The 131,375-nt window shown below is 37.1% G+C and overlaps 3 protein-coding genes across 5 annotated transcripts; 1 reads left to right on the plus strand and 2 right to left on the minus strand.

Annotated features, from left to right (window-relative positions):
* Nucleotides 1-24,669: 24,669 nt before the first annotated feature.
* Nucleotides 24,670-91,080, plus strand: THRB (thyroid hormone receptor beta). Of its 3 annotated transcripts, XM_072412409.1 has the most exons (8): nt 24,670-25,128; nt 43,664-43,764; nt 45,977-46,124; nt 47,632-47,837; nt 50,589-50,735; nt 52,337-52,595; nt 80,893-80,984; nt 90,952-91,080. In XM_072412409.1, the coding sequence occupies exons 1-8, from the start codon at nt 24,711-24,713 to the stop codon at nt 90,970-90,972; spliced, it is 1,392 nt and encodes a 463-aa protein (XP_072268510.1). In that variant the 5' UTR covers nt 24,670-24,710; the 3' UTR covers nt 90,973-91,080. The 3 variants fall into 3 exon arrangements, with proteins under 3 accessions (XP_072268510.1, XP_072268507.1, XP_072268508.1); XM_072412406.1 differs by lacking the exons at nt 80,893-80,984; nt 90,952-91,080 and adding an exon at nt 53,585-68,697; XM_072412407.1 differs by lacking the exons at nt 24,670-25,128; nt 80,893-80,984; nt 90,952-91,080 and adding exons at nt 39,655-40,278; nt 53,585-68,697.
* NR1D2 (nuclear receptor subfamily 1 group D member 2) lies at nt 81,325-111,140 on the minus strand. The gene is made up of 8 exons (XM_072412405.1): nt 110,843-111,140; nt 96,579-96,881; nt 96,048-96,136; nt 95,095-95,239; nt 93,009-93,694; nt 91,982-92,167; nt 90,946-91,156; nt 81,325-89,794 (listed from the first exon to the last, which is right to left on the minus strand). The coding sequence occupies exons 1-8, from the start codon at nt 110,856-110,858 to the stop codon at nt 89,598-89,600; spliced, it is 1,833 nt and encodes a 610-aa protein (XP_072268506.1). The 5' UTR covers nt 110,859-111,140; the 3' UTR covers nt 81,325-89,597.
* Nucleotides 111,141-124,151: 13,011 nt separating this feature from the next.
* RPL15 (ribosomal protein L15) lies at nt 124,152-128,989 on the minus strand. The gene is made up of 4 exons (XM_072412410.1): nt 128,908-128,989; nt 127,937-128,119; nt 126,006-126,142; nt 124,152-124,512 (listed from the first exon to the last, which is right to left on the minus strand). The coding sequence occupies exons 2-4, from the start codon at nt 128,106-128,108 to the stop codon at nt 124,207-124,209; spliced, it is 615 nt and encodes a 204-aa protein (XP_072268511.1). The 5' UTR covers nt 128,109-128,119; nt 128,908-128,989; the 3' UTR covers nt 124,152-124,206.
* Nucleotides 128,990-131,375: the final 2,386 nt, after the last annotated feature.

The following is a 131,375-nucleotide window of genomic DNA, read 5'->3' on the forward strand; positions in this document are numbered from 1 at the left end:
AGTGTATTCTCTCCAGCCTTGGAGAGCTTTCATAAATCAGGGCCATTAAATTACATTCTATAAAAACAATAATATATATATCCACAAGATGGCACACTTCCATATTTCACATTGTCCCTATCGTAAAACAAAAAATTACATTAGGTTTGCACCATACAAACAAGGCTTTGTCAAGGAAAACAATAAAAGAAAAAATAAATTAGAAAATAAGCACAATGATGTTTATGAGATTTTCTGTTATTTTAAATGCAATTTTTAATATCAATAAAAAAAACTCTTGTCTTGAATAGATTATCACTTTAATAGTATGTGTCCTTATTTAGTAATTAATACTAATTGTCTTTAATAGTAATTGTAAGTGTCTTTATTCATTTTGCAAAACTTAAATCTAGCTGTAACCCAGCCAACAGGTTTGGCAGCTTTTATATTTAAGAAGCTTTTACAAATTAAGCTGCAATTACAACATGAATTTAAAATGTAATTTAAAATATCCATCTTTAGCTTGCTGTTAGGTAGGGTTGTGTTTACCCATTTTTTACTTTATCCTATTTATGAAAATAAGAAGAAATTGTTAATTAAACTCTATGACTACCTAATTTTTGGTTTTAAATCTCCTGAACATGGTATGGTCACTAAAATCATAGGGTGGGGATAGGGGTGTCAGGGGCAACACGTCCCCAATAAGGTAAATGAAAAAGCATGTTTTATTCCAAAAACTATAGTATAGAAAGAGCATCTTTATAAATCACTGCCCGCTTTTAGAGTTAACTGCAAAGCACCTGAACAGGGTGTACCACAAGGAAGGGGGATATTAGAAACATAACCCACGGAAAAAAGTTTTGAAAAAGTGTGTGATTCTTCTTTAGTTCTAAATTAATACTTAGGCCCAATTCAGTGGGATGATTTACTGGAAAATGTTTAAGCTGTTCAGTCTGCAAGGGATAATTTACATAATAAATGTGAATAAAATTAAGCTCTGCTGATTTTAGTCATGAAACTATATGAAAAAAATGTGCTATTTTCCCTTGCATATGATTGGATATTCCTTTTTGCCACATCCAGTAAGCTAGGTGAATCATTTCTTGCAGAGTGATAGTTGAATTTGGGAAGTGATCAGCCTACACCCCTGTAGTTAATCAACCCCACTATGTAAGTTACCATCCTCAATGAGGTTGCTCACACAACATGATCATGAATTCAGTCCCTGTTGAAATCATACTGCAGAAACACTTTTAACTTGATTAGGAGAAATGTTGGAACACCGGCTTATGTTGAAGTTGCTTTTTGTTTACACAAGCACTTATTTGTAAATGCAGCTCTGTCCCTTACAGGTATCCCATAATCCAAACATTACTTTTGCAGGTCAAAAGCAAACTTCATGGGTAGCCCAGCATGTTGGTAGGGGAATTAGTCTGGTAGAGATGCATTTGAAGCACTTTGCCTTGACCTGGCGAGTAAAAGGTTTGCTCAAGTTGTACCAATTATTGTTGAGTCATTAGTAAAGTTTTGTAATGACCTTCTGCAGAAGTTTTATTCTTTTTTTGACCATATACCAAATTTTCAATGACTAGAAGTTTTCCTATTAGCTAGTTTGCAATTACAAAATGTCAGTTCTGGGGTGAGATGCTGACAGCTGTAGATGAAGTACTCTAAAAACACTTAAAAAACATCACACTACAAGAACATAATAGAATGGCTGTTTCTTTTTAATGGTAGCAATTGAAAAGATTTTCTGCAGAGCTACGTTTACATGTAAACTAAAATAAAAAAAAATAACAAAAACCTGTTTAAATTCAGTTCCAGTTTATGCAATATAAGTGTGTACTTGTGGTCCCAGTGTACCCTGCAGTCATATGTAACATTCATTTTCTGGTAAAAGCAAAGTCTAGTTTTTAAAGGAGACCCGTAATCTATAGTCAGCACTTCAATGGTTAAACATGTTTACTTGGCAGGTGTAACTGCAGGTCACAAAGAAATATGTGCAAAAGTCCTATACAATGTTTCACAGTCCTACTGCTTTATACAGTAATAGCCAAATTGTTGTGTTGGGATAAATTTACCAATGTTTTGGAAAGTATAATAAATAACCAAAATTCCTCATCTGACCAGTTAACCCAAAAGTGAACAATTAAGATACAAAATGTTTTTACTGCATCATACAAAGGAAATAGACTTACTGTGGGTAGGATAATTATGGATGTATCTCGGTGAGGTTTTTAAACGAATGCTAACCCAAATAATGTTTTTCCAGAGCTGGCTTTGTATTTCTTAAAAAAATTAAAAATGAAGAAATATTGGATTGTAGTGCAGAGCTAAACAATGACAGATTTTGCCAGGGTTTTTGGTGCTGAATGCCATGTTCTATCCCAATAGATGTAAGCTCTTCTGGGCAGGGTCCTCTCCTCCTCCTGTGACACTGTATCTGTCTGTCATTTGCAACTCCTAATTAATGTACGTCCCTGCAATATATGTTGCTGCTATATAAATACTGTTTAATAATAAATACCAGTTATCCTGTTACACTAAGCCTAACATTGACCATAAAATGACTTAATGTGAACTAGTAACTAAAATGCTCTGCACCAAAATTACACACACATGGATCCTACTGTTTGATCAAAGTGATACCATTGTAAAACCAAAAAACATTTACACATTTTTTAAAATGAAAACATTTAACACTGTTTAAACTGTTCTGGACTAATCAAAAAGGTATAGAGCAGCTTTTCTTGAACATAACATAGGAGAACCCTTGAAATAACATTCTTAGTCTTTAGTTGAACCCCTGCTATAATTACTATACCCACAGCTCACAGTACATTAGCTTGATAGTCAGTTGGTAACATGTGTCCTACATTGCTGGCCAATGGGAAGAATGTCACCTTTACAGATCCCAAAAAGATCATTGATGTCATATCAACTGAGGCACAAATTGCTCATTGCCCAAGGAACCTCTTGCCACCTCTGGGGAACACTGGTTGAGAAACAGTGTTTTAATGGCAAAGCTGTCTAAATATTGATACGTAACTTGTAATATGTAACAGTTTTACTTCCTATTCAGATGGTAGGAAAAATGCTGATTTGCTTAGCTGTTTGTTCAGCATTTTAATTGGTCTTTTTATGTGTAAAGTGTAACAATAATTAATTTATGTTATTACTTATAATATATCTGTGAGAATAAAGGAAAAGAAAAATCTATGGAAAAAAACATTATATTAAATAAAGTCACACTTTTAGGAACATATCTTGATTTCCATAAATTTTACAAACAGTCCATTTCAACAGATGTTTAACAGTCATTTTCTTTGTTCACCAATTTGGCACCACATTTCTGGTAAATAATTGTTTCAGCATAAATCCTTAATGCAAAATCACAGCACTTTGCACAGTTGTTTTCCAGGTTTACTTTTAATTGTGCTGTCCCTGTATCTAATTAACCTTAGCTTTCTCTGACATTGTTTTATAACCTTTTTTTTCTAACTACTTGTTTTCCCAACAGTTGTGCATTTTATCACAATTTGACAGTAGTACAGACCTCTCTTAAATGGAACTCTTCTCTGTAACACAGTAAACTCATGAATGGCAATGCTATGTTGTACACAAAGGTACACTTTGTCACCTCCTCTCTAGCATGTATTCATACAGCAGTACTTCTGGATAAAAATGTTTGATGCAGGCATCTAGTGTTTGGATCTTTTACTTGTTTGCTATGGCACTAGTTTGGATATAATATTTTATAGCAGGAAACATGAAATTATTGCACAATAATATTTTGTATGTATATATATATATATATATATATATATATATATATAATAGTTGGCTTCTGTTTTTATCTAATTTGCTGTCAGTTGTTCAGAAATACAAGTCAGAACAACAGTTCCATATTATTCTAAAGTTTCTGTCACAGAGAGTAGGGCTGGCTTGGCAAAGGAAATAAGTTTCACATCTTCATTTTTTATTTCTTCCTAAAACATCTGCCCTATTTGTTAAGTATAATTTAATTTAGGTATAGTTTATAAATGGATAAGAGGATAGAAAGTGCACGTGTTTGTGTTAAAGGACTATCTGTGAGGAATGACAAAAGTCATACAGTCTAAAAGCATACAATCTTGGTATAACAACCAAATATACAGCATCCTATTGTGGAATATTACTATTAACTTGTGAATTATATTTATGTGGTGAATTTCACTTACTAAATGCAGATACTTTAGAATCTATTTTGCATTTCTTCAGTAATACCAAAGATAATGCAACATATGATAATAGTACCAATAGTAATACGTCACTTAACCGTGAGCTGATCAATGAATCAGAGCCTCCACAGTCCTCGTCTAGCACCATTAGGAAGATCATTATTTTACAAATGTATTTATCTTTTTTAAAAAATGTATAATATTGGTCTGCAGGATTTAAAACTATGAATTTATTGGTCCGTGAGGCCTGAAAGGTTGGCGACTACTGTTCAAGGTCCATGTGTTTCAGTGGCAGTAACTGATATAAGTAACATCGGGTTCTCTGCTGTACAAACAGTCACCAAAGAGAGCTTTTGATCTAACTATGTAATTATATGAAATCAGTAGGTACATGAGTTACATACTGTGAAACATGCAAACTACATGGTAACATCTAAATAATGAGTTTTTTTTTTTTTGTTAGTTATACACAGACTGGCCAAAGTGTTAACCTAAATGAGTAAAATAGGGAAGCTCACGCTAGGCAGCCTACTCTGAAAAGAGGGAGACATCTCAATGCACATGTTCTAGTAATAACATAACCATGGCCTAGCAATTCCAAACATAATAAAGCTGGTCACAATTTGTAATAAATAGGCAGCTCTAACCATGTCAATAAAAATTAATATTATAAGCCAATGTTCTCAAGCATATTTTATATCTCCACAGGTCGTTTGTGATGCTTAAAAGAATGCACAGAACTACCTTTCCATAATGCCTAGCAGCATGTCAGGTAACTTGCCTTTTTTGACAATGATTGATTGTGTGTTGATGATTGGTGAAAACATTAGTTATCTATATATGTCTTTGGCAAACATTAGTTCTTATGTTTATATTTATATATTTTTTACAACTGTGGATTGGTCATTTCATATGTAAAGCAAAATCTATACTGAGAAATCTGGGGTCATCATTGTTGACCTCTCTTTTTTAAATTTTTTTTATAAACTGCTTTTCTGGGACCAGTATGCAGATGAAAAGTTTTGACCTCTAAGATGACTGTCTATTTTGGGTCAATAAGCAAGAGTATTTATTTAACAAAAAGAAGCTCAGCAACCCGGCAGCTAGCAAGGATTATAACAATGTAATTTTGCTTCTATTTACCCTATGCTTTGCATCACAGAAATAATGAAATAGCAAACAGACCCCAGATTGTGTTATTTTACCCTCTATGGTAGTGTCCTTGTATGGTCTGTTTGCTACATTATTTCAAAGACAGTGCCCAGGGAAGAGACATGTTTTTTATTTTTCCACAATTGTTATTGTGAATATATCACCCTCTTTTGTATCAGCAATGCAGATACTACAAGGTTGTGCTCTGCTACACCTCACCTCAAAAAAAGTAATCAGACAAAAATTACACACACTTTAAAATGTGTCCACTTTGAATTTTTAATTAAAACAGTGGAATATAGTTAGCAAACATGCAAATCTGACCTAGTGAATTTCTTCAAAAGAATCACAGTAGATTACTCTATAAAACCCTTTGATAAAAATGTGAGCACAAGAAAGCATAATGAAAATGCCACCAAAGAAAGGTTAAAATTACAAAAATTTGCGACCAGGCAAGGCTTTATTGCAAAATGAACAGGCAATGTGCCTTTTGCAAGAAACTGCAAATACTCAGCTGCCTGACAGTTACCTTTAACTGGCAAAATCACTGAGCTGCCCATGCACAGTTCAGCTTTGAGGACTGACTGAGTGTCTGTGCACCTCTGCTAGAGTTTCATCATTCTGGCCCAGCCACTTTAACGAAAAAAAAAATAAATGTACAAATTAATATCCCTATTTTAATGAGACTTAAAGGTATCCTAGAAGTTACCCTTTAATGTATATCCAAAGGCATTCCCATCTTAGAGAAAGCTGATAGGTATTTCCCAATGAAATATATATTACACATTTATCCTCACTTCTTACCTGAATAAACCAAAAAGCAAAATGGTGATTACCAAGCAATGGGACTTTTGGGACCAATTGAACCAATCTTTGAACTACATAATAAAATAGATAAAAACACACTTTATTTAATACATAATATCATAAAATTGACCACTGTGATAAATAAAAACACTTAGCATCTTTTACATCTCCTTATAGAACACCCATAGATGTTCCCAGTTTGGACACATTTCACGGAGTTTAAGTCTGCTTCCTCTGGAAAAAAAAGGAGATCTATTATTTCAACAAATGATCCACATAAAACATCTATTTTCCAACATAAAAATCTGTTTTCCAACATTTGTACATAATATATTTTTATTAAAGCATTAGACACTTTCCAAAAACAAGCATATTGCATATTGTTTTTACAAAAGTAGCTAAGAGATTCAACTTAAATGATACTAGATGCGAATTGCCAACCTTGGATCTCTTTCACGTAGTATGGTATTAGGACAAGCAGAAGGCAGCAGCAGATACATACTTACCATAAACCTTTATCAAGATTAGATATCAAGCAATTTGTATGATACCAGTGCAGAATATTTAGCTATCCCGAGGATTATGATGCACCCAAGGAGTAGCTGTGCACACTAAAATCTGATAAAACCAAGAAAAGCAGGAAGTATTGAAGAAGGCCAGGGAGCACACCTATGTTTTTTTAATATAGTGAATTTCACCTATACATTTAACTGGCCAATATGTATTTACTGCAGTACATATTAGGATTCCTTTGGGTGCCAAAAAAAAGGACGTTGGGGGCCGAATTTGGACCCTGAGCCAGAGTTTGACACCCCTGTCCTATGTAATTTTGTTCAGTAATTTAGAGAGTTACAATTCTAAAGTAACCAGGAAAACCAAATTTAAAGTAATTTAAATTTTAGATTTAATTTCTATGTATTGAAAACATGTTATGGTTAAGTGTTTCTGACCAAGCTAACAAGTGCACAGTAGGAACAATAATAAATAATTATTTTTTTCTGAAATTTTCCAATAACACATGAAAGGTGGACTTTATTTACTCAGGGTCAAATGTAACAAAATTACATAGGACAGGGGTGTCAAACTCTGGCTCAGGGTCCAAATTCGGCCCCCAACGTCCTTATTTTGAAAAAATGAAAAGGGTTGATATGAATAATGTACCAAAAGGTTAGCCTACCTAAAACCAACATTTGTAGTTTTAGTGGATGCGGAAAAGTTAAAACATTGTGTTTTGCATTTTTTAGGGCAGACTCCAGGGGGAAGAGATCTTTGCACTTGATTTTCTGGGCCTGCATACATGATTTTGCTTTTGTAACGACATCCCACTGTTCTTTCTGTTCTTTATGGGGAATTACACAGGTGATATGTCCTGTCCTGTTGCACTACTGTTTCCTAGATAAGATAGAGATAGAAGAAACCTCAGTGAGTGATTTAAAGCAGTGTGCGGTGACACAGGCAGTGGAGTGGTTAGGTAGCTACAGATAGTCTTCAAGTTACAATGGAAATGCGTTACACCGACCCCATCATAACTTGAAAATATCATAAGTCAAGTATGTGTATGAAGTATGTTTACAAATGAAGTATGTGTACTGTAAGGGGTTACGCTCAGGATCGCCTTTGCTAGGGTCAAAGGACACATGTCTGGTTCATCCAACTCAGATCACACACCGAGGTATCAGCCTTAAGCTGGCTTGCAGCCAGGTTTATTGAAGGTTGCAGATAAAATACCAAAATAGCAAAAGAAAACCTTGCCTGTCCGACACTTACTATACATCAGACGTCCATGTCTATCAGCTGGAGGGCTTCTCCCTGTCAGCTCAAAACCAAGCTTTCAGTTACCAACTTCTACTCACTTTTGAGCTCACTCACACAGACTGACTGCGTCTCCAAACAGAGCTCCCTCACACAGAACCCCTGTCTGTGTCTCCAGCAGAGCTCCCTCACACAGAACCCCTGTCTGTGTCTCCAGCAGAGCTCCCTCACACAGAACCCCTATCTGTGTCTCTCCAAACAGAGCTCTCTCACACAGTCCACCTGTCAGTGTCTCCAAACAGAGCTGAACTACTGACTGAGCTCCTGGCTCGATGTTATATCCCCACCCTCAGTGCGTCTTCATTAATTATCTCACAGGTGAGAGTCTTCCACCTGCTACTTCACATAGGAATCTTGGGCAAATATATCTCCCTTCCACCTCCAATCCTGCCTTGGGGTAACAGTACTTACCAACATTCTGTCCGACATCTGTATACTTGAATGATGTTACATTGTACAGTAGATGGCTACACCTAATTTTCGAATGATGGGAATTGTAATGATACTGCAAGTGATTTCACAGCAGAAAAATCGTCAATGAGCTCTTCTTCAGCTTCAGAGGCTGATTCGAGAAAAGATTCTCCTCAAGAAGTTGAGGGTTGAGGCTTCAATGTGCTGGAAGGCTGTGGCGATGCAGTTGGTTTCTTAAGGAAGATGTCCATTGTGGATTGCACAGTGCGTTTTTTCTGTTCTTCGTAGATAAGCCTGTAGCATACGAGAGCATCCTGGACCTGTCTCTCAACCTTTGCAAACCGATCACAGCTGACATCCATCTCCTCGAAAAGTGACAATCTATTCTTGATGAAGGAAAATGCCTCTAACGCTTTTTTTTGTGATAAACTTTTTCTCAGGCTGTTCTTCCATTTCCTCTTCTTCCTCTTCTGCAAGTTCAATCAGATCTTCTGATGACAGCTCCTCTTCCACATCTGTGAGCTCTTGAATATTTCCTCTTCCACCTCTAGCTCTAAACTTCTGAGTACCACATTTTTCTGATAAATTTGAGCAACTGCATCCTCTTTGTCAAAGCCTTTGAATGTGTTAACATACACTTTTAACAAATTTTTCCTGATCCTGCTCATGCACTATTTTGTTACCTCCTTCTATGTCTTTGCAATGTTTTTATGGCATTCAGAATGTTAAACTCCTTACAGAAAATTTGGAGCTCCTTCTCTTTGGTATCCACAACAGCCATGGCAAAAGTGTTTCTGAGGTAATACGCCTTGAACATTGCCACTGCACCTTGATCCATGGGTTGTATAGGGGAAATTGTATTGGGCAGCAGAAACACTACCCTAACGTTTTCATCTACATTGCCGATGTACTGGGGTAGTCTTGATCATTGTTAAGAATCAGCAGAATTTTGAAAGGAATGTTGTTTTCCCTACAATATTGCTTCACTTCAGGAATGAAACAGTTTATGAACCAGTATTCGAACAGTTTCTCATTGACGACAATTTTGTGCAGCTCATCCTTGAATTTATTGGCCATTTCAGCATCAGCACTTGCTGCTTCACCACTAACTTTTACGTTGTGGTCCTTTTGACCGTTTTTAAATCTCTTAAACCGGCCATGACTTGCTATGAATTCTTGATTGTAGGTTGGGCCATTGTGGCGTCTCTTCAGGTCAATGAAGAGTGTGCAAGCCTTAGCTTGGTGTGTGAGACAGCTGAGAGGGATACATATCTGATCCTCCATCCATGTTATCGGGAGCTGCTCCATTTCTTCCAAAGGTCCTGTCCTCCTCTTTGTGATAATCGTAGAATGAACAGAATCAGATGCTTTTATTGCTTCCATGATTTTCATATTGTTCTTCAGTATTGTAGAAATTGCTGGTGATCACGTGCTATCACTGTGACTACTTCATGCTCATATAATATCCTCATTTTCTGGTCCAAAGTGATTGCTTTCCTCTTTTTCTCAGTACAGAGTGCAGACGTACTAGGGTGTTTGGTAGACATGAATAATCCACTTGACTAGGGCTTTCAGGGATTAAAAAAATGCACACACATGCGCAGTACATTACTGGACTGTAATCTCCGTCAATCGCTGGCGAGAGTGAGGCATCTCACAAGGCTAAAGATGCGTACGTCCCTCATGTATCGCACTGCATGTTCCGCGTGAGATTGTCATTGTAAGTTTGAAAATGTCATACCTCCAACCGTCGTAACTCGGGGAGCATCGGTATTCTCCTCTTTACAGGTGCGTCTATTGTATATAGTGATATTCTCGTGACACAGTCATGTGTAAGATAGCAGATTTTAATGTATTTTGCAGTATTTAATAGCATTGCAAGTAGCAGTTGCAATATATTACAAGCAAACCATATAACAAAAGGGTTAACAAAATGCATGCAAGGGGAACAAACAAACTATAAAATAAATGACACTAATTCTATGCATTAATATTCAAAAACACAAAAAATGCATCTCAATAAATGTTAAAAATGCATGAATTTTTACATTGCGGTGAGTGAAAAAAATCTCTTTTGTTTTATGGCTATTTTGTGGTTTTTAAATTAATACAGCATAAAATTAATTTGTTCTAATTTTCCTATTCTCAATAGTTTTGTTGATTTGTTAAATAATGGAATATTATAAATAAAATAAACATGACTGTTTTTTAGATTAATTGTTTAAAGAGGTGCATAACTAACCCAAATGTTTCTGGTGCTGGCACAAAAAAAATATTTAATTGCATTATTTTATATCTCAAATTTAAATGCATTCTTTCTACTGTAACATGCACATAGAATTTAATTATTACAGCTCTGAAATGGCTGGCTTGGAACCATTTATTTAAACATAAAAATGGCAGACATGAGGGTCACAATATGTATTCATAGGCCAACCAACTAACTCACTGAATGTATTAAAGAGCTTGTTTCTGCAGCCTATTACATCCTACCTTAAATGACTCTGAGGACTTGTTCACATGGACTGTTCCCCAGTGGTTGAACCATAAAAAAGATCAATTGCAAAAGTCTCTCATTGGGCCTGATTTATTAAAACTCTGAAAGGCTGGAGAGGATACACTTTTATCAGTGAAGTTGTGTGATCCAGCAAACATGGAATGGATCTGGTCCAGGATTCAAAACATTTGCTAGCAAATAGCAAATTACTTTGAAGAAATCCATTCCAGGTTTGCTGGATCACCCAGCTTCACTGATGAAAGTGTATCCTCACCAGTCTTTGAGAGCTTTAATAAATCAGGCTTATCAAAACTGAAAAGAACAAAAAATGGTTACTTTTTTTGTAGGTGTTGACGTTTTTTCAGTTTTTACCATTGGTAACTAAATTAGGAACACTGTTTAAGGAACTGCTAAGCATTTTGTAAGCTGTTAAAATGCATTTAAAGGCAAAGTACAAACACCGAGCTGTTTCTGCTACTTATACCACTCCCGTTCCTGTGCCAGCTAACCACAGTGTTAGTAAGCCTTCCCTGTAGCGGGAATTACCCTGCTCTGTGAACAAGCCCCAACAGGAGCAAATACAAAATCAACAGGCTGCATGTAATAAGGCTATTGATTGTGCTGTGTATCTTTGTTTTAGACAGGAGTGTCTGGTCTGTTGAATCGCTGCTTTACTGCTTCAAAGTCACAAATATACATATACACCTATAACAAAAGCATGCTTAAAACAGTACAACAGTTGAAGATGAGAACAATTGTCTGGCATCCAGATTATGTGTGTAGTGTGAGCCAACATCTGGTACTTGTTGTCAACTTTGCATATTGTGACCCAGGTGACTGACTGGTGCAGACTGCTGTGCAGACAAGCTATATTTTATCTTTGTATAAATTAATAAATACATTTTTTATATGCTAAGCTCACCAACAAAACATACTTGAAATAAATCTCTACATGTACAAATCAACCACCATTATACAGTTCATGACTTTTTTTTTAGAGAGGCTTTTCATTTTTCAGTTTGTGCTCATTTTGTTTTTTGGTTATTTTTTTTTTTTTTTTTAGTTTTCCGGATCCTTTATGTGGAAGATTTTGCTTTGAAAACAAAACATACTTGAAATAAATCTCTACATGTACAAATCAACCACCATTATACAGTTCATGACTTTTTTTTTAGAGAGGCTTTTCATTTTTCAGTTTGTGCTCATTTTGTTTTTTGGTTATTTTTTTTTTTTTTTTTAGTTTCCCTCCTCCATTTTCTGCTGGTACTTCCTGCCTAAAACCAATGGCCCCAGTATGCAAATGAGAGGCAAAGGACAGATTCAGCAGTATTCTGCTAGTGTAAAAAGAAAGGTTTCTGTGCTTTTGGGAGATGATAGAAAAGGTAAATATAACAAAGCCTTTCTATTTTCAACAGTAATCTGTATGTTATTTTGAGGATTGTTCAAAAAGTGGACCGGGCCCTCCTAAGCAAACCACAACACATGTATGTGCTGTTGCATTGATGTGTATTCTCATTGTATTGACAATGCTTGTGCACAAAAAACAGTGATGGTATACTCTTGGCTGATTTACTAACAGTTGTGGTTAGCCAAGCAAACACACTCAAGCATCAGCTTGGGCATTCTGAGGCTATCCTGCATTAGTAAACCATTTTGCATGTGCTCTTTATATAGTGGGGAGAGTTGATACATCTTCTGGTAACTTCAAAGACAACTTTCTTTTTTTTTTCTTTTTTTGCAGTAGTATCTCACACGGCAATATTAACTAATAGGATTTCATATGTAGATTGTTGTGAATGCATTATTTATTAAAAACATACTTACGCTGTCTTATTTAGGCGATAGCATTACTAAGTTATTCAGAAGGTATTGTTGAACAATAGGACAATGACAAGACACCCAGAAACAATCTAAATAGGTCTGCCCCTAATCAGAAAGGCAAAAAACCCAATTTAGTGCAGGTTGGCTTTGTACAGCAAATCCATAGATTAAAACAAACAAAACATCTGCTCATCTGAGCCATTAGTTTGTAACTAACAGGGAGCACAAACCAGCAGCAATTGTACCTTTTTAGTGTTCTGTCACCCTTCTTACTTTTCACCCAGCAGTAGACTCTCATTCTCACAAAGTTCTGGCTTCATCCCAACCAATTATTTAGTTAATTTATTTAGTTAATAGGTATTTAGATTCTGAAAAAACAAAACATTTGTTTTCTCGGCTTCAGCAAGAAATCCATTATTTTATGAGAGTCTTCAGTGAGACAAGTACACAAATAACGATCCTGACAGCCAGTGTTTTTCAACCAGCAATATAAATGGCCTGTTCATCTTTTGTGCTAAATTCTTTTCAGTACAGGCCCACAGAAACACAATATTAGCAAACATTTATTAAATAGAACACCTAAACAGAAAATTCTAACCAAACAGTTATACTAAAAGAATGTACATACAACCTACGAAGTTTTATCATGAATGTGTTTGCTAAAAATACATTTGACATCCATTTCAGAATGAAATAAGAATACATATTTGACTCAATATTGTTTATTTTTTTCTATTAGTAAGTTGCATATTTTCTAATTTTTTTTCCTACTGAATGTTTTAATTATTGACAATGGATGAATGCAGTGGAAAGGGATATCACTGCATCCAAAAAAACTATAAATTTGATGGATACATCTAACAAATTTAGTTTACAAATATAGTTATGATGAATATTTTATCAATATTAAAAACTTACATGTGCAAATAATTGATGTAACGGATTTCATCTTAATTTAATATTGACTAAGGAATCTTCCTAGTGAAAATGATAAAGCAGTCTTTGCCCTACACGTTAGGTTAGTTTTCAGACATAAGCTGACTCAGGGCATAAATACTGTTATTTTAGCATACTGCAATGTAATGGATATTGAGTTTATCAGTTTTAAAGTTTATGTAAACCCAAGAACAAAATTGAAATATATTTTAGGTTTTTCAATTTCTTAAGTGGATAGGGTGCACAAACTTTTACTTCAGTCAAATATCAGTAGTGCCTGTTTAATAAAAGGATGTAATTTCTAAACATGATATAAATTACTTAATGGTAATGTGATGAATAGTAGTTGGGAGCATACAGTATAGCAGAGAGCATGCAATAATCTGGGGTGTGTAGTGTGCGTAGTACAAAACTGAGATGTCTGGCGTATGCAACAGAGACCATAACAAATGACGTTTGGTAGCCATAGCATAGAATACAAGGTGGAGCAGTACATAGAAAGAGGGAACATAGCACAGCATACAGAGCAGAGGAATCTGGATAATGCAGCATACAACACAGTGTACACAGTGAAGTTGTCTAGCCACACAACCACACAATACAAAATGCAGAAGAAGTGCACAAAGATGCAGAAAGGTGAAAAGCTGTCTTTTACCCAAGCCATGCCTGGAGGTGGGGAGGACAAATAAAAAAGACTGAACATAGCGAGAACCAAACAACACTTCTCTGGATCTTTTGCTGGGCATATTTCCTTTCTTTAGAGCACGCTAAGATACTGTTAGTCAGACGAAGGAAATCTCAAGGATGTAGTCCTCACCAACAGCCTCACTCAGTCAGTATATTTCCTCCCAGTCTTAATTTTATTCCACCCATCCAAAAGCATTTGGCCCTCTAATAAAGCTGTATGTGTTCTGCATCAAGCATTATAAAGGCACAGCCAGCAGTATAGAGGTATTACACCTAAAAGCAACATATACCTTGTAATAATACTAGATATCTTTCATCTACTATTAGAACCCTAACCAGTTTCCATGTCTTCTCTTTGAAAAGTAAAGTCACGCTGTGTACCTACCAGAAAGTATTGCCTTCTATCAGCTTAGCCTTCGATAGTTGTGACACTGGATTGGGCTGGTGGCATGCAGAAAAGGAAGTGGCCAAGTGGCCAACTATGGTTTTTTCTGTTACCCAGGTCCATACAGAGTTCTTAACATGTGGGATTTTTGCTTTGTTAAGCTTCCACCACCGACTCTTATCAACAAGTGAAAAAGACAACTAAATGCCCAGGATGTGTGGAAAACACACAGCCTAGTGTAAATTGGGTTGCTGTGCCTACCCAGTATGGTTAGTGTAGTCATCTACTTGGAACAGCAGGGGCAAGTTTGAATACCAAAAATACAGGTACCCTTCACATGCTAGTGCCCCTAGCCATGAACCTATTCTGCCTTATTAATAATTATTTCCTGTATCTGATTACACTGGGTAACAATTTTGAACACATTCTTTGTGGACTTTAATTTTTAAGCTTTTTAAGCTTTTTACACTAAAATAGGAATGCTGATTCTGAAAGTGCAATTAGCTTTCTTCTATTGCGTCAGGTTTTTTCTCTACTGCTTATTTTATTGCAATTACTGTAGCGTGGATTTGTATAGACATTTACACACAAGACAGTGTGGTCAGAGGTTGTGTGCTGCTCGATGTAGTGAATAAGCAAAATGTATTTTTTTCTTACACACGTATTTCCTTTCTTTCATATCATGTCTGGCTCTGCTGTTTCTCGTCGTAAGTTCCTAAACAACCCTGATTTGGCCTATTTGGCATATTTCAGAGTTAAACCTGGTGATCAAGATAAGTCTTGGGCGCCTCATAGGGTGTGCAAACAGTGTGTTAAGGGTTTACGAATGTGGACAAAGGGAACACGTGATAAGATGCCATTTGGTATACCTATAGTTTAGCGAAAGCCAGTACATTTCAGTGACTGTTACTTTTGTATAGTGAAAACTTCAGGATATAACAAGAAAAATAAATGTAACATAGAGTATCCTAGTCTACCATCAGCTATACGCCCAATGGCTCATTCATGAAGAAATCCTAGTGCCGGTTTTCGTTACACTACCCTCACTTGAAGAACATGATTATGGTGATGAACTAGGTGACAACAATGATGAAGAGTTTGAAATTGAAGATGACTCTGTTTTTTAAGGGATTTGATCAGCATGAGTTCAGTGATTTGGCACCTGATTTGGGACTATCGACAAAAGCTTCAGAAGTCTTAGCATCAAGACTATGTGAGAAAAACTTACTTGAACGAAAGTATCGTACTTTCAAACCAGAGAAATTTCATTTCTGCAGTACTTTAGAACTGACAATGGCTTTGTGTATTGCCATAACATACCTGGTTTAATGGAGGAATCGAAAATTCCAATCTATAACTCAACTGAATGGCGACTATTCATCGATAGCTCAAAGCAGAGCTCAAAGTGTGTTCTCCTTCACAAAGGCAATATATTTGGGTCAGTCCCAATGGGCCATTCAGTTTTTCTTTGTGAGGAATATGCAGACATAAAGAGAGTCATTGAGTTGTTGCAATATCACCAACACAATTGGGTCATCTGTGTTGACCTTAAAATGGTATGCTTTTTTGTTGGTCAGTAACGCAGATACATCAAGTATCCCTGTTATCTGTGCATGTGGGACAGCAGAGCTTGTGAGAGGCATTGAGTGGAAAGGAATTGGCATCCAAGATCTGCCCCAAAACCAGGTGATCCAAACATTCTACATGAGCCACTTGTTGATAGAAAGAATATTATATTCCCGCCTCTGCACATGAAACTTCAAGCTTTGCCAACTGTAGAAGACTGTTTAAAATACCTCATTTTGGCATTTCCTAGCCTGTCATTTGAAAAAAAAAAAGGCTGATGTGTTTGATGGTCCACAGGTTTGGCAGCTCATCAAAAATGAACATTTCATCAGGACAATGTCAGATATCGAAAAGAATGCTTTGTTATCATTCAAAGCCATTGGTAAGGACTTTATTGTAAACACACAAGCAAATAATTACACAGAAATTTCCCAGAATTTCTTAGAGAGCTACAAAATGCTTGGTTGCAATATGAGCATCAAGGTGCATTTTCTGCATAGCCATCTTTCTAACTTCCCAGAAAATCTTGGTGCAGTCAGTGATGAGCAAGGTGAACGATTCCACCAAGATTTGAAGGTCATGGAAGGACGGTATCAGGGTAGATGAGATGTGCATATGATGGCTGACTATTGTTGGAGCATCCAGCGGGATTTTCCTAACACTGAACACTCCAGAGAAAGCTATAATCGTAAATTTTTACCTTAACCACTTACCCGAATAATTTTCAATTTTTTTACTTTGAAAAAAATCTCATGGAGTAACAAAAAATTCTTTGTATGAACAAAAGAAATTTAAATAAACGGTACATTCAAGTTTTTATTTCATTATTTTTTCATTGTATATAAAATTTGTATGTTTTTTTTTTTTTAAATGGAGGGTACCCTGTATCGTAAAAACTGGATGTGATGGCAAAAAACTGGGGTAATTTCTGAATTCACCACCCAAAAACAAGTAAAAAAACAAGTGTAAGATCTAACTCAACAAAAAATGCATTCCCCAGTGTTATATAAGACCAGCTTTATTCCATAAGATAAAAGCCCTTTTAAATATCTGGGTTTGCAAAAAACGAAATGTTTCCAATATTCATGCTTTTAGTCTGTGGCATTCTGGAAACTTCTGACCTCAGAAAGAGTTTATAGCAGAGGCAAAGCAGCACAGTATGTGCAGTACTTTTTGCCAATTAAAAGTTAGATGTTTCTAATATCTGTTTCTGCTGAGGCTCAATATTATGCAAATTATTTACGCCATCTGGATGTTTCTTATAGCATGCTATTAAATCCAGGTTCTTTTTCATATGATTATACTAGCACCTAATCCACAAAGACATAGGTCAACTAAGGTAATTTCTGAATGTAGCTGGCCATAAGAAAAACTTCTTACAAAATACATATCTGTGGAGCATCCTGAAAATTGATGGTTATCTGTTTTAGAATACTAATGTGCTTTTTGTTTTGGAAAGCATTAAGTGTACTGTATGCAGTCCCTGGGCAAGAGGAATGCATCCACATTTCCTTTATTAAATTCTGTTTTCTACCGGTTAGTTATACTGTACAAGGAAATAAAAAGATTGTAACCTTTGCAATAGTATTTCAGTTGTGCATCCTTTCGCTTTTTCAGGATTAGATTACATTCTATCATTTTGATTGTATACAGATTGTAAATAAAGGTGTTTCGTTAGCTATGTGTGTAGTTAGAATTATGTACACGTACATTGTGTTTCTCCATGTTGGTTAGGATTTTAATTTTGTTTAGGTTTCATTTTAATGTAATAATAGAGTCATTGCAATATTTTTAGTGAAATGTCAGGCCAACAACTGAATACAAAGTTGGAATACATATACATATGCACGTGCTGTGCCTACACCTTGCTGTAGCTGTACATCTGCTATTTTTTACCAACACAAACACCTTTTTTTTTTGTTAACCTCCCAACCGCTAACCCCGTACTTTTCCGTGCAAAAAATATTTGCAACTATCGATAACCCCGTACTTTTCCGACTATATTAAAATCTCACTTACCTGGTCCCGCTGTGCTCATCCAGCGTCGGGTCCGTGTTCCAGCGTCGTCCTCCAGCGACGATCTCCCTCTCCAGCGTCGGGTGCCGTCTCCTATACCAGCGGGGCCGGTAAGATGCCGGCCGGCATCTTGTGTTCCGCCGGCCGGCATCCTGTGTTCCGCCGGCCGGCCGGCGGACCACAAGAGGCCGGCCGGCTTCTTACCTGGTCCCGCTGACTGTCCCACGTCCCGCTGGTCCCGCTGACTGTCCCGACCGGCTTCTTGTGCGTGCGTGATGACGTCGACGCGTGTACGGGAAATTCAAATTCAAACTCATTCATTCATTTTGTATTGGATTGAATACAAAGTCCTGTATCCAATCCAATACAAAATAATTAAAAATAAATACAAAGTATGTATTTTGAATTGGATTGGATACAGGAGTTTGTATTCAATCCAATACATAATGAGAGTTTGAATTTTGTTCTCATTTTGTATTGGATTGAATACAAAGTCCTGTATCCAATGCAATCCAAAATAATAGAAAATATATTTATGTGGTTTTGTCTATAGGTATGTGATGGACACTAGGGAGGTGTTTTAGAAAAATATATTACTGTACAATATACCGAATTATCGCATTATCAGTATTGGATTGAATACAAAGTCCTGTATCCAATCCAATCCAAAATAATAGAAAATATATTTATGTGGTTTTGTCTATAGGTATGTGATGGACACTAGGGAGGTGTTTTAGAAAAATATATTACTGTACAATATACCGAATTATCGCATTATCAGTATTGGATTGAATACAAAGTCCTGTATCCAATCCAATACAAAATAATAGAAAATATATTTATGTGGTTTTGTCTATAGGTATGTGACGTTGGACGGTTGGACACTAGGGAGGTGATTTAGAAAAATATATTACTATACAGTATACCGAATTATCGCATTTTCAGTATTTTTCATTTATTTATGTATTCTTGTGTAAGCTGATTTTTGTGTTTTTCCTTTAATTTTATTAAAAGTAATTGTTTTTTTTTTACATGATTGTGTGTTTCAAACATTTTTTATATTCATTATATCTACTAGACCCTTGATCGGACATATTTCTGTAAGTTACAGGTCTACAATTTAAAAAAAAAAATTTCATGAAAACCTGTAACACTTTTGGTACAGAAATCTAGACATCAGTGTAACGCTCAGGTGGTTAATAATATATACATGTACAAACAACCACCTTGATGTAAGTATTTTGTGGGGCTTAGGTTTTTGATTATAGGACATCCATGCGTGCATATTGAAAGAACATCTCAATGCCCCAGTTTGTCTGATAAATCCCTGATTCAGTTGAATATAGTGCACAAACTTTATAAAGGTAAAAAAAAAAAACACCCTTCACCTTCCCTGATGGGGCCATATTCCATTTGTGTCTTACATCCTATGCACCCTTTCCCAGAAGCTTTAAATAGTGAAGTATCTGTACCTCTCCTCAATCTGCCTACTTTGGGTTGAATTCCAGGTACCACTCCCCCTGACACACACCATCTCCAGCCACTTCCTGTTCTCATTAGGACTCAATCTGCTCTTGATCCGTCCAAAATGCTTATTTGAAGAATGCCTAACTTTGTCCAATTTGACTATAAATGCTGGATGAAGGGCAGATTCAGTCTTAATGAGAACAGAAAGTGGCTGGAGATGGTGTCTGTCAGGGGGCGTGGTACTTGCCACTAATCCGGACGTGGGCAGATTGCTGAGAGGTATAGACACTTCACTGCTGTAGATCAAAGAGGGAGGGTCTGATAAGCATCATCAGGCAGTGGTATGACATGGTATGAAAAGTTATTGCACAAAGAGACAGAAGATGTCCCTTCCTCAGTAACTGCCTGATTGCCACCTAGCTGTGAAATTTTGCTGAGCAGCATTAGCAGCACTCCCACACTCTTACAACGAGAGTTACAGTATCCCAGCAGGGCCAATCAAGATGGCCGAAGATCTTTCTTTGGAAGCAAAGAAGAAAGATGGCAGCCTCCTGTGACAGAAATGGGATAGGTGGGTAAATACAAGTTTAGTTACACTTTAACAAGTTCATCCCTCATGTTAATTTTTATTTGACTGTAGTGCAAGCAGACAGCCTACATGAGAGCGGCAATGCTGTTCTGAATTCAATTACAGCTTCTTTGTCATCGCATCAAAGTACGCTGCCTAAATGGGACATAAATTCAATGGCAGAACTGTAGTAACTAAAGCATATTTTATTGGGGACTATAGTCAGACTGAAGCCCTGCTTCCTGCATGTGTGGAAAGTAGTTTGATGAGGGGTTAATTTTTCAGCAGTTGGTTTTACTCGATTCTGTTTTAAAATATGGAATAAAGAATACAGATAATAAAAGGAGCCATCCAAGCCCAAAAATATAAGATTTTATATAACAAGTATTTCTATTTTCTATGTTCTTTTACCTTAATAAAACACAAAGGCAATTGCTTTCATTCAAGGCCACTTACTAAATGGCTAGACTGAACTGCATGGCATTGCAATAGGAGCATAACTTTGCAAACAAAAAATAAATTATTCTAAAGAGAACTCTTAAGAAGAATTTTTTCATAGGTATCTGATAAGCATGGTACTTTTACAGGTGGTATAATGGCAAAAGCAACCTATTTTTTAAGTCTTGCATTTCAGTCTGTTCATATATACAAGTCAAACGTATATATCGTAATACATAGAATATTCAGAAATTGAAAACTGACCTGAAGAAACTTACACAGTTGTACAGTGATGTTTTTCTGATTATGAGTCATACGTTTTTCTAATAAAAAAATTGACTTGTCTGAGACTAGGGAAAAAATTGCTAAAACAGTTGAATCCTCCTGAATCCCATAGTCCAAATACTACTTCTATAATAGCTATGTAGCTATTGTCAGTGCTGGGAGTGACAGTTCCCTGACAAGGTAGTGTATATCATAATGTAAATCAAAATCTAAGTTTTTTGTAGTTTTTTTTTTTTATTTCTTCTCTGTTATGCTCTGATGACCACACATCGATGCATTTGAAATGGGGTGATCCCGTTTCTTGTGGATGACATCTCTTGGTTTCTTCTGGCTCCAGTAATTTTCCTAACACCAAAATGGAGTATGGACAGATAAACCAAACCAAAACCAAAACTGGGTCTGTCTTATTTTGACTGTGTCTTTAAGGAAGGGGGACAGATCACAAGTGGTCCTGGGTGTTGGTCTACGAGTTCACTTGCGTTAGAGGAAATAGAACCAATTCCTGAGATTATGGATCACCCTGTGGGATTGGTTAGGCTTTTGTGGAATTTGGGAAGAGTGAATGTAGGTGTGATTAGATCTTTCACAAATAGATAGTCTTTCATGCTTTTATCAATTGTGCCTTTCAAGAAGGCATCATGTATGATGGAATAAAATTCCATGTAGAATGTTTCTAATATTGTGTTCGGCAAAGGGCTGTACCAGTCCTTGTTGTTTAGGTTTTTGAACCACATGGTTACGTATTGTGGGAGGTCCATATTACCAATATTACTCCTTTTATCTGAAGGTGTGATAATAATGGTAGGAATAATCTTAAGTTTCTTAAGTGCTCACGTTTGTGTGGGGGATCGATTGTTGGAGCAAGGTAGTGTGAGGTTCAATATGTTGATTTCATCAGTTACTATGTCGGCAAATGTCTAAATGTGTGAGTTAACTGGTTGATAACTGGGGAAAAAGGTGTATTTGGAGTGTAGCTTTGTACAGTCAGTTTTTTGTTTGTAAGTGAGGTTAACTTCGTCAGGTTCATTTTCAAGTTTTAGGGCCTTTATATGCCTAGAAAATGCTTTGCGCTGTTTTTTTGTTTTTCTTATCAAAGATGACCCTTGGCATGTACTTATGTATGTACAGGTAGTCCCTGGGTTACATATGAAATAGGGACTGTAGGTTTGTTCTTAAGTTAAATTTGTATGTAAGTCATAAGGTACATTATTTTAAAAAATGCAATTAGGACAGATGCTTGTCCCAACATATTATGCAGTGTGGTGTCAGTTACTGTATAAAATTCTCACTGTGAGTTAATCACAAACAAAGCAAAAAAAACAAAGCCAACAGAAATTTTATGGAGCCTAGACATTCATTAACTTCTGAACCAAGCTGTGCTTTGATATGCAAAAAGAAACAACTGCAGCATTTGTATGGGTCATTTAGTAGTTACAAAAGCTTGCATAACAGCAAAAGATTTCTTCTGCAAGTCATGCAAACTGCCCCTCCCTGCACAGCGAGCAGGGAACCCCATTCGTATCTAGTAGTTGTCCGTATGTCGAATGTCCTAACTTAGGGCTTACCTGTACTATGTATTTACTTATGTAATCTGCACTTATGTGACAACCTACCTTACTTGCATTCAAGTATATGTATATAAATGTTTGCATCACAAACATTTGTTCTTTATTGTTTTAGGAGTTATAATAAAATTGTTACTGTTTTCTCAAGCAAACAATGCAAATTATTATGAATGTAAAAAAAACCTCCTTTTAAGTTAGACCTGGTTTTGGTTTATTTGTCCATACCTGTATTTCTTTATGAGTATGATTTGGTTGCTTACAATGAATAGGTGATTTACCTGCTTTTTCTACAATGGCCTGAGTAATAAAAAAAGAAAAAGTAAAACTACTGTTCAAAATAATAGGATGAACAAGGACATTTTGCAAACTGTAATTGTACATCTTAGAGCCTCTTTCATCAACTTTCTGCCTACACATACTTTCAATTTTATTGACTGCTTATCATTGCTCCTGAAATAAATAAGTGAAAAAAGTGAGCCATGCTAAAGCAATGTTTGTTGGCCACTTGAAATCTCCACCAGAGAATAATGTGACAGTGCAGAAGAGTCATTGGGAGACAATTGTTACCCCATACCAGAAAGTGCCTGAGCAAGAATCTTATGAGAGGCTCACCATGATTTTTTAAATGAAAGCTCTACGTTCAAAAATATGAGAGCCTTTGAAGATACATTTACATGTTAAACTTTGTTAGATTTTTGTGATTGCATTTACATCTACAATAATTTAGGGGAATACACCCCTTTATGTCTCACTGCCGAGGCTGTGATGGTAGGCTTCACAGTTTTACATAGGGCCTCTGTGAGTACAGATCATGCATGACAAGCAGCAATGTTTGGAAAAGGGGATGCAGTAGAAAATATTTAAAGTTTTATACAGGCTTTTCAAAAAGTTGTAAAATACTATCTGTGACTGTACATTTACAATGAAACATTTTCCTCTGTTCCCTAATATGTATATTATTAGAGGAGTCGCAGGAATATATTAGTACTAATGCCTATTTTTAAATAAAATAACACACTTAAAAATTATTTTTTCTTAATTCAAGTAAACCAAATAAAATGACACCAATTAGCCAAAACATTAAAACCAACTTTCTAATACTGTATAGACCCTTGTGCTGTCAAAGCAGCTCTGATCCACTGAGGCATGGATTCCACAAGACCTCCGAAGGTATCTGAAATCAAAACTTTAGCAACAGATTCTTCAAGTTACACTGCCCCAGCCAACTTGCCTTCTTCCCTTACAGCAGGACCATTTTTGAGATGCTCTAACCCAGTAGCCATCACAATTTGGATTGAGTCAAACTTGGTTAGATCATTATGCTTTCTCTTTTTTCTAACTCTAATACATTACCTTGGGGAACTGCCTGATGCTGGTTTAATTGTAGTTCTTTTATTTTGGCAAATCAATGTATACCAGGGGGAACCAAAATGAAGTGGATGTTTCAACTATTACCTCCAAATAACCTTACTGTTTTGGTTATATTGCTTTTTAAAAATATCTATTACATCTCTGGTCTCTTAAAAGTGAAGGACTATTTGGTGTGACATTAGGCAAATTGCATTGTAATTGTATTGTGACTGAGTTTGGCAACCATGTCCAATGCAACCCATGCATATATATATACGCCAAGCAAATCAGTTTCTACAAGAGTGTATGATGTCATCCTGTTTTTTTAAAAGTACCTGAACTAAAAAATAATCATAGTAGTAAGTATAAATACAGCATACCAACCACATCCTAAACACCAAACAAAAAAAAAATGTTTTTTACACATTGTGTCTGTTTTAACAAAATGATGTCTGCTTTTTAAGTAGTTATGCAGCAGACTGTCAGTTCATAAGAATGTCACTTAGGTAAACAAGTGTGAGCCAGGTCATTGTGTGGTAAGAACAGTCATACAAGGCTGAATCCTCATTGTTTTCAGTTCTTACAGCCTAAATAATGTCCACGACCAGCCCCGACCTAGGGGACCTTAAGTGATCATAGTAGAAAAGCTCATAAATTGCTGGAACCTTCCAGTCAGGTCAGAAATTGCAATAGCAGTGTCAGGGAATTTCATTCCACAAATGCAGCTTTTAGGCTGTCACTGGAAAACATGAACTTCACACTAAAACTTACTCAAGGTCTGTGTGAGAGAAATGGAGGAGCGGTAATGCATGCAAGGTACAAAGCTTACAAGAATGTAGAACTGTTTTTGGCCAAGACGCCACATCTAACCAGAATGTTAATTATGCCTGAAGTTTGCCCAAAAATCTTTCAAAACTCATCTGGAGAAGCAGCAGTGGAATGGAATGTGAAACCAGAGTTTCATCCTAAATCTTTGTATTTTAATTTTCAAGACAAAGCAAAAGACTTAATTTACAGTAACTCAGCAAATGGAAAATCTTCAAGACTGTGCTTATACAACATATCCGGATCATACTTAACTGAATCAAGCTTTAAATTAAGCCAGCTGGAAATAAATAAGCCGAGTGCTGCCTATAAATCTGGCTGCCAAGTGGGACATAGGAAAGGTAATTGAATTTAGGGTATGGTATGTTTAGAAATTTCCATTCAGTAGAAATAACCCTGAAATGCATGTGGACGAGTATAGATTTAAAAGTGACGCAGATTGCATTTAGGTAGCTGTAGTTTAAGCTAAAAATGTCTTTCATAGAAGTAGTTACTTTAACATCCTCATATATAAAGTTTTGCTTGTTGACCTATTTTACAAAAAACAAACCTCTTTTGTATCAGTTCCTTTGTTTTATTTTTCAGTTGACATCTAAAAAGTATGTTATAAGCTAAAAAATGATATATTTCTATAGTTATGCCAAGCTTTGATCTAATGTAGTCACTATATTTTTGCATATAGTATGTATGATTTTGTGGATTTATTGCAGTACTCTAGTAAGGATTAGTAAGGCAAAATGATGATATTCTGTACTGTGATAGTTTTTGTTGTATAGCCTTATAAACTATATTATATTAGGTGGTTTAAAAACTGGTATTTCTTTCTATTAGTGGTAAGGTAAAAATATTTGCTCAGCTTTGAACCAATATGGGGCACAATTTTTCAACTGCTTCTCACTTATATATTAAACTAAATTGACAATTCATTATGATGCAATTTGTCACCCAAACATTAATAACAAATACACACATACACTAGTATATGTTATAATAGATCAGTTTTTAAAAATACATTTTAGGTCAAAAGGAACCCCTGCTATGTAAAATTGGAAGGGTATCTTTTGAAAAGGTTCAGAAAGAGGGATTAGCTGGTCTTTGGATCTCTGGGTAAGATATTTGATTATCTAAATAATATCTAAATAACAATAAATTTAAAACATATCTTAGATATGTACAGGATAAAGTTAAGGATTCAAAATAAGTGTCACACAAAAATTAAATTAGAGCTGAAGCATGATACTCTCTGTCCTTAAGCGTGAATGGACAGAGACTCTCACACTTCACCTTTTATTTAACCTTTACCTGGGTGATCCAGCAAACCTGTAGTGCATCTGGACCAGGACTGAAGACATTTGTTAAAAACTGACAATTGATTTTAGGAAATCCATTCCGGGTTTGCTTGATCACCTAGGTTCAATCATGACAGTCTATTCCTGTGTTTCTAAATCTTTTTACCGTGAAGGAACCCCTTGAAATAACTTTCAGGTTTTCAGGGAACCCCTACTATAATTACTATATTCACAACTCACAGTACTTGTTGGTCAGTAAGAAGAATGTCTCTTGCATTGCTGATCGGTGGGTATCATTGGTATCATCAAAGATCATTGGTATCAGTTAAACTGACCTGAGAGGTCCAAATTGCTATTTGCTCAAGGAACCCCTATCAAACTCTGGAGGAACCCTTGTTGGGAAACACTGGTCTATCTTCTTCAGTCTTGGAAAGCTTTAAAAATATCAGGCCCAAATATCAGACAGTGATGTTACAGGATCCTAATGAAATAGAATTTTCCTAATGAAAATTATTTGCTCCTGGTTTATTTTAGAAATCCAACAAGTGCTCTTGTATCCTTCTGTTTCAAGTAATGTCAAATGTATGATATTTAATATGCTTTTTAGTAGGCAAAGTAGGCTTTTTGTCATCTGAGGTCACTTGAGAAGGGATTAATCCTCCTTTAGAGCCGTTACCTCATAAAAAGTTAAACTGGTTTTAAGTATTTTGCTTCTTTAGAATTAGCAGTTATTTACCTTAGAATGCCTCCTCTTGACAGATGCTCTCTGCTTATGGCTTTAACCTCTAACATAACCTAGAGGGACATGTCGCTGTTGTCTTGCTTGTTAGTTATCTGTTGTATTGGAAAATAAACTAATTATCGTTTGTTGTCCTCGGCAAAAAGCTTATTTTGAGTGCCCAGTCAAGAGACATGGAAACAGGACTTTTGATTTAACACTGTGCAGAAAGAAATTTTTCTGTTGCTTTAGTAAAATAACCTATGTCTTTACAGCCTTCTTGAGGCAAGTTATGTTTTTATATCCTTGGCAAAATGTCTTAAGATGTGCATAATGTTTTTTTAAAAACCTGAGTGATTAGATGAGACACATTTCTTTTATTTGTAATGTCATTCAAATAAAATCGGTAATCAGAATAGTGCAACTATTAAACAAATCATAGCAATAAAGGAAAATATTAAAACAATCATGTTCAAAAGCTTGCATAACCTTAGTTCTCAACGCTGAACTGTAGGATATGCACATTTTGTTTAAATACAAGGGGATACACATACATGTGCATCCTTTCTTAAATCTTCAAGATCTGTGCAGTAAACCCCAGCATGAAACTGCGGGAGTTCCTTAAAAACAGTGATAGGGGCAAGTTGTTTACCCACACTTCTTCTACAGTTTTATGTAGATGCAAGTTTGGCATTTCTCCCACAGCCTTTCTGATTGTTTAAAGCTCTCCAGGGCTGGAGAGAATTCACTTTCAACAGTGAGGTAGGGTGATCCAGCAAACCTGGAATGGTATTCCTTTTTGCCAGCAAATGTTTTCAATCCAGGACCAAATCCATTCAAGGTTTGCTGGATCACTCAGTGTCACTGATGAAAGTGTATCCTCTCCAGCCTTGGAGAGCTTTATTAAATCAGGCCCTTTATGTACAGCACAGTTTTTTAAATTTTTTCCAGTTTAACACTTAATGAATGGAATAGATTTCATTAAGGGGTACCAATAGTTAGAGAAGTTTATGATTTATGACCTAATCACCAAAACATTCAGGTAATTTACATTACACAGTGCTGAAACATGTAAAGTGACAATTTTCTGTTACAATCATAAAGTGTCAGGGTTAAGAAATGGTTTTAGTGATTGCTGAAAGAAAACGTATTGACACATTAGGTGGACTGTGTTTTCAAATGTAACCAATAATCTGAGTTCAAGAATAAAACACATTTTTGTTCAACATTATCCTAATCAGCATTATGTTAGCAGTATATAGCAGTAGCATCTTGTGTTGATATTTAGGTATGTTGTTACAAATGTAAAATGGACCTGAAGTTAATATTTACATTTTGTATCACATAGGGCACACGTCAGCATTAGGCTGGGTCTACAAAGAAGGTTTTAAAAACGCATGTAAACATTCCTACCATGTTTATATACATTTTTATGGACTTTTACAAGCGTTTTAAAGCTTGTCTTGAAAACGCTAAAAAACTTTTATAAACGCCTATGACGCGATTTGCAGTGTTTTTACATAAGCGTTTATAAAAGTTTTACTTTTAATCTTTTTAGGGAATGAGAACAGGGGTACATAAAACCCCTTGCTCATTTCCTGAAAGGGTTAAAATATGTGTAAATAATAGGACGAGACTTTAATGTTAAAGTGTTTTAATAAATATGTGTGTGTTTGTGTAACTAAACTGTTTTTTTACAGGTTATCCCACAATGACAGGATGATTCCCACAGCTGCATTCATTCATGAGCACAGCCATGGGACTCCTCCTGACAGTGAGGGATCCCTGGGCACTAGGGTTTAAATGAGGAAAAGGCTCCCCATTCACCTCTTGGGCTTTGTGATTGGCTGATGTTTTCCTTTTCTCAGACATTCAGCACTAGACTTGAATAGGGAGACTTGTCCCCATTCACCTCTAGTGCTTTGTGATTGGCTGAGAAAAGGGAAACCCTGATGACAGCTCAAGCATCATCAGGATTTCCCTTTCCTCAGCCAATCACGGAGTGGAGCAATCATCGGAGCTTCACTATGCTGACAGCTCCACTCCCCTGATTGCTTCCGCAGCCCCAGAGGAGCTGTAGTATGTGTTACGGATACAGAACGCATGTCACAGTTCCTCTAGGGCTGGAACAAGCTGGAAAAGTAGGAGCCATGGAGGGCCAGATTGCTCACACATGTAGGGAGCTCCTTTAGGTCCCTAATTAAAGCCTCGTCCCATTTTGTACACATATTTTAACTTTTTCAGGGAATGAGTAAGGGGTTTTTTTGTACTCCTATACTCATTCCTCAGGGTGGGGTGGTGGAGATCTGGGAGTCTCCTTAATAATAGGGGCTTCCAGATTCCAAAGTTCTGCTAAAAATGCTTATAAAAGCCCCCATTGTTTTCAATGGAAGCTTTCCTAAAAAGCTTAAAAACGCTTGTAAAAGCCCACATTAAATTCAATGAGAGCATTTTAAAGGGTTTTCCCGCGTTTTTGGGCATTTTCATTTTTTTAAACCTTGCAAGCAAGGTTTAAGATAAAGCCTATGAACATGCCTCAAGGTAACATCCTGGTGTAGTGTTACTGAACCACATTATCATTCTGAATGCTTTTTGTGTTAGCCATGAGAAAAAAAAATTGTCTTATGTTCCAAGATTTGTTTTTAGTCAGTTGTGGGGTAGATTCTGAAACCCTGTCCTGTAAGTTTACATTAATGAGTTAAAAAGGATTTTTTTTAAATCCCGTATAAATTAATGAGGTTCATTACATTTTGCTGATCTCTTTGTCATGTACTTCTTAAAACATTCCCCTTTAAAATCAACAGCAACTATATCCTTGGCACTCAACAAATCAACAACACTTAGTATGTAGCTCACTATGCACCAGACATCTAATCAGGTGATGATTGCCAACCTGTGAGAAAATATATGTACATTACAGTACATTCAAATACTTATTTGTGCTAAATCATTTCAAAAACACAGGTTCACATAGAGTGAATGTTTAGTGGCACCTATTTGTTGTTCTATCATGGCTCTAATGGTGTAGACTAAGTCAACTCTTTGATGTGAGGCCACCTCAGCAGTCAGTTTTTTAGTATATACCAAAAACTGTAGCATTACTCTGGGACTGGCCCCCTGACTTCAACAGCATTGTGAGCAAAATCTGCCATATCTGACATGTTAGGAATAGGGATGAGTGAATCAGAAGTTCCAGAAAATCATTACAGGAGGATTCCCAGGGCTGCATTCATTCATGAAAACTTACAGCCTGCCTGTGGGTCTTTGTCTTTTTAGACTATAATCTTTTAAAGTCCTCCTTTAATGTAGATAACAGTATGTAATTCCCCCATTTATAAAAGTAGTAATCAACTGACCTAAGTTTCACCTTTATTCGTCAGTTCATTCATTTATTCTTACTATTTACTGGCACTTCTACAATTATTTATAATGGGCTATGAAAATCAGTGTTTATTTTTAAACATCCGGATTGCCACTTTTTAATGTGATTACATTTCAAAAGTCAAGTACGTGACCACAATAGAAAAAAATGGGTGTCATATGCTATTTCCAAAAATGGCAAACAGGTATTGCATTCAAGCAAATGAAGTTTCTGATCAACACTTTTAGTAATTACGCTAGGGATGTACAGTTTAATTTTTTTAAACACAAAGGAATAAACCTGTTGCTTCTGAATATCAAATCATTTGTAAGATTGTGCACTTTTTCAGACCTCTAAATTTGAACAGATAGTTTTTGAAGGAGACATTGTACATTCAAGGATTTTACTCTCGCTTACAATTTCAGTAAGCGAGAACAGCCGAATTGGCCAGGAGATCGCTCATCCCTAGTTAGGAAGGAGTATATTCCTCATTCTTTTTATGATTGGGCAATATTTAACATTCTGTGATGAACATTCTGATGTGAAAACACAATTGCTCAAATACACCAACATTTAGCTGTTCAATGGAAAACAAACTGAAGCTTTTGCCCTTTATATTATTTGCACCTTTAACCTCCTTGCCGTTAAGCCCGACCTTCGTACGGGCTAAAAAAATTTGCTCTTTTCGTTAAGCCCGAGATTTTCCGTACATTAAAATCCCCACTTACCCAGGTAAGTGGGGATTTTAATGTAGGGAAAATCTCGGTCCCCCTGTGCTCATCCAGCGTCGGGTTCGTGTTCCAGCATCGTCCTCCGTCGATCGTCGTCCGTCGGTCTCCCTTTCCAGCGTCGGGTGCCTTCTCGTATACCAGCGGGACCAGGTAAGATGCCGGCCGGTTTCTTACCTGGTCCCGCTGATCATCCAGCGTCGTTCTCGTTCCAGCGCCGGGTGATCTCTGAAACAAGAAGCCGGCCGGCGGAGGAAAACAACAGCCGGCCGGCTTCTTGTGCGTGCGTGCGTGATGACGTCAGCGCGTGTGCGGGAAATTCAAATTGAAACTCATTCATTCATTTTGTATTGGATTGAATACAGGAGTTTGTATTCAATCCAATACAAAATGAATGAATGAGTTTCAATTAAAAAAAAATACAAAGTATGTATTTTGTATTTGATTGGATACAGGAGTTTGTATTCAATCCAATACATAATGAGAGTTTGAATTTTGTTCTCATTTTGTATTGGATTGAATACAAACTCCTGTATCCAATCCAATACAAAATAATAGAAAATATATTTATGTGGTTTTGTCTATAGGTATGTGACGGACACTAGGGAGGTGTTTTAGAAAAATATATTACTATACATTATACCGAATTATCGCATTTTCAGTATTGGATTGAATACAAAGTCCTGTATCCAATCCAATACAAAATAATAGAAAATATATTTATGTGGTTTTGTCTATAGGTATGTGACGTTGGACGGTTGGACACTAGGGAGGTGTTTTAGAAAAATATATTACTATACAGTATACCGAATTATCGCATTTTCAGTACTTTTCATTTATTTATGTATTCTTGTTTAAGCTGAATTTTGTGTTTTTCCTATTAATTTTATTAAAAGTAAGTTTTTTTTTTTTTTACATGATTGTGTGTTTCAAACATTTTTTATATTCATTATATCTACTAGAACCCTATTCGGACATATTTCTGTAAGTTACAGGTCTACAATTTAAAAAAAAAATTTCATGAAAACCTGTAACACTTTTGGTACAGAAATCTAGACATCAGTGTAACGCTCAGGTGGTTAAAAGTACTCATGTAGACAATATTTGATGAGTTTATTATTTTTTAAACACTTATTATGTACATGTACTTCATATAGGATTTGTATGTACTATAATATCCGCACTTTGTAATGGGCATTTTAGGAGTACTGTATCATTGGTTTGTATTGTTTAGGATATAGCTTTTTTGTTCTTGTATGATGTTAAAAAAGATTCAGCTGAAAATTCTGCCAAAAAATGTTTATGCCTTATGCAGTACAACAATACGGTTTTCAAGGTCTAATTGGTTACCTGGGCAACAGCTACCTAGACACCTAGAAGAGTAAATACAATTCTTTTATTAGGATTTTGCCGGATTGAATGTTTCAGGTTGGAAGTTGTAGCCAGGACATTGTTGACCTGGGCTTGACCTAAACTGGCTCACGATTTCAGTAATCAGTGTTCAGTTCTTTCCCTAAATTTAGAAAGCATTATGGCGATTTTCTCTACAGCTGCCTATGGGCATCAGAGTTTTAGTACCTTAACCCATTGATTTCACTTGCCAAAAAACATAAACACACATGCTCCTTTTTGAGTTGAGAAAAAATGTCCTTTGGTTCTGCTTTTTCCTAGGGGAACTATAATAGTCTTATGCCTAAGGTTTTCAGGCAAAGTATAATTGAAGTCCCCCGTTTTCTAGTTTTACAGTTCACTTGCTATCTGCTTGGGGAAAATTCTTGTTCACTTTTATTTACTATTTCAATCGTATAACAGAAGTGAGAAGAAGTCTTTTCAAAAACTTTTAGTTTTCACTGAACCAGGTGTCCCCACTGAAGGAATTTTCCTCTATAAATGTTGCTATTACAGCAAATTTGGGATTTCCTATCACGTCATATATTGTTTATAATAGTCACCTGGACAAAAAGAAAGGGTTACAGAATGCAATACTGATTTACACCTACAAAGGGTTAGCTTTAGGTATACTTTAAAGAGAATGACCTAAACGTACAAAGTGAAAAAATCTTACACCCTCCGTTGTCCATATGGGCTGATTTTGTATTTTTGTGCAATTAAATGCAACATGCAGCTTTGGGGGGGGGGGGCTTTCAAAATGAATGGCCACACCACTATACATAGAAAAATCGGACTTGCTGCATTTTTTTTTAGTGCAATGTATGATTTCTCGTTACATTGCATTGCAGCACAGGTGCATTTTACCCATGTGTCAATGTACAATACACTATTAGTTCATTGCCACAATAGCAGCAATACAGGTAATGTGAACAAGCCCTAATATCCACCATAGTCATTCCATATCATTCAATTAATTCATTAGAGCCCTCTGGATTACAGTAGCTATTGATGCTGGGTATGGGGAAGAATGTGACTTTTTGCCCAGAATGCAGTGCTCATCTGAGCTGTCAGTTGCCTTTTGTGATGAATCATAGGATATAGCGGAACAGGTCGCACTGAAATCCAGAATATGTTTAAGGAATATTATTATGTATTGCTTCAATTTGATTCTTCAGCCTGGCTCTTGTTCTTTTCAGGTTTACTGTGGGAAGTGTTTTGACTATAAGATCTACCTTTGGATAGATCAATTTCAGAAGCTAAATTAAGTTGACTGCTGCTGTGAAAACAGTAATAATGTTACCAGGATAGTTAGATAGTATAATACATTTTGTCATTGAAGTATGTTTCCCTTAAAATTTGCTGTACGATTTTTTTTAATAAAACTTCATATAATTTTAACTATACACCACAAGTGACATTTAATAGGGCTACCACCAACAGAACAATATTAATTTCACTGATTACCATAAACTGGACGTTCTGTCTCCCAGTGCTCACAGGGATCCTTTCCATAAAACACCATCGGTGACTGGAAATTACCTTTCTCCATCAGTGGATGGGCAACACATTTGGTCCACCACTTGTAACCTGGCAGTATACTTTCCACAATGGTTAATTTAGATCTTCTTTTTCTAAAGCAGACCAGGTTTGTAAAATATTGCTGAACTAATTCTAATGAATGCAAATTGCTTGAAGGTGTTCCTATCAAACATGAAACAAGTATACAGATACTTGTGTGGAAGTTGTGTGGCAGTTATCAGAACACCTCAACTGCATTGCTGTTGCTGTTTCTAAAAAAAAGTGCGCCTAGGATTCCTAAATTGAAAATGAAAATTGTGGACCCCTGGGGCCACTTACTTAGCAAGGAGCATTGGGGTGGGGCTCCTAAAGTTATATTTGTCACAAATATACTTTACTATGCTACCCTGTTCACTTCTCTACTTTGAACCCCAATTTCCCTAGAGCGGCAAGGTGCATGAAACCAAAGATAAACTTTATTGTCAATTTATTTAAAAATTAATATCTAAAAACAAGACACATTATGCAACCACTTAGGTATTTTCAATAGTAATAAAACATGAAATTTTTTTTCATTTGACAGTAATCAAATATTTTTTTAGAACAATGTCAGAAATGACAGCTTACAAAACCTTCTTAAAAGTCCCACTTAAATTGTGCCTCTCCTTCCCCTTCATTGCTAATGCACTGGTTAAAAGTGTAAAAAGACTTGTGCTGGAATAAAATAGGTAATGTGACAAGGGTGACATCATCCTTCTCCTGAGATCCTGGGAAATATAGAGTAGCCTAAATCTCAATTGGAAGTACTCAGTACTGTGCTGTTTTGTGTACTTGTGAGACATCACTCACTGTACCACAAAAGCCAGAGGAAAGGTGAGTAAAGTTTCTAACTTTTTTCTCTACATGTTTTTTAAGCTTTTAATCAGTATTTCAACAAGAGAAGGGGAGAACATTGGGGGATCAAAAAGTGGATCATGCATAAAGTATTAAAGTATATGTCAATAAAACTACTAATTGCGATGAAATTATTTGGCTTCCTCTCCATTTTTCATTTAATCGTTTAAAAACTTGATATAAGTATGGCTTTCCATATATTAGGCTCGTCTCTGGTTTTCTGTCTGAACCTTTTTTCTTTATAAGTTTCCTATCTAAACCCCAAAAATGTAATATATTACTGTTTGCCAATCCTAAGACATAAGGCCTGATTTATTAAAGCTCTCCAAGGCCAGGAAAGATATACTTTCATCAGTTAACCTAGGTGATCCAGCCAACCTGGAATAGATTTCTATTATTTTCACCTGGTGAGCCTGTTAATAAAATTTTTTTTCCTGTCTTAGAGTTTCAGTTCTCACTCTGCTGTATCCACAGAGGAGCAATGTTGTTACCCTAGGACAAGAATTGTGCTGGAACTACAGAACATAACCCTAGCTCTTCATATTTATAACATAAGTGGAGGTGTTCTTCTGTTTGCAAAGGTGAATTAGACTGAGCTGATAACACTGTAGAGTACACAGGAATGTATAAGCTCTCTCTATCCCTTTTAATGGTTCATTGTGAATGTTTGATGTGGCCACATAAGAGAAGTTATTCATACTTTTAAATATTTTTGTAATATGATTTCCATGAACACAAATGTCAGTGTCAGATAAATGTCCACCAGCTAGTCTGAATACAGCAAAAATAAGCACTTATCTATTTTCTTGTTGCTTCTGCATTGAAAAGCTGCCACTTCTTGGTTCACCAGATATGCAATAGTTCCTGTGATGCCTGCCTTGACTACTTTTTAAAGCTCCCTTTTATCTGTGCATTTAAGATATTCGGGCGTCTCCATCTTCTGCTCTTCTTCCTGGTTCTTCATCCACGTCACCTGACCGAGGCGCGAGATCGGGTGACATAGGATGAAAAAAAAAAATTTACAATCACATTGCGCATGCGTGAGATCAGCAAATTTTTTTGTTTGAGCAAAAAGGCTTTCGGGCATGCGCAGAAGGAGCACCAAAGAGCCTCCCGGGATGCCTGATGTAGATAGCCGGGGGGCTTTGCAGGAGGCTTTGCACTCCCGTTCATTCTCGATCACCTAGGCGATCAAGAATTAAGGGGCGGTGCTGCACCCTTTTTTATTTAAAAAAAGAATGCTACCCAAAAAAAAAAAAAAACAGAATCTTATTGTTATATAAAAGGGTTGTCTACCCTTTTATGTAAAGTGAAATTTCTGAGTTTAGGTACACTTTAAGTAGTTTAAGAATATTTTTCCTTTATCCTGCGACACAGAACAGCTCATGAACAGCCTGAATACCTTGGATTCTTGAACTAGGTGTCACTGTTTACATTTACTACAGTATTGGTATTGGGGTCTTTTATTTAATGATGCTCCCAATGATACAAAATAAAATGACCCCAAAAAAAATATGTTCTGTGACTCAAACATTTTTGAAAGCATTTTTTTATTAAGTGGCCTTGAGTCAAATATTGCTCTCAATACCCGTTGGCATGCTTTGTACGTGTCTCCAAGCAGATGTTGGGATGTATTCTATTATTTAAACACCTGCTAAAATTCATACTTTATATCTAATAGAAATATAGCTTTAAAAAGTTGTATTTTTCATTTATGTAATTTTTATACATTTTGAACAATATATAGTATTCTGGGATAATCCTAACTATCCTCCTGTAACTAAATGTCAGTAAAACAAAAACAAAAAAAATGAAAAGTAAAACCCATTTATACTCCCCTAATACCACAGGGTCCAGTGTCTTCTCTCTTCCTGTGCTTCTGGGGTAGTCATTTTTAGGCTGTCCATCACTTTGGGTTGTATCACAGTAGAGAAGGAAAGCAGCAACAACAACAGCGAAAGAGGACAGAAGAAGAAATGTTGGTGGATCTGCAGAGGATGTCAATGTTAAGTGACCTAGACAGTGGATATCTTCCTATATATTATTATTTACAAATATATTCAAACAGGGTTTTTTTTACACATTCTAATGCAATGATTTTATTTCTCATAGCTGAACTTCCCACAATAAAAACATTTTTTTTGCTTATTTTTAATCATTCTTGACCCTATAAATCAGGGTCAAAATAATTGTATTTACCTTGCTCCTTTATAGACGTATTTGAAGTTCTACATGTAATTCCATGATCACCAACAGAAATAGAACTGTGGCTTCAGGGAATAGGGTACCCTACTTGTTTTCCTATTAACTTAGTGTGCTCTATCAAAGATTGTTTAAACAGAACTAAGGCCAGTGACAGGGGGGAAAGGGCTTCCCTGTCATAAGTGCCCCTTGCTGTTATTTAGAATATACAATGTCTCTTCCTTGTTTAGGAAACAGCCAACTGCATGATCCTAGCACTACTGATCAAAGCACCAGAATAGTTGTGTTGCTGCTTCTGATCCATCCATGGCAGGTACATTGTGGAAACAAAAGGGCACATTCCTGTCCCTGTACAAAGCATTGGTCAGACCACATCTGGAATATGCAGTCCAGTTTTGGGCACCAGTTCACAAAAAGGATATTGTGGAATTGGAGAGAGTGCAGAGAAGGGCAACTAAACTAATAAAAAAAAATGGAGGAGCTCAGCTATGAGGAGAGATTAGCTGAACTGAATCTATTCTCCCTTGAGAAGGGACTTTTAAAAGGGGTTATGATCACCCTGTATAAATATATAAATGGTCCCCATAGAGAACTTGCTTCCCGGTTATTCAAAGGACAAGGGGGCATTCTTTGAGTCTGGAAGAAAAGAAATGTAATCTCAGAGCACAGAATATAATTGGATATTAAAGTTTTACAGTAAAGATAATGATGGAGACTGTTGGACTAGGGAACAATTGATTATTTTTTCCCCGTTCGAGCAAATTGAACCAGGGTTTTTTTTGCCTTCCTCTGGATCAGCTATGTTTATAGTGATTAATCTGTAATATGTTTATTTTCCCTGTGGTTAAAGTTGATAAGCATATGTCTTTTTTCAACCTAACTACCTATGTAACTATGTAATAGTATGCTGAATGTCAGGAGAGAGAGGTGAGAGTTAGGAAATAAAGACTCTGCTGCTTTCTGCAAAACTGTAAGTGTTTAGGCAGATACAGTATATGATCATGGCTGCCCTAAGCAAGGCAGCAGAATAGCAATGTTGCTCCCTTCTCACTACATTATGGTCCTTTATGGTAGGAATGGTGTAAGAACAAGCAGCATACAATACACCTGTCAGTTTTACAGAATGAATGGCCCAGACTTTTGAAGAGAGAAGCAGATAGTGAAGTGCTGCACCACTGAGTATCCCTGGCAGAGCAAAGTAATCCATTTTGGGAAAATTTCCTCCTACTTTTAGTTGCATTGAAAGGAAGCCATCTTTTCAGGACACACACAGCAGAACAAAGAGACATGAACTTGCACCTTCAGTGCAAGTCTATAAGCTTTGCTATGTATGAGTTGACACCAAGGCTCTGCCCACAATCCATAGTGACATTATCCAGCAAAGGAGAGGGCCAGCAGCTTTGGGAGTGAGGAGCAAGGTAAGTTTTACTCTTCCTGTATCATTCCCTTGTAACCAATTCAGAGGGTCACTCAAAATTCAGCAAGTGTAAGAAGGATTTTTGCTTTAGGTTCAGCTTTAAAATACAAATTTTACATATACATTTTTGAGCATGTCAGTAATACTTTTCAGTCACATTATGTCATAACTACGGTGGGTTTCCCAACATCAAATCTTTTCTTTAGGTAGATAGACCCTGCCATACTAGAAGTGAAATAAAATATTGGTGTTCCATCTGCACTGATAATTAAAAAAAAAAATCTCCACGTTTATAAATTATTGTAGTGTGCTTTAAAGATGTGCACTTTAGAACTCTAAAGCTGTTGCAAGCCAATTCGACAAAAAAAGCAGAATGAAGAAGTAGGTAACCTGTAGTTGCTGAGCACTTTATTCAGCAGAAGGATCTCTGTCTAGCTCCATCAACTGCACACCTCTGTCCTGCTTTTTATGAATGGGGTAGGAGCAGTGTGCAGCAACAAAAAGAATAATGAAGAGTAGATAACAATATCCACTCTTCCTTATAAATTTACCCTTTTAAGTGTAGAAGCTTAGACCTGATATTTGTCATATATGTTTCTTGTGTCTACATTTTTGAATGAACATGGACTTTCATAGTGAGACCACCAGGGTATATGTAATGGAAGCTACAGTTGTCAAATAATAATATTACTTAATATTGAAATTGCAATAGGATTTTAGAGCCTATATGAGGTGCTAGTGATTGTGTTTCAGTGACTCAGTACATATCATTTAAAAAGCATTTATACGTTTCTGTTTTGTACCTATAGTATGCTAGCATTAAAATATGTTAAAACTGACCCCCTATATTAATTTATAAATAATAAATAGTTTCTAAGGAAGGTGCTGAAACACCATGACATGGTGTTCTGTACTCATTTGTACATAATTTTTCATTCAAAGAACTATGCACAATGAGTTAAAAATAGCTAAAACAGCATATGAATGGCAATCAATATACCCATCACTCAGCAGGTTTTTTTTTACCACACAGTTAAAGCTGTAACACCAAATCAATAGAACTGATCGTGGATTAGGTTGTTACAGTGTTTACCTTTTATATTTTGGTACGGGTCATCTTGGTTCTTCTATTGAATTTCTAAAAGGATAGAGTTAAAAACTCGGGCTTATTGATTTTAGGATTTTGAATAGCCACTTGTCTCACTTAGGCTTTACTCCTCAAGTTGTCAAGTAAAGTATCACCACTCATATGTCACACTAAGTATGATCCTGCAAAGTTATAGGCCCAGTTTAAACTAAGACGGGACTTGTGTCTGACACTGCTTGTGTTGAGTCTGTAATACCCCCTGCTACCTGTCTGAACAGCCATCTTTTCTGGGATTTAGCCGTGGCTCATAGATTAGGACCTTAAACTGTTACAAATCTCTTTTCCAACATGTTTGGCTGTTGAGTGACATGGCAGATATAAATAGGACCTTAGCACATAAGTTGCTGCTCCACATCGTACTCTAGGTGCCTAGCTTTGAGGCAGATTTCAGCCACTGCTTGATATTCATCTGTTTTTTCCTCCCTTCTCTCTATGTCTATGCATGCATGTGTGTGTGTGTTGTCTGTGTAAAATAGAAGCTGGTTCTGACTATCAAAATGAACTACTGCATTCAAGAAATGTACGATATGCCCCAGCCTGCTGTTAACACCTACTGCATGCAGCCCACTGAATATTGCACTTATATCGAAGATAGTCAGAACTACAGTTCTTGTGAGGCTCATGTCCTACACAGCAATAATATATATATGGATCAGGCCTGGGCGGTGAATCAGGCTTATACCTCCAGTTACCCTGGAAACATGTTTAAAAGCGAGTACTCAGAAATGGACATGGCCCTGAATTCATACAACCAACCAGGTTATTTCTCTGAGGAAAAAGCAACTTTTTCACAAGGACAGTCTCCGATGTTCTCACAGAAAAAAGGTAGGGACAGGTCTGCTTGTTTTTTTCTTTCAGTCCATAAAAGGGGCTCATTCACACCATTGTCTTCACATCGCATTGATCGTTTGTGTTTCATTCAGATTTAAAGTTGTATAGTTTTAGCACCCGGCCATTATATCAGAGCTCATCTGTAATCAGCCGAAAGCCGTATTTCAGGTTGCTAGGAGATTAAAATGTTTTATTTCTCCTGATGTTAGGAATTTTCTAATTCTCATTTTGCTCGAATAATAGATTTTTTGTCTGTTATGAACACATTTCTGTGTTTTACAGACCCTTTCTCTATATGTAGTGTATGTATAATCTGTGCGATCTGTGTTGCATATAGTACCTTTCACATCCAAATATTTTATATAAAGCTCTTTAGATACAAAGTTTTACTTACTGTCTTCTGAATTAATCATGGAATGAAATGTACACATTTATTAAATTAACATTTTTGCAGAATAAGTATTGGAGATTATTTTTTACATGTGGAAATATTTGCTTATTTTGTAGCTAGAGTCTATTCATTGTCATTTTCTATTGTAATGCAGTCTCTTTTAATATCACATCATGATATAATAATTAGCAATGTGTATATATACATTTATACACACATACAGTTATGTATAATTGGTATCTGAAGATTTTGGACTGTGATACAGACCGAAATGTTATGTGGATATCCTACAGATTTAATACAATGTATCTTTATCCCTAGAGAACTTTATGACCAGACTTCAGTGCATAGTTTTATCACAGTGACTCATAAAGTTAACTAGTGATTTAGCTTGACTAGCACACAAATGTCACTTCATTCTTCCTCCAAATATGACAATTTTATTTGGAGAAATTTAGAATATTCAGTTCCAGCGCTGATGATTTTTTTTACAGGGTTATTGTAGATTGACGATTTTTCATCTGGTTTATAACTGTTATCTGTTATAAAGTTAGGTTATATTTCTATTTCTGCAGAGGAGACTAACCGCTGATAATACTCTTTTTTAACCATTTTTTTATAATATGTCGTCATGTATCATTTATAATACTGTTGTAGTGGTCTTATAAATTATGTGTTCTGCTAGTATACAATCCCAGAAAAGCTAAAAAAGTTAGTTTAATAAGCTGACATTTTTAGCATATGTTTGAAATAAATAATACTATTAAAAAAGCACAGTGCCTAAATTGAAATAATCTAATGACACTACTGTTTTTAGAAGTTTTCATATTTGTTATTTTGAAAAAAAAAATTTTAGTGTGTGTTTGAATGCTTCAAAAAGTGCTAAAAAATGCACATCTTAGAAGAACTATGAACAGGTATAGTATTTACTTTTTTTTATAACCACCATAATATATCTTATTTCGGTAGCATGTATATATATATTGGTTGGCTTGGATACTGCTGCATGGCTATATTCATTTTTTGTAGATCTCTTTTTTATAGTAATAATTACAGTTTAGGTATTAATAAATAATCTACTTTTTCAGTTTGCATATATGTTTATCATAAAATCAACCCTATTGAATTTTCTATCCAAATCAATTAATCCAGGGGTGAGGACAGAAGGTTACTCAAAGGACATGCTTGTCCCTATTGATTAGCATTGATTTGGGTTTAATGAAGTCTCTATAGTAACTCATTAAAAGCCAAGAGAACAGGTGTCCTCTTACAACCTTTCTTGTGCTAAATGTAGTGCAAAGAATAACAGCTTCTATCTCTCTTCTATCTATATGTATACTTTTATCACATGTATACACTAAGCCTGCCTTAGCAAAATGTAAAGTGAAGTTATCTACACATGATGATAGTGCACATTCGGCATTGTTCATTGCAGTATCCAACCAACATGTATGTGTTGCTTTGTTTCTTTTACTTACTGGCCGCTAGTGGAAAAATGATCATGGAAATAGTGGACCATGGACTTTTCAGAGTTGTTGCTACAATAGACAATGTCTCTCTCAGACAAAGCTTGCTTTTGCCTTATTGTTAGGTAATACAATTTATCTATAGCAATGCACAGCTCTTTACATTTGTTGTTGTCAGAAAATATAGGATCCTATATTGAAGGATTATTGGAAAACAGAAAATTGATTTTGAAAGGGAAATAACACAATCCATGTATGTGCCATTAGAATTAAAAAGCTGCAAATGTAGTTCTAATAATATTGTATAGGAAGCGCAACTGGCTAAAGCCAGGAAGTGCTGTTTTGTTCAGCTCTGCTAAACCATTAATTTAATATTTGATTTTCAGTGGAGGATTCTGTCTAACAGCATTTCCCATCCTCAAATAATGTGACCTGTGTAGCATGGGTACTATGCCACTATTTACAAATTAAATGAAAGTTGGGGGAGGTATGTCAGCAATGGCTTCAATTTCTCCAGATCAGATAACCAAGAAACCTATAAAAGTATATTTTAGAGAAAGTTTTGTAGTATTACTGTATTGTCCTTTGTGTGTGCGTAACAGGCAGAAAGAAATGTACAGTAACCTTTAACAATGAGTCAGAAATTTGATTTCATTGGCCTTCCATTGCTAACCTCCTGTAATTGGGTAATATATTTTACTTTACACCACTGCAATTGTGTATAATGATATAAAAACATTTCCATATCAGATATTTTTGACTATGGGTGCAAGTTGGTGAATGGTATCTTGTTATTGCTATTGTTATAACATTTATTGAACACAAATTTTGGTTGAACTTTAAATAAAAGCTGTAGGGGCTTTTTTTAAAGTGTGACCCGGAGATAAAACAGGTGAACGTGCAGCCAATGGGCCTGATTTATTAAACCTTTCCAAGGCTAGAGAGGAAACATTTTCATCAGTGAAGCTGGGTGATCCAGCAAACCTGGAATGGATCTTGTCCAGGATTGAAAACATTTTGCTAACAAATAGCAAATGATTTTGGAGAAATCCATTCCAGGTTTGCTGGATCACCCAGGTTCACAGATGAACGTATATTCTCTCCAGCCTGGGAGAGCTTTAATAAATCAGACTCAATGATGTTGAATGTATCCCTCACACAGTCAGATGATTAAAGTGACAATGGGTTCACTATATTTCACTTCACACTTTAGTATATATACACCCTTGTGTTTGTGAGGATCTCACTATTCCACCATCTTCCTTCCACTCACTACCTTCCAAGTCCATCTCACTTTAGGCACAAGTTCATCAGTTAGATAATGGTAAAAAAAAAAAGTTTATTGTCATTAAAACTTGTTCTTAGAATTTAAAATTGCATTTTTTAACAGGGAAATAGGTTTTAGGAACATTAGGTAACATTTTTTTTTCACGGATAACGTCACTTCTTTTATTCCCAAAATGCTTGATGCAAGTCATATTTTAGTATTTTCTGTTCCAACTTATTTTTTTTTTTCTTGTAGGGTACATACCCAGCTATTTAGATAAAGATGAACTGTGTGTGGTGTGTGGAGACAAGGCAACAGGGTATCACTATAGATGTATCACCTGTGAAGGATGCAAGGTAAAAAAATATTTATTATGTATGTGACAAAAACATATGATCTGTTTTTAACCCCCTAACCGCTAAGCCCGTAATTTCTCGCACTAAATATTTTTGCTGTTTTGGATAACCCCGTATTTTTTCGCCTACACTAAAATCCCCACTTACCTGGTCCCTATTCATGATATCTACTAGAACCCTATTCGGACATATTTCTGTAAGTTACAGGTCTACAATTTAAAAAAAAAAATTTCATGAAAACCTGTGACGCTTTTGGAACAGAAATCTAGAAATCAGTGTAACGCTCAGGTGGTTAAGGATATTTAAATGTTAGCTGTACATGTGTTTATTTATGATAATGTGTTGGTCCAAAGCAACCAGTCAGATTTTTTTTGTTCCTTTGCTCATCAATACTAGAATATGGTATTAAAGAATCTGGTGTCCGTTGTTTGCTGAAGTTGGTAAGTTAAACATTGGCTGGTAGTCGATTGTGTAGGTATGCTGTAAGATGTGTACCTTAGCGCTTGGCTCCCAGATGATGTTTACTTTGTGAACCACAAAGCACTTTACAGTGATTTTCCTTACTTCCTGTCTGATTACACCTTGAGAAGTAATGAAACTTTATCTTGGATCCAGACACCAAATTAAAAAAAAAAAAGTATTATAAACTTTTCCCAATTTCCAAATAGGAAAAAGGATTGTTATCCTAAAAAGCTTTTTAGTTGCTAAGGGTAGCAACTTGTTGTTTATCAGTCCCAATATGTCTTGTGCTTATATGTTCCATTTCCCTACATACCACTATGTACAAATCATCAAAATTAGAAGAAAGTGTTTCAAATTAGGTGCCAATATTATTCACATTTAGAAGTATGAATATGGAATCTATTGTCCAAAGTTTTAGATCTAGGGTCTGAGGATCCCAGAAAGTAGGGTACAACTGGCTATGAGTCTAGCGGGACTTTAAATAATGAATTATACTGTGGGGAAATCTAAACTACAAACATCTTCTTTTCAAAGCACTTCTAATAAATCCAGTACTGGCCAGCCCCTAAAATTCAAGCCAAGAGCTAAATATGTGATACCAAAACTATTTTAAATACTGATGAATTAGTTGTTTGTATTTTATTCTGCATTATATCAAAATGTGCATGATAAAATGTGAAGCAATCTGTCCAACAGTTAAAGGTGAAGCAGTAATGATTCTCTCAAAATAACAATCATTGAAAGAACATTAGCAAATCCACAAAATAATTGGTTAAAAAACAAAATGAAAGGTAATGAGCTGGCCTAGTAAAAGCCCTGATTTGAAAAATCCAATTAAAATGTTGTAAGGGAGTTTAAACTGATAGTTCATCGGTTTAAAACGCACAAACAATTGGAACAAAAGGAATTATGCATGGAAGAGTGGTCAAAATTTTCACCATGTCAATGTCAGACAGTGATTAACTGGTATGCTGGTTGTGATGCTGCAGCTGTGGAAGTGACTGATCTCAGTGACAACGCTGGGCTGCAGGGACGAGGCTGGATCACAATGGAGCAGTACAGTACTTATAACCACAGCAAATGGAAAAGAATGACAATGTTGTGGCACTGCTGATTTCTCCTGCATGTATGACAAAGCAGGCAAGGGGGTGAGGCCTGGGCACTATAGTCACCACCCAAATTTCAGATCTAAAAATTTAAAATCGGGCACGGCTTTATTACACAATAGGACAGGCAATGTCCCTTCTCCAATAAGCATTCTTACCTGCCTGACTGCCAACCAAAGCTGTCAAAAAATGCAGAGGAGTAAAAGCAGGAAGAAAGAAATGAAGAAGATGAGACAGAACAGGCATAGGTCAGTACAATTAAAAAAAATTGTGATCAGACCTGCTTGGTTGCAATTTTTTTAATTTTTGGGTTTAGTTCTACTTTAACTCCAGCACATTGATAAAATGTTGCCTAATGTTTTATTTGCATTGGGATGCAATATTTAGCTGTAAAGGGGGAATGACAAAAAGCGTATAACAGTAATGAAAGTGTGATTTCATACTACTTTGTGTAGACAAAAGCCCATTGTATTGAAAGTTTGGGTCACAAGTTTTTTATACCTCTGACTGGGACTAATGAATCAATCCAATCTCTAAGTCCAGATAACCAAAATAGATGAATGTTTTTGTTCAGTTCTCAGTGCTTACGGCTATGCTGGCAACACTAGTTCACTTTTGATAACAATGTATTTTGCTATTTGTAGGGCTTTTTCAGGAGAACTATTCAGAAAAATCTTCACCCAAGCTATTCCTGCAAATATGAAGGAAAATGCGTGATAGACAAAGTAACAAGGAACCAGTGCCAAGAATGTCGTTTCAAAAAGTGCATCGCTGTTGGCATGGCAACAGATTGTAAGTAGCTCATAAGAGATGTTTGTTAGTTCATTCCCCATACTCACCTAGAACATGATACAACAAGTGTCCAAAAAACAAACCATTTTGAAATAAATAGATCATGCATTATTTTTTTCTTAACAGAATAATCAATTTTACAAAACACAATTGGCATAAATCAAAATAAACATCTTTAACAATGCTGTGTTCTCATGGCTAAAAGTGTTATTATATGTTCTCATGTTAGTTAAGTGTTAAATATAACTTAGAATTTAAAATCTATTACAATGTGCTGCAGAAAGAAGTTCACCTGCACCAAAAAGTAACCAGTAATGCAAAATCCTTTGAACCAAAAATTAACGTAATGCTCAATACCAAAACCTACTTCATATAAAGTGTGTTAAAATAAACAACAATCCAAAATAAAACCAATAAATTCCACTTTGTAGTTTCAACAAGTGTTTTTTCTGGTTTTGAGTAGTTACCTTTCTCCGAATTGGTTTATTTTGTACTTATTTGTTCACCCAAAAAAGATATAGATCTCTCAATAGAAAAACATGTGTCCTGATTTCAATATTGTAAAGAAATAGGAGTGTTCGTGCCAATGCTGCAATATCTAGCAAGCCATGTGGACAGCACTGATTAGCCAAATGCTAAGGGTCAGAGATTACTTTCCACTGTTGCAAAAAAAAAAAAAAAAAGGGTAAAGACACTTGGTGCAGTAGCATGCGGCCATATAGGTATGTATAAAATATTTGTGAGTTTTGAGGCAATATGGGTGAATATTTTAGATTATTACAGGTGATAATTGAAGATCCTGTTAAAACCCAGCCTGCTTCAGATTGATCACAGAAAATTATGAAAAACCTCCCCTACCTGCTACTTAAATGTACTATTTCATTGCTCTCAGAAAAACATCCAGCAACCAAAAAATGTAGATATTGCACGCTCATGGCTTGCACAGTTCTCCCAGTCCAGATCAATGTAGGCCATTCTCCGACAGCCTCGTAAGTAGCTGTTTACCTGCAGCCTTTAAGACATGATTGGCACTACATGTGAGGCAAGAAAGTTTTTCAATAATCAAGTTGTAATTCACACTGTTTGTTACTGACTATAGTGGTAGGAAGGACTGTAACTGTTTATTTGTGTCAATGTAACATTCCTTAATTGTATATTTTGGTCTTTTTGTGGGCTGGAGTAAAATCTAGCCTAGTTACACTCAGGGTGGTTTTTGGTAACCACACACTAGAATGGACTGCCAAAGTAGTTGAATTGGGTGGGAGTTGGATGGGGATGTGGCCCTGGAATTGTTTACCCAGAGGGATCTCAACACTTTCTTAAAGTAGTTGAATACTTCAAATACGGCAGGCAGCAAAAAGCTAGATGATCCATGCAAAAAACATCTTATTGTACTTGGCTTAGCCAATTGTTTACAACGATCATGTTTATACTGGTATAAATCATTGAACATGTATTGACATTGGAAGGTGTGAAACAAAAGTAATATGCATTCTTTTTTTCAAAGTGGTTTTGGATGACAACAAGCGTTTGGCAAAAAGAAAACTCATAGAAGAAAACAGAGAAAAGAGACGCAAAGACGAACTGCAAAAGTCACTGGTACAGAAACCTGAACCAACATCAGAGGAGTGGGAGCTAATACAGGTTGTCACTGAAGCTCATGTGGCCACCAATGCACAGGGAAGTCACTGGAAACAGAAACGAAAATTTTTGGTAAGAAAAAAAAAAAAAATGAAGAACTGTCTGTGTTGACTTTGCAGAAATTCATTGAAAATATCACCACAAAAGTTTGCCACACATACTGTTTATGCAGAATTTACGTGAATAAAGACAATCCTAAATAAGACTAAAAGTTGTACTTAATGGTAACCCTACCTAAAGCTAACTGTAAAAGCCAAAGAATCATAATCCCAATGATAACCCCATCTCCAATCCTAGCCCTAATTCTAATTTAAAACTAACTCCAACTTTAAGCCTAACCCTTTAGCTTTGTACACACATCAGATGATTCTTGTGCTCATTTTCATTTAATGAGCCCAGAAACTGAAGAAGTCATCATAACTGCCTGGTAAATTTCTTGTGCCAAAAACATTCTCAAAATAAAGTTTAAAATAGTATAAGAACAGCACACATGCAGAGCACAGCAGGCACTACATAGACATCTTAAAAAAAGAAAAACATGCAAAAAAGCACCCTGCCTAAATTTCTTTTTTACAAACTCCAGGCAAGTAATGACACCCTTTAGGTACATAATAAAAGCACTCATACCTACAAGTCAGTAAATGCAGCCATGTGGTTTGACAGGCAGCCAGCACTGCAATTCCATCTTTAAATGATGGAATTTTTCTTGTTGCAAAAGCCCTAAAAACGATGCTCACTGAGGTGTTTTTTATTATCTTTTAATACACCACTAACAATGTTTTCCCTGCAGTGCCAGCAGAGGCAGATACAAAAACAAACATCAATCATAAAAAAACACACTCAAAGAAGCAGGTGGTCAGAGGGTGGAGCAGCTTAGAAATGACCTAATAATCCCAATGTTTATCGCTGTCCACAGATCTTTTATTTCATGAGGGACAAACAGCGGCTTTAATTTGAAAATGGAAAATATACTGAAAAAAAGTAAAAAGGTAACAATAAGTCAAAAACAGAGTATTCAGTTTACAGTTGCAATAAACAGTAGACCATTATCTATACATTTAGGGATTTATTTATAAAGCAGAGAATCAGACATTCCCCCAAACATTCCTTGGTGAAGAATCTTCCAGGTCCATGGGTTTTAAGGGCAATAATTGATTCTCCGCCAGGGAATGTCAGATTCCCTTCTTTATAAATAGAGCCTTTAAAGCAAAATGAAAGTCCACAAAAGTGCACTTTTAAAAATCCACAATCAGGCAAGTCATTATTGCATAAAGGAACAAGCGTTGTCCCTTTTACAGTAATCCCTCCTACATGCCTGATCGCTCCAGGAATCCTGACTTCCCCTGTGCTTAACAGAAATGAATGAACTCCCGGTACGTCTTTAAAGCCAGCCAATCGAACTTATCAAAGAATGAAAAAGGTGGTGGCACCCTGCGAAGGACGGGTCAGTATAGCAGGTTTAGTTCCACTTTAAAGGAGAGTTATGAGAGAGACTAAAAGTTTAAGGAGAAACTAAACCTTTAACAATGGGAAATGTTCAACAAATGTTATTCAGTTCTTTATCAGACATAACAGTGTTTTTTTTCTGTGTTTTTGTTTACATTCTGCTTGTTAGAAAATGTGCAGTGTATGCTGCAAGCAAGGCTTAATTCTGGTGTTAATCTTTAAACCCTTAAATAGATGGTAGCTTTCTGGAAACAAAATTCTACTTCTGAGACTGAACCTCCATAAGCAAAACTAAAATCCAGGTAATATAAGGGACAGGCCAGGGACAGTAGCCTGTGGAGGAAAGGTCCAGATCAGGCATGGGGCTTTAAGTTAAGCTGAACTTCAGAAAGCACTAACAAAATTGTTCAATACATTATCATTGTTTATTGGGACTGACATGACTGTCTTAACAGCCTCCTGTAGTCCACTGTACTGTAGTAAAATTAAACTTGGTAAAGGGAAGGGGTAGTATTCAGAGGAAATCAGGAATCTCTAGTGCACATGTTAAAAAAAGGAGAGAATAAGATTAGGATGATTTAAAAATGTGATTGTGCTGCCTGGGAGGAGTGTTTACCATTAAGTTTCAAAATGCTTTATTTAATAATCTAATGCATAATTCTTTATTCTATTTTGGTAGAGTGCTGCTGTTCAGAGGATATAAAGTAGGCTGAGATTAAGACAGGTCAACGTATGATTACCTGTACATAGAAAATGTTGTAAGGTTTGGACTGCTTCCACTCTCATGTCACATCTCTCTAGCAAACCCTGAATAGCAGGTGTGAAAACTCAGACTGGAAGTCACAGTTGTTGCAGAACTTTGAAAGGAGAGAGCACAATAAGGAGCTTACAACAGCCTGTAAGCATGGGTACTGTTAAATGGGATTTCACAAGGCATGGCATGGGTCCCTTAAAGTCTAAATCTAAGGTCAGTAGTGTACTTGCAATACACTTCCTCTTAAAGGGTGACAGTGCTCACTAACTGTACTCTAACAACAAGAAATCTTTTGGGACTACAGAACATCTCTCCTCCACTTCCCCTTTTTCTCTAATCTCTAACACAAGGGAAAATATTCTATAATATTCTAAAATATTTTATAGTTGATGGAGGCAATTTATGCAGGGCTGAGAAAGCTACTTAGAATAACACAGAGTGGCCAGGAATTTAAAAGCTTTCAGGTATCTCAGGTATTTCAGGTATCTTTTGTACTTATGAATCTGACAAAACAAAATGCTTTCATTGGAATATTTAACAGACTAAAAGAAATTTAATATTTATAAATAAGTTTTCTAAATCGACATATTTACCTTTTTATAATGTATTCTGCTTGACCCCAGCCAGAAGATATCGGACAGGCTCCTATAGTTAATGCTCCGGAGGGTGGAAAAGTGGACTTAGAAGCCTTCAGTCAGTTTACAAAAATAATCACCCCAGCAATTACAAGAGTGGTTGATTTTGCCAAAAAATTACCTATGTTTTGTGAGGTAAGTGAATACACTGCTCAATGGTGCTGCAGCCGTTCTGTACTATAACACCCACATTTCAGTAGAACTAAACCATATCTTGTAAGGTGTCATATACAATTATACAAAACATACACTATATAAATATAATTCTGCAAGTGCTTATTTTATAATGGAATCTACCATACAATCATCTGTTAAGCCATGACAGTGTCACCCTGCTACACATTTGACAGCAGAATATAGAACATTTATTAATTGTTGTTGAGTATTTTTGTGTGTGAACAATCCACTGAGGACTGTAGGTAAATACAGTTCACAACCAGAGTATTAAAATCAATAGGGTTGATATACTAAAGTACTGTGGTGAAAATTATGTAAAAAATCTGTATAGCTGTGTTTAGTTTGAATACCCCAAAACAAAAAATTTGCCATGCTCATGACTGAGTGACTCAATCACTCAGTATACAATGCTTCACTTTAAATTGTTAAATCTCAGGAATATTACATCTTTCAGAATTGGAGAAGAATAGTTTTTCTTTATTAGGTCTCAAAAAGATATTTAGGAAGGCTCTAATTATGTAGCTCTATAAAATTATGCCCACCCTGGATATTGCATAGGTAAATGTAAGGACAAAACAGACAGCCTTTTCAAGGGCAAATATTGTGTATATATTTAATAGTGAAACATTTTAAAATGGTCCTTACTCTAAACAGAGACCAACTATTCTAAACACAATTCATATAGTGACAATAAAATATCTATTGTTCCCAACTTTTTATTGACATATGTTCAAGGATACCTCACAGTACCCGACATGTTTCACCTTGTTAGGCTTCCTCAGGGGATCACATGAGATCAATACCATATCTGAATACAAAGGTAAATCTTAATTGGAAAGTGCATAGTAGAAAGTCCACATTACACATAGAACAAGTTCAACAACCATACTAATTCAACATATCTACTTACATTTGCCAAAAAATTGTACACAAAATTGTACACAACAGACAAGGGACGGTAGGTTCGGTACATCCCTAGGGTTCACAAACCGTATCTATATGATGTATATATTTCTCATTGTAAATTTTTTTTTCTTTTTACAATGAGAAATACATCATATAGATACGTTTTTTTTCATCATATAGATACGGTTTGTGAACCCTAGGGATGTACCGAACCTACCGTCCCTTGTCTGTTGTGTACAATTTTACTGCAAAAGTAGATATTTTGAGTTAGTATGGTTGTTGAACTTGTTCTTTGTGTAATGAGACATATGAAAATTTTACATGTGTAGAAATTTCTACTATATACTTTCTAATTATGGTTTACCTTTGTATTAAGATATGATATTGATCTCATGTGATCCCCTGAGAAAGCCTAATAAGGCGACACGGGTCAGTTCCTGTGCGATATTGTGTTTGGAATAGTTGGTCTCTGTTTAGAGTCAGGACCATTTTAAAATGTTTCACTAATAAATATATACACAATATTTGCCCTTGAAAAGTCTGTCTGTTTCTTAAGCAAACCTTCCATTAAAATGGAACGTCTGCTCTATTAAAAGCCTATTAATTATACATACTCATATACTGAACAATAGTAAATGTGTGCTTTTTTCTAGCTGCCATGTGAAGATCAGATCATCCTTCTCAAAGGCTGTTGTATGGAGATCATGTCCCTCCGAGCCGCAGTGCGGTATGATCCTGAAAGTGAGACCTTAACTCTGAATGGGGAAATGGCAGTGACAAGAGGACAGCTGAAAAATGGAGGACTGGGAGTAGTATCCGATGCCATTTTTGATTTAGGCGTATCGCTGTCTTCATTTAACCTTGATGATACCGAAGTCGCCTTGTTGCAGGCTGTGCTACTTATGTCATCAGGTGTGTGAATTGTTATCAAATTTATTCATGTTCAGGTAACTCTTTTATTGCTAATCATATAAATGTGGGTTATGCAAGATCCCAGGGACATTAATGCAAATGCTTACAAGGTAACTGATCTTTAAGAGCATTTGGGATGTTCATTCGTAATATTTAGCAAATGTAAAAAAAAAACTGAAATCATTCTCACACAGTTATGTTTAGTTATTCAGTTGCTTTATGACTAATCCCAACTGATGTGTGAGCACATCAAGGTTTATAACACCAGAAGAATCTATTTTTGCCTATTTTTATGTATAAACATTTGAAAGAGCATTGTCACATAAGTGCAGATTGTGAATCATTTGTGGCATTAGTTGAGGACATTGCAAAGTAAAAGCACTATACATGGACTAGATTTTCAATCCAACAAAAAAATCATTAAAACTTCAAACAAAAACAATTTTATTTCGGTTCAAATTTGGGCAAAATATCAATTATACACTTTTCAGTTGATTTTTTTTTTTTTTTTTAAAAAACACTTTTTATGATGCAATTATGATTTTGTGATTTGGCATAATGATAAAAATGGATTGTAATTTAGGTCAGTTATCAAACATGTGGATGGTACAATAAATATTTGTAGTCCATCACAAGTATAGGTTTTAGTAGATTATAATATCAATTGAAAATACAGTTTCAGGGGAAAATCGCATATTCTATACCTGGTTCAGAACTGTAATGCAGCCAAAATATATTAGCAGTGTACTGAAAGCTGCATTTCTCTAAGTTCTGTACTAAAAACATCTGCATTTCTTTTTTACTGGACAACTTTTTTTGATTGTGACCCAAATAAGCTTTGTATTTTAAAAAGACATTTTACTATGTGCCCTTGAAATTTGTTCTACCAGTATGCCAGACTGGACTTCAATGAGAGATTTAAAAGCACTGTGTTGAGCAACTAATCAAATGGTTGTTTTTACAAAGCCTGCTCTCTCTTTTATTGCCAGATCGTCCTGGTCTCTCCAGTGTGGAAAGAATAGAGAAGTGCCAGGAAGGTTTCCTCTTGGCTTTTGAACACTACATTAATTACAGGAAACACAACGTTGCACACTTTTGGCCAAAACTGCTGATGAAAGTCACCGACCTCCGCATGATTGGAGCCTGCCATGCCAGCAGGTTCTTGCACATGAAAGTGGAGTGCCCCACTGAACTGTTCCCCCCACTCTTCTTGGAAGTGTTTGAGGATTGAAGAGACTTTGCTTCAGAATTCTCGGCACTACTGGGGTCTCCCCTTCCATTCCATTGCCTCCGTCACTTTTTTTGTTCTCGTCCGTTCTGAACAGACATGGATGAATATGTTCCTCTGATGCGGGTACTCGTGACTATCGTATTTTTGTTATTCTGTCCTTTTGATGTGAAGTTTATCCGTGGAAGTTTAACCAATTTGTGCTGAAGTGGCTGTCAAAACGGTCCTTACAGTTATAAAGCGATTATTGTATAAAAAAAATGAAAAAAATGAAAAAATATATATATTAACTTGCATTCACCAGCACTACGGATCCTACACAGAAAAGGTATTCTCAGATATTGTGCCTGCGGCTAAAATCCCTACCAACCGTCACCTTTCATGATCACTCAGTGGTGCAGTATGGGCAGTAATAATCACTCACTGCTGCAAATGTTCCTCTTAGAACAAGGCAAATATTTGGTTTTATCACTAGATGATATTTTTTTAATTTATTTTTTTAAAAAACAAACAATAAAGCCCCTTATCTGGCATCAGATGCAACCAGGCATGGGGAGAAATTGATTGGTATGGTAGCATGTTTTCAGATTGGTTTGTAGTCAGAGATTTTAAGCCTGGTAAAATTCTAAACAATCATACCTTTATACTTAAGAACAGAAAAGGATAATCCTAAAAAAAGAATGTATTTTTTTACTCTAGCTTCCCTTTTCCAATATGCTTTTTTTTTTTTTTTTTTTTTAATCGGAAAGAAATGAGCTAAGCTGACTGGACGTTTAAGTATGATAGTACATTGCTCACTATTGTGTTATATAGTTGGTGTTAATAGGACAACTGTACAGGACTAGCTTCTCGATTCTGCACATTCCCTTCTCAGGTATTTGGAAGTAAACCTCTTGGGATTCCATTGTTGTTTCACCATTTTGATAATCCTTGTAATTCTTCATAAATGTCTTTGGTGGGTGGCATTGTCATGTGCCTCAAATCACATGATGATAACACGTCAATTTCCATTTTGGTAACGTCACACTGTTGTACTCTCAAGGGCCATAACTTAATGGTATATGAACTCCTGAACTGTGATATATATCCATATTTTATTCTGTTCTACCTCCTTCATCATTCATACTTTGACAGTGCCTAGTACCGAAGCCGTGACATCCCATCCAATCCTAGTCAAACCTACATTACAACCTACAAGTGCCACATATTCCTCCAGTTAATCAGTGTGTTCTAATTGAACCTCAGTAAGTGTATTCATATTGACAATTCAGGGTTTTATGCTATGCCAGATTATTTTTTTGCCAGACATATATTTTTTAAAGAAAGGCTGGCATATCAACAAATATATGCACAATCTTTTCCCCAATATAGATTAAGAACCAAAACATATATATATATGTACATATATATATATATATATATATATATATATATATACAATAAAGTTTATATTGTATCTCTGGTACATGTTGTGAGTTAAGAAGCAGAGACTTTATAATAATTAAAATGTAAGATAAAATTTTATTTTTTAACAGCAGCATATACCGTATCTGGTACATGCTAGATTGATAGAAGCAGAGTCATGTGCCTTTATAATATGACCTATTTATCCCATTAGATTCATAAAGAAAGTAATTTTGGTATTATAACTATGGTATAAATTATAGCCTTACTGGCTTAAACATTTTTTACATAGATCAAGAACTTACATTTTTTAAACCTTTCACTGTAATTTGTGTTACCTATACATAGAGATATTGGACATGATTTAATAAAACTCCCCAAGGCTGGAGAGGATACACTTTCATCAGTGAAGCTGTGTGATCAAGCAAATCTGGGATAGATTTCTTAAAAGTCATTTGCTATTTGCTAGCAAATGTTTTCATTCTTGGACCAGATCTATTCCAGGTTTGGTGGATCACCCAGCTTCACTGAAGAAGGTGTATCCTCTCAAACCTTGGAAAGCCTTAATCAGCCCCATTATAATACACTGATTTGATACCATGAAGAATGATTCAAAGGAAGAGTTTTGGTGTAATGAAAATGGATGCTTGATGTTCTGATATGCTGTACCTCTTAGATGGCTTAAACTGTTCTGTTTCTGGTCAGTTATTTATTAGAAATCAATAGGACATAGCTCAAGCTCAACAATTCATTTAGTCTGATTGCATTTTTTTAAAAATATTATTTTAAAAGGGTTCTTAGTGTGGCTACTGTGTGTTGTGCCCAGATACCTAAACTGTGGTGTCATCACAACATTTTAGAAATTTTTAGGTATGATATGGTGACTTGGTCATCTGTTCACACAGACAATCATGACTTAGCAGTTCGTATGTTCACATATAGACTGTTCTAGGGCTTAAAGTGGTACAATTTTGCTTTAAAAATTTTAACAGGCAGATCTTTCATGCATAAATGGACAGGCGCTGTCCCTTTGGCAATATTACAAACTTACTTCAGCTCAATGTATGCTCCTAGGGATGAGCCAGATATCCAGGCATCCCCCTAGGGCTGCTGGAACTGAAGAAACTAAGTCATCTAGGCTCAGCCAATAAAGATGGCTTAAAATGGGATGATACAGAAGAGAAAAACAGGAAGATGGCAGCACTGGGGATGGAACAGGGACGGGTCAGTATATTTAAAACATTGTGATGTGGCAGGTAGGGTTATTTTATTGTAGAAGTCTTATGTCCCTTCTGCAAAAAAAAGGATCTTTTTGGTTGCACTTTTTCAATCTTTTAGCATTAGTTAAGCTCGAAAGCTCATTCTGGACCAGCAAAAGTTGCTGGGTATCTCCAGTTGCGTTAATGCAATGGTTACCAGACCCCTGGTCCTGTAAGCAGGTATACCTACTGTGACATCTCCAAAATTTTAAAGTACTGATTGATGCTCCAGATACTAGTGACCTTATTTTCTCACTCTTAATCCAAACATATAATTGTTTTATAAAAGTTATGGGGTCTTACTTATTACCCAGAGGGCTACAGTTTTAGGCTACTGGCCATCAGTGAATACATGCCTTTACAGACCTATTGCCTTGTCTCTAAAAGTGTTGCTCTGGTTAAGCAGGTTTGGTATTCAACATTTGTGGCCCTATCAAAAAGATGGATGGAAGAATAGTCTATAATTCGTGAGTGAAAGTATCATTTTGTGTGAAGCGAAGGTTGATTTTTCACATCACGGTTAGCATTTTCCATGCTACCAACATACACTTTTGCTTTGAACCCCGAAAGGCTTTAAATATTTTGTGTGAATTCTGTCCAACAATGAATTCTGTACCAACCATGGGAATTGATAGCAAAAATGTAAAGTTTCTAGTGGAAATTGATTTTGAAGAGATAAATAGCACTTATTATATAAAATGGCACTTTTTGGTTGACCTTTAGGTCCTAAACACACCATAAGGTATGAGTTTTGCTAAATATTTAAGGAGGAAGGGGTTGTATTTTAACCAGGGATGGTATCGTACCATAATTTTAAGCCATCTGAAAAAAAAATGTTATATTTTGAGTAACTTAAAATATTTATGGCTGAACTACCATAATAAATGTCTGACAATTGTTGTGTCACTATAATAGTGTGGCTTTACATGATTTGTTCATGCTGGATTTACATTAAACTCAGATAGACTATAATTCAGCTTTCTTACAGCCATTAGAAATCAAATTTCATCAGCATTTTTAAAAAATAAAATTATTATAGTCAATGAACAGCAATTATATATGCCCACACATTATGTACCAATGGCTTTAATTGATGTTCAAATACCCTGAAAGAAAAATGTTATTGGTCAAATACATTACATTTTAATGTGTCTTTTATTTAGTCCTCAGTTATGGATATCCTGACTTTGAAAAACAAAATATTTTACTAGTTACTTTATGTAAATGCCAATAATGTCAATGGTTTGTACTGCAAGACAAAAATAAACAGTTCCTAAAAATAAAACAAAATGAAATACTCAATCCCACATCTTTTTTAATATTATTTACCTATCCAAAATGTCATTGTTGACCGGGATCTTAGATTTTAGTTGACATGCATTAACATGCTACAACTATTTGCTGTGGAATAGAAATAGTTTTCTTAGGGAAGTCCTGCTGTTTGACACCCATTTAAACTTTACAGTATTGTCTGCAAGGATGCAGGGGGAATATAACTGTATGGAAAAGTCCAAATCATTAGGGGGCAAAAGTAGATTAATCATGGAATAAATTATTCCAGAAATGTTCAGTAATAAAAAATAACTATATGTTACATTCATTTGTACATATCACAGCTACATGAACTTTATATGAGCTTAAATATATTCTCAAAAGGATATTTAAAATGGGGGGTATGACAAGTTATTTGTCTAATATAAAATTTCTAAAAAAAACTCTAATAGAATGTTTGTCAAGGGATGACTTTAAACTTTCAATTAGCATGCCTATTAATTGGTTAATGTGTAATTCTAGCCCACCCTTTACATTTTAGTTGTTATACAGGGTTAGACTGAATTTCTGTCTTTGGTATAGTTGTAGGAAATATACCTTCACTTCCTGTACTGGTAACACCAGAGACAGCAAACCTACGGTAAAGTTCACAAGCAGCAATGTAAACCTGCATAAGTTCTAACCTTTCAATACCATATCAATAAACATTTTGGTGATATTTAGGTGATGTTTTTAAATATTACTGTTTCTTGTGAGTTATGGAACGTTTGTTTTTTACAATTTGTATCTTCATTTTTGTAGTGCAAACTTCTGCATTTTATAGAAAAATAGAAAGCATATCCACTTTGTACTAAACAGATGAATGATATTGAAAACATCAATGCCTGACCTAGATAGGTTGAAATATTCAGGAGCACACAATGCAGAATGTAAAAAAAACTCATATACTGGTCAATTGTTACCGCTGTGACATTTTACCCTAATTCTGTCATAAGCATTTTACTGCATTCGTATTCCTCTAGCCTGGTGCTTCTCAATCCGGGTTCCGTAGAACCTCGTAGGTTCCTCCAGAGGTTGATTACAAAGTTAAATAGAAGATAGATTTTTATAGAAAGGCATCCTGAGTGTAATTTCTGTTTAGGTTTCAGGTTTCCTATATACATGGGTTCATGACCTTCTTCCCCCCTCCAAGTGCCTGTTTGAGGCCAGTGATTGGGCTTTCAAATTAAACACTGCATTCTGGGAGTAAGGGGAAAAGGTCAAGGGCAAGTGCTGAAAGTACTCGATTTTGCCAACAAGTCAATAGAACAGTAAAAAAGCATGGGGAAGTATGAGTAATAATAATGAGTATTATTTTGATTGAAATACCTTGGTTAGAAACTAGTCAAACTAAATTAACTGGGTGAAATTTTTGCCATATTTTACACATACCCAGTGTACTGTATATGTACGTCACTGTGCTGCAACCAAGCCAGAGTATAGGCATGTTAGTGTAGTTTCATTCTGATTTTCTACAAATTATTACTATTATTATAACAGCCTCCATAACATTTTTTTTTACATTTTCACATCTTATCTATGCCTATATCTTTTGTATTCACCTTATTCACGTTTTTTTTTCCTACATTTTCCCCAATATATATATATACCATTTATGTTTACCATTGAAAGATATTGGTAAACTGTTGTTTAATAGTGACAGAATTACCATAAGTTGCATTTGTCATTTTTAATCAGAACTAGTACGAATATACTATTAAAATGGTCTGTTTTAATACCAACCTTTAATAAATGTAAATTAAAACTTGCCTTTTGCTTTTATGTTACTACGATAAAGGTAGCCTCATGCAGGTTCCATTTTTTATCAGAAAATGTATTATATTTAAAATTATAGACAGTCCAACATCTGAACAAAAACTCATCTACATGTAAACCCAGACATATGGTTTACTATATTCTTAGCTTGCTTACAGAAAGGTTTCCAAAAATTCCTGATTGGTCCTGCTTGTTGTGGGCAAAATGGATAGTGGGCTTGATGTAGCAAAATGGATTTTTTACAAAATATAGACAAAATATCTTTTTTACATTCTGGAAAACAATTGATAATCAATGTTTAGTCTTATATTTTTACTACAATCTTCGATTTCTCACTAATTCTGTGAGGTCTTGTTTTGGGTGCCCATCCTTGAATTAAATAGCTACCATCTTCTAAAATATTGACAAAATAATAATAAACTCAAAGTACTGTATATTAAAGAGTGTGTTCAGCTATGCAAGATATGTTAGCCCTGCAATATTAGACTACGTTAAAAATAAGAGTATTGTATCTGTCCAGCAGGGTCCACAAAATAGTTATTCCCCAAAATTGTAGCCAATATTATGTGAAAATCTCTAGCTTTTTATATGCAAGTGTAGTTGTAATCAGTGATACTGTGTTGATATCTTTATTATGATAAAGATATTGCCCAGAACCTTCACAGATATTCACTAAAACATCATCTTTTTATTTTATTGATATCTTCAGCTTTGCATTTTTGGTAATTTCATACTTGGAATTAGTGGAATTAAACTCGGTGGGTGGTAAGCTTCTGCCATAATCTGCAAGTATGCACAGCAATCTAGTTTAGAGCTTAAACAAAAAAGCACTAGGAGCCAGGAGTTTGCTTTTTGACAAAAGACACATTGCATATTTCTTTTGTCAAATATTACTTCCTCCTGATGTCTTTTTGTTTCTTCAGTTTAGGTCCGCTCTATGGGGTTTATTGGAGAATCCTTATGGCTTTGGGGCACAGCCCACTGCCTAATAACACATCTAATTCAAGGACCACAACTATGAATATATATATTAGAAAATAATAAGCCAAATTTCAGATTTCACCTATAAATGAATCAAGTGTAAGGACGAAAAGTCCTCACTAAGATTATGCACTTACTAGAACTTACTACAATTTTGATTATTATCTATCTATTTTAATTCATTTAATAAAGCTGTAAATACCTTGATACAACAGTTGCATCAGTTCTGGTGTGCAGTCATCCTAGTATTCTTTATGTTATGATTTGCATTAACTAGTAGCTGGGTTGGAATGAGGATGGGTTTGTGACATTCACTGCAAGTGAATCAGTCATTCTAATTTAAAACACATACACCAGGGAGATATACCTACTGTGAATGTTTGGTGACGTTCACTACTGAAACCCTAAGCGGTTAAATATTAAAGATTTTATAATACCAAAGTAGAGCTACTCAGTAGTCATAGGAATCATAAATGGCCAACTGGAAAATTCCTCACCTCATAAGGTCCACACAATATTTTATATACTCAATTTGCCTTTACATTAATTTGCCTTAAACAGTACACCAAATAAAATCTATGTGTATTAAATATTCAGGTAACGTAACTCAGACACCACAGCGTAATATTTACAGAACGCTATGTCAATACTATATCGTATTTAGAAGCCATTATTATAGTATATTGACAATATAGTTTAAGCAGAGCATGTTGATACTAGGATGTTGAAGTATAGTTTATGAACATTTATGAACAACTCAGTGATAAATCCTTTGCTAGCTACTCAACTTTTGATATTCAAGAAATTTTGTTTCATTTCTTCTCAACCACCAAAGATCCTATATTTTCTATTAGTTCATTTTTTATTGTTTAAGGTTATGAAGTGTTTTACTTGCTGGCAAGCTAAATTGTATATACTTTGCCTCCATGCATTGTTTATACAGCAGGATGCATGAAATGGAACATGAAGCAAGCTACTGCTTTGGTATGCCATCTGATACAAAATTCTAAACTTGCCTCATGGAAGGAGTAGGCATGTTAGTCAGCTAAAGTTTGTTTTTGGATCTGCTCACCACTGGAGGAAACAACTCAAACATACAACTTTCCTTGTTTTCCTAATTTGAAAACTGAAGAATAAAGTTACTATAGTCAGGTTATATTGATAACTATATCAAAAATTGGGGCATACCGGTGGCTTATAAACCTTATCGATGAGATTCATTCTCATTAGTTTTAATCATAATACACACTAATTCAGTACACACATTTCAGGAGTTCTATTGCCATTTAATTTATTAAATCTGTAGCATATAAATCATTGTGGTGTTACCTATGGCACGCTTATGTTACCTTTGATTTGAAAAGAAAAGATAAATTTGTATTCTGGCTAGCTACTATAGTTAACACCTCCAATATACCCCTGCTTGAGTTTTGATAAAGGCGCCCTATGTCCGTTACAGTACTGCTATAAAACAGTGTTACGTTACCATTGTATCTAACTATTTCTTTCTGTGATGTATCATAAGCAACGGTAACATTGCATGTATTTTGTTAAGTATGCACAAGTGTGACTGAGAGGTAATAGCTGTGTGTCATGACCTCTGTGGATGTTGTGATCACTTCCAAGTGCAAATCGATCCTTCGTTATTTCTTATACTACAAGATTCTGGTTATGTACATGTATTACTGATCTCTACCTGCATGCATCATGGTTTTGAATGAGATGGGAAAAAAAATGTTCATATTTGTAAAGGCTAAACCTTTTTTCAAGAACTAAAGTGAACGCTGCAAGACGACATTATGTGACTATATCAGTATGACAATACAGGGCAAAACGTTGATGCACTTGCTAGAAAACCACAAACCCCAACACAGCTGGTGCTTTGCCTATTCATGATGGAATGCATATACTGAATTATGTCTTGCTGAAAGACTATTATGCCATAGCCCCATTTACATTTTCAGGGTATATGCTAACGAACTGAACTCACTGGTGAAGAAAGTGTCTGCACAGAAAAATATTGCACAAACAAATGTATTAGATTTAGCACCAGAACTTATACATTTTAGTGCTATGCAAAATGTTCTACTATTTCTGTCATTTGTTTTGTCCTAATGTGTTTTTGTGTCTTTGGTAATTAGGATAGGCCTGTGTAATGTATTGCATAAAAAAGAGAATTCTGTTTGCCACTGCATATGTAAAAGCAAATATAATTTCAGATGGTCTGCCATGTTTTTCATATTACCCTGTGCCACGTTATCCTGGCAAGTACAGACTGAAGATTGGGATGCACTTCTTGATTCACTAGTCTTAGTTTGAACCCAGTTTATGCATACACTGCTTGTCATTGTAGAGATAAATAATCTGTATGGTGACTCCAGGCCTGGTTCATGGCTCAGCATTTATTCTGCCACAAATTAACTTGTGCAATAAATGAAGCACTTTGCTGCGTCATCGATCACTGGTAGTCTCAGTAAACCTCTGTGAACAGCATGCAAATGCTACTATAGACTGGCAGATTGAAAATTGTATCTAAATTGCCGGTCTGTACTATAGGATGGTCATCTCATTCATTAGACAAGGGTATGCGCATCATGTGATTAACAAATGTGTAGATTTTTATGTACCTAGTCTTAGCTTTTACTGGTAGCTTTAAAACTAAAGATCTAATTACAGATCCACTGAGTCAGACATTCAGAAATTATAGCAAATGGTCCTTCATGGGTGTCAGGAATAAGGTCTGTGACTCAGTATAAAGGACCACTAATCCTAAAACACAAGTTGCCTCACATAATAAAGGTGCATAATGCATTGTAGTAGTATTTGATAAAGAGTCTATTGTTTCATCTTCTCAGCCAAGGTAAACTTGGTGGCAAGTCTTTCAAATGGTGCTTTATACATGCTTACTAAAATGAGACTGTAAATCTTTTCACCTAGGATGTGAATCCCCTACTTACCTTGCTGGAATTTGTGTATAGGTGCGCACACAGTTTGCACTTTCTCTCCTTTTTGCCATACGAGAGGGAAGGATCAGATTCCTCTTAACAATGTAAATAACCCCTTATCTATACCAACAAACATAAAATAGTTTAGTACAATGCAAGTAAAAAAACATTATTTTGCCTGGTTCATTTCCTAAAATTATGCCCTTTAGAGAAGCCAGCAACTGGTGTCTGAAAGATGCAGCCTAAGAACCCATCAGATGTTCATGGGCAGCATACAGTGCTTATTTACCACAGTTTTTTTCTAATAATACATTACATTTTCCCATGTAAATAAGCCTGAATTTTAGGACTGCTTATTTAAGCTACCTTCAATATTAAATATACAGTGATGACTTAAATTCTTCTTGGTTATATTTTACCAAGGCCACTAAAATCATTAAATATATGACACTAAATGGTTTAACCTTGTAGAGAGTGTGTTCTTTGTTAGGACATATGTGAATAAAAATGAATTTAGTCATTTAAAGATTTTGACCCCATACAGAATTCTCAAGAGAACCATTAAACATTATAGCCATAAAATAAAGCCACTGCCAATGCAAAATTTTAGGGAGGCAAAAACGTTTATTTAGATTTCATACAGATAAAGAATTTATTATATAATAAAAAAAATATTTATTTTCAGCAGAGTATCCCAAATGTCAAAATATGTTTTAAAATACAGAGTTATGACAAAAGAGATTAAATAGGAAAAAGGTTTGGCCTGGACCACACTTATATTGATGTTTTAGAAGTGTCTAATAAAAAAAATGTGTTTATATTGCATATGTGCACACCTTCTACGTTGATGGAGTATCTCAGGTTGCAAAGTGGGATTTTACTACATGAAATATTTGCTGAGAAAAAATGATTTTCTTATCTTTACGAAAAACTTAAGTAAGTTACCTGGAGTGTTACAGTTAAATAAATATAAAGATATGCAAAATTTTGATATTTACCAGTGTCAGCTAAAAATTATAGAATCTGGCACACAAATTGACCTGGAGAGTCAAATATCATTTTCAGTCAATACTGGAATAATATTCTTATCATTACAAGAAGTCTACAATATATTTATTCCAGTTTAAATCAACAGTAGTATCTTGAAAAGCACTTAATATAGATAAAAATTATGAAAAAGTGCTTAAAAAAATAAAATGCTATTTAACTAAACACATGAATATATGATACGGGATGATTAGAAACTTTTATAAAATCCAAGGTTGAGAAGGGGCTGTTTTTTTAGGGAATTATTTCTATGCACATCAGACCCTTGTTTGTAGGAATGACAAGGAGCCATGTAAAGTCAGCAAGTTTTAAGCTACAGGTCTCTGTCTAGACAGGAGGAACTTGTATATATTCACATATTGCACGTTCTTGAGTGTTTGATATTTTTATATTTCATGACCCTTCAAATAAAACAGCACCGTTAAGCTGGTGTTAAGACTATCTGTAGCTCCATCTTAAGTTATGCCTGTGTTTTGTACATAGTTCCATCAAGTGTAAGCATCTTGAATTCCTCCATCAATTTTGGAGACAGGTGACTTCAATGTTACATGTAAATTGCATAATGTATTGACCTGGATGCAAGTTTAACCATTTATTTTCAGCAGGAGACAATCATATGCTCAGTAATTGTTATGACTGTAAACAAGATTCTAAATGACAAATACATTTTGTGCTGAGGCTGAATATTTTACTCCCTTTCAATATTAACTTTAGTCTGCCATGTTTTTTTACTATGGTTACACAACTTCACTAGTCAGTGATCAGCTTTGTGTTTCAGCTCCCAGAATTGAGGCACACCAATACACTTTCTTACACTTTATGCAATAACTCAAGCCTTGCCTACATTAAAAATGTACAATATATATTTTCATTCTACTGATTAAAAGAAGTTAGTGCTGAAAAAAGTTCAGAGTTTGCCATTGCTTACCTATTTCAGAAAATGCTAGTTGTAGCTAGTTGTATGGGTGCCTTTCTGCCTTTGGGGCTCTCTGATTCACAAAGAACATATGACATTGGATTATTCCGATGTTGTAGTATTTTCACCAGGAGAGAATACCAACATCTACTAGCATGTTACTCATATTCTCTTATTAAATTCCTATATTCTTAGCATGGATTTCTTTTAGGGGTCATGTTAAAATAATTGCTCAAAAACACCAAAAATTGATAAGGAAGGGTAAGAATTAATGACTGGCAAATACAAGAACATTATGAACAAGCAGCAAAAGCGCTTTAAAATTATTCTTCCTCACTCACTTTCTCTATCTTTAGGCATTGTGAAGAAAATCATCTTCAAATTTTACAACTGAGACACTTAAATTTTAGCTCTTTCATGTTTGTAACAAAGCAATTATTTTCTAATCTGACTGAGGTCCTATTTTAGAGCTTTTGTTGTGATGTTGGATGATTAGGATCTTTGAGAATGAATTACTTCACAATACCAGCAGCTAGAGAGGTCCAAGATGGCTTCTTTTAAAGCTATTTTGCTGCTTGTTAAGCATATGCAAATATTATAATGTCTGTAGTTTGGGCATCTGTGTACTTTAAAGCAGATTGGTTGTTATGGGTTACTTTGCTCTTTACAAAGTTATACCAAATAGGTGCACAATCAAAACATTACTCTAAAAGTTTACCAGACTAATGCATGTTCACGGAAATCATTTTATAAGGATCTACATGATTTACATGATTCTAAAACAGAACCTCTAGCATCAAACTGAAGAGTCATACCCTAAAACCTTGAGGCACCATACTGTGTAGCATAAAAAGTTTCACCAGGCAGAAATCGTAGGCTACTCTGATTTATAAAATGGATAGGTAATATATTTATATATGATCTGACCACACCATAGGTGTGAACAACCTACAATTTCTACCCAGTAAAAAACTCTGATTATGATTATGCCTCAGCTTATTGAAAAAATGTACTTTGCCACATTAAACAGGATTCTAAGGAATGGTCCCCCTAATGAAGCTTCTTGTGCTGGGGTGGCAACAATTCTACCATGCTTGCCAATTAAGAGAAGCATTTTTATTTTCATATAGGCTGTGACTGCTTGCACTACAGTCTGATGAAAATATGTTACAGAGGCATGGATATGAGCTTTGTCACTGCTGACAAACTTTAAAACTAGTTTTCAATCAGCACCTCACCACACCTAGACCTACCCACTGCCTTCTGTATTGACTGTACCTATCCCCCTTCTCCCCACACACTGTATGGCTAGAAGCATATGAGACACGGATAAAGGAGGATTTAGCTCAGTAAAAAAAGGTGATTTTTTCCACTTTAGTAACTGATAAAAATCAAAGAATAGTAGGGCATGGTAAAGAGGTAAAATAGACTTTGGTATGTGTTTTATATCACAATGCTGTAAAGAGCAATATGCATATTGTTGTAACCCAGTACAGCCGATCACAATAAATCATTCACACTGTTAACTCTCACATCATTCTATAATAACATATATATGCTGTATATATTCAGTAGACCTGAGGTTAGCACCACATACAGTATAATTTATCCAATTCAAGGCACTCTCTGGAGCCCTCCCTATATTCACTACTTCACTACCTCTAATAAACTACTTTATCTTAGGCCCCATGATCTTCTGTTGAACTGAAGTGAGTATATTGGAACATAAACACACACAATGTACCTGAGTATGGGAATCCAAAATGTACAAAATGCAGAAAAGGTAAACAGAACAGAACCTGTTGGAACAGAACAGAACCTGTTAGAAGCACTGCCACCTGTCATAGCCGATACCCTATCCAATGTGGGAGATTGCCATTGCTTCATTTCTGGAATGCCACATCAGTTCACGTTAGGTTCAGCATTAGCACACGTACCAGATCCATCTGTTCAATAGATTTTCAGCTGTAACATTCATTCTGCACGGTTCCCTTTAAACCTGTAAAGATTTTACATATCCAGGGAAATCTGTTTTAGGCTGTACAATACAATCAACTGAGCATTCTCCCAATTACCTATGTGGCAAGATCAGTGGGACAGAGTCCTCTACTTCTGAGGCCCCTCTATTTATAAGTATGTGGCATCCATGGGGAAAATCAAATCCTGAAAATTAAATATTATTTGTATAAATGTTTACTGACTGTTCTTTGACTAGACCTTTACTATGGGGTCAATATTACAATTCAACAAGGAGATAAGTTTACCCTTATTGTTACTATACTACATTGTGCTGCCACTTTAGGATCCAGGCAGTGCTAAGTGTCAGGCGTCAAGAGTATCACTGTGTGTTGCTGGAGTCTGATGAGAATTAGATCCATACTGTGGGACATTTCAGAAAAGCATTTAAGGGCGTTTAGCAGTCTTTAGCTTTTGGTTTCCAATAGATGGAAAATTTTCTACTCTAACAAGGCTCCTCTTATTTTTGACGAAAGTTTCTCAAAGACTATCAAAGGTCTAAATTTCTTACCACCTGTCGATGTCTTGTCTTTCTAGCAAATAGTATAGTCATTTTGGGTTGTTCACTGTTCTGGTACCCTTTTGCAGATTTTTGACTGCAGAATTAATACTTCAGTGTCTAATTTTTTTTCTAAAGACTGTAGCACCCGATACATACTTTACAGTATTTTAGGAGGATGTAGATTCTGGTGAGCCAGGGCAGGAAGATACCCTTGAACTGAATTTTGAAGATAATGCTTGACTTGTGCAAAGCTTTACAGAAACAGAACAACTCTAGACACAAAACGGCATTTGCTCCCATCAGATTTTAGCACCACACAATGTTACAACTACAGAATGTGTGTTTCTAAAGCTGCCTAAAGCTTAAAGTGGCAGCACACGTGCCACAATATTTCATACATTACATTTCCTGCCACTGTAGCTAATTTGTTAGTGGCAATCTGTGACACCAACCGGCTACCTCCCAACCTCTAGCACTAACAGCAGGATGACTGAACCTACAAATATTCACGATAATAAAATATTTTTGGGAATTATTTTGGTTTAGTATAGACTTATCTAGAAGTATCTACAAAGACATGATGATGATACTTTTGTTGTACTATATATCTGAACTGTATTTTCTTATTTGATTGAAAAGTATGTAAGACAACAAGTGACAAATCTTTTCTGATGGTCGGACTATGGTCTTGAAATAAAAACAAATTGAACAATGAAATATCTGTTAATTTCCTGCCCAAGACATATAATTCACATGCAATCCTATAGATAGGCTATATTTTGCAAACAGTGTTAAGTTGCTAAGATTGTCATTTTTGTAGCATAACAAATAAATATAAATAAATACAATAAGTTGAAGTTCTTGCTATATTTGCCCATACTTCTGGGTCTTTTTTCTCCCAAAATAATATTCTCTGTGCTCTATACAGCTTAAAAGTTGGCAAATAGGATTTGCTGGCAAAGACACAAATACTAACATTTGTTTACTGTGTTACCTTGTGATTTCACACAGCCAGTGAGAATCAATCTGCAACTAACAATTACTGCTTCCAGGGTCAACTCCCGGATGACTGTCCAGTGGGAAGGCTGAAGGCAGAAAGGGGACACATGAAGTTGATTTTAATAAGATTATTTGCATATTTAGTTACTACTTATATGTAAAAATTGGGGGTCCCCAAATTTTTAGGTTGAGGGGCTGGCTTCATTAAACTATTGGGAGGCCAGACTATACTAAAAAAGCAAAATTAAATTTTCTTTTGCTAATTGCATCTAGATTTCCTACACCTATTATATGGAATCAAAAGAAAAACCGTCTCAAATTAAATAAATCATGTGCCAGATAATATGTGCAACTTTCATATCACTTAAATAAAAAGAGCACATATTCATGTCCCACACATTGCAAAGTCTATTTAGTGTAAAATCACTTTAAGGGACTATAGTAAATTTTAGTATATTCTGGAAAGTTCTGGAACAGTTTTCCACAAGGTGTGAACGGTTGGCTATCTGTTGTTGGAAAGGAGGTACCTGTGTATGTTAGGATAACAGATAATCACGGCCCTGATGCACTACCTTTGTGGCTTATGGCATATGTTGTTGCCTTTTTTGGGTGAGTAGCTATTGAAAATTTGAAAACTTAGAGAACCGAGACCTGGGAGATTTGGCGGACCCCTTTAACCATTGAATGCTGGCCGTGAAGTCAATGCAGGGGGCTCTCAAGGCCTCTGACGCTTAAACCCCAAGGACAGAATCCTGCAGGTGTTCAAACTCAGGACTGGGACTTTAGGGACAAGGTCACTGACGAGAAATTATGTCCCCCTGGAGCTTTATGGGAATCCCAGCTATATTAAAACTGTGATGATTGGTATGAATGTGGACTGTGCTAACAGGACACTCTGCTGCCCTCACCCACTCTTCTATGTGTGTTGGACTTTTCAGTAAGACCCTATATTGATCTGTGAGCCTGAATAAGTTTCTGTCGTCACCCTACCAGGAAGGATCTGGGTATCAACTAGCCGCCCCTACAAGGGTAATCGCTACATGTATATTGTAATTATATGTAGGTACAAAATACAGTAATTATTATGTATTTATTTAGAGACGGCGAGTTTTTAGGAATAGAGAAAAGACAGGTTTTTTTAGGGCACGGACTGTTTTTTATAAAACAACAAAGTTTATTTCAATCAAAAATATTATAAAACTAGACAGAGATGACCCCATGCTAGTCCTAATGCTAACATAGGAGAACTAAGCTAGGCAACAAATAGGCGTATGGTACAGGTAGTTGAGGTCCAGTTCAGACAGCAATAGTTTCGTTTTCCACCCGACCCATTTTGCCTAATAATGCTTCCTCAGGGGTTTGTTGGGGAGACTTAAAATAATGCTGAAATCTTTTCTGTGGGGGACAATTTGTCCTCATACTACTTGTGAGATGGTTCGGTTATAAAAGCCATAGTGCTTAGGGAAAGCAACTGATATGTTTCTTATATCCTGATTGGGATGATCAGCTAGGGCACCTCAGCACCCTGGTACGGAGAGGTCACATGAAGGGCACACGGGGCACCAATATGGGGGGTGTGCTCCCCCTCCAGCACACAGCTGCCTTTTCCTCTGCAGACCACGGAGAGACGTATTAGCATAGCACGGAGCACATGTGTCCAGCCGCTGGGATCAGGATCCAAGAAACATATCAGTTTATTATATTAAACATATCAACCTATTAGGCCAAACGCGTCGGGTGGGTAACAAAACTATTTCTGTCTGAACAGGACCTAAACTACCTGTACCCTACGCTTATATGCTTAGCTTAGTTCTCCTATGTTAGCATTCAGACTAGTATAGGTCATCTTTGTCTAGTTTTTAATATTTTTGATTGAAATAAACTTTATTGTTTTATAAAAAACAGTCCGTGCCCTAAAAAAGCCTGTCTTTTCTCTATCCCTAAAAACTCACCTTCTCATTGTAATTCCCAGTCTGGGCACACGGGAAACTATCCCTTCTCAAAGTTCTTGGGTTACCACCTTTGGTGTAAACAACCTTCAAAGGATTTATTTAGCCAAAATGTGATAATCGATGGCTTCTAGTACATTTTTTCCATCGCTTATGTGAGCTTCAGAAACATCAAATATTTGATAACAGCTGTCATAGTTAACCTGTTCCTCACTACAACACAGGCATCTCTCTCCGGCGCATGCGGGCAGTTCTATCGCTGGGGGTGCCTCTGTTTCCAAGCTTTATCAACTCTGTCCATGCCGCTGGCCAATCAGAAAATAGCCTCTATTTAGTTAGCTCTCAGACTGCACTCAGTGTTCGTGCAATGTGTCTCCAGCCCCTAGTTCTGTGAGCTAGTTCCTGTTCACCTGTGGCTTAATCCAGTGTTTCCTGTGTCTAGCTCCTGGGTTAACCCCTCGTTGTCTAGTCTCTTGGTTCCCAGTAAACTTCCCTGTGCTGTTCCAGTGTTCCTGTCAGTCAGTGAATATCCCTGAGTCTCCTGTGCCTCCTGTTACTTCCAGTGTCTCCTGTGTTCTCCCCAGGCATATGACCTGAACTCTCTTGTTTGCTGCCTTTCTTGACCCCGGCTTTCCTCAACTATCCGCCTGCCTTGTGATTTTGTACCGTGCTTGCCCACATTGGTGTGCCCAAGGGCCGCAACCTGGCCGTAATCAGCAGCGCAACATCCTCACTATCAGAGGCTCTGGAGAAGACCTGGTTACTGCTTAGACTCTGAGCCTTGGCCCTTCTCAGAGCTGGCACCACCTCCATACAAGCCACAGTGCCCCCTAGTGGTCCTCAATCTCCTTGCAAGACAATAGTGCTATAGACTTCTTGTAAACCTAAACAGTATTCTTATTTAGTACATTTGAAAGCATGTTGCAGTTCAAGGAACTCGAGCATGTATTTTCAGGAATCCTGTTTTTAGTTGTACAGCTTTGGCAAGCTTTTTTTACTTTTAATGAAAAGCTGTTATGAATTAAGGCTTTCTATTGCCTTTCTGAAAACTCAGTGTCATGCTGATCCTGGTTTTAGGTGTTGCAAATCTTTAATGGAGATCCATATGATAATCTCAAAGATGCCTTGATATTTAAAGTCCAACTAAACTTAAAACTGAACTAAAAAGGAAAATTCTAATTGCATAGAGTACAAGCCATGCAAAGGATCAAAGTGACAAGCAGAATACCACCAATTGTACTTTTTTGCACAGTTTTGCACCACAACTCAATTCCTTTTATCTTTGGATTAAGTCAGTGGGTGGCTATGTCAATCGGTTGTGACCATATGACAGCCAAATTATAAAGAACTATAAAAGCTGGATTACATTTTACAGCATTCCTGCATTAAAGTAGCCATGTGGCTATGTGAGGAGGTGGGACCTATAGTTTACAGTAGGTTTTGAATAGTAAGACTGCAATCTGTTAACAGAAAACCAAACAGCATGAACTGTCTGAAGTACAACCAAGCACAGCCTTCCAATGGATTCATGAATAAGTTATGTTCCAAAGGTGATATTTATCATTTACACTAATGAATATGATTGCATGATAATCACCGTGTTAAAGAATTTAAGATGGACTGTAAAAGTTTTCTATAGCAAATAAAGCATTAAGATGTAATTTATCACTTGTCACTAATAACAATCTGTCATTCAACTTGTTGAAGGCAGTTGTTGAAGGCAGTGTAAGTAACATACAATGATAAACATAAACCCAATCATACTGCAATTATAGTTTAAATTACATGAGATGCAAGATTTTACTTTCAGCAAGCCTAAATTTCAAGTTGTATAAACAAATTTACATATTTTGGGAAATGTATAAACAATGGGGCACGCAAATAACAAACATTGCAAAACATCTGGAAAGGCCAAGATCAAAAACTACATTACCAAAGAGAAGGGGGCTGAGAGAAACAAAGCTGCTGTAAAACAAAGACAATATGGGCTGTGGAGACGATGGATTTTACTTACAACAAAAAAGTAATGGGTTACCTTTAAAGAAACCTTTGCCTAATTCAGGTTGATAATTCATTTGATAAATGTAAGATTTAGCCAAACCTTATAGGCCTAAGATACTGATCAGTAAGGAGTCACTAATCTGTATCATAGGCCTCCTAAAGAAAAGTTAAGTTCCACTTTTAAAAATTCAAAATCAGATCATTATTGCAGAAGGGGACAGGCAATGTCTCTTCTGCAATACTCCCTCATGCATGCCTGATCGTAATGGGAATCTCAAAAAAAGCTTGGCTGTGCATGTGCAGCTTAGCTTTGGTTCAACTGTACATGCCAGGAATGAATGAACTCCTCTAAGCATCTGCATGGGAGTTACATCATTCCAGCCCAGTCAGGCAAGAAGAATATGGTGGTGTATTGCAAGATAATAGGAACAGGTAAGTATCGTAGATTGAGTCATGCTTTAATATTGAAACCAAACCCTTTTATAGGAAACTTGTGACCTTCCTGGATAGAAAATGGGCCAACAAGCATGGGTGCTCCCTACTCATTTGGCTTGCTGAAGAAAGAAAGGAGCAAAAAGTGTATAACACTCCTACCTTTTGGCAAAAACTAGACCCCACCCAGAAGATTGCCAAGGGGTATTGTTAGGGATATTGGGCCTCCCCATGCCCACAATGTGACCCTAGTTTTGTGAAGGTTTACAGGTGGGGATCTTATTTGGGATCTGGAACCCTACTTTACTAAGAGGTACCCCTAACCCATTCCTAGGAAGTGTTAAAACAAAAAACAAAAAGAAAGAAAATGTTACTGTTCTTTTTTTTTGAAAGTAACTAATACCTTTAAAGAGTCCAGTGATGTTTAAATATGATCTCATGACTAACTATCCTTTGTTGGCTGCTTCACATCCAGTGCCAGCTACTCCAACATTCACAATGACCCACCTGGGCAGAGCTCCTGTCCAAACAGTTCATCAAAAGGGGCAGTCAAGGACAGAGACTCTGGGTGGTACATAGCCAGATTGACTGCATGCATGCAAACAATGACATTAGGTCCACCCATCTGGACGAAGGTCCTGTCATTGCATTCAATGAGGGAAACTGGGGATTAAATGCAACAACAGGAGCGCTGTCAAAATGAACAGGCCTTTTTTTTGTTTAAATAGGTCTAGCCAATCTAGCAACAGGGCAGCCAGGGACAGCTGTTTTACCTGGTCAGAGTTCCAGTCATTGTGCAGAAGGAAAGTAAAACATCTTAATCATTATTAGTTTAAAAAAGAACAATCATTTTTGAGTGGCTATTTCGAGGGCTGCTTTAATCCTTGGGAATAAGTTTGGGGTAATATACATTCCTGTAATTTCTGCGTGAGGGGGGGATATATGGGGCGCCCTTAAAAAAAATGTTGTGTGGATGGGGCCATCTTCCCCAATGATGGTCTCTAGCAAGATTAGAGGCAGACAAGATGTTGGTTTTTGCCAAAAAGGAAAAGGCCTACATAAGGACCTTTATTAAAAATTCCCTGAAAGTGCCGAATTTGCAAACACCTGTACAAGGATTTGCACACCAAATGTTTAATCAGTCTGCTCCTGGTCAGCTAACTATGGAGCAGGTGCTAAATAGTAGGAAAACTTTCCAAAGTTAGGAATTTTACTGTGAAGGTAATCAGCATTTAAACAAACCTTCATAACAGGGTCCTGTCCTAATATATAAAATCCAATTATATAAATATGGGCCTACTCCCCCCAGGTTTGATGGATCACCCAGGTTCTACCATCAAAGTCTATCTTCTGCAGTCTTGGAGAATTTTAATATATCAGGACCATTGTTGTGTTACACCTTTCTGTCATTGCCAGCATTACATTTTTTAGTAATTTGTGATACAGCAGTTCTTCTGTAGCATCAGACAGACTAGCCTCCCCCTAACTCTCTCACATGCATCAGTGAGCTATAGGTAACCATGATTCTGTTACCATTTCACAGATCTTTCTTTGTACCAAATTTAGTAGGTCCTGACCATTGCACACTGGGACAGCAGTCAATGCTTTGACTCCAGTTATCTAGCCGTCACCTTTTGATCTTTACGGTTGCTCATTTTTTCATGCTTTTAATACACCACATTCAGGAACTTAGCACTCACATAATCCACCCTTTGACAGGTGTGATTGTAAGGAGATGATTTCACCTCTCAGTGATTTTAAGGTTTTGGCTGATTGCTGTATATTGACCTCAAGTACTGTAAGAGTGACATCTTGTGGTCATTATTGAGTATGACAGTAACAGCTAACTTTCAGTGTGTCACTTGTACAGCATAAAACAAACTGTTCTTGTCACCTGGACCATCCAGGGACAGCTTCCTATATCCTGTGGGGAAATATTTATGTGAATCTGTTTAGTAGTTGTAGATATATAAGCACTTATATCTGCCACATCCCCTGGCTATCCGAACTTGTTCAAATAAAACTCCAAACAAAACCCATGTTGGGGATAGGGGGAGAAACTTTACCAAATGTCTCAATGCAAACTGCACTACTAGCCTCCAAAATCATATTGATAATAGGACAGCCCCAAAACATGTGGTATGAATCCGCTTCAACCGCACCTCATTTCAAACATTTGAGGGACTCACTTCACTAACTCACGCATTTGAAATGAGCAGTGGGAAAAGACAAATGCACCATCAAAAAATGTAAATACCATCTCTCTGTACATAGAGGAAGTAATCGCCCTCCAGGCTTTACGATTGATAAAATTTCTGTTGGGGTCCTAAACGGATGGTAAGTGCTCCATCTGCTTAAACCCATATGCCTTTCTTCATCATTCAGAATTGGCTCATACTTAGCAAAGACTTCAGCTCTTATCTGGATTCAATTTTAACAACATTTTGTCTAGTGGGTTGGACCAGTCTCTGTCTGAAAGCATTGCTGTAACATATGAACAAATCTGATGGTATGTGAAGGCTTCCTTTTCCATAAATGGAGGACACTATGGCAGCATGTGAGATGGGCTTCTCAAACTATTACCAAAGGATTTACCCGTCAGTTGCTTCTCCCTGTCTGACCTGCCCTGGAACACCACTGGAAAATCTGAGTTATTCGTTAGTGGGAGTAAGTGGGTGTGGGTGTAAGGATGAGTGGCTGTTTAATTGAAAAGGACTTCTAATTTTTTGCCACGCTTGCCAATCTGAATACAAAAGCAGATTTGATACCACCTCAACTGGGAGCAGCTCCCTATACAGATGCAGCATATATTTAAGTGCAAATGTTGGGGCCACTCCAAAATCCAAAAATGTGTTTGTATAATCACTGGTTTCATGGAGCCAATCTCTAAGATATCTAGTTAGCGCTGCCCAGTTGTATAGTTCCATATCCGGGAAATTCAACCCACCATTTTTTACTGGACATAATGTGCACATAACATGCATACTCACTGGAGCTCTCCTGCCTCCCCAAACAAATGAACAGAACAGTCTATAAAGATCCTTCAAATCTTGTTGACGGAGCAAAATCTGCAACATTTGAATGGTGTATAAAAGCCTGGGGAATAGTGTCATCTTAATCAAACCTACACTTCCCAATTAAGAGCGAGTGAATGAGGACCATTTATGTAGCTGAGTTTTAATTACATTCTTATTCGGCTTAATATTAGCGCTATAAAGTTTTGATGGTTTCTTTGCGATTTGGACCCCCAAAAACTGTAGTTTTTTCTTACACCAAACAAGAGGGTATAAAGAACCCCACTTAGGTCTAACACAGTTAGTCAGGTACAGAGCCTTAGATTTGTCCAGATTAATAGACCTGTACCAAGATATCGAGCCATATTGTGTTAAAAGACCCAGGATAGCCAGACTAGTCTTAGGTTTGGTCACATACAGTAACAAATCGTCTGCGAATGCCGTTACTTTCACTCTCTTGGTACCTATAAGTAATCCCTCAAAATCTTGGTGAATGTGCAAGGAGCCTCGGCAGTGGGTCTAAGGCCATATTAAACCACAGTGGTGAGAGCGGGCATCCCTGGCGACTGCCTCTTCTCATTTCCACTTGGAAAGATAAAGATCCATTATTCACCAATCTCATTTGCGGCAACTTATAAATATACTGGATAAGTGCTGCAAAATTATGGCCAAATGCCCGTTAAGCCAATACCACATGCAAAAGTGTCCACTCCGTTGCAGCAATGGCTTTTGGTCTATAGGTCGAGACCAAAGGTAAATCTCTGCCCTCTTTGGGAATCAGTCTGCCCTCTTTGGAAATCGAATGTGCTTCATTGAATTCTGGAAAGGGGGCCTGCTGTTGAAATATGGCATTATACACCTCTGTTAAAAGGGGTGCCACTTCATCTTGAAGTAATTTATAAATTCAGCTGCTTAGCCGTCCTGGCCTGGAGTTTTATGATTAGCCATTGATCCAATCGTCTTCCGGACTTATTCTAGTCAAATTGGTTTATTAACGCATTCCCTATCCCCAGATCCAAGTTTGGGCAGTCTAGCCTTGGTTAACAGTTCATCTAGAAACACGGATTGCACAGGTTGTGCTGTGTACAATTGTCTATAGTAATCCTCAAAAATCTCTATTACTGCCAAGGTATTTTGGGTCACCTGGGATATAAGATCAGTAATTATAAAAATTTATTGTGTGGGCTCATGTGGTTTGGTCAACTTTGCCAGCAGTGAACCCCCTTTATTGCCCCACAGATAGAACTTGTGTTTTTGGTATCAACGTTGTATTTCTACTCTAGAGGCGACATAGGTGTTTAAACAAATCACAGCTTCCTGCCATTTCAATTTTGCTGCTTGACAACCCTTCTCTAAAAAATCTCTGTTGGCCTTAGTTACCTTGCTCTGCAGGTTTGTGTATGCCCTAAGGTTCTCTCTGTGCTTCCGTTTGGTAAAGTCAATGAGATGACCGCTTTCTGGGTATATGGGCGTGTACCAATGCTCCAGATTGTTGTCAAGACTTTTGTCCCAGTGACACTTAATTTGAAAATTTTGGAGAACCTATCAGTGATGTCGTAAATTTCCATTGAAACGTCCTATTCAAACTCTGTGGAAGGTCTAAGACCAACACTACAAGGGTGTAATCAGATATAGTGAAATCTGCTATAGACACCTCTGTGACTCTCAAAAATAGGGATTCATCAATTAATATATAGTCAATCCTTGAAAAGGACATGTGGACCTTAGAATAGCATGTATACCTTTTTTCTCCAGGGGTTAAGGACTCTCCAGGCGTCGACCAGGGTTGTCTGTGATATCAAACGTTTGACTCCCGTTGAAACTGTCCCTGGTGATTTTTGGGCTGAACTAGACCGATCAAAGGCATTATCCACTATAGCATTAAAATTGCCCGCCACATCATGTTTTTGTGTAAGATATGTGTAAAATGATTTTGAATTGCCAGTGGGGTTATTTAAAATAAATACCTTTGGCCTTGACTACTATATGAGGGGGAGCATGGGGTCAAGACGTCATGGCGCTGTCCAAAAAAAGTAACCTACAATCCAACCCATTCTAGTAAAGAGTTTCCCCAGCCCTAGCCAGTCAGGGTCACTCCAATACAATAGCAAACCATTTAACATTAACATCAAAAACACTAAATCTGTACCTCCTATTAGAGCGAGCACCAGAAAAACTCTATCCGCACATAAAAAAACATTCACATATTAACCAATTACTGTTTTAAACATTTAAATATATACCCCTGCCTTCTATTCCAGGCAGTAGGGTGGTTCCCATAACAGAACTCACTAAAATATTAATTTATCTCAGTGTTGGTATTCACTAAAGAAAAATGGTATAAGGCACATGTAAACATATTTGAACCATATGAATCACAACCATCCAATTCAGGAACTACAAAATAACCATTAACCCAGAGGTAACCCCGAGTGTGACTCAGGGTAAAAAACAGATGCTGAAAACGGTAACCCCAAGTAACACTCAGGGTAGCTAAAACAGTAAAAACCAATAGTAAATAGAACGTTACCTGATTCTCCGGCATCCTCCTTTGTCCTTATCGTCTCCTCGCTTCCTCCGGCCGGCATCTTCAGTATCTGATGAGTCACCAGGGTGTTCCCGGTGATGTCGGAGCATGCGGCTGTTGCGTCAGGGGAGTGGTCGGAATTTCAAATTATTTTGTATTGCATTCAATACAAAATAACTGTATTGAATGCAATACAGTGGATTTATATTTCTAAAAGCAGTACATTGACTTTCATGAAAATGTATTTTTCAGTATAATATAAAAGTATGTGTAATATTTATTTATTTTTTCAATGTATTTATTTATTATTTTTATTTTAATTTATTTAAATTAATATTTTGCCATGATTTTGTGTTTCAAACTTTATTATAGTCATACTAATATATTATACAGACAGGAAATGTTTGCGTCTCTTAGTCACTGAAGGATAAAGTCCTGAAACAGTAGAATTTTGTCTTTACCCACTTTCAGATCTCTTTGTTTACGATATGCTGATAGTAGCCATTCCTTATCCATTGTATGAAAAAAATTTGCAATCACTGGCCTGCGCCTCTTTTTCTTCCAGCGAGGAAATTAGTGTTGTTTGGGTGGTAAGTTTGCCGTGTGTTTCAAGTGCCTGATTTTGTAAATCGCTCACCCCGTTCCAATTCCTCAATATATGTATGTGAGTAATACCTGTATTATTAGTGTTGGAGGAAATAGACGCCAATGCTGTTTCACACGCGATCAATCCCCTCACACGCGATCGCCCCCGCAGCTGCTCGGTCCCCAGGGAGTCTAAGGTGCTCTTCCGAGCTTTGGAAGAGTGGGTAAATCAATTTAAAATGTCCGCTTTGTGGTTACCCTGAGAAGCCGAGTTAAGTTGTGTTTGCCTCGGTCAGCTCCGCACCTGGAAGTCAGCAATATACTTCAAGATAACCAGCACTCAATCTATTCTTGGCCAAAAGAGGCAGCAATTTTATGATCAAATCTGTCCAGTCATTGTAAAATTAGCTTGTATAATCAGTACAAATTCCTTCAGATGTAATATTAGGTATATAATATGCCATATATGCCATAATGACCAACTAAAAGAAGGCTGCAGAACCCTGCTTGCCACTTTTACAGGGAACAAATCATTGGGCCTAATTATTAAAGCTCTCCAAGACTGGAAAAGATAGACTTTCATGAGAGAACTTGTGTGATTCAGCAAACCTTGATCCGGTCCAGGACAGAAAACATTTGCCAACAAATAACAAATGACTTTTAAGAAATCCATTTAGGTTTTCTCAATCACCCAAGGTGTACCATAAAATTTTATCTTCTTCAGTTTTGGAGAGCTTTATTTAATCGGGCCAATTCAGTCTGTATAGGAAATTTGTCATTATTGTCTTTGTTAAATCCCAAGAGACCTGGTAGAGCAGCATCTATAAAATCCTGGCCATCTGCATCTGCTAGACATGTTTGTAATCTATTTTACATACTGAAATTTACTAAAAGGTGTATTTATAAATTATTCCCCCATCAGTTTGGCTTTATTTTCATTCACTTTCGTGGAAATCCCTATTTAATTGTTTCAAAGCATCAATAAAAACATTCTGCTACCTGTTGTTCAAAACTTGGGAAAGCTCACCTGCTATCCTACTATAACTATAGAGGGTGACCTCCTCACCAGTCTGTAAATGCCAAAAACTGCCCCAAAAAGACCCCTTTTTCCATCACACCTTGCTCTTCTTCTAAGGATTGTCACACCCCCTCCCCCCCCTTTTAGGACCATACATTGTGTATACACACATATGCTTGTAAGCTCTGACTGTACAATAACTTCTTTCCAATATCAACCTTTATGTTCTACGCAGGTTTTGTTACTCTTGTAATATTTTATGACTGTGCCTTGTTTTTGTATTTGCAAATGCTGTTGTAACTCAATAAAGATGTCTTTAAAAAAAATTATAAACAGGCAGGTTTTTATGCAGGGCATATACGTATAAGCTAAGTTATGTCATTCCAGCCTGGCCGAACAAGATGGCAGAAGACAGGGTGAAGATGATGGCGCCTGTAATGAGTTCAAGTGAATGTATTGTAAAAATTGTGATTCAGCGGGTAAGTTTATTTTTCTCCTGAATGGAAATTGCTTGCTCCTAATGCAGTACAAAACCTTGTTGTAATTTTTAAATCTGGAAGGTTTTGATCCACTTTAAGGTGTGTCTTTACTTTTTTACTGTTGGTATTTACTTTCAGTACTTCTTCAAACCTTGCCAGCTTTTTTAAAAAATGTTATTTTAATAATTCACAACCATGATGGAGAAAAGATTAAAGATATGACAACTGCATATACTAAGCCCAGTACTGGTTAAACTCAAATATTAATAATAAATATGATTCATGGCGTTCTCATGTTGGTTCACAAGTTTGAGCTGTCAAATTAAGACACTTCCAAAAGTTTTATTGTGTAAAGTTGTTTATTTGAAAAGTCTAACAACATATTCTGTGTACAGACACCTTGGTGTAGCAGGAAATTAAAGCTAATGGATCACAGGTCCAGGTCAAAACAATTGCACCTTTTTTGCCCCATTCATTCTTTCCACACTGATAGTTAAAGTGGTTCATTCAGACTGAAATCATCTGTTTTTGTTACAATATTTTATTAATTTAGGTGCTTTTCATCAGTCACCACAGATACATAAAATAACCTAGTAGAAAAAAACTGAAGTCCTCTCAACATGTCTTAAAATAAAACTATCTATGTTACATCGTAACATTCTAAAAGTATACATTCAACAAAGTATATAAGAAATCTGAAAGTGAATTTTCCTAGAGAGTCCAAGAAGAAAGTATGGGCCTCTATGGACACTAGGCTCACTTTACCCCACAATTTTAATTAAACAGAGAACTACATCTTCTTTGCAGGCAAAAATGGTCATCTTACTCTATTACAGTACATTAATTTTAGAGAAAACATAATAAAAGAATAAGAAACCACATAGTGTAGAAAATACAAATGCACAAAGGTTGCCCCTCCTCTGCCATGGGACAAGTAGCCTATGGCATACTATTCTGTCTGACTGTACCCATGGCAGTAGAGAAGTTCAATCATAGATCCAAAGCCAGGCTGCCCGTCTGGGACACAACTTTTTAGTATCCAACAAACCTTGGCAGGTTGAAGCACAAGCAAACTACTGCTACATTTCATGGATCTTTCTGGATAAGCCGCACCTACTACTGAGGAAGTCACCCCCATAAAGATATTGATTAAAAAGTGTGAATAGTTGGGTTAGTGGCAAAATTGAAGATTGAATCAGGAAAGGTCTTAGCACTGGAATACCATAGACAAATAAACGGTTGCTTGGTGATTCAACCCACTAGCCTTCTGTTAATGATGGACTTAGCCTTTTACTACAGGTTAATCGTATAGGTAATTTTATGGGTGAGTACAGATTATGACACATGCTTTTCCCTGTTCATTTATTTTCCTAGTACAATATACACAATTACAAACAGACAACAGCAACATGGAAACACAACATAGTTGAAGGTTAATGCTCAAAAGTCAATGCTCAATATTTAACATAGCAGCACAATTCACTGGTAACTTTATTATATCCTATTTTTATAACAATAATAACAATTATTAGGTAAAGTTAGATGACAGCTGCTGCAGAAACAATAACTCATAAATTTGTCTAATCTATGATCAGATTTGCTGCTTTACTTTAAGAGAGATTGGCTTTGATTCCTCAAGTTGCAATGGCACTCTAGGCCTCCATAATATAATACATAAATTCAGAATGCCTTAAGTGCTTTTTTCCTGTAAGAGAGGATGTTAAATTACTCTTGTAGATGTTCTTTGTCAGGTCATACCAGCAGCTGTTACACACTTTTCTTTAAACCCAGTATGGCCCAATATGGTAAAGTGGACAGATATAGCCAACATTATTGCACCAGTTAGACTTATATCAAGCTTACGTTGTTTCATTAAAACTTATGAATAAAACTTAGGTTTTTTCATTTCATGTTTAGTCCTCATATCAGTATCATACCAGTCCATGTAATGTAACCTCCAGGTGCCATAATGTGAGCAATATTCATTATTTGTTGCATTATTGTTTTGCTTTTATGAAAGTGTTTTCCAGCTATAGACATATAAGTTATCTCTTGAAATGTTGTTGTTTTCTAATTCCTATTTTAATGTCCACCAAAAGCTCTCATGCCATGAGGAATCAACTGCTTGTTGCTAATATTTGTCAAATTGTAACTTCAAGAGACAACTTAACAATATAAAGCTTAATGGAGGAATCACTTACAAAAAAAAAATCTATATATATTTGTACCTGCTATTACCAGTAAAATCAATCATTATAAAAAAATATTGTATTAAAAAATGTAAAAGACGATCCACTGTCCAGTTTAAAACTGTCTGCTACTTCAAAATATAATTTTATACTGTTTTGGAGCCCTTGGTGTTTGGTTCAACAAATCACAACTTAACACACAAACGTCAGACAAGTTCCTAAACTGATCATAGAACAATGACTTACACACACTGAAAGTGTCCTAAGGGCTCATATAAAAATAAGCATCACATAGTAACTAAAAAAGAAATGTTCAGCACTGCTGTTTTGTAACATATCCACTAAAAGCCTGGGAAAGCGGTAAATCCGGCATCCGGACTCCGCTAATGCTTTTGAAATTGCAGAAAGTATTCTAGCACCACTCTTAGGCATATACTATAAACTTTTTTGAGGAGGAAGAAGGGGTCATATGAGGACAAAACAGACAGGAGAAGAAAGATCTGCAATATAGATTAGGACTAAGATAGGTGAGAAAAGTGGAATGAATAGAACTGAGAAAGAAGTAGGCATGCTGGGCTTTCTTATGTGCCAGGCCAATAGGGCACCAATAATACAAGCTAATAAATATTGCAGCAAAAATGTCAAACATGGTAAGTGTTGTTTAACAATGTAATGCTTTTGTGGCTGAGCATTAAGTGTACATTTCCTGAGATATACTTACATGCTCAAGCAATTGGTTGTGCTGCATGGAAGCCTACGAAGGCCATGCTAGAGATGTCAGTGTTCTCCCAGCCACAAATTAGAACCATCAACCACAGGTAAAGTACAAACTTAGAAGCAGCTGAAGAGCTGAAGGTTGCCTGGCTGGCACATAGAACATCATTAATGGTTCCATAATTAAAAAAGCTCTAAAAATATAGCAAGTTTTCCTATGTGACATAAGGGGCTGAACATCTAAAGCTACTTTCCTAATATCCTCATACAGAAATGAATTTAGCATTCTATTTCCAAGTTGTTGCCAGTTACGTCAGCCAATAGAGAGGTATCATATGTATACCTACTCATTGTATGGGAAAACAAACTAATGTTTTATATGCTTTAGCTTAATTAGCTTAAGTTTGGAATTGCATTCTAGTAGCCTGCAGATCCCTCCATTCAACAATAAAAATGTGTGTGGTGCCAAAAACATGTTTAAATTTAACCCATACTACATTTTCATTATCCAAAAAGAACATTTCTGCAGGTGCCATCAAATACCTGATTTTCTTGTATAAACTTGAAAAGCCTTTTCTATGCTCCTCTGACTGGAGACCGATATTTCCCAGCCTATTGACAAAGCTCAGCAAATTTCCATCCACAATCCAATTAGATTAAGTCTGCCCAGTTAGCTGCTCCCAAGTGAATAGAAAACAACTGCTATGCCTCCTGGAGCAGCAAACCGGGTAATGGGAGGAAAACCACATGGCCAGAAGCAAGATATTGACTTGACTTCAGGATTCATGTCACAATCCCAATGAAATACCAGTACAAGCAAATAGCAGTTCCTAACCACTTCCATACAGTTAAAGATGGAAGGAGATAGCAAATGGCGGAGCTTACCCATGTAGGCAATGAAAGTCAGGTCCCAGTGGTATAGAGAAAGACACAGAAAAAGCTTAAATCACACAGAACATGTTCTGTCCCTTCCAATCTTGTGGAATGCAATGCATTGTGTTTTGTCTTTTGTATTTAAAAGCTGCAAATGAAGTACAGGGTAACTTTCATTAATACATAAGCATTGAGCTATATATGTTTGTTATTTTTCTACAGGCCTTTTGCTCTTAATCAGCATTTTGATATAGTTTGGTATGAAATGAGTTACTAACATTTTTACAATGTTCTGTATAGAATTAAAGATGCATGCCTTCAATATTTCTAGAATGAAAAATAGGTCATACCTCCTATGTTCTTGTATATTAGAGTTGGAATATCTTAATTAAAGCACATCCTTCATCAACACCTACTAGATTATAAAAAAGATTCAAGATTTGCCAAATTATGGCAAATTGAAACGTTTATTTATAGTTGAAATTTGTCTTTTTCCTAGAAAACCAACAGGCAAAGTTATGAAATTTGGCTCAGCACGAAAAACCACCACCACTTTTATTCCAATTATTTTGTCATTTAATGCCAAAGCTCTTTTGGTGTGGTGCAGAAGATTATTCTGACCCGGGTTTGTGCCACTGTATAACAATATATATAGTATTTGTTTTAAAGCATTGGAAGGTTTCTAAAACAAAATAAAAAAAACTGATTTTGTATGGCACTTAGATGATGTGAGATAGACCCCATGTAATACAATAAATAATCAAGAATAATAAGAGTAACTTGCTCCCAAACTGAAAGAATTATTAATCATTTAAACATAAGACAATGTTGTATTAAATGCAAATTTTAAAATCTAGCTTTAAAAATATAGAAAATATTTATATAAGTATTTTTTTGGTGCAAAAGGGTCAGTTTAGCAAAGGCTATTTTGTTTTCAAATGTTTGTAGACAGGTTACGGTCAACAAGGGAGATTAATTCACTTTTTACCAAAGCCTAAGAGTAGTTTGCACCAGTGTGTTGTAAGAAGAGGATCTGTTTGATGACACAGTAAAAAATTTTAAATGCAGCCATTGAGCAGCAAATGCCTGAAAAATGCTTTGGTAAAACACATCACCAACACAAGATAGCCCTCTAAAATGGGTAGTCTGGTAACTCAATGGCTAAGACATTAATAAAAGTCTTGTGCAATAAGATGACTTATAAAAGTCATACCTGGAGACCTAAATGTTTATGTGAGGAGCTGAACTAACGATTATGTAGTCACACTGGGCCTTGTGTATAAAAATGATCTGAAAGTGTCTGTATTGTATAACATCCAATCAAACCCTTTTCTGGACGATCTGAAAATAAAGGAAATGATTAATTGCTGTTATTAACACAACACATACCTTTCAGATGGTTTGCATACACAAGATATAAAGCTAGAGATGTGCTGACGGTTTTCCGATGTTTGGTACTAAAACCACTAGTGATAGATTACTAAACAGATAAAACAAATGTTTCCTGATGGTGTGGGCTACACATGTACCATGTAGTACGGATATATCTCTCTCCAGTTGTGGTGCCTGACCACTTCTTTATGACACTCGTCTGTAGCTTAGGCTGGGTCTAAAAGGACATTGTTAAAAATGCATGTAAACATTCCTATTGCGTTTTTATGCACTTTTATTAATGTTTAATAATTAGTGCTGAAAAAAGCCTATGCCGCGGTTTGCAGCATTTTTACCTTGTTTTCCCATTTTTAACGCTCAAAAATGAAAACGTTTTCCAGCGTTAACCCAGGGTTTTAAATTTTTAAACGTTGCAAGCAACCGTATAGATAAGGCTCATAAACGTGCCTCAAGGAAACGTCCTTGTGTAGATTAGCCCATTGGAATGCATGGGGATTTCAAACATGGGCTTTAAAAGCCTCAGGTTAAACGCTGTGTAGACTAAGCCTTACTCCACCATCGGGAAACATTTGTTCATAGCAACAAATTACTAGAAACTTTAGTAGTGAGACTGAGCAACCAATAGTCACGTGTTTAGCTCTAATCTAATTGTTACCTCTTCTCATATCCTACTAATATTGCATGGTGTTATTTTTGCTTGTTCTTATTTAGCAGCAAAGCAATAAAATAGACACATAAAGGTCTATAAAAAAGGCCAGCCCACCTTGAGGTAAGCAAAATGGACCAGAAGTTCTCTAAGGCTGGGGAAGATGCATTTCGTCAGTGAAGCTTAGTGATCCAGCAAACCTTGAATGGATTTCCTTTAATCCTGGACCAGATCTGTTCCATGTTTGCTGGATCACCCAGCTTCACTGATAAAAGTGTATCCTCTTTAGCCTTGGAGAACTTTAATAAATTAGGCCCAATTAATCAATATCTCTACTGTCTCCAAATTTAAAGTGCATACCTTATCTTCTCCATTTAAAAACCTGACACGCACTGAAGGCCTTTTGTATAAAAACATGGAAGTGAAACATGTAGCCCATAGCAAAAAAACAAAAATGTAATATACTGCAGCTTAGATGTGATGGCTTTTTTAGTTTTCTCCTTTAAATCTTGTTTTCTTTACTTTTATCTAGTAATAATTTCATCTGCCAATAACATACTTTCTATCTCTGGATGACCATGCTAACTTTAAAATACAGAGGGAGCCATTATTTCAGCTCAGGCTGAACTTCAAAGATGTCTTTGTTAATGTCTATATAACATGGCTGACAATTCAGCTCACAAGTGACATAAAAAAAAAAATTCTACCACAATCAACAGGCATTCTCTGTAATTCCTGAAATTTCTGGAAAAATGAGTAATATAGCCACCCCATTTAAGTACTGCTGCAATGTATTAAAGGTTTTTTTTCTTGGGTAGACACGTTCTTTAGTTTATCAATAATTTGCACTAGATAAGGCAGAGATTTCATTGCTATAAAGCACATTCTCACTTCCTTCAGTTTTATACATGGAGCCTCTTAATAATTAAAAAAAAAAAGAAAAATAAAGAAAAGAAATCTTCACCAACACAAAAATGCTGCACCTCTAAAAGCGGTGCGGGACGTTACTGGTGCTCGCCTGGATTTACCACTGACGCTACCTGCCAGTTAGTTTCAATATATTTACATTTAGGTCACTGAGTTTGACTAGGAATGACCCAGTTGCACAGTGGGAGGCTTCAATGTAACAATTTGCAGCATTATACGTTTTTTTTTTTTTTTTATACTTTTCAAAAATATAATCCATTAGTAAATTTACCAATAACTCCTGGTATTTTATACATATTATAAATCTTTTGTACTATCAGCTCCCTTCACAGGTTAAAATATTGTGAAGTAGCTGGTATATATATATATATTTATTTTTTGTTTTTTCCTCTAATGATCTAACTAGAAATATTTACAGTCTCTAAACACTGAACATGTCAGTAAAACATGATATCATATACACATAAATACACAACCAAAAACAGAAAATTCACGCTAAGAATCTGTGTGACAGACAACAATTCAGATGTTGGCAGAGGCACATATCGATTTCATAAAGTGTTTAGAAATGATGAGATACGTGCTTCTTCTCAGTGATCAGTATCTATGCATCTACTTCACACACATGTATAGCACATATTGAGAGTGTACTACATAGCTACTATATCATAGTATATTCATATTCATAGTATATTCATAGTATACCATATCATAGTATGGGGCTTAATTCATAAATCTTTACAATAAGGGTAAGGATATCTATTTAAATCACGTGACTATAATAATCAAAGCTCATTGAACGCAACTGAAAATAAGTATCCTTACCTGGTATGCTAGATTCCTGAATTAAACCTATGTACAGACATTAGATTCTCATCACCCCAGGCTAACGTTTGGAAAACTTTTATTATCTGTGCAACCGTCCCCCAATGTCATTCAGTGATAAACTTTGCCAGATCACTAAATGAACAACACCAAGGTTTGCTGATGTTTGCTAATGGGGGGAATGCAGCATGGCACCTCCTGATTGTCCTCCCCCTACCCTTTCCATAGAACAGAACGATGCTGTTTGTTCACAATACTGTCCCTGGAAACATCCACTTACAATTATTTCCAGCAACAATTGTTGAGCTTTTTTCTAAAATTTGGTGTTGTAAAATCATCATACTAATTTGTATCTAACATAGACCCCTAGCCATTTTTATTGGTGCTGAACAACCATTTGTAGAACACCAAAGAAATGTGTAAGCAGCCTTTACCTTGTTCTGACCAACCCAAATTTTAAATGCCTCTGTTAACATGGCTGGTGGGTTCAATGATAGATGACTCTTGTCTGCAGCACAATTCTTCTATAATACCCGATGCTGTATGTTGAGAGGGAGGGGATGACCAAAAGGAGGAATTCATGATAAAAAATATATATTTTTTTCATGCTGAATATCAATTAATGTTATTCAGCATCTCTTCAAACCTAATAAAGCTAAAGTAACATGTAAAGTGCACACAATTCGTATATCTGTACATATTAGTTTAAACTAAGAATGGAAAGGATAGTTTTCATCTCAGGCAGCTGAATGTCTAGGTAAACCCCTGACGGCTTTACACCAGTCCCCTGCACACAGGTGCAACAACTCTCCATTTTGTGGACTAAGGCAACATTCATGAGAGTGAAGCCATCCAACTGTTTAGGTCATCTCTTCTAAATTATTAGGGCTGCAGTTTCATGAATGTAAGATAAACCCACAAAATGGAAGGCAGCAATGGTGCACATTTAAACAGCTACTTATACCTAGCTTGTGCCAGAAAAGTAGAAACATCCCATCTGTCACACACGATATACAGTAGACATTACACACAATAGTTTTTATAGGCCTATGGGTGAATCTTGAAAGCCAGGAGCTCCTCGGAGTGCATGTTATTTAGAGAACGCAGGTCTGCTAACTTTAGGAGGAGTCTGGTAAAGGTGGAGGCCTCGTTGGGATGGTTTTTCATGATTAAAGTCCTCAGGGCACGGATCAGAGTTTCTTGCAAAGCTTCAACAGAGTTTACATTTTCAATACCAGACCGATCTGCAGCGAGATAAATGTATTTTGATCATTTTTAAATTAATTTCAAGAACATCTGTACATTCTTAAACCAAAAACCAATTAAATTGCAATATAGAATGTGATATGGAAGCAATAACACGTGAACTAGTGCCAAATGTTATTGTAAAATGTTTTATTAACCTATACAAACATGCAATAATTTTGGAGTCCGTTCTCTGCTGGACATTGCAGTCATTAACCTCCCAGGCGGTTCATTTCTGCCCAGATTTATATGTAAAACTGCGGTACATTGTTTTTCATTATAATTTATTTAAAAAAAAAATTTATTTAAAAAATTTATTTTACATTGTAGGCCTGTAATTCTTAGGCATAACTCCAAAATATGTCCAATATTTAATAAATGTAATCCATTTAATAATAAACTTTGAATAAAAAAATACAAAAATTTGTTAAAACAAGGTTGATGTGATATGTGATATGAACTATCATAATAAAAGTGAAGGGGAGCGAGTGCAGCGCGGTGCCTCTCCGTTGTTCTCCCCCTTCCCCTCTCCATAGAGCAGAACGGCGCTGTATGTTCAGCTCTCGCTTAGTTTTTTGTCAATGATTGTGAAAGATCCTTTCCAATGACAATTATTGAACGTGTGTATGTACCCTGGACTATTATAACAGCTTAAGAGCAGAGATTGAGATTCTTACAAACACATGGCACACCTGGTTCTCGCCTGGTTTAATGCTTTGATGGCTACAAAATCAGAGTAACTGCTGGCTTATGATCTTTACATCCATGCCCATATTTTACTTTTGTCAATAAATATAACATATTATTAAGTAATAAAATAAATATAAGTATTGTTTCAATATTTACATGCTAACCAAATTGTTCTGTATAAGTGACAATGTTACTGTTGGGTGTGAGTTGCAGCCGTGGTTTATATTAAACTACTATAAGCACCCCTGGCAGTGTTATTGGCCTGTGCCAACCTCTGTTACTTTCCTTGCATAGCTTGGATTTGGATTACATTGGAAATATAAAATAAATTCACTGAAATTGTTAAAGGTATATAACAGTTTTTTTTAAGATTCCTATTTTGGCAATCTAAAACATCAACTGGTCATGGTGTTTACAAAAGATGGATGGTATGAGTAATAACGGAATACTTTTTTCTCACCCGCAGAGACAAGGACAACTGCTGTAAACAGACTCATCTCCTCCTCGCTCAGTTGCAGTGCTTTAAGCTTCTCGCTGAATTCAAACACAGAGTTCAGCAGCTCACCAGCTCCCATAGAGCGCAGCTCATCCACACCGTATTTCTTCCCACTTAGAAAGGTGACAGTACGCTCCTTGGTATCAAACAGTGATGCAAAACGAACCATCAACACCTGGCAAATAAAAAGCCAAAATATTAGCATCATTGTTTTTAAATGTGACTTTATTAACTGCTTCAAAAATACAAAAGCATAATTCATATTTTATGGGTTGCTTTTTTTATTGATTTTATATATTTAAAATGAGTCTGAGTTTACTTTTGTTGCTACAATCTATAAAAGATAGAAATGTTATCTACTATAAATCAATTAGGAGAGTTTATGTTACCGACAATTAGCTGACATAAATATGGATGTGCCATGCAGTGTACAGAAGGAGTAAGAATAGTTCCAAGGGTGGGGGGGGGGGGGGGCTTTATTTTGGAAATAGAGACTGCTTATCTCATTAAAAAACTTTGACTGCAATTTTTAGAGCAGCACTTAAGTTCCAATATAATATTTGCATATGGATATATTTTATCTGGATGGTTTTAAGTTGATGTGTTTATTAACAAGGTCAGTGAACTGTTACTGCAAACAGAACCTACAGCAGTTATAAGCAAACTGATAATTGCCTGAAAGGTTGGCAAATCTAACATTTTACACTATCAGGAAATATGAAGTGTGTATCGTGACAGATAAATCATATCATTCATGCAAATGTGCAATTGTAACATGTCTGATCTAATCAACAACACAGCATTTCACTAAGGAATAAAGAATTTTATTTCTGAAACAACATGGGGGAGTAGGCAGACTTGTAATATTGCATCTGTAAACATCATTCATTCCAAACTTAGAATTTGCACAGTCACTCTAGGTAAATAAAGGAAGTTCAGGAATTTATATTTCTTTTCAGTTTATGGTTCCAGGTCTCAACCTGGCATCATAAAATCTCACCTCAAATGTTCCAGCTTTCAGCAAATTGACCTGATCATACTGTGAAAGGTCCCTAAATCCTGGAATGCGCTTGGCAAATTCTACTACTTCTTTCACAGCCGGGGTAAAACTCATAGAGAATTCTTCCCAGATTTGAGGTCCAGATTTGTTTGGGTCCATGTAAGGTGACATGCTCATTGGACAAACCTGCAAATTGAGAAACCTAGTAAGTATACAACCATCAGTAAAAAGAACTACATATACTGCCCTATCAGACATAAGGATGGCCTCAAACACTGCATTTGAACATAACCACCGAAATCAAATCAGGTATTAAAAAAAAAAAAAAAAAAAACACATGTATGGACCAATGCCTGCAAGTTCTTGGTCACATATAAACTGTGCATGCCAAGAAAAACTGAAAAGTAAGTGTTGAAGACTCTCCACCCACCAACAAGGGACAGTGCTAAGGTATTCACCAAGCAACAACATTATCACATGGGATATATATCAATACCATGTACTTTCTTAGCCGCCTGAAACCAGAGGAGCCATAAATAAATGCTGGATGATAAATAAGCCCTTGGGAAACATGTCTATAACCATTCTACACTTTAGGTGTGCCACAGAGTAATTATTATGGGGGATACAGAACCGCATGAGAAATTAGAAGTACCCAAAAACATTATTCTCCCTTTTAGTTGGGTGCACCACCCACCACTTTTCAGTAGCCACCCGGCTGTTTTTGGGTGCTTACTGAAGAGTTGAGTAGCAATACACGGGCTGCCACCCGCCTACAGTTTCTTCCCACCCAGCTTAAAAAAAATGTATGAATGGTGCCTAAAAAGGACTTTAAACATGCTGATTTGTACATTGCCAATGTATCCTTCATTATTACCAAAGCAAGCCCAGTGCCAAGATTCACACAAAAAAGTGGTTTAATGTGTATTTTCTTGAGCTGGGGGTACGGTATTTTTGCAGTAAAAGACATTTATGTCTGTGAGTACCTATAAACAATAAATAAACCAAAGAAGTTAAAACTTTATACCAAATGCATTCTTCTTCCTCTATTGTCCTGGAAGCCATTCATGCGGTCAGCCTGAGATACATCAATCGTGGGGCTTTTTTTGGACTCCTTGTGGGAATAGCCATTGGAAATATTTGTGTTCTGTTCATTGGGGTAGTAAATAGTATGGGTATATGGACACCCTGCGTTGTTTTTGCCCCTATGTTGTCCATTCATGTAGTTCTGGCTTTCATTAACAGGACAGCGAGCAAAGTTGACACCATTATTGAAGTGAATATTGTTATTGTTGTTACTGTATTTGACATTATTCATAATTTCTTCCCGCCGGTGGCTTGCTTCGCCTTTTAATTCAGAAGTCTCCTGGTTGTACATAAAGGTTTCTCTGTGAGCCCTAGTTACTGTACCAATGACGTCATCTTTACTAATGTCTGAAGGTGGGGGAGGTGGAGGAAGTGAAGATGATGAAGATGATGAAGGTGGAGTGCGACTTTTTTCTGGATATTGATGAGATTTAATGTCATGTTTGATGTTCTCTTGGACAGGATGGGGCACCGGTGGCAAAACTGATGGAGAAGCTTGGTAATCTGGCAGTGCTTCTTGAGGTCCCGAGCTACCAAACTGACTGTTCATCATCGTCTTCATGGCAGACTGCATTTCCATCAGCATGCGCTGCTTTTCACGCTTAGGGATGCGACCAAAACGAACAGCTGCCAGAGAAGGACAAAATGTGTAGAAAATGAGAGATAGATAACTTCAATTCAATGGTATCCCTAAAATAATAACCAAGAACCACCATAATTCTGCTTTTAAAATAAGGATGCATCAGAGATGTTTTTACAGAAACATTTGTTTAGGAAACTTAGGGGAAAGGGCCAATTATAAACAACTAGTAAAAACAACTGGCAATATAAATAGAGATTTTGCTAGTGACTACCTTCATTTTTTGCAGAGAATTATAGACATTTTTAAAAAGGCCAATTATACTTATTTTGCTCCCATCTTCTGTTTCTTCATTAATAAATCAATGAATTAATAACACTAGACAGTAGATACTGAGTATGGTTCCGGGAAATGTGTACAATATGAAAGTTTTGCCCCTTCTGTACTGTTTAAAAAGAAATTGTGAACTTTAATTCCCATTTAACAGTACTACATCTGTTTTTGACATACAGCGCAATTAATTTCTGCATTACATATATAAAACCAAAGAGAAAAAGGTAAGCATTGTCAAATTGCAAAGATACATAAGAATATGTCTATGGTAATGCAAAAGTTTCTTGAAGCAGGTGAAATATGGTTTAGAAGGATGTCAACTGCCAGTCAAATACATACTGATCCCTACTACATCACTGGTGATGGCCAAATGCTCTGTTCATCTGTGGCAATGTCTTGAACATCTGAGTAAAAGGGAATATGTGACGTTCCTATCAGGATTTAGTACTCTGAGTTGAAGTGGCCAGTTGGCCTACAAATATAATACAACTATCATTATCTGGTTAAAGGGAATATGTCCCTATCCCTTCTACCACGGTGGTTGGCTTAGAGAAGGTATTAGTGGGTGTGGGTTGGGAAGTAAACTGTCAAGGGCACCTAACTCTTTCAACAAAACAGGTAAAGTGACAGGAGTAAGAGGAGATCATGTATTTGTTGTTATTTACTGTTTTATAATTTATTATTTTTTTAACCTGTAGCTTTTTTCACCAAAAAGTTAAATAATAGGATACAGAACAGTTACCCCTTGTGAGAATCTGACCCCACAGGCAGCACAGATGGCTCAATGGATAGCACTCTCACTTTTTCAGCGCTAGATACTAGGTTTGAATCTCGGCCAGGGTGCTGACTGTATGGAGTTTGTATGTTCTCCCCGTGATTGGGTGGGTTTCCTCCCACTCTCCAAAAACAATTGGCTTTCCCCAAAAATTGGCCTTAGACTGTATTAAAGTTATATGACCATGGTAAGGACATATTGTTAGATCCTTTGGGAGACAGTTAGTGACATGACTATGGACTTTTTGCTATGGACTAAGCATAATATTTAATATTAATAATAATGTTCTCTGACCAGTTTACCTCCTGCACTGATAAATGTGTAAGGCATTTCACATACCATCTCTGGACATGCCGACAGACAAACATTTCTTGAAGCGACATTGCTGACAGCGATTTCGGTTCATCCTCATGATAGAACAGCTCTCATTCTTGAGGCACTTTTTGTACTGGATGTTTTGTTGTATGCTTCTTCTGAAAAAACCCTAGGAACACACAATAACCCCTTTACCTATATATATGTATTTGTATGTATGTGATATTCAATGTAAAGAAGTTAGAATGAAGAATTATCTGCTAAAAATGAATTTTACAAACAAAAGGATACATTAAAGAAGAATAAAAATTATATATCCAAATATATTTAATACCATTCTGTACCAAGTCATAGATCCAAATGCCACGCGTGGATGAAATATCCTATCCCTACCAAATCAAAATAATTTCCAAGCTCCTAATTACTTTCCTAAATAATTGTTTTCCATTTATAAAGCACGGAACCAAAACTAAAGGCTCTTTGCAGTGTAAGCCATAAAAAGTACTATAGATTTAGACTATAGACCCCATCACAAAAATCTTATATACAAATGTATACTATTCACTCTGGTCATGTTACCATATATCATTATCATATATAGTCATATATTTGTCATATTTATATAACAGAAAAGTACAAACATAAAAAGTCATTTAAATAGAAATGCTATCAGTTTAATTAAGTAATTAGTGTTTGAATTACTTATTAACATGTAATGTAGGGGCAGACAGGTTCATATCTACACAATTATGTTTGTGTTATTCCCATTTTCCATCCAATTATGCAGAAAGCTAATTCCTGATCACTTTACATGGCCAATTGAGTTCATACCCACTAAAACCAAATATTTTGTTTTCCTTTTTAAAATTTTCAAAGATTTGGAAGTTTTGCAGAATGAGGAAATTTTCTGAAACAAATCGGAAGTCTTATTTTAATCATAAATAAAGAAGTTGGTATGTGATAGTACAAATATTTACCTTACATCCCTCACAGGCATGGACTCCATAGTGAAACCCGGATGCTACGTCTCCACACACTTTACACAGAAGTATCATCCCATTGAATTCTAAAATATAATGTTACATCACAGTTAGTAGGCATAGAAAATAAAGTAAAAAAACAAAACAAAACAAAACAAAACTTTTGGCTAGACATACCATTAAATATACCTAACTAAGGGTTTTCTATATACACAACTAGCATAAGTAATCATATATTTAACGCATAGTGACATGGTGATATGAGTAGTGAGACGACCCGATCAGTGTGCTGCTGCTGTTCCTTCAATCTCCAGCCACAAGCCCAGGTGAGTTCTATACCTGCCTCAGCTGCAGAATAGTCCAGAATGATCTCAGCACAGAATGATGATCATAAGTGTGAAGAAGTCTGATCATAAGGCTAGATAACAATATGACAAACCTTTTGCCAAACCGTTTGGGAGTATGTATTTCATCTGTGTATTGAGTTTAATGTCAATTTATCATCATTATCATCAACTCATCACTTACTTGAGGTGAGGCCTCCATGTCCTTTGGTCAGGATTGCTGCACTTGTGTAGGTCGTCTTTATGCAGAGTGTGTCCACCTGTTGGTTCCTTTGAGATTCCTCCAGTTTGGAGAGGTTTTCACTAGAAAGGTCACTTTTTCTGGTGTTCCCATTGCCACTACTGCCACTGCTACTCCCCTCGGAAGCAGAGCTACTGGGGGAGGACGGCAGAGATGAAGACTGGAAACTGCTATTGGAGCTGTCACTGTGGCAGGAGGAAGGGCTGGAGGCTGAGCTAGAGGAGCTGATGTATGCAATCACACCACCTAGAGCAAAGAATAACATAATTAAGCAGTTGCATCATAAAAAAAATGATACAGTGTTTAGATAACCAACATGTCTATAAAGATTTTTGGTAGATCTGGAGCAGGGGTGTCAAACTGTGGCCCATGGGCCAAATCTGGCCCTCAAGGTTCTTTATTTGGTCCCCCAAAGAATTCCAAAAATGAACTACATCTGGCCCGCCCGCCTGTGTTACCACCTCACATCATCATTTTCAATACATGCAATACATAGACATGATTCCTGTACACACATCATGTGACACAAAGCCTAGGCAATGATCACATGGTGCCTGACTACCAGGGGCATTGTGTTTATTTCAATCTATTAGAGACTGCATAATGTAATATTTAGTGTCAGACAAACTTGTGATGTGAGAGGATGAACAACACACAGCCTGCATAGATAGATAGAAATTAGTCTTTTCAACCCTAAAGTGTGTGTAGAGGGGTTTGTTTTTGTTAATTATGGATGAAGTAGTAAACTTACTCAATTTTTGCAATAAATTTCAAGTTTGGCCTCCGACTTGGTCTAAGTTTTTATTTTTGGCCCTCTGTGTATTTGAGTTTGATCCCCCGATCTAGAGCAAGGGTTGCCAACCTTCTGGACCTCACAGACCACTACATTTACGAACTCCGGACCGTGCATGTGCGAAGAACCATTTGTCATTTAAAGGGGAAGAAACTTCCCCCATAGTGACTTCTTGATGCCACAACCTGCCCACGCTCCCACAGCAGGCTCAGACCAGAGACACAACCCCCCACCGCCCTGAGCCTGCGATGCATAGGGGAGACAAGGTCAGCGGCTCTGCCCGGTGTGCCCCCCAGCGGGATCCTTCTCCTGACCTCCTGAGGGGTGCAGCAGCCAGAGCTGCGGAGCAAGAGAATTTTCAGCCACCAGTTGGCGACCGCTGATCTAGACCGTCAAATGATTGGGTGATAAACGAACTAACTGCACACATTGTGTATCCACCACACTGTTTCTTAAATATTCTATAATGAATAAGCAATTACTGAATGCAGTGAGAACTGTATTTGCTTGGATGACCATAAAAATGTGGAAAATAATAACAAACCAAGGATTGAGAGAATTTCAACAAATTGTATTTTAGTTGGGAATACAAGGGTTATTAGTTTTTTTTAACATTCTGTAAAAGCTTTTCTTCCACTGATTTACAATCAATAAGTATTAGCAACTGTTGAACTTTTATTGACTAAAGTGGTCTAATCTGTCTCACAAGTTAGCCCATGTGTACTTTTAGCACATACGTATTATATAACTGGTGGATTAAGAGAGTTCTTCTTTTAAACAGTAATTCCCAGCCAGGGATTCTGTCCTCACACCACTACTGATCTGATGATCCAAACCTATTTGGAGCTGATGTTGTAATTACTAGCCCCAATCTGTATCTCACTTCTTTTCAAAAAAAAAAACTCCAACTCCAAGTATTCCGATGTCCAAACCCCTTTCTAACAATCGACTTTGATAACTGAGGGATTATACAGGACTGGCTTTAAAGCTGTCACAATAAGAGCCTGGGTTGGTGTAATTACTTTGACATCATTATTGAACAATTTACTACTTTTCACTTTATAAATTATATTTCCTTTGTTATTCAATCATGTCAAACAAAATTGCCTCACTGTATAGATTTTTTTGCTACTCTTTAGAAAACTGTAAGTACTTTATACTGGCAGTATATTATTATCTGTAAATTATAGAAGACTGGAAACAAACATGCGCCGAATTTGCTGCTTTAAAAATTCAGGTCTACTGGTTTCAAAGACCGGTGAAACATCTTCATTTATTCTTACATGTTTCTTATTCCAGATGTGTCAAATAGACCTTATTTTAATTACTGGGCTGTCAATGCTGTTTGTAGCGCACAAGACTTTCCAATTCACAACATTTTGACAAGTCATTCAGGTTAAGGCTTATGTAATATTTAGAACATTTACTGTGCTGCAAGTAGATAAAATGAGCAATGATAAATATAAGAGTAGGTAGACATTTAGGTGAACATACAGAACTTTCAGCATTGCTTCTTAACGCTCATACATAGATGTGTGTATCCAGTATGTACAAGTGTCCATATAAATGATACAAACTCTAGTGGATAATAATGTTGCTTTGGTTACATTTTTATCTTCATAAAACAGCCATTCTACCTCACACTTGGTTACCACTTTCTCCCCCCCATCCCTTAAGTCCACCCTTTTCTCTACATTTTCTAACTTTCAGAAATTATATAATGCTTTGTATTAATATTAAGCACGCTTCCATATAAACAAGCATGTGTGCGATAAGCAGAATAAAAAGTAAGATATGATAAAAGAAAAAAAAAAACAAAGCCTCTGGCAATGAAAAGTTAAAGCACAGTTCTGTTGTTTGTTGAATAGTTCACCAATTGCTTTTACTTTTTGCTTGGTATGGCTGTTTGAGTTTGTAGGCAATTCTCATTATAGAACACAATCAGATGTCATTTTATCCCAGGCCATGTGACTTGATAAAACAGCCACAGAAATGTGTCAGACAACGTGACATACATAGAATAACTTTACCTGAGGGTGTCACTTATAGTGATTGTGCTTGGGGCAATAACTGTTAGCAGACTGAGCAATGCAGTCTTGGCTTTTAATTTTGAGGTTTCTTCCTTATACTCAGGTGTAATATTTATGTCAAGGCAAGAAGTACACTAAAAAATGTATTCTTTTTAATGAAACAATACGGAATAAAAATCCTCCTCAAAGTCATCTGCGGCTATTTTTGGGTATATATAATATTACTTTAAGGTTTTCTAGAAAAAAAATTAATTTTTGGGTAACATGGAGTTTTTCATCTCTTAATGGGAACATTACCTGCTATCACTAACAAAAAAAAAACTTACTTCATTATCATAAATATCTTTATAAAATGTTTAAGTCAACAAGTACCCGAATAACACATATAAAGAAATAATAAATAACATATTCCATCTAGTTATTTCAGCCAGAGTAAGACACATAAGTGTTGATCTATTATTGTCAGGTTGTGATAGCTACTTAGGTCAGATATGTTACATAATTTCCTGGAGGCAGTCACATTCCCTCTCCATGCTAAAAACACATGTTTCGTTAAGAATGTCCTTGTGTCTCTTTCAAGTGAGATCAAAGCAGCTGAAACACGTGTTTGCTCCACGCTGAGCTTCTGTGACACTGGAGAACACATCTTGTGTAACAAGACAAAACTTCCTCGCTCATTGTAATCAATACCATATTTCTTTATGTATTGTTTTACAGTGTATTTGTTTTTTACAGTGAATGTCTCTCTAAAAACATTATTAAAAATGAATAAAGCAATAGTCTACCTATCTGTACATAGTAACAAAACAACAGATTGGGGAGGCTGTACCATGCACCATACTAATAAAGCCATGGCTCATATGCAGACCCAGGTTGCCTATTGAACAAGGAAATCCAGATGTGCGGTAAATGTAACCTGATTCAGCCAATGCTCTTGGTGATGAAAGATACGCATTTGACAGCCAATAAGTAGCAAATATTTGTTGGACTCATCATTTAACACTATATGAAAATGTCCCACAAGTTTCTATCAACTTCAGATAGATTACAAATGATTACAGGAAGATTACAAATGATTTAAAGTGTACCTAAACTCCGAACCTCACCTTGACATAAAAGGGTAGACAACCCTTTTATGCAAGATAAAAATTGTGTTTGTTTTATTTGTTTTTTAGGTGCAACACCATTTAAAAAAAAAAAAAAAAAAGATGCAGCACTGCCTCGTAATTAGCAAAGCCTTCCGGGATACCTACATCACATATCCCGAGAGGATCTTGGGTGCTCTCCGACATGCGCAGAAGGAGCCCTTTCATCAAAAAGGGGGAAAAAAGCCGATCCCTTGCATGTGCAGTGAGATCAGCAAGTTTTTTTCCCCTACCTACGTCACCTGATCTCGTGCCTGGGTCCGGTGACATAGGAAGAACTGGGGTGCTGGCATTAAGACATTTATACAGGGACCCAGTGGAAGAAGCCTCTGGACCAATCAATATTGGTGTGTTTTAGTCACTATTTTATATTCATCCCAAATTGGAGGAGATAAGCTGCTGAGGTGGTGATCAGCGTCCATAGACTTTCATTGTGGCTGTTGATTGCCCCTTAAGTATCCTACAAAGGGACTACCATGGCAAAAGTGGTGCTTAAACACCACTGATTTTTATTGTTGCCTATGGCAGTCTCAATTTTTAGAGTAGCAATAAGGCAAACTATAAACTGACAAGTAGGTTGATCCCCACAATATATTCATAGAAAATGCCAACTTTTTATTGAAAAGAATGGTTTAAAACAGTGGTCACCAACCTTTCCGACCTCACCCATAAATTTACCGAACTCGGAGCACGTATGCGCAAGAAGCTGTGTGTCACTCAAAGTGGAAGAAACTTTCCCCAGAGTGACGTCATGATGCCAGAACCTGACCACTCTCCCATCGCAGGTTCAAACCTGCTTGCTAAATAATGGGGGGGGGGGGGCAGTAGCGCAGGGCTGTGAATGCAAGAAAAGTTGTGTCCACAGCTCTGTGTTACTGTCCCCCCAGGATGTTTAGCAAGCAGCTCTGAGCCTGCAATGGGAGAGTGGACAGGTTTTCCCCATACAAGTGACTGAGCGCGGTTGGGGACCACTGGTTTAAAACAAAGAGGTGAGCAGAAATATGGTGTTATATGTGTACCAGGCATATATGATATTTGCCCTTTTATAAATAGGCCCCTTAGTATCTCTGTTGCTGTGATCTCTGTGCTTTATTCCCTGGGTCTGCACACTGGCACTCTGGCAAGTTCTCAGTCTCTAAAATAAAATGCAACCACAGAAACAGAAACACACATGGATGAATGGAAACACCAAATACACCCGGGAAGACAAAAACAGATCGAGTAATTATGTCAGGGAGATCCTTCAGTTAAAGAGTCAGCGGAACGTGCAGGAACTGACTCACCTATAACTAAATTTACACTTTTATTTTGACTATTTAAGATTGGAAAATCCAGATACAAATATTTAAATATAAACCAATAAAAAACAGAATGTTTTACTCTAACCTGAGAAAACAGGAAAACTACATTGACTAAAAGCATAAACCTGGGTGCCCCAAATGACTATACCTGCTAACAATAAAAACAGTAACCAATTGAATTGCTTAAAAAATAAAGTGAATAATTACATTCATGGTGTGTTATTTTAAAGGAAGAAAAAAAATCACATGGGTTCAATCTGTTTATCTTTTTTCACACTTACTACAGGTTGAATATTTTTGTTGTTTTGAGTTGGTTATATTGGGTCACTTGTTACTAAATGATCTCTTATTATTGTTGGCTACCAGAAGGTGGAGCTGTGTCCTTATGTAAATAGTCTCAGATGGCAATGTTTGTTAAACATTTTAGGACACAGCACCATCTAGTGGCCTAAATAGAAACCAATATTCATTTTCTAATAGCAACTGGAACACAGAACTGTCTAAAACACTAGAGCAGAAACACTAAAGCACTCTATAGAGCAGCTAGAAAGTGCAGAGGTGGTGAACTTGTTTCTCCAGAAGACTGTCTAATCCCCCCTTCATACCATATCTTTGTTTGGCATCAGATAACCTTTCTATTAGGGAGAGAGTTGATAGCGATAAGTTCGTTATTGAGAGTTTAGGTATAAAAACATATTACCTTTAAAATATAAAATATAATTGATCTCAAATATATTTAATACCTTTCCAAAAAAAGAAATCTCCCTAAATAAAAACTTTATTCAAACCAAGCTGATTAGCAGTGCACAAAGAATCCACTAGAGGGCTAAATAATAATAATATATATATTAACCACCTTGGTTCAGGGTAAAAACACTTGCAAAAAGTGTTAAACCCGAACTTTTCTCAGGTGGTTAAAAATGTAACAAACGTTATATTGCAATCCAATTGTCATACATTGTATGACAATCCGATTACAACTGAAAGAAAATACTTACCCTGACCCCGCAGCTCCTCCAGCACCAATAAAAAATTTGCTATTGCTGCTGGCATCTGCAGTGAGATGTGAAGCACAATGCAGAAATCCTACATTGTGCTTTGCATCTCTCTGGGGATGCCAACAGCAGCTCCAGCGTCTGTGTGAGCTGGGCAGGGAAATCCCCCCCTCACATCACCCCGGAGGATGAGTCATCTTCCAGGTGATGTGGTGATGTATGGGGGTGTCAGGGAGGAAAATTTAAAAGTAGATTACAAAGTAATCTGTTCACAACATGAAATAAAAATAAAAGTACATTTTTAATTTTATATTTTATTTTTAGATTACATTGTTGTCTATTATTTCATTATTTTTTTAAATTATTATTTATAATTATGTATTATAATTCATGATTATAATATAATAAATAAATATAATTATCATACCTGGGAGTTAATCCTAAGAATTAGAAACCCACAATATAAACAAAAATTTCTATGCAAAAAAAAAATAGGATGACTTTTTGCATAAAAAAACTGACAGAATTAGAATGCTGGGGGATTAAGCTTATTTTTGTGTTTTTTTTTTTAATTTTATTAAAAGTACATTTTTTTTTTTTACATGATTAAGTGTTTCAAACTTTTTTTTATATTCATGATATCTACTAGAACCCTGTTCAGACATATTTCTGTAAGTTACGGGTCTACAATTTAAAAAAAAAATTTAATCAAAAACAGTGTACCGCTTTTGGTACAGAAATCTAGACATCAGTGTAACGCCCAGGAGGTTATTAATATTATTATTATTATTACTAACCACCCGACCGTTAAGCCCGACCTTGGTACGGGCTTCAAAAAGTTACAATTATCGATAAACCCGAACTTTTCTCACTGCATGAAAATACAGTGAGAAAAGTTCGGGTTTATCGATCACTTACCTGGTCCCGCTGCGATCATCCATCGTCGTCCTCCAGCGTCGGGTGTCCTCTCCGGGAATCCAATCCAATACAAAATAATAGAAAATATATTTATGTGGTTTTGTCTATAGGTATGTGAGGGACACTAGGGAGGTGTTTTAGAAAAATATATTACTATACAGTATACCGAATTATCGTATTTTCAGTATTTTTCATTTATTTATGTATTCTTGTTTAAGCTGATTTTTGTCTTTTATTTAATTTTATTAAAAGTAATTTTTTTTTTTTACATGATTGTGTGTTTCAAACATTTTTTATATTCATGATATATACTAGAACCCTTGTTCGGACATATTTCTGTAAGTTACAGGTCTACAATTTAAAAAAAAAAATTTCATGAAAAACAGTGTAACGCTTTTGGAACAGAAATCTAGATATCAGTGTAACGCCCAGGTGGTTAATAAATCTCTGGATCACTGTAATGGATCATTTAAAGGAATACAGAGAATACAATTCAGGTGAATAGAGCTATTCCCACAATCCTCAGAACTGACCGTTTATCCAAGCTAGTAATAAATTTGGGGGAACTTTTCTACTTTCACAGTTGGTATATTTCTGCACATCAACGATTTTGCTACTGGGAATAACACATGTGATTTACATGATACTGAGTGTGCCGATTCCAAATCTGAATCAGAATTTGCCTATCACGTACAGATTTTAAGTTATGGGCATGGTATAGCTGTTCAAATGGTCGGTAATTGGGTAATGTATTTTTACATGGGAACATTATAACAGTTGCAGCTACCACTATGCCTGCTGCCGCCTCAGCTGAATCACGCCCCCTGGTGGCATGCCATGTTCCAGCAGCGGCTGGGCATGTTTGGGGAAGTCAGTGAGCTGATGTCAGAAATAGGTATATAAGGCGAGATGGACCAAGGGCTTGTCTCTAGTGTGAAGCCATCTTATTGGATAGTATAGCTAGGCGATAGTGAGTCTGTTTTGAGCTAAAGATGAGTAGGCACAGCTGTGTTAATAAACCGGACAATTTTTTCTACATTTGTGGCAAATATACCCCGTGTGATCAACCTAACCAAGAGGGTGAGATTTGCTTACAAGTAATTGGATGTGAAATTGGAGATTAGGATAAAAGCTGGGCACCTCATATCTGCTGTCAGGTGTGTTGGCCTAACACAATGGTTGAATGGGAAAAGGAATAAAATGCCTTTTGCTGTGCCTATGGTTTGACGAGCCAAAAGACCATCACTCAGACTGCTACTTCTGTATGAGTAGAATTGCTGGGTTTTGGAAGAAGACTAAGTCAAAAATCATCTATCCTGATTGTGAATCTGCTCTGAAGCCAGTGCCACATGATGCAGAGAATCCAGTGCCAGTCCCTCCTACATCTGTTGTTTCTCACAGTGACATGATGGGTGAGGAACAGGAGGATGAGATCGACTTTAATGAATGTTATGAACCCCAATTTGAAGAGGGTAAGCCACATTTTATAAGCCAACCAGATTTAGATGATCTAGTAAAGGACCTGTCTTTGTCAAAAGAGAAGTCTGAACTGTGAGCCTCCAGATTAAAGGAGTGGAAATTGCTACAAAAAGAAATGACAACTTCACACTTTTGGGATCGTCACACAAAGTTTGGAGGTTATTACAAGCTGGAAAACGACATTTGCTTCTGTACCGACGTGAGTGGTCTGATGATTGAGTTAGGTTGCGAATACATACCAAAGCAGAGGAGTTCACAGACTCAAGCAAAGCAAGTTTGAAAGCTGTATTGCTGCATAAAGGTAACAAAAAACCTTCTGATGCTCTTGCTCATGCCGAGGGAATGAAAGAGACATACAAATCCATGAAGGTCATTTTGAAATTGAATGACATTTCAGAACACAAGTTGAACGTTTGGTGTGACCTGATGGTGGTGGCACTGCTTCTTGGCCTGCTATTGGTATATACAAAATATATGTGCTTTCTGTGCCTGTGGAACAGTTGTGATGACAGCAACCATTACCAAGTGAAAGAATGGCCACCCAGACCTGAACACATTGTTGGCCAGTACAACGTGAAGCATAAATCACTCATTGATCCACAGAAAGTTTACCCTCCGCCACTTCATATTAAATTTGGATTAATGAAAAACTTTGTTTTTGCAATGGATTGTGATGGTATGGGTTTTCAGTATCTGAAGGACAAATTTGAAAAAATTATAACAGATGCTAAACTGAAAGCAGGAACTTTTGTTGGTCCCCAAATCTGCAATTTAATGCGTGATGCCACATTCAGAGACAAACTCAACCCACTTGAACTTGCTGTTTGGGATTCATTTGTGCTAGTTGCACAAAACTTTCTGGGCAACCAGCGAGCTGAAAACCATGCTGAACTTGTGAACAACATACTAACAGCATACCATCAACTTGGCTGCCGAATGTCACCTAAAATGAATTTCTTACATTCCCATCTGGACTTCTTCCCACAAAATTTGGGTGATGCAAGTTATGAACAAGAGAAGAGGTTCCACCAGGACATTTCTGTTATGGAAACAAGATATCAAGGCCGGTGCAACCCCAACTTGATGGGCGACTACTGCTGGTTTCTGCAACGGGAGACAGCGGAGAGCCACAAACACAAAAGCAAGTGCCTGAAACACTTCTGAAGTGTACATGTGTGTTGAACAAGGAACAAGGTGAATTATGTGTAATTGTATATGTTGTTACAACACAAACTATGTTTTTGTAATGTCATGGAACTATGAGGCAAAAGTTAGGTATGTATAGAGATTACATAGTAACTGCGGAACAAGAGAATGTAGCTAATCGCTTCTATATGCGTAATTAACTTAAGATCCTGTCATCCTAGGCAGAATCAGACTTCAGATTTGGATTCAGCGCACTTGATTTTGTATTGGACACATGGATTAGACCAAGTAGCAGACAATATTTATTTTTTTGTGACGCAGAGATATACATCCAGTGTACAATTCATTAGAGATTCCTATTATCTGATCAAAGCAAGGGATTTAATTTGCTTTACCATTTACCAAATTTTGCATGGAGTGTCTCAGCAGTCCCTAATTTTTTCAGTATTCATTACCAAGTGCATAACAGAAAAAGCAGCAACTTATTACTTTATAGAATTGTGTGGCTGAAAGGTCCCCATTTAGGTACTACCGAAATGGGCATATAAATCATACTGTATCCCATGTTAATAAAAAATAAACAAATAAAGCTAAAAGCAAATACATAAACATGTAAAATGTAATGCACATTACCATCAGGCAGATGCAGAGCCTGTCTTCTATCTGTGAATGATCTCTGCTGTATTGCACCTCTGCCTGCAGTCACATGGCGTCTCTGATTGTAGAATAAGGGAGAAGAAATAACTGCAAGCTGAAGACTCGTGATCTGCTTTGGCTTAGCTTATGTGCAATGATGGCTGGAAGCATAATTTAGTGGGGTCCTCAGACTCCATGTGTCCTCCACCATCACCTAAAGACGTTCCACCATTACTGACCGATTGGAGGTATATCAAACAATTCATTGAAGGTAACCCCTCCTGTACTATAAATCGTGCCAGCTTTTTATAGGTATAAATCGGGTTGTACAACAGTGAACCTACACAGAGAATGCCATTGATTTTTTTCTGAAAAAATGGTAGCCTGGCAGCTAAACTAACCCAAAAGCTTCATTACTTTGACCCAAATACATGTGAGTTAGGCAGCCCACATATAGCAGGGGGCTCCGAATGACAGCCAGGGTGCTGGTATTTAAATAAAGATGGCCAATTGTCTCCCTATGACAGGTTCCCTTTAGGAGAGAAGAACCTTTATATAAACCTCCCAATAATTGTAGACACGTGTATTCCCCAGCAAGGTGAGCCGATGTGAATCAGGGCCAGGCTCAGATAGGAATCTGCTACAAATGATTAAACTAACAGCTTCATAATTACAGTTCAATCTGAGGAAATTCCTAGAAACATGACGTGCTGATCCGTCAGGAGAACTGGAATCATTACAGAACAAAGCTGGCAGACAGACATGATGGATCTCTTTTACTGCTCAGACCACAAATCGATTTACTATCATAACCCATACAAACATTTAGCTCTTTAGTTTTAGATGGAGTAAGGATAGGTTAGAATCCCTGTAATTGTTTCATTGCTATGTGTCTCTATTTAGGAGATCTCCCATCATCTCCTGTATCTATTTGGGAATCAGAAAAGGAGATATCAGACAATTTGCCTATAGGGGAATTAGAGCTGTGCCTCTGATGAGAAGAATTCCATTGACTTCCTGTCCTGGTGACTGGTATCAGACAATACAGGAAGTGAGGAGAAATTGGAATTATCCACAGGCACAATGACGTTATTTATAGAACAGATGAAATGTAAAATTGTACACAGCCAAGACCATTCCCAGTCCTATTCAAAACCAATACCAAGCTATGGCAGTAACACTAAACCTGAAACCTAGTTTAGGATATAGCAAGGGTGGTGAGAACCCCTGTCAGGTCTTTATTGGAATCCATTTCCTGCTGGGGGCGCTGCCTTCTATGAGATTTACAGGTAGTCCCCGAGTTACATAGGAGATAGGGACTGTAGCTTTGTTCTTAAGTTGAATTTGTATGTAAGTTGGAACAGATACATTATTTTAATAAATGCAATTAGGACAGATGCTTGTCTCAACATATTATTAGGCAGTGTGGTGTCAGTTACTGTATAAAATCCTCACTGTGAGTTAATCACAAACAAAGCAAAAATTAAAAAAATCTTTATGGAGCCTAGACATTCATTACCTTCTGGAGCAAACTTAGCATTGATTTGCAAAAAGAAACAACTGCAGAGTTTGTCTTCGTCATTACCCTCCCTAGCGGTTCATTTCTGTCGGTCTAAAAGCGGTACATTGTTTTTCATGAAAATTTATTACAGTATAATATAATAGTATGAGTATAATAAAGTTTGAAACACAAAATCATGTACAAATAAAAAAAATTAAATATATTTAAAATATATATATATTTTTTTCTTTCTTTTTTTTTATTAAAATTAACTATTAACTATTTACTATATTATTATACTGTAAAATAAATGTTCATGAAATACAATGTACTGCCTTTACACATATAAATCCAATGTATTGCATTCAATACAGTTATTTTGTATTGAATGCAATACAAATTGATTTTGAATTTCCCGCCCCGCCGGCAACGTAAAAACGCACCGACGTCACTAGGTGACTCATTGTGTGCAGAAGACTCTGGAGGATGAAGGATGACAGGGAACGCAGCGATGGACGACACGCCGGCAGATCAGGTAAGCGCTGTATTTACTATGACTTCCCATAGGTTTCCCTACACTGAGTGTTACTCAGGGTTACCGCTTTCAGCAACTTTTTTTGTACCCTGAGTCACACTCGGTTAGAGTTACAGAAGGCTGCAGAAAGAGCTCACTCCCTAGGATCACCCACAACCCCAGCTTTGTTGGCAAAAGATTTCTTCTGCAAGTCCTGCAAACCGCCCCTCCCCCCTTCACACCTCCGTCCTGCACACAGGAAGCAGGGAAGCCCCGTTCTTATCTAGGAGGCGTCCGTATGTCGGGTGTCCTTAACCTGAGGACTACCTACATTTATAAAGCAGCAATGGCTTCCTCACCAGAAAATGGCGCTGTTTATACACAAATACTGAGAGTTCTGCTTGCCCCAAGATAATCATTCCTTAGAAAGAATTCAGAAGACCACAGATAAATAAATCACCATTGATCAGCCGGCTGGTGAGCTGCTAGTTTGCCACTTTGGAGTTGTAGAACACAATACGCCTGAATGGGGATCGCTGGAGCTTGTCGTAAATATTGTGAGTGTTATAATATAAGACTATGGGGACTAGAAAACGTGGCAATCAAAGTGAATGGAGCTTGTGATCGGTAATCACTAAATAAAATAATCACTTTTATACATGTCATCAGAGAAGTGTGAAGGTGTGGCCGTATGTTGTCTTATATATCAACCCCTCTATAGTCCCCCAATGACATAGAGTGATGGGGACACCCGGGGAATTTGCCCCCCAATTCTGACCCTCGGTCACAGGCTCTGGCATCACCAGGTACACTACAGGAGCAGCAGCGTTGCCATGGCGCAGGGGGCCCATTCACAACCTAGCGCTTAGGTAGGTGGCAAGAAAAGAGGGAAATATATAAGTATTTAAATGGTTTACACTCTCTCTCTCTCTCTCTCTCTCTCTCTCTCTCTCTCTCTCTCTGTGCTGGGGAATGGTGTCATTCCCCGGTGTTCAGTTCATGTATAAGCCCCCGGATGTCACGGTTACACAAGTCATGCTCCTGTCATGGTGACCAGCCACAGCTGTCATCATCTCTGATCACATACAACGTGCAGGATATGCTAAGCCCCGGAGACCGTGTACAATGACAGCGCTCAGTGGCGCCCCCTCAGTCACAAGGCGTCACTCATGCAGCCCTCCGCTTGGACACGTGTAGGAGCTTCCGTTACCGGCTACAACTATCCACCAATCAGCTGCTTAGAACCTCCCGCATAGAGAAAGAGCGTGTCTTTTAACTCCACCTCCTAAGCGCCGATTGGCTGTGAGATGGGGCTCTGGAATACACGTGTAGCAGAAAGTAGGTCACAAAACTGCTTCCCCTCCGGCAGCCTCACGTGGAGAGCCGTTCGGGTGCCCTCCTTCATTATGTAATCACCACGTCACAGCGCCAGTCCGCCAATCAGAAGCGGCGCTGGGCAGAACGTAAACAGAGGCTGCACATGGCTAAGGCGGCCAGTCCATGTGAGAGTGCAGAATGACAGGATCCCAGTATGAGGCGGACTCCCCTCCTCCCCATAACCCACTTTCTGATTAGCCGCCACACCTTGGCCAGGTTACCGACACAACCCGGCTAATAAGTGCACCGCAGCCGGCTCTGTATGTATGATATGAGGCAGGGTGCTGAGGAACTACAAGAACCATGAAAGATCTATGAGCACTACAATCACCAGGCTATAAAGTATGACATTGATCACCGGAGATCACTTACCTGCGCTGCTCTCCATGTTACAGAGCTGTTGTGGTGTTTAGGCTGAGCGGTGAGAAGTTTAGGGGCTGATCAGGCGGGGCTCCTCTCTGCCCTGCTTCCTCCTTCTCTCCCTCCTGTCCTCAGCTACTCATAGTGCCTGCACAGCCATGATGGAGGAGATGGAGTGCTGCTCTGGCTGTCCTCCTTCCTCCTGTAACAAGTTGCCTTGGTGTCCATACAATGTCAGCAATGGCCAGCTGTGTGCAGGAGCATGGATTAAGCCTGTGTCCCCGGCTATCTGTCACCTTCCCTCTGCCAGCTCTCTGTGACAGCCTCCTCCAGGGGTGGATCTCCCATGACATGGGTTACCACACCTGTCACTCATCTGCTGCAACCCCTCCCCCAGCCAGGCTGTGCTGCAAGTCACCATGCACAGCCTCACACAGCACAACATTCAGCATTTTAAAGCCCACCAACCAATAAAAAAGATAAATACATTTGTAAAATAATGATCTTCCTAATGGTGCCAGACGAGGACTGTGGAGGCTCGGATTCATTGATCAGCTCACTGTTAATTGAAGTATTATTATTGTTACATTTATCACATGTTGCATTATCTTTGGTATTACTAAAGAAATGCAAAATATTTGTCTGCTTTTTGTCACTCATTATGAGTTTATTTAATTTCAATCTAAGCAAACAAGAAGGGATAGTTATCAAAGTCAAACTATATGATGCCGTAAAATATAACAGTTAAAGAGGAACTGTACTGAAAACACATTTAACCTTTCAGGACAGTCCGATCACTCCGGGGGTGTCCGGCATTGGGTCCCGCATCATCTCGGCATCTGTCCAGGAGGCGCTCCAGGTGCCGCCATCTTGGTCTTCTCATTCGGGTTCTTCATCCTACGTCACCCAACCCAGGCGTGAGATCAGGTGATGTAGGATGAAAAAAATGTTTGCTGATCTCATGAAAATCTAGTACATTTCATGAATTTAGTGCAAAATAAAGGCAAAAATTGTCATTCAGAGTATAAGAATTTATTAGAATATTATTTTTGTTCTCTTAAGATTGAAACATAAAAATTGCAAATAATGTCCAAATTTTTCTGACAAAATGACAAAATTTTCAGTTAACGAGCGCTGTTCTAGCAAACAGCAGGTGTCAGGACATCATATGGGAGCTTTTCCTACCAATGTGATTAAATCTGGCTTTATTGCAAAAATTGAAACATTAAGAAATTACAAAGAAACAAACATCCATAGGATGAAATGAAAGAAGGGGTAACTTACAAAACAGCTATCTTTACATGAGGTTTAATTTTTGTTGGACATTTCGTTCTAATCACCAGTGATCTTTAAAAAATGTATTTTCTTTCTTTAAAGTGTAAATGCATTTTTTAATTTTTGGATAACATAGTAAAGGGTTAAATTCTATATCAAGGTATTGATTGCTGTGTGTGTCTCTGCAGATAGCAATAATTAACTCTTTGCTCTTCCATTTGTCCCAGTGATCAATAGGGGTTGCAAATGACAGACATATACAGACAGTGACACAGGAGAAGGCTTTGCCCCCAAGAGCTTACACTTTACCTGCTTCACTTGGTATTATAATTCCATATACTTGTTTGGGGAGAAAAGCTCTCTAACACTGGCTGACTTTTTATCCTCTGGTTTTCAGTGCTGAGACTCGGAACAATTGTACAGATCAGGAATGTCAGAAAAGCAAAAAAAAAAAAAAAAAAAAAAAAAAAAAAAAAAAAAAAAAGAAAAGAAAAGCAAGGAAATTGTCATGACAGCCAGGCAACTAGCATTTTCTGAAATATGGGCCAACAGTTAAAGTTTGTGCTGTACTTTGGTAGTTTTAATTTCCCAAGTTTTCAGTAGTGCTTATTTTTTTTTTGTCCTATATAAAAATGAGGGGACATTTAAAATGTTAGAGTTGTCACCATGAATACAGGATTATTATTAAGAACACATAGACCTATGACAATTATCTATAAAGTCTGCTTTTTAGGGCGATGTCCTCTCATTTCCTGTATCTGCTACAAGAAAGGAAATAAAATATCCCTATCATACACTCACGGTGTATCAGATCATCAAAACTAAACACAGAAAAGGAGAAAATAATATCCAATGTGGTATTTAGGGCCAAAAAATGGGTAGACATGCTTGCAAATGTATTCACATTGTATACAATTCTAAAAACAACTAATAAAAAAAAAATGAAACATTATGTCTCCAGCACATAATGGATCTTCATTTTAAGCTCAAATCCGTTGAAAGATCACATCCCATGATGATGCCCCTGTGTACATTAACAACAGGCTTCCAGTCACTAATATAAATACTGGGATGAAAGCCCATTGTCAAGGTAAGCAACAGTCAGCTTGGCGGATTGTTGTCAGGGATGGTGCATGCTTGTTCCAGGATGATGCTAAAAGTTTTGAAATGAGCAAATCAGCCAGTCTATAAGGTATCTAACATATATTCTGAGTATATTGAGATTATTTCCCCCTTCATGTATGACTTTGGTAAATGTTTTCAAACTCTTTTTTTGTGAAAGCTGTGCATACTAATACAATCATGTGATCACCAAGCAGCCTTAGAATTAGCATTGCGGTTATCATGTGATGCAAGTATAAGAAGTCCCTACATGTCTATAAATCTAGGGCAACATTTAAAAAAAAACAACAAAGGAGTTTATTCACAATTATTCAGATCTGTTCTAAACTGGAAAATGAAAAATATTCAGCATTACATTCTAAAAGTTTACTATTTCAGTAAATATATATAATGTATATAATATAATCAATCATACAGATCAGGGCTGTGCTGGCTCCAATGGACTGGACATTGCTCACCTAATCCTCAGTGACCTACACATGGTTACTTGCCATCTCTGCTGATTATTGAAGGGCTTGCATATACCTACATATTACTCCTGCATCAATCTTGTATGGCTCCTACACCAATCAGCATATCATGAACTCTGCTAAAGCCTACAGTACTGTGCTTTTTTGAGTCCCACAGAGTCTTCAACTCCAAACATATTAACCTCCTATAATTACTCGATCCACAACTTAAAGTACATTAGTGTGGTGATCAGTGGGAAGAATGTCACCCTCATGGAACCCCAAGTAAACTGGAGGAACCCTGGTTGAGAAATACTGGAATAGAAGATTTACCTGCTGCTTTACCTATCTTTCACTAATGTTTAACTTTTTATTGTATATTTCTACATTACCCATCCTCTTTCCTTGCCCCTTTCTCTCTTTTTTTTTGTCTTCAGTTTTCTTTTACATTTGCGGTAAAAATTATTGAAATGGTACTGGAAGGAAGAGGAGGATGTATTTAACTGTATGTCGGGAGCATGAACTATGGTCTGAGTAGTAATTTGGGGTTATGGTCCTATGGGGGAAACTGGGGTATATGTGATGAAAGAATGGGTGGAAAAGGCCCCATTTCACTTACTTTTTATTCTTTCTGCACTCTTGCCTTCCTGGGGCAATGGAATTAGGGGTTTTAAAATGCTCTTATTTGCACCCAGAATCCTGAGCTTATAGGAGGCCTAGATCTCATGTATCATAGAAAGGATCTGAGTGACATCTATATATAATTAGGATTTGTCTCCCTTCTCTTTACTCATAAATAAAAGTATGTGGCTGGTCCTGGGAAGAAGGGGGGCTTACAATAACAGATTCTGGACCAGGAATTATGTCAGATATCAGTCCATATCTCCTTTTTTTGTGATTTCACTCCTTGGGTAAGCCAGTTGTCAGGGTTCTGTATCATTAAACTCTTGTAATTGCTCAAGATTCGATGTAGACTCCCTTATTTTATTGTTTTATCACCCAGTATTGTACACACTTACTTGTTTGCTTTCCTCTCAAGCCTCCAACCCACGCAACCTCTTCTCTACAATTGACTCCCTCCTAAACCCCACACCTGCTCCCCCCACAACATCCTTCTCTGCCCAAGACATTGCCACCCACCGAGCCACTCCAACCATACCCACCCCTTCCACCTGTAACTCTTCACTGGCCTCCCTCAGCCCTGTTACTGTGGACGAAGTCTTAACTCTTCTCTCATCATCTCCCTGTATTAGTCTGTCATTTGCAATCCCTATTTAATGTACAGCGCTGCGTAATATGTTGGCGCTATATAAATCCTGTTTAATAATATTAATAATAATAATGTCATTCCCCTTTCCTTCTGTTAAATAAAAATGTTTTAAACAATCATTATCAGTTGTGGTCCTAGTTTTTTCCAATGGGAAAAAAAACTCACTGGGTTGCTGGGGCCTTCTAAATATCATTATCTTCATATTCACTTTTTTATAAATAGAACCCTTAGTCTGACATGCCTGTGAGAGGACAGCAAAAGGAGAATCAGGAGAAGTGATGAGAGCATGGGTCTGATTTAATAAAGCTCTCCAAGGCTGGAGAGGTGATCCAGCAAACCTGCAATAGATTTCTATTGTCTATTCTATTCTATAGTCATTTTTTTTTTTTTGTTAGCAAATGTTTCCAATCGTGCACCAGATTCATTTAAGATTTCCAGGATCAACCCAAGTTCACTGATTAAAGTGAATCCTCTCCAGCTTTGGAAAGCTTTAATAAATCAGGCCGCATATCTATGTCACACTCAACTTCCTTCATATTAGTATGTTTCTTTACAGCTCATGAACTGATTAGCTCCTTGTGCTGCTTTTTCCTCTCACACTCCAGCACTGCTGTACAGGAACTGCAAGAGGCTGACACAGGTCAAATTCAAGCAGTTAAAATTCCTAATGATGTATCAATGAATAAAGAGCTGCATTCATTTGTGTTTTCTATATCTGCCAAAGTTCAGCTATAATGCAACCTTCACAGAAACCACTGACAAATAAGAAAAATGAGCCTATGAACGGCTTTGCCAGTTCATAATCAATAGATACTCTGCTCAAGTTTGTCCTGACAGCTCATTTTTTCTCCTATTAGACTCTACTATCCTAAAAGTGAGTCCAGGGGCCTATCTATACACAAGTGCTAATCTGATAATAGATCATCTGTTTTTTTCCTTTTCAGTTCTATAAAGCTACATTTACAGAAGAGTGATCAGGTTTTGTACAGTGGCCATGTTCAATGTACTGTATTTATACTAAGAGTGATATTCAGACACTCTATTCGCTTGAATGTAACAACCAATTGCAATATTTGGAAGAGGTGTACATGGCCCAGTCACTATTACTGTGGCCAAATAGGCTAATTTTAAAAAGCAGTTATTATGACAAAATGATTATTATGGTGGTGATCAGGTCTGATCAGCAATATGACAGCACTAGTAAAAGTGCCAGTGCATTGTATAATTGTCAGTTTATTAATAGAAATGGTGAATATGTCAACTGATTTACTACTTCTATGAATGGGGCCAGGACAATAATGCCCCTTTTTTTGCACAGAAACAAAACCTTTTCGGCTTTGTCACTGTTAAATATTAATCTACTACTTTGCACCATAGTAGAAGACACATCAATCACATTGTATAAATACACTGAAATGCCTGTAACTCGTGTAGTCTAAATCTGCTTAGTTGGATATACTTAGGTCTTGTGCTCTGACACGTCTCTGCTGCTGTTATGTAACTGTTGTTTGAACTGAGACATAATTATTACCTGCTACCTGGTGAGCAAGGCAAATAAGGTCACCTATCACATTTACCTTGTTGTGTTATTTATCAGGAAACTACAGCAGTGTCATATTGCAGCAATTAATTATGCGGATATAAGAGCTGCTGACGACGCTTCTTTAAGATTGAGAACACAGAATTTTTGGTGTGTTAATCATGCATTTGATGATCAGCTATTACATAAATTTTTTTTTTTAAGAAAAAAATGTCTGCTCCTAGCAAGGATGTAGTTAGAGTTTTGAATATCAAAAGTGCACTTAAATCACAGCATGATTTATCACCCTAAAAATGTTGAAATAAATATTACCAGACATATTTGTTCACCTAAAGTAGAACTATACTTGTTGGTGCATGGTGAGAGGCTGCCATATTTAGAGAATGTGTACAGCATACTTCCCTTTTAGGGCACAGACTTACCTGTGTGCAGCTGCCCTGTAGCGATGACAGGTCCTCAGAAGGTGCCTTTTTGCCGCCGACTCTACGGTGGATATTCAAGTGCATGGCAATCCTCTTGGGTCTTTGGATGGCCGCTGATGATGTAACACCCTGGCTCTGTATGTAGCACGACCACACTAAGCTCTACACTACATTGTACATGCGCTGTCCAGTGTAGAGCCACCAAGAGCCAAAGTTTTACTTTTTGACAAAGGAGTCATTGTATTTGTCATTTAGCACTTCCTCCTGGTGACATATTTGAGTTTAGGTCTACTTTAAGGTCATTCTGGGAGTATGTAACATCATTTCTTCTAAAAGTTAGATGCAATTCAACAAATATACAAGAAGAGCCTTTGGCAGCATTCTTTTTTACAAGCTTTGGGATCTAAGCATTTTTTAGATCTCACTATGGTGATCATAATGCCATCCTTTACCCTTTACAACTATAATGGGCCCACTTGGGAAGTGGTGCAGAACCCTTACATTTTTGTGCAAGGTCCATAAAAATGCCTTTATCACTACAAACCATTATGATTGTTTTGGCAGACAGTAGAAACTGGCAAGCGTTGTACAGGAAGGCTCTTTGCCTACTGCCAAGCCCTCTGATCTCTTTTATAGATGAGGGAGGATGAGTGCTTTACATTCTGACAGCCCGTGGACATCACTAGCCTATAAATCCGGACAGTCAGACTTAAAACAAAAGATTTTACATGAATATTGAAACCTAAAATACCATGCCAGTAGGAACACTCCCAGGTACAGAATAGCCACTAGTCGGAGAAGAATGTACAAGTCTATATATAAAATATGCAAATACAGAACCCCCACATGGAAAATGTCAAATTTACATCAAAAGTGATATTCAGATAAATGTACAAAAAATGTGGTAAATGAACTGTGAAATGTGGGGAATGCTGGATCACCCAGGTTCTCCTATGATAGTCTGTCTTCAGTCAGTGCTGGAAAGCTTTAATAAATCAAGCCCAATATACAGTATGCATTAGCGTATTGCAGGCACCCCAAGTCAATGCAGCTCTGACACACATGCTTTAATGCCCCAAAACACCCTGTCCATCTTCATATATTCTTGGACATTTTGATGCTGTGCTATACCATCATGTAGAATGGCCCCCCTTAATGCAATGCATTTTATTGAGTGAGAAAATGCATAATAATTCAATGCACCAAGATCTGAATAGGCTTTATGACCGATCCACCGGTGAGAATGTTGGGAAAATGACCAAAGTGTCCTGTATAGGAATCTATGCTATCACAACAGAATTAGTAGAGGTAATTTGGAAAAGGTATAAATTAGAAACATGAAGGGTTTGGGTTTACACTAGCCAAGGGGTAAACTTTATTTGATAATCTGTTTTTTCTCAAACTACAAATTGGGTACGTGATTGGATTTTTTAGATGGATGTAAGCTGAAGCAAAATCTTCCATCAAGTATTTCCCAAACCAAGAGAATTTTCCTCCCTAGCATAAGTTCAAAGTTATTTTTAACTGTGGAAAGAGTATGAAGGGTATAAACTTTGTTTTAGTTATGTATGTGTTCTCTTTAGGAAGATTTGCCTACCTGCTCTGTCCACACAGGTATACAAAACAATTAATGGAAATCTTTCCAAAAATGGGGATAATCTCCCTCATAACAATAGTCCGTGGAACAAATGTCCTCATTAGAAGTTAGCATGTCTCCTGCAGGTTACAGCCATCTTTCTCTTTATTTCAGCAAATGATGTCAAAGAGTGAGTGGGCATTGCATAGGTGTGGCTGTCAATTATTGGTCAGGCCCACTGTGACCTAAATGGGTAACATGTTAAGGACACATTCATTTGCATAGAGGGAAGTAGTGTCATCATCCTCCTAAAGGAAGTAACATTTTTTACTCATATAGCTGCCAGATCCCATTGGTATGGAATATCTCAGATGAAAGTATTGACCATTTTTGTTGGTTTCCTTTTTTATACCTATAGTTTAGTGAGGACACACATAGGCAGATGGTCCAATATTTTTTCAGGCTGATATTTACACAGTTTTCATTCTTTCCATGCAGGAAAGTATGACCTCTATTCGAAATTGTCCCTTTTCCAGTTTTTCTTGTTGTTCTTGTGTCCTCACAACACTCGAAAATGGAGTACAAACGGAAGGAGAATTAATAAAGTGAGGCAAAACAAATAGATGTCACGCCACCAACTGATACATGAACTAAGTTAGATGTTTTTAAAGTAGGAGGCACATTTAGCCACGCATATCCATGAACATGGTATCATGTTGTTGTATTGTTCTATGGCTATGGTTGTTATTGTTCTATGGCTAGCATTTTTCTAAAATAAGTTCTAAAGCTAACTCCTGCTCAGGGAACAGTTTCCATGGTCTAAGGTTGTAGCAACACAATAATATACAGTGGTTCTGCCACATTTTAAACCCCCACAGTGTAATCTACCAGTGATCTGGCATTTGTGTGATATATATATATATTATTTTATATATTCAGCAATTTCCTGCTTTCAGCAATTATTATCAACATTTCCATTTTGATTTTGATTTGGAATGTGGTGCCTTTAATAGAAACCATAGGGGTCAAACCTTAACCTCCTATTCATGTGAATATGTAACCAATTTACTGATACGATAATCCATTCAGCAAATTCAGGCCATGGATTTTAAAACTACTTTCACACATTATATTAGTAAAGGTTTTTGAGGCACACACCAGAGGTTTTATATCTTTATGCTGGTGCCATGTCATTTAAGAAGCTGTATATGGTCTCTATTCTGTCACTGTTATACTCCAGTATCATGTAATAGCGCACTTGGTTTTAGGTCTTGTTATAGAAATCATCTGTAATTATTCAATTCATTTATCATTTATGTAATAGTTTTACATAATTCTCTAAGCTGTAGGGGAGTAATGTCATCTCAGCAGCAGGAATATCATTGTTCTTCCTTACACAGACATAAATAATTCAGAACTTGTATGGTGCTTTGACATTTCTTGTATAGCTTGTGTTCTATACAATGTGACAGTGAATGTTTAACATGCAGCAGTGCTGGGCACTAAAGGCTACGTACACACGTACAATTGTTCTCGTCCGATAATCAACTCAGGGCCAATATCGGATGAGAATCTCTGGTGGATCCACGGATGATGGACTACGAACGATCCTAATGGAAGTGGAGAGAGCGCAGCAGGGTGTCGCTCCATCGTTCTTCCCCCCTCCCCTCTATATAGAACAGAATGTTGTACAGAATGCATACATTCTGTTTTTCAGCACCTTCTCAAATGTATGACATAGAAAAAGGCCAGTTCTGACCGCAAAAGTCTAGGTGGCACATCATCAATTCTAAGGCTAGGTACACAGGTGCAATTGTTCTCGTCCAATAATCGGCTCAGGGCTGATATCGGACGATAATCTTACGTGTGTACAGCACTCTTTGTCCATCCGAACGACCGTCCTGGTGGATCCACGGATGATGGACGACGAACGATTCAAATGAAAGTGAAGGGAGAGAGAGCGCAGTGGGGTGCCACTCCGTCGTTCTCCACCTCGTTCATGCATCAAGCAGTCGTTAGATCGTGAAAGATCTTTTCCAATGACAATGATTGCACGTATGTACATTGCCTTAGGCAAACAAAACTACAGAAGTTGAGTAGCTCTAAATATGAAGGTAAACTTCAGGCACTGAAACAGTTCTCTCTTACCATAACACTGGGGAATAATTTTTAACAGATTTTTTGTTAACTTCAATTTTTAAGCTAATTTACACTATAATAGGTATGCTGGTTCTGAAAGTGCAGTTAGTTTTCTTCTATCACTCTCAGGTTTTTTCTCTACTGCTTATATTAATGTGATTACTGTATCGTGGATTTGTATAGGCTATTCATTTACACGCAAGTCAGTGTGGTCAGAGGTTGTGCGCTGCTCTATGTAGTAAATAAGCAAAATTTATTTTTCTACTTACACACATATTTCCTTTCTTTCAGATCATGTCTGGCTCTGCTGTTTCTCGTTTCTGCAGTACTTTAGAACTGACAGTGGCTTTGTGTATTGCCATAACATACCTGGTTTAATGGAGGAATTGGGAATTCCAATCTATAACTCAACTGAATGGCGGCTATTCATCGATAGCTCAAAGTGGAGATTAAAATGTGTCCTCCTTCACAATGGCAAAATATTTGGGTCAGTCCCAATTGGCCATTCAGTTTCTCTTTGTGAAGAATATGCAGACATAAAAAGAGTCATTGAGTTGTTGCAATATCACCAACACAATCGGGTCATCTGTGTTGACCTTAAAATGGCATGTTTCCTTCTTGGTCAGCAACGCGGATACACCAAGTATCCCTGTTATCTGTGCATGTGGCACAGCAGGGCTCGTGAGAGGCTTTGGGTGGAAAGGAATTGGCCTCAAAGATCTGCCCTAAGACCAGGTGATCCAAACATTCTACATGAGCCACTTGTTGATAGAAAGAATATTTTATTCCAGCCTCTGCTCATGAAACTGGGTCTGATGAAGCAGTTGGTAAAGCTTTGCCAACTGAAGGAGACTGTTTCAAGTACCTCATTTTGGCATTTCTTAGTCTGTCATTTGAAAAAATAAAGGCTGATGTGTTTGATGGTCCACAGATTCAGCAGCTTATCAAAGATGAACATTTCATGGGGACAAGGTCAGATGTCGAAAAGAATGCTTGATTATCATTCAAAGCCATTGTCAAGGACTTTCTTGGAAACACACAAGCAAATAATTACACAGAAATTGTCCAGAAACTCTTGGAGAGCTACAAAATGCTTGGTTGCAATATGAGCATCAAGGTGCATTTTCTGCATAGCCATCTTTCTAACTTCCCGGAAAACCTTGGTGCAGTCAGTGATGAGCAACGTGAACGATTCCACCAAGATTTGAAGGTTATGGAAGGATGGTATCAGGGTAGACGGGATGTACAGATGATGGCTGACTACGGTTGGAGCACCTGGCGGTATTGTCCTAACACTGAACACTCCAGGAAGAGCTATACACGTTAATTTTTACCTTAACTTCTTACCCAATTCATTTTCAAAAGTTTTACTGTGAAAAAAATGTCATAGAAAAACAATAAATCCTTTGTATGAACAAAAATGGAAGTTACCATGTATCGTAAAAACTGGATGTGATAGCAAAAAACTGGGGTCATTTCTAGATTTACCACCCAAAAAAATTAGTAAAAACAAGTGTAAGAACTAATGCAATAAAAACTGCATTCCCCAGTGTAATCTATGCTCATGAGCCAAAAGCAAAGCCATGGGTGATATAAAAAGTCAGCAAGCTTAACACAGCCTTGTCATTTAACAATGACTGCAACACTGAAAAAAGCACTGCCTTCCTTCTGATCTTTACCCCACTACCCACTTACCTACCATGCCTTGTGAGGCACTGTGTAGATTAGGGCGGCCATCCCATGAGTGCTTGGGGGTTTCTCATGAGCCAGCCTAAACAGTGAGCAGTACAGTAGTAAAATCACTAAATCATACCTAGTGCCAGAAGCAGCAGAGCCTTAGCCTCAGATTAACAGCTAGTAGGCTGTAGGAATACATATTTGCACACATTTCTTAAATCTGTACTTCCAGGTTCAGTTTTACTTTGATATGCAAAGGCTTAAGAGAAGAGTATGGACATCAACACATGAAGCCCAAATATTCCAAAATTCTTAAGAGTAATACAGCATAAAATCTAGCTCTGGTGTGCCATGTCCTGATAGGATGTGAAAGAAGAGGTAGTCGTAACCCCCCTAGCGTTCTAATTGTGTCCATATTTTCATACAAAAAGCATTGCATTTTTCGCATGGAAATTTATTTTACATTGTATGCTTATAATTCTTAGGCATATCTCAGTAAAATATGTCCAATATTTAATAAACTTTAAATAAAAAACACAAAAGTCAGTTTAAAAAAGTGAAACCTGTAATATAACTACAGTAGCAATATATATTTTATATACACACACAAGTTAAAGTTTTTTGTATTGGACTCGTAACTTTGTATTGAATCCAATACAAAATCATTTGAATTTCCCACCGCACGAACAGACGTCACCGGGAATTGTCTCTGCAGTCGCCGGGAGAAAATCAAAGGAGGAAAGATCAGAGGACAGATCAAAGGAGGACATCACCCATGGACCTTGACAGACGAGCAGGACGCTGGGCAAAGCCAAAGGAACAAGTCAAGTGGGTTTTTTTTTTTTTAGCAAGATTATCGCAGGTATTTTTTGCAGGTAAAAAAAAAAAAAAAAAAAAAAAAAAAAAAGAGTCCCACTTGGGAATACCGCTAGGGGGGTTGAGGGACCATGCAACAAGACTTTTTTGGCTTACCAAAAATCATTAGATGTATTCCTGACATGTCCGATAAGAGTTCTCAGTATCTGGTTTGGCAGTCAAAAAAACCTTGAAAAGTACATTAGCCATCTGATGTTTAACATAACAGCTAATGTTTGTAGGAAGGCTGCATGAGCAGAATCTTTACTAGCTGGTAGTTTTTACATCTTGTAGATATTAGTCAAAAGTTAAAAATAAAGTTTACCTGAATGTTATGTATAATCGAATGTTATACTATATGCTACAATGCAAAACCAGCTTATATTTTCATTTTAATTATAACTGCAGCTCTGTATAGTTCAGGAGAGGAAGCCAATCCCACAGTGACAAGGATAGAAAATACCACTGAAGTGGTTGCCAAGCCAATAGTACATAAGAGAAAAAGTGGAAAGATAGCGGTTCTTTATGGCAGAAAATAAGTCTACCTAGACTTATTTTCTGCCATAAAGAGCCGCTATCTTTCCACTTTTTCTCTTATGCAGCTCTGTATAAATTTAACAGATTTGGTAAAATCCAGGTCATAAAATATGTTATGTCCCTTGGTTGGTGTATGTGTACAATGTATTTGAATTAAATTATCAAGCCCTAGCATAAACGGGCAATTAAAGCATGTTTATACATGTGCTAAAATATACTGCTAACTGGCAGTTTTAGGCAGAAGTATTTTTGATCATACCTTCACATCTATTCCACAAAACAGTCTAAACTTTACCCCCTATACTGTAAATGGGAGTGGCACTTCGGAACCTTTGGATGAAATCGGTCCAGTCCCTAGACCCATAATAGCAAAGAAAAAAAAAAAAAAAAAAAAAAAAAAAAAAAACGACCTTCACACATCACCATAAAAAAAATGCCAAAAACCAAAATGACAAGAAGTTGTCTAAAAAAGACTTTATTTTTAATGTCAAATTTACAAGTACGACTATCCCAATTAGCGGTAACGGTGGAGCTGAAGAGTGTTGCGTCTTCTCCAGGCAGCACGACGTGAACCACCAATGGTCTGATGGAACTTGTGACCCTTGCCAAGACCACGACTCTTCTTGCCAGCGGATGTCAGCCCACGCATCTCCCTGTGTTTGTGCACAGCCTTCGTGATCCATTGGGTGTCTGGGTTGCGTCTGATGGCCTTGTGGAAGGTGTCAATGAGGATAACCTCAAAGAACTTGTAAGTGGAATCTTCACCCACCCAGTATGAGCTCAGAACTCTCAGTCCTCCACAGTGACGGCCAGCACGCTCCTACAGAAGAGGGGAAATTTAGAATTTTAACTTTGCTTACTTGGTAAAGAAACAAGTTTATCCTACTTTGCTAGACACACACTCTACAATATTTACTAATATGTACGCAGGGAGCTGATTTAAAATAACTTGGCTGCAGAGAACCCAAATTTTAAATCTCAAGTAAACTTGAGGACAGGCTATGTACATTAAATTACACATTCTGAACAAGCAATAAAAACCCTTTTAAACGAGTCCGTATTTTACTCTACATTTGTCACTGGGACATATACCCACCACCACCTAACCTTTTCCCCACACAAGTCAGGAAGTAAAGGTTCTAATGCAGATTTTTACATACTCTAAGGGAAGACATTTCAGGAACCTCATAACATGCAAACCCATTATTGCAATAAATTTGGCAGAGCATACTGAATTTTACCAGCTATGCCAACCACACCATGCCAAAGAATATGCCTTTTAACATGGGAAAACGTTAAAGCAACATTTATGTAAAGTGAATCTTTAAAAAAAGTGTTTAATGTTTCATTGCAAGACAATGTATACCAATTCTGTTTTCACATGACCCCACTGCACTTTTCATTTATTATGCGTCTTGCAGGGGGATACAGAAAAGGTATAAAAGGCACTTTCACCACTGGCTTGTTTTGAAACTTGCATCTCCTAAGCAGCCACTGACCTAGACAAAGTTCATGTTGGGAGACAATACAATAACTGGTTCTGGGTCAATTGCACACCAAGAAAATGTATATATTGAGGACACTCATTTTACTTTCAAATATAAGCCAGGCACTTATTTCCCCATTTGTTACCTTCAAAATTACATATGCACAGCCACAAATCAACCAGCCTCCTTCACCCCACACATTGAATGCAATGTTTATTGAACTACAATAGCTGCATAATATTCCTGCTATATAGGGTAAATGACAGAAGTCCATAAACAAATATAGCTGTCCAGTACCAAGCTCTGTCCAAGGTTTCAGATACCACAGCATTATATATTCCGATTCCCACATGTACACACAGTGCCTGGAAAAACCAATATCATTCTGGACCTAATATATCCCAAAAACTTGGTGCATCAAGAACTGGCCAAGCTTAGCATGAGGTTTTGGACTGCAGGCTCCAGCATACAGAACTACAACAGAAAATACTGCTCAGTTTTGGAAGCAAAAATGGCAACATGTCTGAATAAGACACCTACCAATTTATTTAAAGAAACTGACACCAGGTTAAAAAATGTTATCAACACTTAGGTTTAACCTTTTCTAGCTGCCTGAAAAGGCTTCAAATCTCTGATCTGTCACTTTTGTACATAAAGGCCAAAGTCACCAGGCCATTGGATAACAGAGCATATATTAGTCCTACGGAAATACAACTCAAGAATATAGAGTAGATCCAAATAATTAGAAGAGGTAAAAAGTGAAGTAGCTAAACAGCAAAACAGATTTTAAGTTTCTAAGAAAATAAGTGTTAAATTGGAACCATACCTCAGCAACAGACTGCAGGCTGCGAGCAAACTTAATCTGGTTAACACCATGGTGCACTGGTTTACCATAGGTTGCACCCTTGGGCACGGGGCGTTTGCGTCCACCACGGCGAACTCTGACACGGTAGATAACATATCCTGTAGTGGAAAAGAAAATTAGGAAAAGTTACTGAAAGTAAAAGGCAAAGTTGTAGTCAGGATGGTACATTTCACAATTGGACACACAAACTGCAACTCTTGCATGTAAGCTAGGCAATTGGCCTTCACATTTCAAAATGCAAATACAGAGTATCACCTTCAAAGATTTAGGCTCCATTGGCAGGAGAGTGTTTTATGTCCCAGGGCCTGGATGCTCCTCAGCTATATTTTATTGAATTACTACTACTGGGGGAAAAAATGCAAGTGCCCTGTATTGGTACTCGTTTTGCATTAGGTATTAATATGAAATGCTCATATACCATGCCAGTCTGGGGAATAAGACTATTACATGCAGGGTAGTGATGCAGTGAGCCTGTCAAAAAATATATCTGGCTAATAGGCTGACAGAATTGGTCTAACCCACCACTGGAGCCCCAACGTTAAGCAGTCTACACACCGGATTATTAGCCCATACACATGATGCATATTAATATCACAGTTACCTGAACAGGTAACTGTTTCTTAACCAAAGACACAAAATCAGAAATGTGCTACTTTATTGCACAAAGTTCCCAGGAGAAGTCTAATTGTGGTCACTTCATGAAGCATCCAGCCCATGGGAAGTATGGAGGCAACACCTGCAAACAAACCCATCAGAACATTTGTTGTTCTTTCAGCAAACATTACAGCGGTAACCACTTGATAGCTGGCAGATCAGCTATTCCAAACCTATGTGAACTTAGCCTAGAATACAAATAAAATGGACCCAAACCACCAGTAGGTAGTACCATTTAACAAAAGATATAAGCAATGTTTCTCGTCAGATAACCAACTTCCTAGCTCCTACTCTTACCTATATGGCGCATGCACCATGTGGCTCAAGAGTTCAGCGCTGTACAAGTCAGTCACTAGGCTAATGTAACTCCAGCACATGTGTAGGAGTTACACAAGAATCAAAAAACAGGATCGCTGTTTTCAAGGAAGTCTGCTATTGAGCTGACTGTCAAGATGGCAGCACCCATCCTTCCTGGACCTGTCACTGCTGCAGGCAGACAGCACAAGGTAAGTGGGAGCCATAATCTACACATATGCTGTGCATACTTGCTGATTAGGCAGAAGCTCAACAACCACTGTCTTTGGTTTCAGTCAAACTAAAGCCACTTCACGAAAAGCATGGAAGCATCTAACCACACACAGACAAAACCTTCACAACATCTGTTTCTCCCCTTAAAGCATACCTAAACTCAGAATTTTCACTTAACATAAAAAAGGGTAGATAACCATTTTATGTAAGGTAAAATTCTGTCTTTTTTTTTGTTTTTAAGTGCAACACCCTTTAAAAAAAATTGCCTGAATGAATGAGAGCACAGAGCCTCCCGGGATACCTACATCATGCATCCCAGGAGGCTCTTGGAAGCTCCTTCTGTGTGTAAAAGGAACCCTTCAGTTAATAGAGAAACAAATGCCAATCTCACGCATGCAGTGTTAAGTTTTTTCCCTATCTACTTTACCCGATCTCATGCCTGGGTCGTGTGACATAGGAAAAAGAATCTGGAAGAAAAGAGGGAAGTGCGCCGGCCTAAAAATGAATACAGGGACGACGCTGGACCTGATGGAAGAAACCTCCAGACCGATCAACTACTCTGCGGGGTTGAAGGTATTTTTTTTGTTTTGGCTGAGGTTTGCGTTTACTTCATCTTTAATAGCCGACAGATCAGCCACTGCAAACCTGCCTGTGTGAACTGAGCCTAGAAAACAAACACGCAAAGGTTATCTTCATCTAATCCAACATACCTTGCTTGGCTTTGTAGCCCAGTCTACGAGCCTTGTCAGGGCGGGTTGGACGTGGTGCACGGTGCAGAGAAGACAATTGGCGATACTGCCAGCAGCGGACACGCAGGAGAAATCGCATTACATCTGACTGCTTCTTCCTCCATAGCTCTTGCATGTACTTGTAGGCACCCATGATGGCTTACGCTGTAAAAAGAATTTATTAAGCAATCATTTTTATATATTATTAACTTTAATAACCAACCTGACCATTACAGAAAACAAAGCCACACACTCAGCAGAGAAGTAAACATGGCCTGCACCTTACATTCTATGACAGCCCATTATAAACTAAGAGTGAGGGTCATACAAGTGTGCACAGGTTTATAGGTGGGAAATGTATTCAGAACACAAAGTTATAGTATATACACCTTATGATTAGAGTAAGCACTATATATTATATATACATACATGGATGATGACAGGGAAATATTCCAATGCCTCTCATACATACCAATGACAATACTTTTATTTTGTGCCAGCATCCCCACTTATTAGGAACATGGAGCTTGTGCTTTGTATGGCCCATAATGGAAGTATTGTGCATAGGAAGGATAGAGAAGCACGGTATTATATTATAAAGCGGCACATTGCTTCCCTACACCCCGGGCACAGCGCCTCTCCCCCGGCTTCATCCCGACACACCGCACCGTGTACAATATCAATACAACTCCATCGACTCTCACCACACACTGCACGTAGCGAGCCGGGAAAGAGCCAAGGCAACACCACACACTATCACGCAAGAGGCCGGTCTGAGGCCTGCATAGGGCAGCCAGTTTAAATCAAGATTCTCCGCCAAGAATCGCTCAGGGTAAAGAGACTGTGACTAACAAGACATTCCTACACTGACATGTCTGGGGCTTTGGTAAAGAAGGAAGGATGGACATGGATTGGAAAACCTCATTCTGCACTGCAAAGGAAGCCTCCATTACCTGATGGCTCGGCAGCCGGAAAGGAAGGACAGCGTTACCCAGAATGCCTTATGATGCGCGAGGCGCAAAGGCAACTTCCGGTGTGGGAGCAGAGGCTGCTGGGAAATGTAGTCAGGATATAGGTAGATTCGGTGGAGGAAATAGAAGTTTAAGATTTGTGTTAATTATTTTCTGATATAGTGTAGAACTTGTTGGAAGCCAGCTAAACTGAAATCAGCTTGGTAATAATATGCCTGACAAAAGGTATATCCCACATTAATATACCCTATTATATCCCATATATGCAGAAGTACATTTACAGAATATATTGAGACAGGGTCAGACCTCCAGGCAGGCCAACATTCACCCAGCAGAACATGCTGGGACTTATAGTGCCACAAAGCATAATATCTTACAACTCTGAGACATGTAGAATAGGAATACTTTAGGAGAAGGCATGCATTGTGCACCTTACAGACGTGTGCGGCATAAAGACGTATGGTTCTATAAAGCTTGCAGCCATTGTACAACAAACTCTGTGCTGAGTCTCACTTATATCAGCTGCAAAGACTAGAAAACAAAACAAATATACGCAGAGAGATAGGATTTGCCTATTATTGTTATATAAAATATTATTATACTAAAATATTATTACACAGTATTTTATAGCGCCAACATTTTACACAGCGCTGTACAAAGTCCAGTAAAAAAGTAAACAAATACCAGAACGGGCAATTTTGGCTGATAGAAAAAACATCTCCAACACCCTGTCATCAACAGTCGTTTTCCTAGGTGCCACCACACACCCTCAAAGTCCCCATCCCCTGTGGTTCCCAGTTCCTTAATGTTCCTCTCTCCTGGACTTTAGGGCATTGCTGACCCCGGGCAAGAATACCCCACACCTTTAATACCACTACACCGGGCTGAAGTGCCCTACATCCTGAATGCCATGCACTCCTATTGCTGCCACCATGGGCAAGAGGGTACTAAGCCCTCAAAATCACAGATGTGGGAAACGGCTCTGCTATTTTAATTTTACTATTCTGAGCAATACTGCCACCCGAGGCTTAAAGCATACCTAAACTCAAAATGTTCACTTTATATAAAAGGGTAGACAACCCTTTTATGTTAAGTAAAAATTCTGTGTGTTTTATTGTTTTTTTAATGCAACACCCTTTTTTTTTTTAAAAAAAGGGTGCAGCACCGCCCCCTAATTCTCTATCCTCTATCAAGAATGAATGGGAGCGCAAAGCTTCCTGGGATACCTACATCACGCATCCTAGAAGGCTCTTGGGTGATCCTTCTGCACAAACTCGAGCACCCCGGGCATGTGCAGAAGGAGCCCTTTCGTCAAAATGGGAAAAAAGCCGATCTAATGCATGCGCAGTGAGATTGATGAAAGAGATCTCCGAACTGATCAACTGCGCTGCGGGATTGAAGGTAAATATATTTCTTTTTTGTTTTGGCCATTTTTTAGTTTAGTTCCTCTTTAAAGGCTTCACACTCTCAACACTGCCCTACATCCTTAACACCTTTGTCGTGGGTCCCACACATTTCATCACTCCTGGGAGGTGTTTCTTCCACCTTTAACCCCTACCAAAAATGCCTGCTGCCTCAACACCACCCCCCAGGGAAAGTGGAACTTGCAACATAAATGCCACTACCCCTGGAGCGTCCCACACTCTCAACACTATAACCCCTGCTAAGAAAGTCATTTGCCCTGAATGCTGCCACCATGAGCATGAAGTCTTGCATCTAAATTCCAACTCTTCAAAGTACCCACAACCTACACTATTGGTTTCCCCTCCAACCCTTAATGCTCCTTTACTGGGCATTGGGTCATGCCCTACCCCCTCAATGATGTCCATCCCGGAAAAGAAGGTTGAAAACTCTATATGCTGCCACCCAAGGCAAGTGTTCCCTGCACCTTTATTGCTGTCCACCCCTTGCCCTCAAGGCTAAATGGCTTTGTACCCTTAGTGTCTACATGCTGGGAAAGCTGGATAAGGGTCATTAAACTGTCAAAGCCACTGCCCCAGTCAAGAGGCCACTGCACCAACAATGATACACCCCAGACTACTGGGGGGAGAAAGTCCTGTACCCAGAACACCACCGCACCAGTTACCTAACAAAAGGGTTTTCAACAACAATAAACATTTACATTTTATAATTAACATTATAATAAAGAAGCACTTACCGTATTTTTCGCCGTATAAGACGCTCCGGAATATAAAATGGAGGAAAATCTAGAAAAAAAAGATTCTGAAAGATTATTCCCCTTCTGATCACTCATGTGCCGTTCAAATTCCCCTTCTGATCACTCTGTGCCGTTCAAATTCCCCTTCTGATCACTCTGTGCCGTTCAAATTCCCCTTCTGATCACTCTGTGCCGTTCAAATTCCCCTTCTGATCACTCTGTGCCGTTCAAATTCCCCTTCTGTTCACTTACCTTTTTTTCCACTGTACGGCCGGGTAACTCCGTTAGGGCA

The sequence above is a fragment of the Pyxicephalus adspersus genome, chromosome 5 (genome assembly GCF_032062135.1).
Source record: "Pyxicephalus adspersus chromosome 5, UCB_Pads_2.0, whole genome shotgun sequence".
Lineage (NCBI taxonomy): Eukaryota > Metazoa > Chordata > Amphibia > Anura > Pyxicephalidae > Pyxicephalus > Pyxicephalus adspersus.

Bases quoted from the DNA above. Each gene is read 5' to 3' on its own strand.
- NR1D2 (XM_072412405.1), bottom strand. The intron at 92,168-93,008 runs GTATAAAGTTTT...CTCAATTTGCAG, and splicing joins GAGGAAGAAGAATGCATTTG to GTTTGTCCAATGAGCATGTC. The intron at 89,795-90,945 runs GTGAGAAAAAAG...ATCTCGCTGCAG, and splicing joins AGTTGTCCTTGTCTCTGCGG to ATCGGTCTGGTATTGAAAAT.
- THRB (XM_072412406.1), top strand. From the start codon at position 24,711: ATGAACTTCACACTAAAACTTACTCAAGGTCTGTGTGAGAGAAATGGA. The intron at 43,765-45,976 runs GTAAAAAAATAT...TGCTATTTGTAG, and splicing joins TCACCTGTGAAGGATGCAAG to GGCTTTTTCAGGAGAACTAT. The intron at 47,838-50,588 runs GTAAGAAAAAAA...GCTTGACCCCAG, and splicing joins AACAGAAACGAAAATTTTTG to CCAGAAGATATCGGACAGGC.
- RPL15 (XM_072412410.1), bottom strand. From the start codon at position 128,108: ATGGGTGCCTACAAGTACATGCAAGAGCTATGGAGGAAGAAGCAGTCA. The intron at 126,143-127,936 runs GTATGTTGGATT...TTTCCACTACAG, and splicing joins GGGCTACAAAGCCAAGCAAG to GATATGTTATCTACCGTGTC. The intron at 124,513-126,005 runs GTATGGTTCCAA...CCTCTTCTGTAG, and splicing joins GCCTGCAGTCTGTTGCTGAG to GAGCGTGCTGGCCGTCACTG.